A 144,179-nucleotide genomic window follows, 5' to 3' on the forward strand; every position below is an offset into this window, starting at 1 on the left:
TCCTCAGCCACCCCTTCCTGCTAATTTGAGGTCTGGAGTGTGGAGTAACAAACTCCTCCCAGTGCCTTCCTATGTAGAGGGCTGGAATGGAATTTGGGGCTCTCTCTACTCTGTATCTGCTGTTCTGCCTGGTTTCAACTCCACAGAACAAGATGCCCCCATGCCAAGTATCACCTGATGTCCCCCCGCTCCTGCCTCCTTTTTGTGTTGTCTCCCCCATCCTTGAAGATAGGGACTGCCTTTCTTTTTATTAATTATATCCCCAGTATTTACCACAGTGCTTGGCACATAGTAGTCCTTCTCCAAAGTATTGCAGCCCTTGCCCCTCTGCTCCTGAAACCCTGGGGGGAAAAGTTCTTGATGCCAAAGCTCTTGGAACCATTAAATGGTTCCATGTCAGAAACTTATAATTTTATTAATTGAAATTATGTTAAAGAAGATACATTATCATCTGCTTTGCGCTGCATCCTAAGCTTAGACCAGAAGACCTCTATTGGACTTTAACTGTAGCCTCCTGTGTATGGCCTCTTCCATTAGAATTTGAGCTCCTAGAGAGTGGTGTGTCTTATTTTTCTCTTTGCATTCCCAGGTTTAGCACAGTCCTTTGCACATAATCACTTAATAAAACCTTTTTTTAATCATTCCTTGTGAGGAGATTAAATACCAAATTACACTGAAGGAGACCAGAAGAAGACTGTGGGCAAGTGTAAATTTGTCAATCAATAACCATTTATTTAGAGCTTACTGTGCTTAGTACTAGGTATTTAGAGAAAGGCAAAAACAGCATACACATACACACATATGTCAGTGAAGGGAAATAGTGTGTGGGGCAGAGGGGACTGGAAAGATTTCCTGCAGAAGGTGGTTTTTGAGTTGAATCTCAAAGGAAAGTCAGGTGGAGCTGAGGGAAAACATTCCAGGTATGAGGGGCAGTCAGTGAAAAGGCATCAAGTTGGGTGAGGGGGTATCATATGAAAGGCTATGAAAGGAACAGCAAGAAAGTTAATATTGCTGGATCAGATAATAAGTTGAAGGAAGTAAATGGTAAGAAAACCAGAAAGATAGGAAGGGACAAGGTTGTGGATAGCTTTAAATACCAAAAGAACATTTTATATTTGATCCAGGAGGTAGTCAGACCTGTGTTTTAAGAAAAATCACTGTGGCAGGTGAGTGAAGAATAGATTGGATTGGAGAGACACTTAGGCAAGGAGACCAATTAAAGGGTTATTGCAATAGTCCAGGAGTGAGATGATAAGAGTTTACATGAGTGAGAGAAGGGGATATATACAAGAGATGCTCTGAAAGTAGAAACAGTAAGACTGGTCAACATATTACATATGTGAAATCATTACAAGGGAGGAGTTGAGATTCACATCAAGATGGTGAGCCTGGGAGCATGGTGGTGCCCTCAATAATAACAGGTAAATTTGGAAAAGGGGAAGGTTTGGGAGTAAAAGGTAGGCATGAATCCTGTTTTGGATAGGTTTTGAGATACCTATGGATCATTCAATTTTATATAGGCAAAGATAGTTGGTGACAGACTTAAGGCAGGAGACAGACTAGGACTGGGTGTATAGATGTGGAAATCATCTGCATAAAGTTGATAATTCAACTAAGGGGGCTGATGAGATCATCAATTAAAATAATTTAGAAGGAAAAGAGAAGAGAACCTAGGACAGAACCATGAGGGGTGAGGCACCAACATTTAATGGGCATGACCTGGATGAAGAATAAGCAAAAGAAATTGAACCAAGTTTCCAATGTCATGGAATCCTAGAGAGAAAATATCCAGAAGAGTGATCAACCATGCCAAAGGTTGCAGAGAAGTCAAGAAGCATGATGACTAAGAAAAGGTCATTAGATTAGTTCATTCATGACTTCTGAGAGGGAAGTTTCAGTTGAATACTGAGATCAGAAGCCAGAATGCAAAAAGTTTATGATAAGAGGAAGAGGCAGCAAGTATAGACAGCTTCCTTAATGAGTTAAGACAAGAAGGGAAGGTGAGATATAGGGAGAGTGTTAGCAGGGTTGGCAAGATAACGTGATGGAAGAGATATGGTTGTGATTGTAGGCAGCAAGGAAGGAGCCACTAGGTAAAGAATGACCGAGGATTAGTGAGAGAGTGGGGATGCTAGAGTGATCAGTTTGCTGGAAGGGCATCAAGGATACACTTAGAGGTGTTTTATTTGGCTAGAAGGACCACCTCCTTATGCAAGACAGGAGTAAAGGAAGAGAAAGGAGGGGAAGACATTTGAATGATGTGAGAATGAGAAAGAAGAAGATGCTTTCATCCACTGGTCTCAAATATTTCAGTGAAGTAGATTCACAGTCCTCAATTGAGAGGGTAAATCAAGAGGATGCTATCGGAGACCTGAAGAGGGATGAAAATATTTGGCATAGCCACTGTGGCAAGTGGGAGAGTAAATTGATTTAGGAGGTATAAAATGATTGCCTTTCTGCAGTGATAGCCCACTTGAGATTAACATAAATTTGTAGTGGAAATGGTAAGATTAATTCCAGCACTATTCACCAACACACATATAGAAGCAAAGGTGACAGATGATGGGAGTAACAAAGCTGTGGTTTGGCAAGTCATAAATGGCCATAGGCTAAGGAGGCAATGGATTTACATGGACAGGAAATTTAATCATTTAATTGAGACAGAGAAGAGAGGAGAGTACATTTAGTACCTGGATTATGGTTGTCAATGTCCTCAGGGGTGATCATACTGGAGGTCCCAGGTGAAGACAAAGAACACAGTTAGAGGTCATAAGACAATGAAAGATGGAATGATGAAAGGTTATGATAAGATAAAGGAATTTCAGAGTTTATAAACATAGAAGTGAAACATATATGGGTGATGACAAAATCAAAGGTATGGCAACATCTATGTATAGCTGAGGTAGTGTGGAGGACTAGGTTATGGAATTAAGTAATAACAACTAACATTTATAAAGCATTTTAAATTTTACAAAGCTCTTTACAAATATTATTTTATTTTATCCTCACAGCAACCCCAAGAGGTCAGTGCTATTTTTATCTCTATTTTACAGATGAGGATATTGAAGCAGACAGAGGTTAAATGAATTGCCCAGGGGCACACGGCTAGTAAAGGTTGGCAGTCAGATTTGAGCTCAGATCTTTCTGACTCCATATCTTGAACTTGATCCACTGAGTCACTTAGCTATGAATTAAGGACCTGAGAAGTTAAGAGTATTTGAAGGAGTATCAATATATATGTTGAAGTTTCCTAATATGAGGTCAGGAGGTGGGGAGTAGAGAAAGACTAGGGGCCAGTAAACTGAATTCTTTGAAGAAGGAAAGAAAAGGTCCTGGGGTTTGATAAAGATAATGGCTACCAGGATCTAGATCTGGATTAAGTGATAAATAAGAATAACCTCAAAGGAAGAGAGATTGCTGAGAAATAGAGGAATAATTAAGAAGTTGGGGCAATGGGAAACAAGGAGTATTCCAACTCTTGCACCAGAACCAGTCAGTGGAAAGAGGAGAGAGGCTATTCAAGAAAGTTCAACTTTCTTGGGTGGCCAGGGTTACAAAGTCATCACGAGGGGCCTAGATCTCAGTGAGTGTCAGAAATTGGAAGGTATAAAAAGGAAAAGTTTTAAGATTAAAGCAAGTTTGTTAATTATGGAGCACGCATTCCAGAGAGCACAGCGGCAGGAGCATAGGACATTTAAGGGATAGGGTCAAAAGGGATCTGAATAAGGGAGCAAATAGTAAGAGATTACAAATGGAGCTTATACTTCAGCAACCACTAAAGAGTGGGAAGACCGTGAAGAACATGGAACTTAAGTTGGACTTTGTAGAATAGACAGAAGAGGAGAGATAAATAAGAAAGGAGGAGAACAATGAGACATAGAAGTAAATTTGGAGCAGCTTATGGAAGACCTTGAATGATAGTCTACATAGCCAGGACTCGATCACGTAAATTGTATGTAGGCCATTTTTAATGTAAAAAATTTTGTTGAACCCCCATATGATTGTAGTTTTAGTATTAATACTTATTGTTCAAGAAAATACATAATTACAGACTATTGCTTGGTACAAGTATGGGTTCATGGAATAATTCAATGACTGTCACAAAAATTCTCCCTGGTATGGAAACACTGCTGTAGGTCATGGGCAGCACTGATGATTTTTCAGCACAGTGTATGGCACATAGACATTTTAAGGTAATTAATTTGGCAGCAGTATATAGGATAATTAGTCTGGGGAAGGGACTAGAGATAAGTAGACCAGTTAGGAGTCCAATGTACGAACAGGTGTGGGATGATTAGTATCTGTGCAAGAGTATTGGCAGTGGGAAAAAACAAGAACAAGTATGAAAGGTGAAAAAGGAAGAATTAAAGATATGGTGATAAGGATTGGGTAGCTCCTAAAATAAAGTCAGAAAGGAGACATATTGCATAGTTCCCAGGCTTCAGGATCAAACATATTAGATGTGTAAATTATTCACACTTTAGATTGCAAACATAAAACAGAAGGGGGGCGGAGCCAAAATAGCAGCTGGAAAGCAGGGACTTGCATGAGCTCCCCACCAGGGCCCTCCAAAAACTTATAAAAAAATGGCTCTGAACAAATTCTAGAATGGCAGAACCCACAAAATAGCAGAGGGAAGCAGGGCTCTAGCGCAGGACAACCTGGATGGTCGCTGAGTGAGGTCTATCGCAACGGAGCTGGGAGCAGAGGGGAGCGAATCCCAGAATCCCAGCATGGGCAGCGGTAGGACCAACCAGACCAGGAGCCAGGTGGAACAGGCCCTAGCACCCTGAATCAGTGATCTGTGGCAGTTACCAGACTTCTCAACCCACAAACACCAAAGACAACAAAGAAGGTTAGTGGGAAAAGCTGTGGGGGACAGAGTGGAAGGAGTTCATGGTTCAGCCACCAGCCTGGGGGAAGCAGGGGTGGTGCAGCTACAGAACTATAGCTGCAGTTGCTTCTGGCCCCAGGCCCACCTGGTGGGAGGAATTAAGTGGCATATCAGAGCAGGAGTGCAGAGCCTGCTTAAGATCTGAGTCCATTCTGGGTTGGCAGTTCTTGGGGAAGGAGGAGTGCTGGTGTGGCAGAGCTGGCAGTGTAGAAATAGCTCTGAAAACAACAGCGCATCTGCTCAAGCATGGAACAAAGTACTCTTTACTCTACAAGCAGTCATACCCTGACAAAAAGCTCAAGGGTCAAGTATGTTGGCTGGGAACATGGCCAGGAAGCAAAAACGCACTCAGATTGAGTCTCAGACTTTGGAATCTTTCTTGGGTGACAAAGAAGACCAAAACATACAGCAAGGAGAAATCAACAAAGTCAAAGAGCCTACATCAAAAGCCTAAAAGAAAAACATGAACTGGTCTCAGGTCATGGAAGAGCTCAAAAAGGATTTGGAAAAGCAAGTTAGAGAAGTAGAGGAAAAATTGGGAAGAGAAATGAGAATGATGCCAGAAAACCATGAAAAACAAGTCAATGGCTTGCTAAAGGAGAACCAAAAAAATACTGAAAAAAATACTGAAGAAAACAACACCTTAAAAAATAGACTAAGTCAAATGACAAACGAACTCCAAAAAGCCAATGAGGAGAAGAATGCCTTGAAAGGCAGAATTAGCCAAATGGAAAAGGAGGTCCAAAAGATCACTGAAGAAAATACTACCTTAAAAATTAGATTGGAGCAAGTGGAAGCTAGTGACTTTAGGAGAAATCAAGATATTATAAAACAGAACCAAAGGAATGAAAAAGTGGAAGACAATGTGAAATGTCTCATTGGAAAAACCACTGACCTGGAACATAGATCCAGGAGAGATAATTTAAAAATTATTGGACTACCTGAAAGCCATGATGAAAAAAAGAGCCTAGATAGCATCTTTCAAGAAGTTATCAAGGAGAAACCGCCCTGATATTCTAGAGCCAGAGGGTAAAATAGAAATTGAAAGAATCTACCAATCACCTCCTCAAAAAGATCCCAAAAAGAAAACTCCTGGGAATATTGTTGCCAAATTCCAGAGCTCCCAGATCAAGGAGAAAATACTGCAAGCAGCCAGAAAGAAACAATTTGAATATTGTGGAAACACAATCAGAATAACACAAGATCTGGCAGCTTTTACATTAACGGATCAAAGGGCTTAAAATATGATATTCTGGAGGTCAATGGAGCTAGGATTAAAACCAAGAATCACCTACCCAGCAAAACTGAGTATCATGCTCCTAGGCAAATTATGGATTTTCAATAAAATAGAGGACTTTCAAGCTTTCTCAGTGAAAAGACCAGAGCTAAATAGAAAATTTGACTTTCAAACACAAGAATCAAGAGAAGCATGAAAAGGTAAACAAGAAAGAGAAATCATAAGTGACTTACTAAAGTTGAACTGTTTTGTTTACATTCTTACTTGGAAAGAGGATATGTATGATTCATGAGACCTCAGTATTAGGGTAGCTGAAGGGAATATGCATACATGCATATATATATATGTGTGTGTGTGTGTGTGTGTACGTATGTATGTATATATGTATATGTGTGTGTGTGTGTGTGTGTGTGTGTGTGTGTGTGTGTGTGTGTGTATAGACCGAGGGCACAGGGTGAGCTGAATATGAAGGGATCGTATCTAAAGAAATCAAATTAAGGGATGAGAGAGGAATACATTGAGAGAGGGAGAAAGGGAGAAATAGAATGGGGTAAATTATCTCGTATAAAAGTGGCAAGAAAAAGCAGTTCTGTAGGAAGGGAAGGGGGGCAGGTGAGCGGGGAATGAGTGAATCTTGCTCTCATCGGATTTGACCTGAGGAGAGAATACCATACACACTCAATTGGGCATCTTACTCCACAGGAAAGAAGGAGGAAGAAGATAAAAAGGGGGGGGGTGATAGAAGGGAGGGCAGATTTGGGAGGAGGTAATCAAAAACAAACACTTTTGAAAAGGGACAGGGTCAAGGGAGAAAATTCAATAAAGGGGGATAGGTTAGGAAGGAGCAAAATATAGTTAGTCTTTCACAACATGAGTATTGTGGAAGGGTTTTACATAATGATACACATGTGGCCTATGTTGAATTGCTTGCCTTCTTAGGAAAGGTGGGTGGGGAGGGAAGAGGGGAGAGAATTTGGAACTCAAAGTTTTAAAAACAGATGTTCAAAAACAAAAAAAAGAAAAGTTTTTTCATGCAACTAGGAAATAAGATACATAGGCAATGGGGCATAGAAGTTTATCTTGCCCTACAAGAAAGGAAGGGAAAAGAGGATGGGAGGGGAGTGGTGTAACAGAAGGGAGGGCTGACTGGGGAATGGGGCAACCAGAATATACGCCATCTTGGAGTGGGTGGGAGGGTAGAAATGGGGAGAAAATTTGCAATTCAAACTCTTGTGAAAATCAATGCTGAAAACTAAATATATTAAATAAATTAAATTAAATTAAAAAAAAACAGAATAGAGGATCATTACTTGAAATTATTGAAACAAGAAGCACAGCTCCCAATGTGTTTTCAAGGTCAAAAGAAATTTTATTCAGCGACATATTCCTACAAGGGAATTCACAAGGAAGAAACCCCATCCTTACATCCAAAAAGGAGTTGACCGGTGTTTTTTTTTTTTTTGCCTGAAAAAATACTGATTTTTCATCTCTAGTAAGCCTTACAAATGGAGTCCAAAAACTTCTTTCCCTCTATGGTTGGCTTTACAAGAGAGGCAAGGCAAACTTCTTCTGTGGGGTAGGGAAGAGGGAGTCCAAATTCAGAGAGGTGGACACGATTGTTTTGCCTATAACAAGGTGATGGTTCTAATGATGCAGTCATTCATGTCAAGAAAAGGGGATACAAGGCTCTGATCTCTGGACCTCCACTGGAAGAAGCAAGTGGATAATAAGATGAATCTCAATTGAGTGTTGAGCTGACTCCTTTTGAAGAAGCTATGGAGATGTTTTAAACTCTGGCTTTGGCTGTAGCTTTTAACTGACAACACATTAAATGCTTATTCAATTCAGCAAACATTCATTACTCAGTCAACAAGAAGTTATTAAATATTTGCTATGTGCCACACACTGTGCTAAGCAAAACAAAAGAACTCCAGTCCTCAAGCAGTTTACATGGGAAAGACAACATACAAGTACATATATAATATATACAAGTCACTTTGTGTGATGGCGGGATTAAGTGCAGCAGCACATGTGGTGACCAAGAAAGGCCTTAAGTAAAAAAAAGTAGCCATTGTGTTGAGTCTTGAAGTTATTCTAAGAGGCAGAAATGGGGAGGGAGAGAATTCCAGATCAGATGGACAGTGTGAAAGCCTGGAGATGGTAAATAGAATGTGGTATGTATAGAATAATAAGTAGCCCTAGATCATAATGAAGAAGAAGAGTATGTGAAAAAAGACTGTCAAGCTAGGAAGGGGCCAGGCTAGAAGCAAAAATAAATAAGGGAAAATTTTTTTAAAATAAGTTAATACATGTGTGCAAGACACTGCAGGTACAAGGACACAAATGAAATAGTTTGTGCCCTCAAGAGGCTTACCTTCTACTGCATTGACCCAATGTACAAAAATAAGTCCAGCACAAGGAATAGTGAAGCGGGAAAGAGTACGGTATTAATAACTGGGGAAGGGGAGGAACCATGCAAAATGAAAGGATGTGCCCCTTGAAGCCTTGAAGCCAAGGATTCTGAGAAATGGAGGTGAGGAGAGGATACTTTCCAAAAATGGGAACAGCTTGTACAAATGCATGTAGGTAGAAAGTATTGAGCTTGGGTAATGGCTAACAGTTTGATTTAAATAGGATATGATGGGCAATAGTTATGGAAGGAGGCTGGAAAAGTAGAATGAGATAGAGTGTGGAGAGCCGAGTTTATATTTTGTCCTATAAGTACTAGGAATTTATAGAGAAATAATCTACCAAAACAAGCAAGACTATTTCACAGAATCTGAGTTGGAAGGTAACTTAGAGACCATCTCAAGTCTGCGATGTTATTCACCTGAAGCTGCAGAGAAATCATCTTTCCTCATTTTCAGCCTCGGTTTGCCCATTCATAAAATGAGGACAACGCCTGATAGACCTTCCTCACAGGATTGCAGGGAGGTTCAAAATGATAACAAGTGTAAAGCATTGCAAGCCTTGTTTTATAAATATCAACTATTTTTCTTCTTTTTTTGTTTTTTTTGGGGGGGCAGGGCAATTGGGATTAAGTAACTTGGCCAAGGTCACACAGCTAGTACATGTGTCAAGTGTCTGAGGCCGTATTTGAACTCAGGTCCTCCTGACTCCAGGGCCAGTGCTCTATTCACTGTGCGACCTAGCTGCCTCAACTATTTTTCAGCATACTTTTATTCTTATACTTTTTTGTTTGCTTGTTTTTTGGGTGGCAATGGGGTTAGGTGACTTACCCAAGGTCACACAGCTAGTGTCAAGTGTCTGAGGCCGTATTTGAACTCAGGTCCTCCTAACTCCAGGGCTAGTGCTCTATCTACTGTGTCATCTGGCTTTTTACACTTCTTGGAGTACAGGTCCATGGATGCTGTCCTCCCTACTCAATAAACTTCAGTGGTTCTCCATCTCATTCAGGATGAAAGACAAATTCCTTTGGTGTTCACAGTCCTTTATAACCCAGCCCCTTCCTACCTTTCCAGTCTTGTTACACCTTATTCCTGGCCAGGTACTCCATGGTACACTGACATTGGCCTTCTTGCTGTTCATAAACAAGAGACTCCATCTCTAAGCTCCAGGCATTTTTCTCTGCATGCTCCATGCTTCTGTCCTCATCTTTACTTCTTAGCTTCCTTCAAGTCCCAGCTACAATCTCATCTTAATTTACAGGAAGCCTTTTCTGTTATTGTTGCTGGTGAGTCATTTCTGTTGTGTCTGAATCTAAATGACCCCATTTGAGATTTTCTTGGCAAGGATACTGGAGTGGTTTGCCATTTTCTTCTCCAGCTCATTTTCCAGAGGAGGAAACTGAGGCAGACAGGGTGATGTGACTTGCCCAGGCTCACACAGGTAGTAAATGTCTGAGGCCAGATTTGAACTCAGGAAGATGGATCTTCCTGACTCCAGGCCCACCTCTCTAATACATTGTACCATCTAGCTGCCTTTCCCAACCCCTCTTAATTTGAGTACCTTCTTTCTGTTAATTACTTATGGTTTATCTTATTTATAGCTTCTTTATATATGTTTGTTTGCTTTTCATCTCTCCATTAGATTGCAGACTCCTTGAAGGCAGAGACTTTCTTTTGTTTCTTTTTGTATCCCCAACACTTAACACAGCGCCTGGCACGCAGTAGCCATTTAATAAAAACTGAGTTTTATTCTTATAAAAACAAATATATTTGCAAAGGTATGGTCAATTCATATTATCAACCATAAGTAAAACAATATCAAAACATACATCAAAGAAAACAACATCAAAAGAAAACAAAAATAGGGTCGTTTTAACTCACAACAAATCTTTTTAGACCTACTCTCTGTCTGAATTCCTTTGATTATTTCTTTTTAATAACACATTTCCTCTTACTATAAAGAGTCACAAGGTTATACATGCCCCAGGATGCTTCTTTTTGAAGCAAATGCCCTACTGAAGAAAAATTTTCTTTCTGCGGTTCTTTCTTCTGGGGCAGATTCTTTGGCTAAGCTCTACTTCAGATATTGGTGTCCTCCCACCTCTGACCTGAGCCAAATTAATTCTAAGTGTGCCTTTTCATCTTGAAAGCTAGTGATGAGGTGGCTTTGAATCAGCCAGCAGGATGTAAGCTTCTTGAAGACAGGGATTGTTTGTTTCTGGCTTTGTAACCACAGTACGTAGCACATAATTGGTACTTAGTAAAGGCTTTTTAAAACAGAATTAACCAATTTCATTTAAGATTCCAAAATTTAAGCTGGAGAAGACTGCATGAACTGACTTTTTCAAAGGCCAGACCTTTTTTTTTATATTGACATACCAAGTATTACATAAAAAGTTAACTATTTAAAATTTCTTCAGCTACTCATTTGGCACTTATATATTGCATGTAATTTCTGTGTATTTGTCCAGTATTCCTAAATGGATTCTAAATTCCTTGAGCAGCACAAGTATACCTTGCATATATTTCTTTAGCTCTCATAGGACCTGTAAATATTAATTGACTGCTGAGCTGAGCTATTTCAGAAGATCTCTTACTCATCCTTTTTTATCTCTTGCTCTTCCTTCTCACTCATTCCTTATATGCAACCAGTCATCAATTCTTGTAAATTCCTAATAGCTTCCTAGTTTTTTGCTTTTCACTCTCAGGTTCACCACCGCAATCCAGCCCCACTTCCACCTTATGTATGTGGATTGTTGTCATAGCCTCCTCGTTGATTTTCAACCTCCCATCATATGGATCATATAGATTCCATTATAAAAAATGTAAGTGCTTATACTGTCATAAGTGCTGGGAATACAAAGAAAGGTGGTTGCCTTTCAAGAGGTCACATTCTAATTGTGAAGACAACATACAGAAATGCATTTACAGATGGGGTCTGATCTCAGAGGGAAGCTGCTGGCAAAAGGAGAGACTGGCAAAGGCCTCTTGTAGAAGGTAGGATTTGAGCTGAGTCTTGAAAGAAGCCAGGAAGCAATCCTACATGCCACCATCATATTTATTTTCCTAAAATACTGTTTTGATTATCAGTCATCTGCTCAAAAACTTCTGAAAGCTTCCTAGAATAAAAATCTAAATTCCTTAGTTTGATATTTAGGGTTTTCTACCATCTGGCTCCTTTTACTTTTCTAACCTCTCTCAATGCTACCCTTAACTTCATCCAAACTGGCCTGAAAAGACCTTAGGTTTTCTTGTCTCTTTGCCTTTGCCTCTCTATGGTGTAAGGGAAAATGCCCTGGCCTACAAGTCAGAAGATCCCACCTTTAGTTCTCCAACTACCACTATTGAGCTATAGAGGAAATAATTTAATCTCTCTTCCTCAACCCCTCAGAGAGGGGATTGAATTAATATGTTATCTTTTCTAGCTCTGAAATTCAGTAACTGTTTTCTTTTTTCTATTTAGAATGAACTCCTTGACATACCTCCTTCCTCACACACTGCCCCATCTCTATGAGTATCTCGCCATCCTTTAAGGCCTAGTTAAAATCTAGCCTCCTCATGATGCCTTACCTGATCACTCCAGCCATAATGGTATTTCCTCTTTTTGGACTCTTATACAGCAGTTACTATGGTACCATTCATAGAACATGTATACAGTGTTTTGCATTAGAATTATTTATGTATGTTATCACTCTTCCATAACATGATAAGTTCCTAGATGGCAGGATCCATGTCTTATTATCTCCCCACAAAATCTAGTCATTTATATACAATGGGTGTTTTTTAAAAATGACTTATACACAAGAGGTGCTTAACAAATATTTGTTATATGGTGCTGAATGAATATTTGACACGCTTCCCTCTAAGTGGCTACAAGGTAAAAGGCAATAGATAAATACACAGACAAAAGTGATATAATACCTCAAATTTATTACAACATACAGAGATCCAAATTTTATTCTTGTATTATTCAGAGAATATTTTACAACCCATAAAAGAGTCAATGGAAATAAAACAACAGGGAAGAGATGGAATTTCATGGAGCAAACAATGTAGTCTGTTGAATTAAAGTATACTAAAACTGTAAAATGGTAAAGTCCCATACTTAGCAATTTATGCATTTAGAAATACCTCATAGATTTAGTCCCTTTCAGGATTCACAAATTCTAAGCAAAAACTTATAGCTCACAAATTCATAAATAAAGCTTGTTTAAAACCAAAGATAAGGAAATACTGAAAAGTTAAAGACATCCTACTAGACAGAACATCTTTATGTGACTCAAGAGATTTGGAACCTGTCTCTACCAACCTGAGTCTAGACAAACCCCTCATCCAGTAACATTCACAGTGAACTAGTGTTTTTTTTTTAATAGAAGCCCTTATCTAGGATTTTTTAAAAAAATCTCCTCTTCTTCTCCCCAACTTCCTCATCATTTGATTTTGCATCTACTTCTAATCAGACTAAAAAAACGGTTTCCTCTTCTCAACTAAAGCTGCCATCCTTTCCATGCCTATATGAATCATACAGAAAGGACAGTGCAGGCAAATTGAAGAGAAAGTAGGTAGTGGAGGCAAGATCAGAGGAAAGTATGTAAGAAGAACCAATACTCTTTTCTCTTTCACTTTTGCCTTCCTTAAGGTCTCTGCTTTTCATCACTTAGAACTTTAGGGTATCTGAAAGCACAGACCATAGTATCCCTTTATTATAATTTTCTAACTTCTGCCTCCGAATGAACCACGGACATTGAGATGGCTGGAGAGGGATTGGTTCTTTGATCTCTGTATCCTTTCCAAGATAAGCTCCTCTTTCTCTTTATTCTGTCATTTCTATGCCCCTCTAGATTTTTGTATGGTAAGTGAATCATGTCCCTGTGCATCATTTTGAAACAAGAGAACTTGAGAATTTGGCAAGAAATGAAGGCATAGGACAACAGCAAAGGATGGACTTTAGACTAGAGAGTTATGGATATACAGGAAAAACACAATCCACTAATTAGTATTACACAATCCACTACATTTGCAATAAACCCAGTTTTTATTGTAGGTCACATATTAGCTAGGTAGCATATCTATTTGGGGACCAAAATCAGTTTGTGGTGTAAAATAATTATTCAAACTTTGATATAAACAAGTCTAGAAAAATTCAGAATTTTGATTTCAATTTGTCCTTGACCAAAGTACATCCATGGTTTTAAAATTAATTCTGATTGACTAACATTATCTTACATTTATGAAAATGAGAATTTTTAGAAAGGGAACTGGTTTTTAAAAAATTATTTAGTATTTTATTTTTCCCTAAGTATCATGTAAAAACAATCTTTAACATTTGCTTTTAAAACTTTGAGTTCCAAATTCTCTCCCTTCCTCCCTCTCCAACCCCCCTCATTGAGAAGGCAAGCAATTTCATATAGGTTATACATGTGTAGTCATGCAAAGAATTTCTATGTTAGTCATGTTGACAAACAAAAACATAGACCAAAAACCCCTCAAGAAGAATAAAGAAAGTTCTTTAAAAAAGTATGCTTCATTCTGTATTCAGACACCATGAGTTCTTTCTTTGAGGATGGATAACTTTTTTCATCATAAGTCCTTCAGAGTTGTCTTGGATCATTGCATTGCTAAGAATAGCTAAGTCATTCACAGCTGATCATCTTACAGTATTGCTGTTACTCTGTACACAGTACATTTCACTTTGTATCAGCTCATGTAAGTGAATGGAGATCTTTTAAAGAGACAGAACACATTCAAGGTGAGTCAGAACTTCAGAACTTTTTTTTCAAAGTGCCATAACATTGTGAAGATCTCAGAGAAGATTAAAGCTAACAACCACAGAAACTATCCTCTTTAATACTTTTTTTGAGAGGGACAATTAATTACTCCATGGCACTAGTATTTGGATGACTCCATAATCACTCTTCCTGATCATCTTTATTTAAAAAACCTAATATAATATATAAACAGGTATACTCACTCTTAAACACCTGCCCTTTCTTTTATTTACATTCATCTGCTTCAAAAACTACCTCCAAAAGATATCTGAATAGTGGGCACAACTGGCACCCTAAAATCACTTTGAACCTGAAGTCTGTTTAAACCAATAATGAAAGGTAATTTCCTTTAAACCATAGATCAAACACGTGAGAAGACAAGTTACAGCTGAATCATGCTAAACATAACGGAGCCAATAAAAATACTCAAAATGAAGATCACAGCTGAACCTTAAGTACTTTTTCTTCTTGGCAAATTCAACTCTACCCAGGGATAAAATAACTGTAATGGGTTGTTTTTATTAGCCTCTCAGTCCCTATCATCTTTTTCTTAATGTTCTAGGAGGAAAGGTTTGTCAGTAGAAACTGTCGCCCAAAAGACCCACTGACTGCAAATTACCTCTAAATTATATTTAATATGACAGACTAACTCCGAAAAAGTTGCTTAATCTTCACTACTGTCTTCTATTTAAATGGGAAAATCAACTCCAGGATCATTGAAGTGTTTAGTGGAGCCAACAGTAATCCTAAGTCAGCCCACCTTCAGCAGTATCTAAGTTACTGTTTACACTCTTCTCAGTGCTCAAAATACTTAATATTTGTCATGCATGTTGGACTTCTTTGAAGAGTTTTCTACCTCAATTGCTTTGTGTCATCATAATGAAAGGCGTCGAGCAAGACCTTTAGATTTTGTATAGCAGTTGAAAATGTCAAAAAACTTCAAGATTAGTTTCTAATCTGCATATTACCCGCCCTCTCAAATATCAGAAACCCAAATAACTTATCATAAAAATACAAGCTCTTGGTTTTGAAGAAAAACATACAAAACGTACTGCAAATCTAAATATGTCCTGATTGTCTAGGAGTATAGTGTAACAGTCTGAAATATCTGTGTCAACATGAGATTTCAGTTATTCTTGCTTTTGCAGACTCCATTTTTCACAGTTTTAGGCAGCCTTTGGCCCTTGGTATAAGCACGATACCAAAAGTGGGCAAACAGTATCAGGAAGATACACCCATAGCACATAATGATGTACTGGAATACTGGAAACTGGTATTTGCAATCCTTTACAAGGAAGGATTGTCCTATGTGCACTGTCACCATAACAAATTGAACCTAAAGAAGAGAACAAGGAAAATAGTCAGGTATTTTGTTGCCATTTAAAAACTCTTCTAATTAGCAGTTTAATTCTTAACCACTTGTACAACCAACCTATACTTCTCACGCACCTCTATTGGCTGCTCTTGGGCCAGCAATTTTGCTTTAAAAGTAACTTCCTTAAGAGTTGCTTTGCTATGGATCTAAATTCAGAACTGGTTCACACTGGCAACAGAGAAGACCTTCTTTGGAGAATATAGGTTGTCCTAAAAGTGTCCCCAAATGGGGCAGCTAGGTGGCACAGTAGATAGAGTGGCAGGCCCAGGAGTCAGTAGGAACTAAGTTCAAATATGACCTCAGACACCTGCTAGCTGTGTGACCCTGGGCAAGTCATTTAACTCTGTTTGCCTCAGTGTCTTCATCTGTAAAATGAGCTGGAGAAGGAAATGGCAAACCACACCAGTATCTTTGCCACAAAAACCCCAAATGGGATCGTGAAGAGTTGGACACAATGGAACAACAACCTAAATATGTGGGGGTTATCTTTGCAAAATGGGCTAAGAGCAACTCTGACTTTGAAGTAACCAAAAGAATCCCTAGCATCTTCCCACACACTAAGCCAAGGAGTTCTTCAAGAGCATGCCCCAAATTTTTGTCAGGTGTGCCCCAAATGATATAAAAGGTCCACTTTCAATTACATAGGCATGTGTGACTCAGGAATTAGACTGAACTTATATTTTCATGCAACTTACAATTACCAGCATATGCATAAGTCTCCCAAATAATGCTGTGCTACAGGCTGAAAAAGAGTTTGTGAACCGTTGCTCTATGCAAAAATGGCTTTCGCTTTCCCTGCTGTTCTAAGTCTTCAGAGTAGGCTCTTCAAAGATGGATTTTGGCTGGCCTCAGTGAGTTCATAGGATCTCAGGATCATGGATCTACATCTGGAAGGGACTTCAGAGGCAATATAACCCAACCCTTTCATTTTACAGACAAGGAAACCGACACTCAGGGAAGCTAGGAGGCTAGTTAAATGTCAGAGGCAGCATTTGAAGCTTGATCTTCCCGGCTCTAGGAACAGTATTTTTACCGTGACACCACACTGTCGCTATAGGAATTAGAACAATGGAGAGAATAGAAAGTAGGCCCTTCTGGGTATACTCAAGGGCAACCATCTCTAGGCACATAATCAAATCTTGCCATGGCATAGGTCCTGAGTCAAAAATTAATTCTTCCACCTTAAGACAGGGAACATAGGATAGAGTTGTTTTGTATGTTTTCTAGCATATTCTGGGTACTCAATCCATGTTAAGTGATAACTAGAAGTTCCCTTTTTAAATGTTAAATCTAGCTATACAACCCTAAATCCATACTTTCTTCTTCAGCTTTGGTAGAATGTGAGGTCAATTTGCTGGACAGAGTAGGATGCTGATACAAAAACATTTAAGCTAATACTCTGCTCAAGCCTTAAATAATACTTCTAAAGGCAGCATAGCTACATGTCACATTTTTGTACAAATTTCTATGATGCAGAATTCAAACTTAGATGTTGAAGAGGTATTCCTGCTAGACAGATTTTTAGGTGTGTGTTGGCTACTCATTTGATTAGAGCGTAATTATGAACTGTGACTGGAAAACAATTTTTTAAAGAACATTAATTTATCAACTTTCTGAAATTTGGTTAAGGAAATATTGGAGTTTATACACATTGAGGTTGGGAATGGTGGGGAAGAGGAAAGAGAGATAATTATTTTTAATTACTTAAAAATTAAATAACTTGCCCAATATTGTGAGATAAGCTATGGAGAGTTTGAACCAAGCATGTGAATCTTTTCTCTTTCAGTTTAGTATTATAGTCATAATAGATCCCATTAGGCTGATTCATGTTAATTATTCAAATCTACCTATTTGATTTAACTGTAAATGAAACAGCTGGGATGGATAGTATACACATGATTCTGGCTTAAGATTTGGTAATTAGTACTTGCTATTTTATAAATATACTCAATTGTTTTCAGCCAGGTTCCTGATAAAACTAAAATTATACCAAAAGATTAACTACACAATGTACGATGATAAAGTTATTTGTTTCCTCTGTGGACTATTTGGTTGGGAATATAATTTACATAGAAATGGACTGATTTCCACTTGTTGGGCTTAAAATTCACTGTATGGGAAGGGGAGGGGAGTTACTCACAAGCTGTAGTGTTGTCAAGTGTTTTTTCCACCACAAATATTTCTGGTAGGCTGGTCCCAGTGCACACAATCCATAGTAGGTGTACATGACTACATGAACAGCTGTATTCAACAAGGCATGGAATGTTCCCAAACCACCTGCAAAATGTAGCATTGTCATTGGTTGTCCAAGAGATGGGTTTATATGACTGAAGACTTTTAATGTCATTATTCCTTGATTTTTAATTGGAAGAAAATGTCATATGAGAACTCAAATTTGCTGAATCTACAGACTTAATACGTTAGAAAAAATATGAGCAATTCCCAAGATTGGCAAAATCCTTGACAACTTTAGCAAATACAATTTATTTAGATAAGGTATAAAATGGCTCCTACTTCAAATGGCTGTTTACTTCAAATACAAGATGAATTCCATTTATAATGGTTACATATCAGAACATTCTTTTTAAAATTTATTTGTTCTACCCACAATACTTTTCAAAAATATTCAAAGTAACACAATAATTTGTAGCACTGACAGGGAAACATTAAAAAAGGCTTCTCCTTCCACCGGCATGACAACAAGCAACATATTTTTCTTGTTGTGAAAGAAAACAGTTTTGTTGCTTTAAAATATATTATTCAAAGGATTTTACTTTATCCAAAGAATAGTGCTTTTTAAAATTCATTAATATAGCAAATCCTCAAAAGCTTCAGACTAATTACTAGAAAAATCCAATTTAAACTAGAAAAAATTAAAATTACAAAATTTTAAAAGAAAACAATGCTTTAAGCCTTCTAACAATTCAAAGATTGGTACTTTCATCAATTAGGTTATTTTCCCAATAATGTCGTTTAGTAGCTCCTACGTGCGAAACATTGAGTTATGTTCTAGAGAGGCAATGATAAAACAAAAACAAAAAAGTCCCTGCCCTCTAGGAGCTTACTTTCTAATGGGGGAGACAAGTAATAAACAGATAAGCAACTAGAAGATATTTGAGGAAGGAGAGAATGCTAAAAATTGGCTGGAGGGGGATCAGGTAAGGCTTCCAGTAAGAGGTGGTACCTAAGCAGAGCCTTGAAGTAAATGAAAACTCCTAAGAGGAGTTTTTTTATTAATCATTTTTGTATCATGGACTCCTTTTAGTCTAGGGAAGTCTTACAAATACTTTCTCAGAGTAATATTTTTAAATGCATAAAATATAATACATGAGATTATAAAGAAAACAATTATATTGAAATACAGTTATCAAAATGTTTTTAAAAACAAGTTCATGGACCCTAGGTTTAGATATCCTGCTCTAAGAAGCAGAGGTCAGAATGGGAATACAAACCAGGCATGGGGAATGGATTGTACAAAGCAAAGAAGCTGCAAGATGGAATTCTGAATTCTGAAAATTTCAAGGAGGTCAGTTTGAATAGAATGTAGAGTACCTGAGAGGGACTTACATGAAATAATGCTGGACATGGGCCTTAGATCCTAGGCTAAGGCATTTGTATTTTATTTCAGAGGGAATAGGGTGCCCCTAAAGATTTTTTAAGCAGATGTGTACTGTGGTTAGACTTATTCCTTAGAATGGTTATTTTGGGAACTTCATGGAATACTAATTGGATAGGGTAGAGATTGGAAGCAGGAGGCCAATCCAAATTATTTTTGCAATAATTAAGGCTAGAGAGAATAAGGGCCTGAAGCAATTTCAGAAATGTAGAAGTAGCATCGGTAAGAGTTGGTAATTGCTTGGATATTGGTGGTAAAAGGAAAGAATTAAGGATAACTACAAGGTTGCAAATCCGAGAATAGAAGGATAATGATTCCTTCAATAGAAATAGGGAAATCTGATGGAGGAAAAGGTTTATGGGAGAAGACAATAAGTTTCATATTAGGCATACTGAGTTTGATATGCTAATGAGACACCCAGATGGAGTTCAGGAGAAAGATTATATTATCTTTATGAATTTCAGTGGCCACAAAATGTTACCACCTGGTGGACAATCTTTGGCACTAAACGTCTTTCAGCTTAGAACATAGATGGCAGATTTATACCTAAAGATCTTCCAAAAACTTGGTAGGAACTATTAGACTGTGTGAAATAACCCTCAAGGTCCCAGGGTACCCTCTAAGCATGGAGTAACTCTTTTGTGGAGTGTTACCTCATATCTGATAGCTTGGGAGGACAACTAGTGTGAAGACTCCCTCTATCAACTGCCTATGACTTAAGAAATCAGTCCTGGGGAATCCTCTGGTCATTGATTGGTTAGGATACTTGCCCAAAGTCACAAAGCCAACCAGTGCCAAACATGGGATTTTAATCCAAGTCCAAATCCAAAACTCTATTTACCATACTGTCTCATTTTGTTTTTTTTTTAATACAGTAGTTTAGTAATCAACATAGAAATAGACTTCTAAATAAATACAAGAAGTCCAACTAGATTAACAAAATGCTATTTCATAGAGATCAGATGCATATATAAGATTCATAATCAGCATAAAAATTATATATAAACATGTGCTCACAAAGTGCTGAGGAGGTGCCAAAAATAATTTATTCTCTCAAGCAATTGCATTTTCCTCCTCTAATCTTGTTGATACCATTTGCTTTAGCAAACTCTTCCTTTATAAGCATGGTCAAATTCAATTTTGGCTAGTCTCTGTCCCCCTAGACTCCCCACTGGAGTCAGAATTAATGAAGTTTTATTACATATGGAACCCTTATTATTACAATTTTTAGCTTTTATTATTCACATTTTGCTTAACCTTTTGAAAAATAAGTTTAAATAGATACACCAGGATAGTAGCAAATTTTTTTCTGGAGAGCTATAAGACACTTAATCCATTTTTGATGATTTATGTCTTAGTTCACAAAGGCTCTTCCATAGTTAACACACTCTAGACGTTTATTTGAGCTTCATGGTTCTATGATGGGAAGACATTTCCTTGGCCATTAACATGGAGCCATCATTATTACTCTACCTACTATATCACGAAATTCTGATACTCTCACCAAGGAAAGACTTCCAGGGTATAGATCCTAGTATCAATGACATATCAAGTCAGAACCTAATAAACATGGTACCAGAGTAAATGGCTAATTCTGTCATCATGAGAATATTCTCTTTAAAATATTTTAATGTACCTGTTCACAGGTATCTAAAGTAAGATTTTTATCATATATGGAACTGTTACTATTACAATATTTTAGCTCTTTGATTATTCTCATTTTGTGCAACCTTCTGGAAAATAAACATGCAAATATACAAACTTTTCTGGAGAACTTTAAGATATTACACTTAATCCATCTTTGATGGTTTAGGTAGAAACTTGCTTTGCCTGCTTTTGCGAGGTTTTCCTGATAAAGATTACTTTTCTCTGAAATTGTTTTTCTTTCTCTGATAAAAGGCCTCCCAAAGTATTTGAATCTTCAAATGAATTAAACTTTGTAAATGAACAACACATAATGTTCTATCACCTGGAGAACTAGGCAACTCTTGCCATTCTCCTCTCAAGTTGGATATATACAGAGTCAATGTCAAAATTATCTGCAGATATCTGTGAGTATACACCTATTTAAATGAAAGAAAACACAAGCAGGAGAACCATGCTAATGCTATTGCATAAGGAAGTTCAACAGCCAGCCAGGGAATTAAATACTAGGTAAATATTAGCTGGGCTGGAATGTATTAAAAAAATCGGTTCTGGGTTTGACAATTTCATTCCAGGTAAGGAAGGTTAGGCCTTCATGTGGGAAATATTTCTAAGGGTATTGCTGCCTTGGATGGCACTGAATAGATAGTCCATGCACAAAGTATTTCACAGAACTCTACATGGAAGACCAAACAAAGATGCCAAGGAAATCATAATAGCCAGCATTCATATAGTGCTGCGAGGCTTGCAAAGTGCTTTACAAATATTTTCTCATATTATCCTGGGGGAAGGGGTTAGGTACTATTATTATATCTTCATTTTGCAGAAAAGGCAACTGAGGTAGACAGAGGTCAACTGACTTGCTCAGGGCCACTTAGCTGGTAAGTATCTGGGGCTGGATTTGAACTCAGGTCTTCCTGACTCCAGGTCAGTGATCTATCCACTGCACCACCACCTAGCTGCTTCAAAAATGCACGAATGCAAAGGACAAATTAGTGTGATAGAAACTTTCCAAAGTAGGAGAGGCCATCAGTCTAAGAGATTCCAGAATATAGAGTATTATGTCAATAAAACTGCTGTATGTAAAAAATTAAAATAAATGGTCTCTAAGGTCCTTTCTAGCTTTAACTCTATGATCTGATGACTTTCAGGGGCTTCTAAAGTGAGTGTTGGACCAGATGGCCTCTAAAATCCTTTCCAGATCTAAATTCTCAACATTCTCATGAACTCTTTCTCAAAAGCAATAAAGATCAAGATTTGGAGAGTCAACGGGAGGCACAAAGTGAGATGTAAAGTAATTCTCAAGTCCCCTCATATCCTTTCTTGTTGTAATGTGTTAACTTTAATTATCCGCATAATAAATCAAGAGTGGGATACCTAGGTGGCACAGTGGATACAGCACTGGGCCTGGAGTCAGGAGGAATCATTTTCATTAGTTCAAATCTGGCCTCAGACACTTACTAGCTGTGTGACCCTAGGCAAGTCACAAAACCCTGTTTGCCTCAGTTTCCTCATCTGTAAAATGAGCTGGAGAAGGAAAAGGCAAACCACTGTAGTACCTTTGGCCAGGAAACTCCAAATGGGATCATGAAGAGTCAGACATGACTGAAACAACTGAACAATGACAGCAACAAACACATATTTATGAAATATGGATGTAGATGAACACAAAACAAGGGTAAGTTTAAGTAACTTAATCTTGTGATAAGGTTTCAGACATATGGCTATTCCTTACTTCATGGCCTTGAAATCCCCTTGTAAAGTATTGCTAATGGCCAAGACTACATCGCATTCTTCTGAAAAAGGCTGAGTGCTTTATGGGAATCGATTTAATATTTATTGGAAGTGTATCATGTACTTACAATAAGGTGCTGCACTATGGGCTTTTAGCCCTCAAAAGGTCAGTGACTTTTAACATAGGACAGACAAAGAGCTGTAAAGATGACTTAGAACTCAGTAAAAAAAAATACTTTTCATACCTTTAACAGTAAGTAGAAACAAGACTGGGCAGGAAAAGATAGCATAGCAAGCAATGATCTCTTCTTATGAATCTCTAAGAGGGATTGCTTGTGTGTTCCTTATGATTGTATGCACAGTGTACCTTGTGTAACAGTCCTTTCCAAATACATTCACTCTCTTCCCTATTTAGACTACAAATGCCTCACAAAAGGGACCTGCTCTCCTTTGCATTGGCTTCTCTCTCTTCCTGGGTCTAGCACACTGTGTTGTAAAAGGCAGGTACTTAATAAACATTTCTTAAATCAAAGTAAAATGAAATAGATATAGTTAGAAATCTGACTATAACCTGAATTCTATTTCATGAACTAGGTTATAAAATCAGATCTGTTTCCTCTGGAAAAATTCTCCCTGGCAAGCTGCCAACTTGAGGAATTTCAATTGCTGACATGTCTCCTGGAGTGCAGTGAATGCAAAAGCATATCTGAAGTCACAGTAGTGCTCTGTCAACCCTGGGATTTTCCTCCTCCTGCCACATTTTCCTTCCTAGTCCTCTTTACCCCCAAACCACAGGGTTTCCCCTGTGTTGTGAGTTCCCTGGGTTCAGATCTGGAATCTTCTAAAATTTTTCTCCTTAATCTTCAAAACTAGATTGCAATGATGTCACTATATGAAAAAAGCTTTATTCCAGCAGCCTGAAGATTCTTAAACTTGAGGAACAGACATAAGTGTATCCCCAAAAATCTTGTACTATGAGGAGGAAGATTCAGTTTTTTAAATTTGATTTTCCTTTTTTCATCGTGAACTTCACAGACATCTAGAAACACAAACATTTCCACATGTAAAGAGCAGAAAAAGAGGATTGTACATAAATCTCTGTTATATATACTGCATGTTTTTTTTAAAGTCCATTATAAATTTAACATGGTAGTAGAGCCTGGACTGCACTGTTTGAGTTCTTGAATGAAAGATTCTTTTAAAAAAAAGAATCAGTGGAAATTGATTTCTGTATCAGCAAAAAAGATTAATTCTCTGAAATTTCTACTTGTGGGTTCAAAATATAACTTAATACAAACTATTCAAGCCATATTATATAAAATCCATTTACTCAATAAATATTTATTAAGCACAACATGCAACTCCTTAGGACTTCTATCTACTCACTCATAAGCTAATTGATACAAAAATGTCTGACACTGGGAGTTCTCTCAGCCAAAGGAATGACAAGGATAGTAGGTCCAGAGCTGGAGGAGACCACGGAGGATATCTAATCCACCCCTCCTGTTTCATAGATCAGGAAACTGAGGCCCAGAGGTTAAGTGACTTTCCCAAGGTCATATAGGTTGTAATCATCAGAGGTGAGTTTTGAACCTATATCCTCTGACTCCAGGACTAAGGAGTGTTCTAGCCACTATACCATGCTGCCTTCCTCTTAAAGTCAGTTCAAGCAATTAATCTAGGAGCTGAAAAAGATTTAAAGAGACTTGCCCTTAAGAAACTTACAAGACAAATTAATTCCATAGTTCATAAAATTCAAAAGAACTAAACCAAAACACCATGTACTACCAAAGAGGATCCTTCAGTACTGTAAGTAGCACAAGAATACAAACAGATTTTGGACAGGTTTTTTTAATGGGAACATTATTGTGTATGTTTAATAAAGGTTGATGGGAAGAAATCTAGATATTGGTAAGGTGTATTGAGCACTGAAATTGACATTAACTTCCCAATATAGGAGGGACAGTTAGGTGATGAAGTGGATAAAGTAGCTGGCCTGGAGTCAGGAAGACCCTGAGTTCAAATCTAGCCTCAGAAACTTAACTAGCTGTGTGACCCTGGGCCAGTCACTTAACCCTGTTTGCCTCAGTTCCTCATCTATAAAATGAACTGGAAAAGGAAATGGCGAACCACTCCAGTATCTTCACCAAAAAAATCCCAACTGGGGTCACGAACAGTAGGGCATGACTGAAAACAACCGAACAACAACAAAATTCCAGAATAGGGAATTCCTGATGCTCTCATCAATGGAGGTTGATGCTATTTCTGCAACTTGGAGTCTGAGAGGGTTGCCTAGAACATGGAGAGGTTAAGTAACTTGCTGAAGGTCATACAGTCTGGATGTGTCACAGTAAGGACTTATATCCATGTCTTCTAGGCTCAAAACTGGTTTTCTATCTACTATGCAATGCTGCCCCTCCATTATTTAACAAAATCCCTACCAATAGAGGATATGTGTTCCACTATAAAGAAGTGTACTCTTAACATATTGAGAATAGAGCAAATGAAAACTGAAGAAGAGGACCCAAAGTATTCTCAACTAAAGAATACATATGGAAGAATGTGCCAAAGAGCCTTAACTATCTGGTATTTTAGACCAGGGAAGAATAAATAGGCAAGGCAGAAAAAGCTATATAAGATCCCCATATAGAAAGTCAGGAGTTTCACTTGAGTGTCTTCTCTGACTTTCCAGAGAATTTGTTAATTTTCTTCATTTTAATGACAATTTATATGTATGACCCTGGGCAAGACCTCTGTCTGTCTCGGTTTCCTCTTCCATAAAGTGAAGATAATATTAGCACCTACTTCCCAGGGTTGTTTTGAGGATCAAATGAGATAATATTTATAAAGGCACTTTGAAAACCTTAAAGTGCTATGTAAATGCTACTATCATTATTACTGTTTTTATAACATATGGAATTTTATTATTATTATAACACATGATCCCAATTCTCCCTCAGCTACCTGCAGCAAATTTGACTCCAAACCACCAGGTCCATGGCATGATGGTGTGATGGAAGACATGCAGGAAAGTAACTTGGCTATTTTTCTTACGCAGAACAAAAAAGATCTGAAATAATTTAAAGAAAATCAAGTTCACATTTAAAATACATGCAATATACATTTAGTATACACAAACATAGGGGAAGTGTGAAATATTTTTAGTGAATACACAAACACAATTTGCTTTAAAAATCAAGTTTTCTGGAATGTTTACAGAACGAGACAGTTTCATAAGGGGAAGTACAAAAGAGGCTGTCTCCCCTTTATGTGATTATGAAGAGTCAGATAATTCTAGGGAAATTAAAGTCTTAGAGGTGGGAGGGATGGGGAAGTAGGAGTAGAATGAGGTGGTCAAATAGACAGGGTGGAGGAAGGAGCAGGAACAAATAAAAGAAATCAGAGCAAATATGAAGAAAGAAATAATGACAGGAATAGACTGGTCCTAATTCTTGGGATTAGAAAAATTCTGTATTTCCTCTAATTTAGATAAATCTAGATTTAAGCAAATAAGAGAGGAGGTTAAAAAACAATTAGCAGTCATCAAAAAATGCATAAAGACATAATAATAGGTTTTTTTAAAAAATATAACTTCCAAAGAGTTAAATTGGGAAACAGAAAGCAAAGTAGAAGTACCTTAGGAAACATGGCCAAGTCAAGGCATTATAAAATGGAATCTGTGGATTTGTTTGCAGAGAAGTATGAAAGAAAAATTATTAGGCAACTTAAGAAGAAGAGTGTAAACAAAGCCCAGAATTCCACAGGTATAACAGCCCGAAGGAACAATTATGTAGCAATAAGGCCAAGAGAGAGGACTATTGGGAGGTAAGGGCGCGACATTTCACATAGCACTAGGAATGTGCAAAACAAAATAACAAAGTAACAAAGCCAAAATACAAATGCTTATAAAAATGTAAGGAAGCAACATGGTTCAGTGGAAAGAGAACTGAACTGGGTGGGAGTCAAGAGGATTCTGGTTCCAGGCCTGTCTCCACCCAGGACTCACTGACTGTGACTTTTGACAAGTCAGTTTATCTCTCTGAGCCTCAACTGTGTCATCTGTAAAATAAAGGAGTTAGACTAAAGGATATTTAATATTCCTTCCGTCTCTAACATTCTCTGAACAGTGAAACAGAGAAATAGGTGAGGTGAAGATTTGAAACAGGACATAGTTGTATGGGTCATAAAGGGAGAGTACAATTAAAAAGACTTGGGGCTTGAGGTTCTCCTACTAGTCCTAACTAGTAGAGGTAGAAACAACAGAAAATGGAGTGGTCTTTCGTCCTAGCTTCCATAGAAGGAAAAGAAAAACACACATGATTTCTTCAAATGGGATCAATAGAATTGAGAGGAACGGAATTCTTGGTACAAGCACATTTCTGCAGATTCTGTGGCCAGAGTCTGTAAGCACTGAGCATGCTCACAAGCAAGATGCAAAGGAGACCTAAAAAGCATGGACTTTAGTATGAAATAAAGTACTTGGATGATGTTCTCTATATATCCGTGATAGGTTTGTTTTCATTTGTTCAGGGGTTTTTGTTTTTGTTTTAAAGATAGGCTCTTCAGGTATAGTTTAGCATTAGTCTATAGTGCTTTGTAGAGTGAAGGTCCTTTGTGCTCTGATGGCAACAATTTTGGTCAAATAACAATAGTCCTTCCTAAATCTGAACTATAAAGAGCCTAGAACAGATCTGTACACATTCTAAACTTAATCATAAGACTCAAAGCAATGGAGAGCTATTTTAAGGGTTTTGAGATAGTTGTATGGGACTCAAATCAGTAGAGTAAAGGTGAGCTGTTACATAGGTTATGAGAGAGTTGTGTTTATACATAGGTATTACTTAATGACTTTGCATGAGATGATTGTAGGGACATCTTTTTTAAGGTTTGGGAAACATTTTGAAAATAGAGGTATCTTCCCCCATGCATTTTCTTGAATAAGTGAGAGATAATGAGGCTAATCAAAGGTACAAAGTCTGGCTAGTAAGGAAGTGAGGCACCAAAACAAAACTGTATTAACTTTCTTCTAATCTATGATTTCCATAGAAAGAAATCAAGTATTTACTTAACTGGATGACTTCATACTTACAGTGTCTAATAGTTCAATGAACTTGGAGAAGTAATAAAGCCAGCAGGTCCATGCCATCTGCAGAAGCATACACGGGAGAACAAGGAATTTTAATTAAAGACTAGAAATAATGATACCAACACTTTCTATCCCACCAAAAAGAAAAGAGAATGAAAGAAAAGGGAAATGCCTTTGATTTTCTCTGATTTTTTTCATAGAAAATTTTTTAATTCTCCCAAGCCTTTCAGCCTCAAATCTTAATTAATTCATTTATCAATTTTTAGTGTAGTAAATTCAGTCAGACATCATAACTAATAATTATTACAGCTGGACAATGAGAAGAATGTTTTTAAAACTGATTTTTTTCTTGATTTAATATTTCATTTTTTCCAATTACATGTAAAAACAATTTTTAACATTTAAACAAAAATCTGAGCTCCAAATTCTCTTCCTCCTCCCTTATTGAGAAGGCAAGCACTTTGATATAGGTTATACACGTACAGTCATGAAAACATATTTCCACATTAGTCATATTGTGAAAGAAAACATAGACCCAAACAACAAAAAACAACTAAGAAAAATAAAGTAAAGGAAAAGTATGTTTCAATCTGCACTCAGACTCTATCAGTTCTTTCTCTGAAAATGGATAGCATTTTTCATCACAAATCCTTCAGAGTTGTCTTGGATTATCATATTGCTGAGAATAGCTAAGCCATTCACAGTTAATCATCTTACAATATTGCTGTTGCTGTATACAAAGTTCTCCTGGTTTTGATCATTTCACTTTGCATCAGTTCATTTAAGACTTTTTAGGTTTTTCTGAGAGCATCCTGCTCATAATTTCTTATAGTATTCCATCATGATCATGAACAACTTGTTCAGCCATTCCCCAATTGATACACATTCTTTTCCACCATTAAAAGAGCTGCTATAAATATTTTTGTATATAAAGAGTCTTTTCCTTTTTTGGTAATCTCTTTGGGATACAGAGCTAGTAGAGGTATTGCTTGGTCGAATGGTATGCATGGTTTTATAGCCTTTGGGCATAGTTCCAAATTGCTCTCCAGAATGGTTGAATCAGCATACAACTTCACCAAAACTAATGTAGTGTCTCAATTTTCCCACATCTACTCCAACATTTGTCATTTTCCTTTTCTGTCATATTAGCCAATTTGATAGGTATGACGTGGTAGCTCAGAGTTGTTTTAATTTGCATTTCTTTAATCAATAGTGATTGAGAGCATTTTTATCTGATTATAGATTCCTTTGATTACTTTGTCTGAAAACTGCCTGTTCATATCCTTTGACCATTTATCAACTGAGGAATTGCTCTTATTTTTTATAAATTTGACTCAGTGTATTTGACTATGTATTTGAGAAATGAGGTCTTTTTCAGAAAAACTTTTTGTAAAAATTTTTGTTCACAGTTAGGATTACTAACTGTGTATTTCCCTCCATCCTATTTTCCCCCTGTTTATCCTATCTCTCCTTTCAACCTGTCCATCCTTTAAAGTGTTTTGCTTCTTCCTTTTACCTACCTCAATCCACCCTCCCTTCCATTACCTTTCCTTCTCTTATTCTTTTCCCCTCTTACTTTCCTGTAGGATAAGATAGGTTTCTATATCCAACTGAGGGTGTATATTATTCTCTCTTTGAGCCAATTCCAAGGAGAACTCATCTTGCCCCCTCTTCATCTTCCCTTCCACTGTAAAAACTCTTTCGCACCTCTTTTATGTAAGATAATTTATTCCATTCTATGGCTCCCTTTCCCCTTCTCCCAGTGCATTTCTCTTTCTTACCCCTTAATTTTATTTTATTTTTAGATAAATCATCCCATCATATTCAACTCACATCCATGCCTTCTATTTATACTTCTAAGTGCCTTAAAGTTTTTAGGAGTTATAAATATCATTTTTCCCATGCAGGAATATAAACTGTTTAGCCTTATTGAAACCCTCCAGTTTCTCTTCCCTATTTACCTTTTTTGTGCTTCTCTAGGCTCTTGTATTCGAAAGTCAAATTTTCTATTCAGCTCTGGTCTTTTCATCAGGAATGCTTGAAGGTCTTCTATTTTGTTTAATATCCATTTTTGCCCATGAAGGATTATACTCAGTTTTGCTGAGTAGGTAATTCTTGGTTGTATTCCTAGTTCCTTTGCCTTCCAGAATATCATATTCCAAGCTCTCCCATCCTTTGATGTAGGAACTGCTAAATCTTGTGATATCCTGACTGTGGCTCCATGATATTTGAATTGTTTCTTTCTGGCTGCTTGCAATATTTTCTCCTTGATTTGGAAGCTCTGGAATTTGGCTATAATATTCCTGGGAGTTTTCATTTTGGGATCTCCTTCAGGAGATGATCAGTGGATTCTTTCAATTTCTGTATATGGTTCTTGGGCTGGAAAATTATTTCACCCCATACTTTTGTGGGTTCTGCAACTTCAGAATTTGTTTTTGAGGCATTATTTTAAAGGTATTTGGAGGGGAATTTGGGAGAGTTCAGGTGAGTCCCTGTTTTTTTCTCCACTGTATTGGCTCCTCCCTCCAACTGATTTTGAATCTAGAGTAGAGTAAATGTGATTCAAAATCAGCTTTAAAAACATCCTTTTAATTTGTCCAGCTCTAATAGTTAATGGTTACCCTTGAAGGAAGCTAGGTGGCACAGTGGATAGAGTGTCAGGCCAGGAGTCAGGAAGAAGAGTCTTCCTGACTCTTACTAGCTGTCTAACCCTGGGCAAGTCACTTAATCCTGTTTGCCTCAGTTCCTCATCGGTAAAATGACCTCGAGATGGAAATGGCAAACCACTCCAGTGTCTGTGCCAAATGAGGTCATAAAGAGTTAGACACAACTGAAAAATGACTAAACGACAACTTACCCTTAGGGCTATAGGTGATCTGGAATAGTCGACAATGTCACACCGGTATGAATAGCCTACACCCCAGCCAGACATGATGAACTACAGGTGAAGAGAAAGAAAAAAACATTAAGAAAATATTTACTTCCCAGTATACCTAAGAATTTCAATTGGGTTTCCCCCACACATTTCTTACAAGAGTATCTCAATGGTAACCAACTATAAATAACACTCAAATTCATTTTGCTGTTCATGCAAATATTGTTCTGAATAAAACAACTTTCTTTGGACAGTTATTCCAACATAGTGTACCCTGCTGAAAGAACAGGGAGAAGAGAAATGAGGAAAAGATTGTCTAAACCGCATGTTACTCAGATGATTGCCGGGTGATGAAATTTTCTCTCATATCTAGCAATAATTAATATTTTGACTTATGAAATAAGCAAATAATCAAGTCAAAACATTACCTCAAGACATTTTCTAGGTGAACATAACAACTGGGTGTTTATTTGCCTTTTGTTCAGGGTTCAACTTCAAGGCATAGACCACATGGACACTATTTTCTCTTAAATGAAAATTCAAGAAAATGGACAAAGTAACATTTTTTAAAAAAAAGAAAAAGATAAGGTAAACTAGTAGAGTAGAGTATCCAAACAAGAAAATATTCTTGTTAAAAAGTCAGTTACAATTTTGCAATCTGGAGGACCTTAATTCCAACACACCCACAAAATGGCTGTAGTCCAGTAAAGAAAAGAACGAACTGTTTGTTGAAGATAATGGCTTGAAATTGAATCTAAATACCGTGTCGACATTCTTCCAAGTCTGATTGTGGGCAAGTTTACTATTAAAACAGTATTTGAAAATGAGAAGCCAAGGGTTCTATTTATTTTGGTTTTAATTAGTTTAATTAGTTTTAATGGACATTCTAAGTAGTTGTCAATAGTCTATTTGCACAAGTGCCCACATCCCACATTTCACCTTTCTTAGAACTTTTCACTGAGCATCACAGTGATGTCATAGTCTTCCAATGGACCTCAGCCCTACCATTTCTAATTTGATAAACCTACAGCAAAATTTTTTTTAATTAAAAACTTATTTCATCATGTGATGGTACCTGATGGTACCTACTTAAACTTTTGCAAATGGTCTATTAAAACTAAAAATATAATCATGTTGTGTGTAAACTTGAAAATAGGATTTTCAAGGCCATATGGAGACATTTCAGGAAGAAAAAAAAAGTGAACTATGAAATATCATGAAAGTTGGGCCATTAAAAATTCATCTTAAAAAATACCAGCACCTGACTTGGCTCATTTTATTCATACCTTTCGTTTTTACAACATAGTTATTTTCAGATAGGCCCTCCTGCCCTAACCTCCCCCACCAGCAGCAGAAGAACCTTCTTTTGTAACAAAGAAAATCAGTCAAGCAAAAGCAACCAACATAATCGATATATCTGACAGGTATGTACTCACCATTTAATCATTTTATTTACCTAGACATGACAGATTCTTAGACATGTAATTAATAGAATGATTATAAAGAAAGCATAGTTCCACAGATACAAACACATAATGTATCCATGCACACAGACTGCAGGAAGGGAGACACATATGTGATATCAATTTTAGAGAGAACAACCAATGTAGAACCCCTTCTATTCATGTGGATTGACAATTTATCTGTAATTTATATTCTCAGAGAGTTGCTTCAGAGCATTGAGAGGTTGTGATTATTTGCTCATTGTCACATTCAGTATGGGTCTGAGACAGGGCACACACTGCTTCACTGCCACGACAAAAACGTACACATAAACACATTTTCAGAGTTGGACTCCTTTTTCTAAGCTAGCTAGGAAAATTTCAAAATGCACCACAGGACCGAGACATATAGAAAGACATGACTGATTCCACTGAGGAAAAACTAAATCTGCTAATGTTTGGGAGCCTTTTTGTCAGTGATTTTCTTTATACTAAGACATGGTCCAAATCATGGTTAAAGTTTTGCTATGTACTCTTGATGTCTAAACTGTAATGACTAATTAATTAATAATTATCAATAAATAATTAATCTGTCAGATTCTTCTCATTACAAGGTATCTTGCCATCTGCTCTGCAGCTAGACCTTCTTCTCCATACTGGAAAAGAGATCCTCTGGGCTACGGAGTAACCCTCCAAAGACCATGACTCCCTTCCAGGGGAGGTTAATCCATTCAGCTTTGGAATTATGATGAGCACACATCTAAACCACTCTATCTATTAGGCTCCAGACCCTGCTTCACATCTCATCTAGCCTGCCATTAGGCAAGTAGGACCAATATTACCCCTCTCCATGCACAAGGGATAGCATTACTTTGTGCCTTCAAAAGATTGCCTTCTCTCTCATTCATTTTTGTTCCCTAGTGCCTATAAATATAATCATATTTCCCCATCCTCAAACAAAACCATACTTGATCCCCACCAACTATATATAAAATCCCATATTACCCGTGCATTTTGTGGCTAAACTCCTTCATAAGTCTATCTACAATGGGCTCCTCCACTTCATCTTCTCCCACTCTCAACAGTCTACAGTCTGGCTTTCAATCTTATCATTCAACCAAAACAGCTCTTTCTAAAGTTACTAAGGATCTCTTAATTGTCAAATTTATTGGCCTTTTCTCAGTCCTCATTCTTGTTGAACTCTCTGTAGCCTTTAACACTGTCAATCACTCTTTTCTTCTTTACTTGTCCCTAGGTTTCTAGGGCACTGCTCTCTCCTGGTTCTCCTCCTATCTATCTGACCATTCCTCAGTCTCCTTTGCTCGATCTTCATCCACATCACATTGTTAACCTCAGAAAAGGCCTGTGTCCTGGTCCTTCTTCTCTTCTCCCTCTATCGTAATTCATATCTGATCTCATCTCTATGCTAATGATTCTCAAACCTACCTACTTAGCCCTAATTTTTTTTACTGACCTCCAGTCTTGTATCTCCAACTGCCTATTAAACATCTTGAATTGGATGTCATGTAAACATCTTAAACTCGATGTATTCAAAGCTGAACTCATTATCTTTCCCCCCAAATCATCTTTGCTTCCAAACTTTCCTACTACTATTGAGGGCCGCATCATCCTCCCAGTCATCCAGGCTCACATCCTATGTGTTATGCTTGACTTCTGACTCTTACACACACACACACACACACACACACACACACACACACACACACACACACACCTTCAATCTATTGCCTGCTGGTTATTTCCCTTCCACAAGTCTCTTCCCACTCTAGTCCATCCTCTACTCAACTGTCAAAGTGATCTTCCTAAAGCACAAGGGTGACCCATAAACTCCAGTGGCTCCCTATCATCTCTGGGATCAGCTATAAAATCTTCTGTTTGGCTTCATAACCTGGCCTCTTCCTATCTTTCCAGTATTTCTCTATTTTACTCACCTCCTTATACCTTACACTGCAGTGACACTGGCCTCTTTAATGTTCCTTGAACAAGATGCTCCATCTCCAGATTCCATGCATTTTCTTTGGCTGTTCTCCATGCCTAGAATCCTCTCCCTCCTTATCTCCAACTCCTGGCTTCTTTTAAGCTAAAATCCCAACTTCTACTAGACATCTTTCCCAAACCCTCTTAATTCTAGTGCCTTGATGATTTACAATTTATCCTGTATATAGCTTATTTGTATATAGTTATTTGCATGTTGCATCCCCTACTAGATGGTGAGCTACTCAAAAGCATTGTATTCTCAGTGTTTAGCACAGTGCCTGACACATAGTAGGAGTTTTATAAATGTTTCCTGACTGACTGACCCAGCTATCTTTCTAGAGAATTCCCCATAAAAACTTCCTTCCCTGGACATCATTCCTCTACATGTGTTGTCTTTTATGTTAGAGTATAAACTCCTCAAGGGCAGAGAACATCACTTTCTTATTTGTATTTCTAGCACCCAACATGGTACCTGGTATATCGTATGTATTTAATAAATACCTTTCATCAATTCATACTTTAAGGACCTCTGATTTTGACTAAGTGAGCATGTCCTCCATCATTGCTCATCATAAGGACCCCATATCTTACTCTATTGCTTTCATGAGTTGCTGGGGCCAAAAAGTTCTCAGCCTATAATTATCTTATTCTACAGAAAATAAACACTATATTGAATATGAGAGAGTACATAAAATTTTCAACTTTTAAATTCTAACCTGGACTCTTTCCTGGCTGCTAATGTGGACTGATTAACTAGCTCTCTTGAGGAAATTTTGAATAGACACAGAATACAGAGAGCATAATATTCTGAGCCAAGCTTGGTTCTTCGAGTAAATGTTTCTTTCCTTTATCTCATTCTCTGTTTGACTCTGGGTCAACAATAGCATATCTTTACCACATTCTCCATGAGGCTATTTATCCTTCACACCTAATGACACTGTACCTTGTGTGATAAATTCTCTGATATGTTGTACAACCGAGAAGGTATCCTCTTTAGCTGTTAAAGGTATCAACCTTTTAAGTGAGGTGGGGCTCTTATCGCCTTTCATCATTTTCTCATTTCTAACTTTTGATTAGTTAAGAATGCCACAGTAATGTATACATATATTCATTTCACACATACATGAGTCTTTCAAAATGGCTATTTACCAAGGATCAGAAATAACTTACATCATCCAAGCCAAAAGGAACACCTATTTCATTCTGCGAAAAACTAGTGTATGAGTAACTCAATCATTTAGGCTAAGTGGATACAAGGCAGACTAACAGGAAAGGGCATTCTCTTCTCTTTTCATTTCTAATGTTTGCAGCACTGAATCAGTCTGGTAGAGTGGAAATAAAGCTGGATTGAAATCAGAGGACATTAATGTGTATTCTTACTACATAGGCCGGGTTGGGCAAGTCACTTGACTTGCCCAAGGGAAAGGGCTTGGCTAAGTTAAATCCAAGAGTCTTTCAAACTTTTTAGTAGACAACACTGACAGCCAAGAAACAAAATCAACTGATGCAAATTTGGTTCTGCACCATAACCTTAAAAACTGGAGAGCATACGCAAGAAAATCACCCCCTAACACACTCAGACATTTCAGCTGCTCACAGATACCATATAAAGGCTCATATTCTTACTGTTCCTCCCCTAACTCGGCACCATTCAGCTACCTGTTTGGCTATCATTGATGTTTCTTGCTAATCTGTCCACATTCCATAAAGAGAAGTGAAATTAGTTGGTACAAGCAGCTTGGGGAGGCACGTAGAAGGAATAAGAGTATAGTCCAAATGACGGGGGTTAAACCCCACTTTACTCTCTGGAATAAACTGAAGATGTGGAATGAAGTTGGCCCCATTCACTCTGAAAGGGCAAGCTGAGTTCAGCCTGGTGACTACTTAAAAGGAGAAACTGAGGTTACAGAAGTGCCAGTTGCTGTAGTGCAAGGGACTGCCACAATTTTGCCTCAGGTGCCATTTGACAAATTCAACCATTTTCCTCATATGGGTAAAATATTACTATTAATATTATTATTAATAATAATAATACCTAACATAATATGGTTTTTACTATGTGCCAGGCACTGTGCTAAATGCTTTTTAATGTCTCATTTGATCCTTACAACAATCCTTGGTGGGAGGCACCGTTAACCCCATTTTATAGATGAGGAGCCTGAGGTAAACAGCAGTTAAGTGACTTACCCACAGTCAAACAGCTAGTAAGTATATGAGTCTGAATTTGAACTCAGGTATTCCTGACTCCAGGCCCAGGTCCCATCCACTGCACCATCTCGATGTCATTACAAGTTTTGCTATACAGAAGAACTGTGTAACCAACCTGCTTTCATACACTGGCCTCTTACAAGCCATCTGCTGCTATCACAACAAATGAACCTGTCCCAAGAGCTTTCTCTGGTCTCTGTCCATGTACCCTATGTAATAAATTCCCTCCTCGGATATCACCCACTATGAAGAAGAAATTTGTCGATTACAGATCTGGAGCTGAAAGCTACCTTAGTGGTCATTTTGACCAATGCACTCGTCTTACAGATTATGGAACTGAGGCCGAAGAAGTTAAATGATTTGCCCAAGATCACATGTGTAGTAAGAGGCATGGTCAGAATACACATTTAAGTCCTCTGATTTCAATCCACTTTTCTTTCCACGCTACCAGACTGGTTCAGTGGTGCAAGCATTAGAAATTAGAAGAAAACTGAATTATTTTTTTGGTCCATTAACAGTCTACTAATTCACTTCCAATTTAATTTAATAAGCATTTATTTACCACACAGAGCACGCATAATCACTGTGTTTTATTTTTCAAAACGTGCCATTTGGGTATATTCATTTTAGTAGAATTCCATTACAACTAAACATTCTGGAAATTCATTATAAGCACAATTTTTTTTTCCATAACTGAAGGGCTACATAATCACTATTTTAATAAAACATTTCTCATAACCAAAAAAACTGCTTTTAGCTTAGCAGGACTAGAATACATTTTTAAGGACCAAAGCTTAAAAAAGTAGTTCTTGAAACACAGATTAATTTAAAACATACCACAGCCTTCTCGCAATATGTGACACTACTATACATTTAGTCTTTTAAAACTTTCAAAGAATATTTATATTGTTTATGTCTTACTACATCATAGGCAGCTAGGTGGCGCAGTGGTCTGGGTGGGAATCAGGAAGATTGATCTTCCTGAGTTCAAATCTGGTCTCAGACACTTACTAGCTGTGTGACCCTAGGCAAGTCACTTAACTCTATTTGCCTCAGTTTCTTCATCTGTGAAATGAACTGGAGAGGGAAATGGCCAACCACTCCAGTATCCTTGCCAACAAAACCCCAGCTGGGGTCATGAAGAGTTAGACTCAACTGCAAAACCGACTGATTGGGTCATCATAGGACTCACTTGTCCTTTTAAAGGACATCAAAAAACTTCGATACATAACAACAAACAATCCAGGCTAGAGTCAGGTAGAGGAGTCCAAATGGTCTTTAGCTACTGTTGAAGAGCTTCTCCAGTTCATTCCTGACCCAAATTTGCCATTAGACATGTCTTCTAAGATGCAGGCCCTGAAGCCAGGCACATAAAACTGAATATGCAACATTAACTGTAAACAAAAATGACGAACACCAGAGTTCTGAGACCTAATTCAATAAATATACACTTAATATCATTAGAATAGAATATGTCAGTGCCCTTCTCTGACAAGAAGTACCAGGATGCTGTAATACTAATAATGATAATGATAACTAGCATTTACATGGTGGTTTAAGATTTCAAAAAATTTTACAAATATTTCACATAGCAATATTAGGATGTGGTAACAAGAGGAGTAATACATCAAAAAGCACTTTGGAAATGAAAATGATAAGGAAAAAATGTAACTCGGAAAGCTTTTTTTTTCTATGTCAAAATAAAGTGATTCCCTTCCCCCCCCATCTATTTCTTGAATATTCTGGTTAATCATGATCTGAAACATTTTTAATATTTCATGAAAAATTAGGTCCCATATTTTAAAGCTAAAATTTCATTCAGAATTGTTTACTTTAAAGCTATTAGAGCATCACACAGTATTGACAAATTAACAGATCTCTCACTTTGCCTCTAGACTGAGTTACAATGAGATTGTTCCAAATGATTCACTATCTTCAAGACAATTCATGGGGATTTTTAGGGAAGCATCTGACAAGGCCTTCTCAGGCTCAACTCAGTCACTAAAGATCTGTCTCTGCACTTTTCCTCACAATCATAATAATCATTAAAGCAACAATCTGTGAAGCATGCTTATTTTATACTCTAATAATAACAAAATCTCCCATTAGAAAGACTAAAAATACTTACCTCATAACACATATATAAAGAAAAGAGCACTATTAAAAAATTGTATGTAATCATCAATTTCTTGAGGTCAAAGGGCTTGCGGTTTTCCATGAGCTTTGGTCCCAGAGAAGTGACAAAGTAGATATACACTCCAAGGATAAGGGCTTGTGGCAGAGGAGAGGACATGAGTGGCCAATCTCCCACTCTGGGATCTAAAAAAAACAAGATTGCCAACAAACATTTGTTGTGTCAATGGAGAAGATATATTTTTCAAGTGGTTAGAATAGGGTGTCTAAATTGGATAATGAGACATCATAATCAGTAGCATCGTTCCCTAGTCATACAAAAAGGGCAAAGGGTGAGAAAGTCAGCTTGGTACTGTGACCTGAGTAACAAGGACTGAAGTTGGAGAACCAGATTCAACTCCCACTGTGATTAACTGCGTGACCATGGGAAAATCTTTCAATTCTTCTCACCCTGAGCATTTGTCTAAGATAATTAACTTTACATGACTTGTCATCAGGGAAGGAAATTCCCATGGATAACATCATAGCAACCTGACACACTGACATATATAGCCTGAAAAAAAAATGGTTAGTGAAAGCTCTACTTCCATCTTCCAATCAAGTTTGAAAAAAATATGATCTCTATTCCAAATTTGTTTGAATCTTGACTCTTCAAGGACAGTGCAGTCTTCACAGTATCACTGTCAGAGTTGAAAGGCACCTTTGTGGGGCAGCTAGGTGGTGCAGTAGATGACCCTGGAGTCAGGAGGACCTGAGTTCAAATGTGGCCTCAGACACTTACTAGTTGTATGACCCTGAGCAAGTCATGTCACCGAAAAAAAGAAAGGCACCTTCTTGTCCAGTCTCCTGCTTGATACAAGAATCCCTTACCTTTCAAGGGGATTATTCATCTTTTGGCTCAAATCTCTCCAATGATGGGGTCATACCATCCATATCTTGATACCTAGAATGGACTCTGAATATCATTGAGTCCAATACCCTCATTTTACAGACGAGAAAACTGGGCCTACAGAGGTTAAGTGATTTGCCTGTAGTCACACAAGAAGTAAAAAAAGAATTATCTGTTATGGTAGACTGTGATCAGTGATCTTTGAAGTTAGTATTGCAAATGTTTTGGGGCGCCACGAACCTATGGGAGACAGTGAACTTAATAAATGTTGTGTGTGTTCTGACTGCTCTACCTACTACCTGTCCCCCATTTCTCTCCCTCTCCTCAGGCCTCCCTAGTCCCTGAGACACGACAATATTGAAATTAGATCAGTTAATAACCCTACAATGGCCTCTAAGTGTTCAAGTGAAAGGAAAGGTCAATTAACGTGGCAAACTTCATTGTCATCTTATTTTTTTTAATAAGAAATAAATTTTTTTATTTTTAGTTTACAACACTCAGTTCCAAAAGGTTTTTGGATTCCAAATTTTCTCTCCCTCCCTCTTCTCCCCCCCTCCTCCTCAAGATGGCATATAATTCAATGTAGGTTCTACATATGCCTTCATATTGAACTTATTTACCTAATAGTACAGTTGTAAAGAATTATAACCAATGGAATGAATCATGAGAAGGGAGAAATGAAACCAAAAAAGGAGGAAAAAAAGAGAGCAAAAAGTTTGCCTCAATCTGTTTTCAGACTCCATAATTCTTTTTCTGATTGTGCATAGCTTTTTCCACCATGACTCTTTTGGAGCTGTCTTTGAATCTTGCATTGATGAGTGGAGTCAAGTCTATCAAAGTTAGTCCTTACAGATACTGTATGTCTGTAATCATATGTATTAATCTCCTGGTTCTGCTCCCCTCACTCAGCATCAATTCATATAGGTCATTCCAGGTTATAATGAAGTTCATCTGCGCCTCATTTCTTATAGTACAATAGTATTCCATTACATTTATAAACCACAATTTGTTCAGCCATTCCCCAACTGATGGGCATCCCCTTGATTTCCAATTCTTTGCCACCACAAAAAGACCCGTTATAAATATTTTTGTACATATGGGTCCCTTCCCCACTTGTATGATCTCTTTGGGATGTAGTGCTAAAAGTGGTATAGCTGGGTCAAAGGGTATGCACATTTTTATAGCCCTTTGGTCATAGTTCCAAATTGCTCTCCAGAATGGCTGAATCAGTTCACAACTCCACCAACAATGTTCCAATTTTCCCACATCCTCTCCAGCATTTATCATTTTTCTGTTTTGTCATGTTAACCAATCTAACAGGAGAGTTGTGGTACCTAAGAGTTGTTTTGATTTGCATTTCTCTAATCAATAGTGATTTAGAGCATTTTTACATATGCCTATAGATATCTTTAATTTCTTCCTCTGAAAACTACCTGTTCATATCCTTTTACCATTTCTCAATTGGGGAATGACTTGTATTCCTATAAATTCAGTTCAGTTCCCTGTATATTTAGATATGAGGCCTTTATCAGAGACACTGGTTGTTGCCACAGCCACCCCAACCTTCACCACCCTGATCAATCATTAGCCATCAACATTGAGGCAAGACCCTTTACCAGGAAAAAGATTATGTCTTAGTGAGGGTTCAGATAATGGTTAGTATTTTTTAGCAATAAAATATTTTTAAAATTAAGGTATGTACATTGTTTTTTAGACATAATACAACTGCACACTTAACAGACTTCAGGACAATATAAACATAACTTTTATATGCACTGGGAAACCAAAAAATTCCTGTTGTGGCTTTATGGAAATATTTACTTTATTAATGTGGTCTGGAACCAAACCCACAATATCTCCAAGTTATGCCTGTACTATAGAGTGAGTAGTAGTAACTCCTCAATGATACTTTTTTCCAAGATTTATTTTTCTATAACATATATCATAATTTAATTAAAGAGAAATTTGAGATCTGTTAGCCTAGTAAACCTCACTAACATCTTCTAGTACTTCTAGAAGTTTCCCTTTACTTTTAAAAATAAGGGAGTATCTTGTTAGACCATCATTGCCATATCAATTAATATAGTCAATGGAAGCCTAGCAACTGATTCATAAATCAACACCTTTGAGCAACACCACTCCAAAGACAGACTTAGGAATAAAAACAATCTCTTACCTTAGCATGGCCTTATAAGGCTTACAGAGCCCTTTACATAAATTCTCTCTAAAAAATAGTTACAATTATACAGAACCGGGAGTGACTAGGAAAACTAGAATAGATCATAAAAATTGGTTGGGACAAAGTTGGAAATGACTGAGGAGGAGCTCAATAGTTAACCTTGAGATAACCTGTTCCCTAAAGGATGATAGCAAGGTCACAGAATTAAGGTGGCTAGTTATTATTCCTAATAAAAGAAATATAGAGGACCTGTGTAAAACCAGAAGACCTGTGTACCTCAGTTTCCTGACTTATAAAATTAAGTTGAATTTGATTATTCAAAAGGTCCCTTCTAGCTCAAATCTAATTGCCTATAAAGCAAAATGTAGTTTTTTCCCTTTAGTATTTTATATTTACCCAATTGCATATAAAAACAATTTTTAACATTCATTTTTTAAAATTTTGAGTTTCATTTCTCTCCCTCCCTCCTGCCCCCAGACAGTAAGCAATTTGATATGTTATATATGTGCAATCATGCAAAACATATTTCCACATTAGTCACATTGTGAAAGAAAACACACCAAAAACATTTTTTTAGATACAGTGAAAAATAGTATGCGTCAATCTGCATTCAGCCTCTGTCAGGTCTTTCTCTGGAAATGGATAGCCTTTTTTCATCCCAAGTGCTTTGGAACTGTCTTGAATCATTGTATTGCTGAGAATAGCTAAGTCATTCACAGTTGATCATAATACAATATTGCTGTTACTGTGTACAGTGTTCTCCTGGTTCTGCTTACTTCACTTTGTACCAGTTCATGTAAGTGTTTTCAGGGTTTTCTGAAATTATCATGCTTATCATTTCTTATAGAACAATAGTATTTCATTACAATCATGTACCACAACTTGTTCAGCCATTCCCAATAATGAGCATCCTCTCAATTTCTAATTCTTTGCCGCCACAAAAAAGCTGCTATAAATATTTTTTACAAATAGATTCGCCCCCACCCCTTTTTAAATCTCTTTAGGATATAGACTTAGTAATAGTACTGTTGGGTCAAAAAGCATTTATAGCCCTTTGGGTATAATTCCAAATTGCTCTCCAGAATGGCTGGATAAGCAGAATGTAGTTCAACTTTACTATATCACTCCTAGACCTGGGAAAACATCTGATTCATTATTTTTTTTAAAAAAGACATCATCTGGGACTTTTCTCCCCCACTACTATCAGCATGAAAAGAACAGATAAATAAAAGTGATTTGGGGTGAAAAAGGATTATTGACTCACATGAGAAGAAGAAAAAAATGAGTTTTTTATTTTGAAAATCATTTTCTACTTTGATTAAAACATTTTTCAGCTTAAAGTTTATATATGCCTAATTTGAGGTGGGGCTGAGATTTCTGTGATTGCAGAGCTATAATTTTATCACTGTGGAGACTTCCCTGGACAAGTTACAACCTTTCTGGGCCTCAGTTTCCTCATCTCTAAAATTAAGGGGGAAGATGGGGAAGCTGGACTGGATGACCTCCAATGTCCCTTTTATCTTTGATCTTATTCCCAGCATGGAAACTCCCTCAAACAATGCAGATCTGCAATTTATAGTCCTACAGAGTTGCCTTGGGGCACCAAGAGGATAAGTGCTTTGACTATCAACATAAAGCCAGTAAATGTCAGAAGATTTGAACCCAGTGCTTCCTGACTCCAAGTCCAGCACATTAATGACTGCACCATGTTGCCTGTCATATGTGTGTCTGTGTTTAAAGATGAATACATTTTGCTCTTACAAAGGGAGTTGAACCAAGAAATGAAATCCTAGACTGCCCCCCCCCATCTCTGGGAATAATAAAAATCATATCATCTAGGAAAAGCTGTCAATTTTTTCATATGCCATTTTCAAAGCAAAAAAGTATCTTGTTTATTAGCAGGATGACTTCAGAAAAACCTGGAAAGACTTACATGAATTGATGCAAAGTGAAGTGAACAGAACCAGGAGAACATTGTACACAGTAACAGCAATATTGTTCAATGAAGAACTGCGAATTCTCAGCAGTATAATGATCCAAAACAATCCCACAGGACTAATGATGAAGCATATTATCCATCTCCAGGGGAAGAACTGATATTGTTTGAATATAGACTGAAGCATGCTATTTTTCACTTTCATTCAAGTCTTCTTGTACAAAATAACTAATATGGAAATGTTCTGCATGATTGCATATGTATAACCTGTATCTGATTGCTTACCATCTCAGGGAGTGGCGAGGGGAAGGAGGGAGAAATAGAATTTGGAACTCAAAACTTTAAAAAAGAACCAAATGTTAATACAGTTGTTTTAAAATGCAATTGGGGAAATACACACACATATACACATATATATTTAAAAGTATCTTGTTTTTACACATATTGTTTAGTTAAGGAACATGTTCATTGTGTAAAAAATTTTTCTTTCCAGATTCCTTTGAAGTTTTGATTGAATATAGGCTAATAATTTTATCCTGGGTGTGCTCACAGTGGAGAGAGAGAAAACATGTGCCTTCTTTTCTGCCCTTGCTTCTCCATCCCGTCTTAACTGGTCTCCACGAATGCACATTGGTAGAAGTATTCTCTTCTTCACAAAGGAGTGACACGCTTGCAGTAAGGTCACAGACTCTCAGGCCAAGAGCTGAAGGGAATCCTCAAGACCTTCTATCGAGTCCAACACCTTAATTTTAAGGAGGAAGAAAGTGAAGCCTAGAGTGGTCAAGTGACCCTCCCAAGGTCACAGGGGGAATAAAATCCAACATTGGATTCAAATTCAGGTCTTCTGACTCCAAATCCAGTTCTTTTGGCTGATACTCAAGTTAAGGAACAAAGAAGATGAAATATCAGCAAGAAGTTCAGAGGCTGGGGACAGTTAGGTGGCACTATGAATATAGCACTGTCCCTGGAATTAGGAGGACCTGAGTTCAAACCAGACCTCAGACATTTACTTAGCTGTGTGACCCCGGGCAAATCATTTAACCCTAATTACCTCCAAAAAAGAAAGAAAAGAAACAAGCAACAACAAAAAAGAAGTTCAGAGGCAATTGGTCTCTACTAAGTGTTTAAAAGCATTTAAAAAAAAAACAATAGTTTCATATATCCTCCATCTACTATGGTATGTTATACATGGTTTTTTTTGGATCAGATAAGTTGATTTCATTAGTGTGGGGGAACACTGAATGAGGAAACTCCCTCAACCAATGCAGTTCAACACCTGCTCTATCTCACAGTTCTACACAGTTGTTGGAGGGCCCTAACAGTTTAAGGGACTTGCCCAGGATCCCACAGATCATATGTGGAACTTAAACCCAGATCCTCAAAGTCCTGGCTCCATTTCTCTATCCCTGATGCCATGCTGCATCTTTGGATGAGTTCAAAGAACTCATCAAAGAACTAATATAACAAAAGAATACAAAGAATGGAATTTAAAAGCATTAACAAAATTCTCATTTCTCTAGCTATTCATTTAATGTATAGTTCTCTCTAGCTCCTTGGTTAGTGGAATAATGCTTTCCTTTTTCTCATTAGCTACATTTGTAATGGGCATTTGGTACAAGTCCAGACCATCTAAGATGGCTACACCCACATAGAAAATACTGGGTACCTGATTGTGGGAGACCAGAGAATTGGTGCATGTGTGGACATTCTGTGTTGGTTTATCATGTGGTTGAGAGCAACCTTTTCCCACTGCCTAGAAATGCTATGTCTTTAAAATTGCCCGACTAAATGCAGCCTGGATCTTTTCTGCATTTGCATTGGAGAATGAAGGACCTCTTCACTCACATGAATCAGGTGACACGTGCAGTAAGAGGGGAGGGTCTAAGAGCCATCTCCTCCCTCCACCTACATAGGCCATGTGACCCTAAGAAACTGGCTAGGAGTTTTGGCCTTTGACAGTCCTTTTCAATTCTAGGTTCAGAGAGTGAAGTCTCTAACCTGAGAGCTCAAGTCACTGGGGTCCAGAAGTTTAGCAATCCAGATGAGATGTTGTAGCCAGTCCAGTTGTTTTTCAGTCAAATCTGACTCATGTGACCTCATTTGGGGTTTTCTCGGCAAAGATACTGGAGTGATTTGTCATTTCCTTCTCCAGCTCATTTTACAGATGAGGAAACTGATCAACCAGCTAGTAAATGTCTGAGGCTGAATTTGAACTCAGGAAGAGGAGTCTTCTTGACTCTAGACCTAGCACTCTAACCACTGTGCCCCCTAGCTGCCCAGCCAGCCCCATGTGGAAGCCCTAAAGAGCAAGGCTGCTGGATGTTAGCCTAGTGGAGCTTTGAACTGAAATTTGGTGGGACTAATGCCATGTAGAAATTGAGCTAAGCTATAAGCCTAATTCCCCTCCCTTCCCCAAAGACTGAGGTGGTATAAGGGGGAGATAATGGCCTCTACACGTTGGGGAAAATGTTGATATGTTTATTCTTACTATATCTCTGAATTGTACAAGCTAATACATTGTTAAGTGGTTAAATGGAGCTAGGGTGCTAGTCACTCAGCCCCTAAAATTAGGAGAACACAATCATCAGTGGTACCAGCCAATGACAAAAGAAAAAAGACTCCCCAACCCTGGAAAACATCGGAGGAAAGCGGGGAAATAAAATGTGACAGACCTGGCCAGAGAGTGGGACCAAAGCAACCCATGTTACCCATTACTTGGCACTAGTTATACTATACTAAGAGCAGGCAATTTATGTGTAGGGATCATCAAAGGTACCCTTGACAAATATTACTTTTAATTAGCTTTGCTTTCAAATATGTGCATTGTTTTTGGACCTGCAGGGCATTTGCAGATTTCTGACCTACTGCCAAATTCTGGCTTTTTGTAGTTCCTAGGTCATAGAGTTTTCCAGCTGAAGTTAATAGGCATGATGTCATCACAGGTCAAAAAACTGTTAACATCAGCAAATTTCCCAAGGGCTGTGGGTACTCAGAATGAGGACTGAAGTCAAGAAAAAAAGTCAAGATTCCAGACCCTCAGTCTTGGGCCCAGGTTGTTGTATTCTTAACTGATTGTTTTCTTTGACATGCATTCAAAAGTGAGCAAATAAACACAGTGAGGACCAAACAAAAGACTACAGAAGCTCTTAGGCAAATGGAGGGAACAAATTCTGGAACAGAGGTTCTTAAAATGTGTGTGTGTGTGTGTGTGTGTGTGTGTGTGTGTGTTTGTGTGTGTGTGCGTGTGTGTGCGCGCACGCACCTGTGTGTTGCACCCTTTGGTAGTCTGGTGAAACCTATGAACCACTTTTCTCAGAATAATTTTTTAAATCATTGAAAGAATTCTAAGTTTCAATTAGGGGTTAGTGAAAATGAAGAAGTTACATTTCCCCACACACACACACAACTAAGTTCACCAGCCCCCTTAAATCTATGTACAACCTCCCTAAGCCCCTGGGGGTGGTTCTTACACTGTGTGTTGAGAACCCCTGCTTATCTCTAAGGTGAGAATTTAAAAAGGAAGAGATGATTAAAAAAGACAACTCTTCTCTATTTCAGACCAGCTTTGAACTAACTATTGGCAGCCTTTTCCTCCCACCTTACCATACCCATTGTGGGCTATCCCACCTTCCTGTACCATGAGGGAGAAGGTTTCAAAGTGGTTTCAATGTTTCCCCTCTACATTTGGGGTACACAGTACCCCAGTATCCTCAGTATCCTGAGTTCATTAAGTCTTTGTGTGCTGGTGGTAGAGGGGGAATTTTTTAAAAATCTTAACTTAAAATACAAGACTTAAAATATTTAGACTGAGAGGCAGGCCTGCCATCTAGCTACATGACCTTGAGAAAATCATTTTAACCTCTGTCAACTTGAATGTTTCATTCAAATTTGATAATTCTACATGCTTTCTTTCCTGGAACAAAGTTAATCATTTAACTAAAAAAAAAAAGCCTTGGCCACAAAGTACTCATTTGGATGTGACAAAGTACTGTTAAATACCCTGTTTTAAAAAAAAGAATAGGAGATCTATATGGGACATACAAGAAATTTAGTAACTTACCGGCATCTTTGATCCATTCATCATAAAGGTGCACAGTTCTGGATGTAAGATCACTGAAGACCATTTCCCACAGGAGTTACTGGATCTCAGGATGGATTCTTCATTAAAAGAAAACAACAAGAAAGCTCTTAGGATCTACAAATGCAAATAAGCCTAAGCTTCTTGCAATGCAATATTCAAAAATGCTAAAAATTTAATAAGGACAACTTGCAAAGCAATAAGCTTTAACTGCAGGCTAATGCATTAGCAGAATACATTTATATTGGACCGAATGCAGTTGCAGACGAGTCAAGTTTTCCACTATTTCAGAGACATGGCTTACTCCAACAAAGATGGTTGCAATGTCATGTACCCAAATGGAAAAGCTGTAAAAGAAACATTATTTCAAGAAATTCAGCAGAAACACCTCCCATTCCAACAACTATATAGGACAATAGCAACTGACCCTGTCTCTGCCATAGTCACTCTGATGTAAAATACAAAGGAAAAAAGAAAGATTCATGAAGATAAGACCTCAGGAGCTAGAGTCAATTACTGAAGTCTCTGATAGTAGGAGAAGTGGAAGTAGAGAAGGGCTTAGATAATGAATTTCCTTGTTAACTGAAGATATAGAGGGGGAGAGGAGGGTTAGGGAACTTAATTTTTTCAAAACAGTATCACCATCCAGTAAATTAAGTATGCTTCTAGGTCGTGGCCTCCTGGTCTTAAAAATGAGGCCTGTGTTTCAAAATCAAGGCCCCTCCTTCCTATATAGTATCATATTGACATTACAACTTAATGTGACAAAATGTTTTAATAGCTTTGTATTGTGAAATACATAAAACATACCAGAAATCATAAAGGTCTTCAAATAAATACTACTTTGAAATTTGCAATTTCAGATTCACAGCAAATAAGTGGGAGATATTTCATATCTAAAAAATATTTCTTTGGGGTCTCTATCATCCTCTCAAACTATTGCCCTGGATTTTTTCTCCCTTTCATAGCCAAATTCCCAAGAGAAAAAACATCTCCACATTTACTTCCCATTTCTCAATCTCTTGCAATTTGGATTCCACACCCATGGTGAATAAAGCTGCACTTGCCAAGGTTACCAATGATCTAGAAATAACTAAATCCTATGGTCTTTTCTCAGTTCTCATCCTTTTTTTTAACCTTTTCTGGCTTTTGCACTGTTGACCACCCCTACCCCTACCCCCACTTCCTGAATATTCTCTCCTCCATCAGATTTTGAGACGTTGTTCTCTCCTGGTTCTCCTCCCAGCTATTTGAACACTCCTTTGATGGATCATCCCAAAGAACCTCCCATTAAAGCATGGGTGTATTCCAGGGCTTTATCTGATCCTCTTCTCTTTCTCTATACCTCTCTCAGTGACATCAACTCCCATGGGTTCAGTTATCATTTCATGCATGTAATGCCTAGATCCATATACCCAGCCTTCAGCTCTCTCTCCTACCTCTCAGTCTGGCCTCAGCAACTTCCAACTGGACATCTTTATTCATGTCTCAAACTCAACACAACCAAAATGGAAATCACCCTCTCTCTCCCTAAATGTCCCTCCGCCCTAATGTCCTTATCTCTATCTAAGCGTGGCCATACTTCCAGTTATTCAGGTTCATGTGGAGATTTAATGAGCTGAATACACAGTATCCTGGAGATTCCTTGCATTTCAAATGTAGTCAAAGTGAGACCTCAGAAAACCTGAGCTTAAAAAGGCCAAGGTCTCCCAAGGCACCCTGAACTACATATGTGTGTGTGTATATGTGTGTGTGTGTGTGTGTGTGTGTGTGTGTGTGTGTGTGTGTATGTATCTGGCCACTGGATCCAGATGGCTTTGAAGGAGAAAGTGAGGCTGGTGACTTTATGCAGCCCTCTCTCACTGAAATCCAATTCACTTGCATGTCATAGTATCACCTCCCTGATGTCCTGGTCCTCTTCAAGAATGAAGGACAAACAGCAGCAGTAACATATATACGTGTGTGTGTGTGTGTGTGTATGTGTATGTATGTGTGTGTGTGTAACCAGAATCCATAGCTCTCTTCAAGACTTCTCAGGTGCCACCTCCTATACCTTGCCTGATCTATCCTCAAATCCCCCAGTTGCAAGTGCTTTCCACCTTCTAAAACTATTTTGTATAAACTTCATAACAATTTATTGGTGTACCGTATTTGCCCATGTATAAGACATACCCTTTTTTGAAAAATGTGGGGTCTAAAAACTGAGTGCATCTTATACAGTGGTTGTAGATTTTTTTTACTTGCATTTCCCTCTTTTTCATGCTTGTTTTTGCGCTCGTTGTAGATTTTTTTTACTTGCATTTCCCACTTTTTCGTGCTTGTTGTCTTTGCGCTCATTGTTTTGCATGTGTGACCAATATATTAGGTTATGTTTTGCCACATTCTGCCCAGAAATGGCTCAGAAAAGATTTTTTTACAGTGCTGAATTCAAGTTAAAAGTGGTCTGGTTTGCAAAAGTGAAAGGAAATCTTGCTGCTGAATCTAAGTGTGGTCCTCCTCCAACTGAAAAAACAATCTGAGACTGGCTATGGGAAGAAGAAACCCTACTGAAAACACCACAGCAGAAGAAGGCCATGAGAGGAAAGTCAGCAAAATGGCCTGATTTAGAGAGGGAATTGAAGATATGGATTGAAGAGCAAAGGGCAATTGGAATTCCTGTGTCCACAAAGATGGTTGAGCATGAGGCAAGAAGAAAAAGAAGTTACTGATTTCAAAGGAGGACACAATGGGTGCTTCAGGTTCATGAAACGGAATGGACTAAGCATGCTTACAAGCACCAGACTTGCCCAAAAGATGCCTGAAAGCTATGAGCAGATGAATAAAACTTGAGTTCAATAACTTTATGTAATACATTTTTTTTTCAAATTTCGGGCCCCAAAATTAAGGTGCGTCTTATACATGGGGAAACACGGTAAATGTTGACCCCTCCCAGATGAAGATAAAATTCTAAAGGGTAAAGACTCCCACTTTTCTATCTATCTCTCCTATACCTAGCACAATGCCTTGCTCCTGGTAAAAGCTAAGTAAATGATTACTGTATTGAATCGAATTCTTCAAATGGTTGCTTGGTCTATTCTTTACTTTTACTTTTTTTTCTGTAGTCTCAGTTAAACTAAATGTAATCTCATTTTTAGTTAACTGACAGTTCTTGGTGAATATACAATCCTTTAAGCTAATATTGGGGAATAGTGAATGAAAAAATCTTTGCCAAATACTATAGTGTCCTGGAATTATGAGACTAGGAGCTCAGGATCATTATTAGATAAGGGGAAACACCGATTCTCCAACCTAAAGAGCTGTCATATGAGGTACACACAGATGGAGCCAAAGCCATTGGAATAAGTAAAAAGGACAATGTGACCTTGGGCAAGTCATTTAATCCCTCAAAGCCCACAGGAAACTCAGTAAGATGGTAAATTACAAAATAGTTCTTCCACCCAATAAGAGGCAGAAGAAGAGAAAATAAATAGCAGTTAGTGATTCACTGCTTAGGGGTGGTAAAAGCCCTATTTGTTGGCCCAGCAACCTGTTGTCTTCCAGGGATATGCATCCAAGACGTAACAGAGAAACCTCACAAGACTGAAGGCAAGGATCCACTTCTAGTCATTCACAGTGGCAAATATGGGACTTCCAGGAGGAAGATTAAAAAGTATCACCAATGTACATAAACACACCATTGAGGCTGTGAATTAGTTTAACCATTCTGGAAAGCAATTTGGAACTATGCCCCAAACGTTATTAAATTACATACCCTTTGGCCCAACAATACTACCATTAAGTCTATGCCTCAAAGAGATCAAAGGAAGAAGAAAAGAACCCATATATTCAGAGATATTTTTAGCAACCCTTCTTATTGTAGCAAATAACTGAAGACTGGAGTGCCTGTCAATTGAGGAATAGCTGAATAAATTATGGAATATGAGCGTAATGGAATGCTATTGTGCCATAAGAAATAAAGAAATGGATAGTTCCAATGGAACTTAGGATGATTTGCATGCATTGATGCAGAGTTAGATGAGCAAAAGCAGGAGAATAATTTATACAATGGCAACATTGTAGAGACAAATAAGACTCAAGAATTCTGATCAATGCAATGACCTGCCACAATCCAAGAAGACCAATGATGAAGCATGCTATCCAAGCAGGCAGAATGAGACTTTTAAAAAAAGCATGGCTAACACAGGGATTTGTTTTATTTGGCTATGCATATTTGTTATAACTGGGGAGCTAGGTGGTGCAGTGGATAGAGTGCTGGGTCTGGAGTCAGGGAAACCTGAGTTCAAATCTAGCCTCAGACACTTATTAGCTGTGTGACCCTGAGCAAGTCACTTAACCCCATTTTCCTCAGTTTCCTCATCTGCAAAATGAGCTGGAGAAGGACATGGCAAACCATTCCAGTATCTGTGCCAAGAAAATCCCAAATGGGGTCATGAAGAGTTGGACACAACTGATAAACAACTGAACAACAAAAGGGGTGGAGTACTAGAGAGCACTATATATTAAGAAAATAAATTCATGTGAGGAAATCCAGAAACTGGGAAGGAAGAGCATAACAGAGAATATTTGGGTGGGAAGAGGGAGAAATGGACATGATTTTTGTCATGAGTATACCCTAGGCCACATGAACAGAAAGAGGAAATAGATCGTGAATTTAAAAAACAGATCATAAATCTAGCACAAAGGCCAGCAATTCAATTATCCACACAGGTACTGGAACTCTCTGTGCGAAAAGCTGAGCAACTAATAACTTCTTTACCTGACTTAGTGATAATTTCATCATTTAAAAATTGGATGAACCAATAAGGGGAAATTCTATTCTGGATCTGATTCTCATTACCAGGTAGGTGCTGGTTGCTGGGGTGGGGATAGGTGATGGAATGGTGGATAGCTTGGGAGTATAGTGACTACTCCATCCTAGAGTTTGTGATGAGGAAAACTGGGCATAGTCTGACATGAACCCTAGATTTGGGGAAAGCAGATCTCAAGATCAAATACAGATTGGATTCCATGAACTAAATAAAATACTTCGGAAGATGTCAATCCAAGAATATTCAAGGATGAAATTATGAAAACACAGAGGGAAATAAGTCAAATGAAGTAGGAAAATAGGGTTTTTCAAATAACACCCAGGAAAATGAGCAGCCAACTCAAATTTTAAAAGGAATGTAGACTAATATAGTAATAGGTTTTGCATGACTAAATACATATAATTACAGCAAATTGCTTACTGTCTCTGGGATGGGGGAGGTGAGGTAAGTAGAGAAGAAATTTGGAACTCAAAAACATTTTTTAACAAATGTTAAAATTGTCTTTACATGAAACTGGAGGGGGAAATAAAATATATGTATTTTTTAATTTTAAAAGGAATGTATAGAAGCAAGGCCAAGGAAAAGAATATAAATATAAAGGCATGGCACACAATGTAAAAAATAGTGTCAGGAAGACTGAAGTTCAGAATGGGATGAGGCTGAACAGGAAAGCTAAGGATAACAAAAAAGGGAGGAGTATGTTTTCTTTTTTTAATCTATTGAAGAAAAAAAGAGGCTTAAAGAAGGGATGGGCTCTTTGCTTAGGGTCAATGAGACAATGACTACTGACAGCAGTGAGAAGGCAGAGCTGCTCAATTTTTTTTCTATTTTCTCTGCAAAGGGGAATGACCTAAGATTGGCAATAACAGAACAAAAAATGACTAATAGGGAGTTGATACTCTAGATAAAAAAGAAGATAGCATGTAACTACCTGTGATGAATTCAAGTAACCTGGCCCAGATGAACTATACCTTTGTATCATGGAAGAAATGGCACATGAGACTGTTGAGTCACTCTTAGTGATATTTAAATGATCATGAAAAATGACAAAGGTACCACAATACTGGAGAAGGCCAAATGTCCTGATTTTTTATTTAAAGGGAAGATAACAGAATCTGAAAGCTATAGATCAGTAAGCCTGACTTCAAGCCCTAGGGAAATTCTAGAACAGATCATTAAAAAGATGGTTAGTCAACATCTAGAAAGGAAACAGGGTGACAACAAAGATTCGGCTTGACTTCATCAAGAACAAGTCATTCCAGACTAACCTCATTTCATTTTTTTTCATAATTACTAAACTAGAAGAAGAGGGGAAAGCTGTAGATGTAGTTTACCTAGATTTTAGCAAGCTTTTGATAAAGTATCTCCTAATAGTCTTATGGAGAAAATGGATTAGGCAATAATAACACATTCAGATGAATTTAGAACTGGTTGCCTGGTTAGACTTAAAGAACGGTTGTGCATAGTTCAATGTCAATGTGGCAGGAAGTGGCCAGTAGAGTATCCCACAGATCTGTGTTTGGTCCTGTGCTATTTAGCATTTTCATTAATGACTTGGATAAAGCCATAGGTGATATGTTCAACAATTTTAGTGATGATGCAAATCTGGGAGGGCTAACACAATCGATGACAGGGTCAGGATCCAAAATGATCTTGAGAGTCTAGACTAGACTCTCTGAACATTGGGCTGAAATGAATAAGGTGAAATTTAATAGGAATAAGTGCAAAGTCTTGCAGTTGACAGGGGGTGGGGGCGGGAATCAGCGTACCAAGTAGAGTATGTGGGAAGCACAGATAGACATCAGTAGTTCTGAAGAACTGGAGGTTTTGGTGTACTCCAAGCTCAGTGAAGCAGCAGTGTGATTCATCAGCCATAAAAGTTAATAGGATCTTGGGCTACCTTAACTCCGATATATTTTCCAGGAAGAGGGAGGACATAGTCTCACTATTTTCTGCCCACATTTGACCTCATTTAAGTATTCCTTTCAGTTCTGGGCACCAAAAGGATACTGATATGTAGAGGGTAGCCCAAAGGAAGGCAACCAGGATGTGAAGGGCCTTGAGTCCACATCATATGTCCATCAATTGAAGGAAATGGGCACATTCAGCCAAGAACAATACAATGACCCCAGAATAGAGGTATCAAACACATGGGCCATGGCCTGCAAAACTCCCAAATGTGGCCCAAACCAGATTTAAATGTAATTGGGAAATATCTAACAAAATAAAAAATATAATAAAACATAGATAATATTACATTTTAAAACAAAGTTAATATGCAGCTTACTGAGATCCTTATGTATGGTTTAATGACCCCCACTTAAGTTTGATAGGAGAGAGGGAGAGAAGAAGGAATTAAGGATTTATTAAGCATTTATTATGTGCCAGGCACTATACTAAGCACTGAGGATATAAATACAAGCACAGAGAAAGACAATCATTGGTCTCAAGTAGCTTACCTTCTAATAGGACACACAAAAGGAAGTACTACACAGGGGGAAGATTTTGAAGTCTAGATAAAGTCAAAAAGTCAGGGTCAGGAGAGGAATGAAGGGAGGTATACCCTTGGGGGCTCTAGGAAGAACTCACCAATGGGAGAAGGTAAGACAGGTCTTGCAGAAGAAAATTCGAGGGTGAAAGCATGGTAGGATATTCCAGGGCAAGGATGCCCCAGCAATATTTAAAGTCCAGAACAAGTCAGGAACAGGGCTGAGAAGGCACCAATAAACTTAACACCAAATAGAACCTGAAAGTGTATGAGATGTACCAAGGAAAGTACTATGATAGTTCAAAGGATGGAAAGATCCCTTTTGTGCGGGGCAGGGGTTCTTAACCTTTTTGGTATCTTGGATCCCTGTGGCAGTCCGGCAAAGCCTATAGACCCCTTCTCAGAAGAGTGTTTTTAAATGCATAAAATAAAATGCAGAGGATTAAAAAGGAAATAAATTAGGGGCAGCTAGGTGGCACAATGAGTAGAGCACTGGCCCTAAAGTCAGGAGGACCTGAGTTCAAATCCGACCTCAGACACTTGGCACACTTACCAGCTGTGTGACCTTGGGCAAGTCACTTAATGCCAATTGCCCTGCCTTCCCCCTTCAAAAAAATTTTAAAAATTAAAAAAAATTTTTTAAATTTAAGAAAGGAAATAAATTCTATGGAAAAAACCTATCTTTTTTCCATCCAAGTTCATAGACCCCTGGAAATCTATACACAGAATTTTTAAGGATCTGTAGACTCTGGGTTAAGAACCCCTGAACTAGAAGAATGGTCTTTCCTCCCACCTCTCCTACCTTTAAGTCTTTTATCCTATGCCTGAAGATTTCATGGAAGAGTTAGCATTTGATTGGCAAAAAGAACAAGGGAAGGGTATTTCAGATAGAAATAATATGTACAAATGCACAAAGGCAGGAAGGCATGAGGTGGGCTCAGAGAACAAAGAATAGTCTCTTTGGTCTGAACACTGGATGAATATTGTTATGAACAACGATATTTATGTAGGTAGTGTTCTGTAACACTTAAAGCATTTTTGAAGGAAAAAAAACCCTGAATGTTGTATAATTATAATAAGCAGGCTGAACCCTGAAGAAGAGATAATAATACACCTCCCTCCTAGCTTTGTAAAGGTGGGGAACATTTCATGTAATGTCAGACTCTGTCAGACTAACATATCAATGTTGCTTTTAAAAACTGCTTTTTCCTCTCTTTATATTATTTGCTACAAAAGATTATTCACTAGGCGGGGGATGGGGGAAGCAAAGAGGAAAACATTAGGAACTGAGAGTGTTGGAAAAACAAGAAGATATCAATAAAAACACATTTGAAGTGTTTTCACTAGATTATTTCACTTGGTTCTCACAACAATCCTGTGAGGTGGTCGGTATTGCTGGTATTAATAGTTTACAACTCAGTTTAAGTTTCAAGAAGAGAAATAATTTACCTATGGCATGAGAAGTGGGCTGAACAAAAAAAGAAGATTCAGAAATAAGGATGGCAAACCAGGTGGGCCACATATTGTGCAGTGACAAAGCTTGGCTACTACTAAGAAGGTGAGACTTAGCAACTGAGTCACTGAAGGCTTTTGAGCCAGAGGATAACATGAATAAAGTCATACATTAAGAAGATTAGTTCCAAATGGTGAATTAAGCAGGACTGGAAGCACAAGAGAATGACAATACAAAACCACTTAAAGGATTCTTACAATAGTCCTCAAAAAGATATAATTCAAAATTTCTTTCACAGCCTCTGGCGCATTCTTTCCAATATTTGTAAATGGTGGCAAATCCTGATCCTTTCAAAATAGATGCGTTTTTTTTTTAATCAGCCTCAAGTCATTCAGAACTGAATCTGGTGAAGGAAGCTGATGATCAAGCTAAGCTAATGCCACTTTGGATCCAAAATGCTATTAAATAATAGAATAATGAAACTGATTTTTAAGCGTCTTGCAAACTGGTTCTGAAGGCAATTACAAAGAGCTCCAAGACCAATTTTTAGCATCCTTCAAAGAAAGGTGATTACTTTGAAGGAAAATAGTCATATGGATTTATAAATAATGGTCCATATTTTTAACTGATCCTATTACTTTAAAGCCATATCCAGACAATGATGCCAAAAGATTTTTGCTTCAAAAAATGGAAACAAAGGGGGCATGCAGCAATTGAGAAATGGTTGAACAAACTATGGCATATAAATGCAAAAGAATATTATTGAGCAATAAAAAATAAAGACTATGAGGAAGCCACAGAAACATGGGAAGATTTGTATAAACTGCTGGACGGTGAAATGAGCAAAACCAAAAGACTATTTTATATAAGGTATATATAATATAACATTATATATAATGTATATATAATATAATGTATTATATATAATGTACATATAACATTATATATAATGTAAACTAGAACAGTATTAAAAATAACCCAGAGTACTGAAAAGAAATCATATTCTAAACAAATGAAAAAACAACATTGATGGTCCAGGAAAATAGATGATGAAACATACTTTCCTCCTCACAGATGAGAGGTGAGGGACAGTAAGTAGGGCAGAATACTGTAAGGACTATCAGATGTGACCACTGATTGGGGTATTTGAGGCTGGTTTTGTTTTGTTAGAAGAGAAAATTCAATCCAGGTGGGAAGGGAGAAAGGATTTTCTGCCTCAGAAAAACTGTGAAGTCATGATAAAAGGCACTAACAAAATATCTTGGTTTCTTCATCCTTCCACCCTACTTACCTTTCTAATCTCCAACAAATATTGTTGAAAATTCTACTGTTCTTTTTCTCAACTTTTATACTTATACTTTGGAGAAAAATAATAAAAATGGGTCAATAGTTGCCCCTACAAATTCATGATAACAACCGGGCTATTAATGTTATTTAGCAGTAGACTCCCTATCAAATTCCCCTACCCAGGCTATTCTAAACCTTTTCTATTCAAGGCCCTACCCCAAACCTTCCGCAACTCTGTCGAGGACTGACTTCTACTCTATTGAGTGTACGGGTCTTCAAATGGGTGTAACCTCTTCCAATTTCATTTCAACATAACTCCATAAATTCATGATTTAGATGTTTTAGTAGATTGGTTACTGGATTAGGCATTCAAAGCTTGCCTTGGACATTTACAAGCGACAACCCTGGACAAGGCATTTAACCTCTAAATGCAGATAACAATAGCACCTACTGGAAAGAGCAGTTGAGAATTAAATGAGATAGATGCAAACTTTGCAAAATCTCAAGTGCTATATAAATGCTAGCTATTATTATTATTTAGTCATCGTCTTCTTCCCAGTCCTACAGAAATCTCTCTTCTCCAGCTCATGGATAATTCATCCCTTTGTGTCCTTCATCTCATCTCCAATCTCCTCCTACAGGGCCTAGTTCTATCAATTATTCCCTCCCTCTAGCATCTTCAGAAGGATCTTCCCCTCCCAGGTTTATATTTTTGTGATGGTAAATTAGGCCATCATTTGTCTCATTTCATCCCTTGTTCATTGAATAAGACAAACTCAGGCCTTGGAAAGACCTTAGAAAGGCCAAGGTCATCCACTGCACCCCAGGCCATCACCAGTCATCTTGACTTTTGTCCAACCACTGGACTTTGATGACTCTAGAGGAGAGAATGAGGCTGACAACTTTGCACAGCTCTGCCTCACTTAAATCCAATTCACAAGCAAGTCAAGGCATCACCTTCATGATGTCATTGGTCCTCTTCGAAAAACAAAGGACAAACAACTGTGACAAAACTCTCTTTTAGCTCCTCCCTCTATGGCTACAAATATGCTCAAATCTCCACTTTCCTAAAATCATCTTCCCTTGACAGTGTTCCTCTGTTTTTCTCTACCATTAAACTTGAGGGATGTGTTGTAAATGTAAGATTTACTTCCTTACAACCAGGAATGTGCTGGGAAATAAATGTTTAACAACTGACTTCCCAACCCCCCACCCCAAAAATGTACTCATGACATACCTTTAGGTTTAATCTGGATTATTAACATTTTCTCTGTAATTTTCTTAAGTCTAGACCATTAACAAAACACTAAATCAAGTCCTGATTTATTGCATTTGCAGATTTCTGGGTTGTAAGTACTCATGCTGAAAATTTAACAATTGGCTCTCAAGAACTGTCTCCCTCCAGCACACTACTCCTTACAACCCACATATAACTTTCATTTCTCAAACTATTGCCATCTGGCTTCTATCCTCAAAAAAATAACTCTCTCCAACTTCCTGGTTGTTAAATCCCACAGTCTTTCCCTAGTTTTCAGACTATTTGACACTTTTGCTGCATTTGAAATGGTTGATCCCCTCCCTGAAAGTCACTTCCCTTTGGCTTCTGTGAAACTAGGTCTCCAGATCTCCCTCCTAAGTCTCTGATCACTATCTTCTTTCTACTTCTGATTCCCTTAAAAAGTTATCATTCTCCAGGGTTCTATTCTCTAGCTTTTCATTTACATGCTTTCTCTTGGTTTCTTATGCATTCCTACAGCTTCTACTCACTTCTTTTTTTTTTTTTTTTGGAGGACTGGGGGAGGCACTCGGGATTAAGTGACTTGCCCAGGGTCACACAGTCAGTAAGTGTTTGAGGCTGTTTTTGAACTCAGATCCTCCTAACTCCAAGGCCAGTGCTCTATCCACTGCACCACCTAGCTGCCCCTACTCTCACTTCTATTTAATTACTTTCCAAATCCTTATCTATAGCACTGACTTCCATACCACCTCTGATAGACTAGATATCTCATCGGCACTTCAAAGAACATATCCAAAACTAAACTCATCATCTTTTCCAGAAAACCTTACCCCTCCTCACCTTCCTATTCCTGTCAATGACACTACCATATTCCCAGTTACCTATGCTGGAAACCTCCAAGACATCTTTGCCTCCTCTTTCTTTACTAACCAGTTGCTAAATTCCATCATTTCTACTGCCATAATCTAGCTTCTGTCTCTCCCCGTTTCTCTGTTTTTACTGGCCCCTTCTTAGTTCAGGACCTCATTAATCCCATAAAGGACATAACAATATCCTTTCTCATCTTGATTCTCTTTCTCCTCCTATCCACCCGCCCCACTGTGGCCAGATTAATCTGAGCATGTTCTCCTCGTACTCATAAAACTCCACTGCTTCATTAACTTACAAGATAAAGTTCAAATTTAGCACCCCGTCACCCAAGGTGCTTTATCATCTGATGCCAGCCTATCTTTTCAATCTTATCTCTTACTACTTCCCTCCCTACACTCAATAAATAGTTACTATAAGAAGTGTACATTGGAGATGGAATATTAAACAAAAAGGTGAATTAACACTGCCAAATTTCCAAATCCAGTAATCACATCTTAATTCTAAAAATCTATTACGCCTCTTCAGTCCTAAGAATCTAAAATTTAGGTAGGGGTTTTGGGTATCTGCAGTCCTAATGTCTCAATTTGGTTCTAAATGTCCAAATTTGGTTTTCCTTCATCCATCTCCCATCATTTAACATGGCCATAGTTCTATTTTAAAACTATAGCTGAACAGCAATGTTGAGTGAGCTCTTTCTGCAGCCAGTGGGATACTAGAGGGCACCAAAGAAATGTGGGAAACTTAGAGCAAGATGACTGAAAAGCTAGAAGCTAGAACTCATAAAGACGAAACAAACTGTTCTCTAGGGGAGAGAAAAGAAGGAACAAGGATGTCATGGTAATAGATTGTTAATTATATGAAAAACTATTATAAGAAAGATAATGACAGCAATTCTTTTATCACTCTGAGGGAAAATGGATATAGGCGAAGCATGAGTAACTTGAGCTAGCTATAAGGAAAAACTTTCTGTTGATGAGGGCTGGTAGGAGAATTTTAAGAGAATGTGAAAAAAAAATGCTTTTACCTGGAAGTCTCTAAGAATAAAGGCTAGAAATCTGAGTAAGTTTGTGTGCCTTTGTTCTCCCAACAATTTGTGCCCCTCTTACATGTATCAAATTCATATTGTTTGAAATTGCTTGAAAGATGTAACAATGGATATAACTTTGTTCTGGAACCCTCTGATTATTAATAGTAAAGGAGGTATAAAATAGGGCTACCTATGTCCTCCACAAGTGTTTGCCATTATAATGGAGGCAGTTCCTCTAGAATAGGGGTTCTTAAATTTTTCTGTGTCATGGCCCCCTTTGACAGTCTGGTGAAGCCTATGGACTCCTCAGAATGAAGTTTTTAAATGTATAAAATAAAATACATAGGACTACAGAGGAAACCAGTTTTATTGAAATATAGTTATAAAATATTTTAAAAATAAGGAAAATTCATGAACACCAAGTTAAGAACCCCTCCATAGATGGCAACATCCTCCAGAGTCTCCTGTTTGCAGATAACAATATGCTAATTGAATCAGGTCCCAGAGAACTGGGGAGCCTCCTAAATGAAACCCATAATCCCTGAAGATTATAACCTATCTGAATGGGGTTGGGGGAGGGTGTTAAAGGGGGAAAATGTGGGTTTATTTCCCAAACTACAATATGCAGTTAGATGCACAATCCACAGAGTTGGTACATCAGTATATACCTTGGATGCTGGTCAGAGTCAGTGAACTCTACCTAGTAATGAAAAGGAGCTGAGGAGGCCTTTTTACCTTTCAATGAACTCAGCTTCACCCTGAAACAAAGGTCCATCTTTTAACAGAAATATTCTTCCAGGGATAATTTGTGGCTCTAAGTCATACACTACTATGGCTCTGAAGAACTGAAATTGAAGATTATTAAAAATAAAAAACCTCATATGGCTGTGAATGGGTTGCCATACATTACCTATCAAGAGCTGTACAGAAGTGATATCAAAATTGTCATTAAAAACTTGTATGACTAGAAAGGAAGGTGAGCCAATCATATAGTGAGAATCATAAGATAATCCATGTCTTCTGTTGTTATGTAAAAGCAATGTCAAGGGAGACAGAGAAAGGGTCCTAGCATATTTGGTGGACCCCAATGAAGGTATTATTAATGTCAGGAGAGACTCAAGAGTTGCATGGAATTGGAAGATATGGATGGGTTGCCATCTGCATCACTGGCCCAAGTACCAACGTTGATGCAATCACAGAGCAAAACAAGTATTCAACTATACTCTTGAAAAATTTGGGAATAATATTAAGAGGTAAATACTCAGGGATACCTATCTGATAATATAGAAGACTGACGAGGATTTTAAACCACATAGGAATACTGCTACAAATGTCAAACACATTCTCTCTCTGTTTCTCTCTCTCCCTTCTCCCTCCATCTCTCTCTCCCTCCATCTCTCTCTCTGCTCTCTCTGTGTCTCTCTCTCTCTGTCTCTGTCTCTCTCTCCCCTCCTCACAGATATAATAGATACATAGATATGGAAGGGGGAGGCTTCTGTCTCTGTCTCTCCAAATCTGTGTGTGTGAAGGTGGAGTTGACTGATATTTACCCAAACAAGTCATTCTACCCCACTTAAAGTCAGTGATAACATGCTCAATCAATCTCAATCAGAGGTTTTAGACTGAATGTGAGAAGTCTTTGAAAGGTATTGTGTGAAAGTGAAATGATGGAAGGCAGGAATTGTGTTTCCAATCCACTCAGGGATTCCATCACTCCTATGGATCTTGCATAAAAGCATTGTATTTAGCTTTAAAATGAAGTGTTCTAACAATAGCAAATGGGAGATAGAGAATTGCAACAAACCCCTGAGGAACAACCATGACTGGGAGGGGGTGGGGGGAAAAGAAGGGGAAACTGCAAATTTGTCCTCAGCCCAGGTCCTAGATAGAGGTGTGCCCTATTTAACAATGTGCTGTCCAGGGGGGAAATGTACACAAGACAGACTTTAAGTTTAATCTGCATTATTAACATTTTCTCCATTTCTTTCTTAAGTCTAGATGGTCAACAGAACAATAAATCAATCTCTGATTTGTAGCATTTGCTGATTTCTGAGGTGTAAATGTTCACACTTAAAGTTCGACAACCAATTCTTGAAAGCCAGGTCCAGCACACCCTGATCTTGTGTCTCCTTAACCTCATCATTTGGCTGGAGGAGGATTTTGTGAGCTTTGAAGGGTTTAGAGGATTTTGGACTTCTCATCAGCATCACTGTACTATGCCCCTGGATATCAGGGCTGGTAGCAATACACACATACATACATATATACACATATACATTCGTGCGAATATATATATATATGTGGGCATATACATAAATTCACACATATGCATATATGTGTATACAGACACACATACTCCTATGCAAAATACAGACACAATAGAGCTATGGAAGGGCCTTATCACATCTAGCTATACAACTTGTCCCTGAATGAAAATGCTTTCTACAATATATCTAAGATTTCAGTCCACAGACATATAGATAGATAAAGCTAGCTAGGAGGGAGGGAGGGAGGGGGGAGGGGGGGACAGGGGGAGAAAGAAAGAGAGAGAGAGAGAGAGAGAGAGAGAGAGCAAGTAAAGATTTAGGAATATGTTGACATGAACCCTGCTGTTTCTTGAATGGTAAAGACTCTAATGCCCTCCATAAAGCCACACGTTAAAAGGAGAGACAACACAAACATATATAAGGATATCCTACAGGACAGAGTAATTAATGGACCTATGTTTCATTGAGATAGAAAACTTCCAAATTAGGAAACTCCCTCCACTAATATAGGTTGGAAATATATATGTGTGTGTGTATGTATATATGCATATATACACATTTATATAGTACTTTAAGGTGAAAGAAATGATTATTTCTCTCTTGTATTAATAACTAATTATCAAATTAGGACCCTTTTTCTACTCCCTCATCCAGAAATCAACCAGTATGCAAAATCTTTCTCAAAGACTTACCCAGCCAGGATGGCAGGATGGCTAAGATCGAATCAAAGACAGTAAAAGAAATTCTAAGTGTAGGCAAATGGGTGGATTCCTGCTGCTTATATTTATTCAAGCAGGTCTGGGAAAATGTTGATTTTCCCTTTTATCAGAAGGATGATGTGGAAATTGGTAAATCTCTTCAACCAAGATCCGGGTGATACAAGTCACCCCCAAGACTCTCATTAGACTGAGCCCCCCTCTCACTGTAATATTCATTCTCTTATCAATTGCTAACCAATCAGAGTTGATTGCCACCCTCAGGAACACCCACTTTTCCAAGGGCATATAAGTTGTGAGCCCACCACCATAAGGGTCTTTGGCATTCAAGAGTACCACTGACCTCTTTTATTAATAACATGCTAGCCTTACTGATATAATGATTGAATTACCCAGAAACGATGTCTCTTGAACTTTTTAAACGTGACAAAGGTTTGCAAAGTGCTTTAATATGTTATCTCATTTGATCCACACAATAATTCTATGAAATAGGTACTGCTATTATCCTCATTTATGAATGAGTAAAATGAGGCACAGAGAGGTTAACGGCACTGGTGGGACTCAGCAGTTCGCACCAGTTCACTAGAACTGGTACCTAATTTTAGGTTTAGTTCCGAGAACGGGTTGTTAGTGGCCTGCACTTGCCAAGTCAGCAATAGGAGTGGCACCTCGGCTCGGTTCCATGGAGAACCTGTTGTTAATTCATTTGAATTCCACCACTGGTTAAGGGCCTTGTCTAGGATGACAGAGTTAATGAATATCAGGCGTGACTCAAACTCAGGTCTTCCTGACTCCCAAGTCCAATGTTATTTTTACTACTGTATGGAAGTAACCTTGATGGGACAAAGGCCTCTGTTAAGGGGGTTGAGGGTGGGGTATGGACCAGAAACAGGAAAGGCTTTGTGCAAAAGATGGTTCTTGAGCTAAATCTGAACAAATGGGTCACAAATTCTTCTTTAAAATGGTACCTGCTCAACCCATCCTCTCTTAGAATTGCTGCCATCAAAATACTTACCTCCCTCCATACCTCCTCTTTCCAATACTTGTAAACAAATCCTGCTGAGGATTTTGTTACAAGGCAGCTTTTGGTACCATCCTAGATCCCTCAGATTTCCCTCACCTTGCTCCTGCCTTCACAAGATTTCCGAAACATTGGTAGATCTTGCAAAGGGCTGGTTTTGGGCCTGAGTAAAATGATGACTGACAAATAGGGGGGCAGGGATGGAATCCAATAGAAGCTCTCACTGAGGTGATGAAGCTCTCAATTCTTGAGGACCAAAGGCCTGCTACCCTTCTCATGATGGGTAAATGCTAGGCTTAGTTAGCATATTTCATCATAATACTGGCGGGGGTGGGAGGGTGCATAAGATGTTCGATTTTCCAGTTAATTATGAATTTGTAAGGTCTTTCCTTTAAAATGAAAATTATTTTGTATGTAGAACAAAAAAACACTTCCTTTGGTGTGGAACTGGAGACTACACTGAGTTCTATGGTTCTTAGACTGAGTATCCATGATACAATCAGCCTGGATATAAATTAGTCACTGTTATTCTACTTAAACCCTTCCCAGATAATGAACAAGGCAATTTTATAATGGTTTTGCTGTTCTCTTTGTTCAGTATGATGGGGTTGAAGGAATGCTAGACCTGGAGTCATAGGGCCTGAGTTCAAATCTTCCCTCTGCTCCTTCCAGTGTACTTGTATTATGAGGCAAATCACTTCACCTTCTTGGTGAGGCCACCGTTTTCTTTTGTGGGGGTGGTAGGAGTGGAGGGCTGGGCAGGGCAACAGGGAAGAGGGTTGGATTAAATGATCTCAAAGCTTCCTTCTACATCCATGATTTTTTTAATTCACCCCAAAATTCGTAGAGAAGAAAGTCTCAGGCTTTCATGCCTTTCAGTACTGTAAACAGCCTCTGGGATGTTGATATTTGACATTTTATTTTAATCTAATTGCAACAACCAAGTTTATGCCAACCTTTCCTGTGCCTGCACTAAAGTTATTTGGCTTTGTCTCAATGTGAAACAAAAGAAAGAATCAGAATCACAGGAGCTCAGAGTTGGAAGGGACTTCAAAGGCCATCTAGTCTAACCTGTGCCCGAATAAGAATCTCCTCTGTAACATACTCACAGCAGCCCTAAGAGATCGGGTAAAGAGGAATTTGCTGCCTTGTGGGTCACATTCATCATAGGAAGCTGGGTGTTCTCTTACAATCTCCCTACCTATCTTGGAGTTAAAAATCCCCATGAATCATTTTTTGCCCTGTCCAAAGATGATCATCTATCAGAGAAAGAAAACAAGAACAAAAGAGCAAAATGATAATTGAGTAGTTTTGCCTTCTCATAGTTAGTTATAGTTATCATCCCACTATTCATACCAAGCAACATCCAAATGATTTCTACAATGTTTTCTTTGCTCTTGTCCCTGGATTTCCTCACAAGAGGAAGAGCTTTTTAACATACAGTCCTATTCTCTCCTTTCCCCCTCTCCTTTTATCTACTGGGCTCCTTTGGAATAAGCTATTCCTTTTCTAGAAACATGCTCCAATCTTGGGTCACACACTACAAAGTCTTATTGATGATTTACTGATAGTTACAGGTTCAACTTTTCCTTCCATGCATTAGGATCTTTAGTTTACCCTACTAGTGCACATGTATACAGAAATACAAAAATAGAAAAACTGAAGCATAAATACTCTGGCCACTTTATGAGAAAATAGGACTCATTGGAAAAGACCCTGATGTTATTAAAGAATTATTTAACTGCATCTGACCCAGCAATACCATTACTAGGCCTGTTTCCAAAGATGATTAGGGAAAAAGGAAAAGAATCTATGTGTTCTAAAATATTTATAGCAGCTTTCTTTGTAGTGGCAAAGAACTGGAAATTGTGGAGATGCCCAGAATTTGGGGAATGGCTGAACAAGTTGTGACGTATGATCATGATAGAATACTATTGTGCTATAAGAAATGGTGAGCTCGAAGACATGAGAAAAAAATGGTTAGACTTGCAAGAAATAATGAAGAGCGAAATGAGCAGAACCAGGACAATATTGTATACAGTAATAGTAATATTGTTTTAAGAACGACTTTGAGTGAATAAGTCATTTTTACTATTATAAATATCCAAATTAACTACAAAGGACCTATGGAGGAAGACACTATATGCACCCAAAGAAAGAATAAATAGAAGTATGTGTAGAATGATTTTACATACACACACATATATGTGTATCTGTGTGTGTGTGTGCGCGCGCATGTATGTGTAATGGTAGCTGTCTCCAGGGTGGGGGGAAGGGAAGAAAAAAGGAAAAAAGTTACATAACTTTAATATATATTTAAAAGAAATAGCAAGTTGTACGTAATAGATTAACAGCTTCATGAGCAATCAGACATTAGCAGAAGACAGAGAACTACCATCACTACATCAGTCCTTGTTGTCCTAACAGTGTAACATGCATGGCGCTGAGAAGTAGTCTAGTTTGTTGATCTCAGGTTCAGATTTTGTCCTCTTGAAAAATATCTCTTTATATTAGAAGCTAATAGGAAGACAGAGTTCAACCTAAAATATCTTGTTTTACATGATACTTTTCAGGAACTTTTGTTTTCTTTGTTGTTGTTCAGTAGTTTTCAGTAGTGTCCGACTCTTTGTGACCCTATTTGAGGTTTTCTTGGCAGAGATACTGGAGTGGTTTGCTATTTCCTTCTCCGGCTCATTTAACAGATGAGGAAAGTGAAGGAAACAGGGTTAAATGACTTGCCCAGGGTGACACAGCTAGTAAGTGACTGAGGTCAGATTTGAACTCAGGAAGATGAGACTTCCTGACTTCTAGCCCAGCACTCTATCCACTGAGCCACCCAAAGAAACCTATTCATCTTAGTCAGCTTCCAGATGAATTTTATCAAGAGCATCTCTCAACTATATTAACCATCTCATGGTAAGAAAAGACCCTGAGGGAGTCAAATCAGCAGCAGCACTGAAGTAGCAAGATTACAGATCCAGAGTTAAAAGGGACCTCAGAGGCAAATTAGTCCAACCTCTTCTATTTACAAAGGAAGCAGTGAGGTGGGGAGAGGGGAGGGGAAGGGAATTGTCCCAGGTTACAAAGGTACTAAGCAACTGGGTAAGGAATTAAAACATGGATCCTCTGAGTACAAATCTCTTCACTAGACCACATTTCCATCCTTACACTCTGACTCAGTTTTAGAGCTAGGAGAATTTTGAAGGTCATCTTGTTCAAACTTGAAGAAACTGAAGCCCAGAGAGCCCATGTACCTTGTGAAATGCCATACAGTTGAAAAGCAACATGGGAGCAAAGAAAGAGCCCTGGACTCTGAGACAGACCACAATTTCAAATCCCTGACTTTAGGCAGGCCAATTAGCACTTCCCTGACTCAGTTTCCTTATTTGTGAAAGAGGGATAGTATTACCTGCAATACAGATCTCTTGGGATCCTTGGGTACATGTGAAAGCTATATAAAACGTGAGTTGTTATTATCTCTTAATGTCAGAGTTATGGCTGAAACTAGGTCTCCCAACTCCCATCTAGTATATTTTCAACTATGAATACCTGGCAAAAAACAATACTTAGAAATGTTCAAGTGAGGGGCTAAATTAGGACAAGCAAAAGAAATACCAAAGGGCAACCTGAACAGACAATAGCCAGTAAGAACTGGAAAGCAGAGCCAGGGAATGCTGATATGCTAGGCTGCAGCATCAACTGGCCAAAGTCAAATAAACTTAAGTCTGTCAGGTTAGGAAGAAAAATTGTTCGTTGTGCCAGACTTGACAGGAAGCACAACTGCAGTTATCCCTTCCACATCGTGGGGGGTTAGCGGCAAGGCGCCCTCCCCCATGATCTGGAAAATACAAGTAAAATTTTTTGGCCCTCCCTTCATACCAGAGAAGAAGTCTGAATTATTAAGGCATTTGAATAATTGACATTACACAAAATATAATACAAATACATATATTTCTGAGTTTCTAAACTTTTTCTGTGTCATCTGCTGGCCTTCACATATTGTCTGCAGCTTCTGCAAAACTCCCCCCAAAATTCCTATTTAATTTCTTATGCCAACCCATAATGTATCAAAACTGTGATGGGGAAAGTCATGATGTGGACGGGATAACTGCACTACCAACCAGCCAAAGCCCAGTCATGGATTTAGAAGCAAATCACAAGAAACATACAATTTTTGTCCATCTTCCTGAACCATTACAATCATTAGTTAAGAATTTCTTTTCAATTCAATAAGCACTTGGACAAGCACAGGAGATTCAAGCACAAGATGAAAACCCATCTTTGCCCTTTGTAAGCTTACATGTTACCAAGATAAGATGTACATAAGCAATTTGCAAACCTGAGGTCCCCCTCATAGGCACTCAACGCAATGTATGCCTTACTGAATCTGACCAACTCCTTTGGTCTTTTACTTTAAGATGAATTTTAGCTGCTAAAGTGATTTTAATTATTCAACATGCACTTTGTATTTGTGCCTCCTGGACCAAGGCTGATGTACTTTGAAGACTGATCTTTCTTGTAACCTTTTATCCTTCTGATGGGGTGATGGCACCTGCAGCCTGAACTTTCCCATACATTTTAGCAGCCCAGTCCCTGAATATTCCCACACAACTCAGTCCCTGGCATCTCACCAGATGCTCATCCCAGCCCACCTAGATACTCAAGAGTCCTTTTAATAGTCCTTTCACTGTGGGTCTCCAACAACTTAACTCCTTTCACTGTAGTACCTGGGCCACCCCAGGTTATTTACCACTCCTTAATCCCGTCCAAATGATCTCTCTTTTTTTGTATAAAAGTATCATTCTCACCCCCATCAAGCTGCAGATTCACTTGGAATCTAGCCCTTTCCTATTGGTGTTGCAATAAACCTCGCTACCTTGACTAAAAGATGGCTTGGATGCTTGAATTCTTTCCAGGCAGACCTGCCCTGTACCCTTACATTTCAGGGTTCTCAGCACCCCAAACTGTATCACTTCCTTGCCTGAAGTCAGGAAAACCTAAGTTCAAATTCAGCCTCAGACACTTAGTAGCTGTGTGACCCTGGGCATGTTGCTTAACCACTGTTTGCCTCAGTTTTCTCATCTGTAAAATGCTATTAAATTCAATGAAATTCAAGAACTATTTATTAATTGCCTACTATGTTCAAGGCCTTGTGTACTAGATACTGAAGTTATTAAAGACAAAAAAGAAATAATTCCTGCCCTTAAGCAATTTACATTTTATAGCGGAGTAATGCAACAGACACTCAAGAAAGCAAATAGAACGTGTATACAAAGCAATTTCAATAACTATGGAGTGACAGTAATGGAAGGCACAGAGTGGAGGTCAGGAAAGGGTTATGTAGGCTATTTACATATAAAGGGTCATTGGGCTATTTAGCTATGGAGCTGTACTTTGAAGAAAGGAGAGATCCTATTCCCTGCATATCAAATCATATTTTACATTGAAAGGGCTATCTAAGAGATATGTGGCAGGTACATATTTCTCTGAATCCTTGTTTTATTTTCATATTCAAATTGGTTATCATACAGGTCTACATATCAGCTGGACATCTCTCAGTCAACACATCCCATAACTCTTAAGTTACGTGTTCTTCTTAAACAAAACCTTACACAGGACAGAGCAAGCTAGTAGAGTCTAGCCAGCCTATGTCTTATATAATATAAATCACACACTTAACTAAGCAATACAGGAAATAAGCTGGAAGAATAACATATGGGGAAATGTGAGTGTTAGTACATTTCATCTAGATATAGTGAAGTGTCTGGGGGAGGAAGGGCGGGAGCAAGAGATAGTATCATTATTAAGAAAGACTTCTCTGATGATTCAGAAGAACGTGCAAGATGTAACTTAAGTATAGGGAACACATGTCTTTATGAGTCAAAGGCAGATAGGTTTTGAAGACTACAGATACAAAGGAGTTGTACAGATATGAAATTTTCATATGTTAAAAAATACTGGATCATAACTACTTAATAAGGACTGATAGACAGCAAACTTTGGTTTGAAAAGAGCGGTGTAAAAAGAACATCAGATAAACAAAAACGTAGTCAACTCTCCAATAGTCGTGTGGAAATTATTGTCTGCAGTGAATTTTTAAACATAGATTGCCCTTTCCCTGTTACCCAAGGAGCTTATAAGTTCCTTCTCCCATTGCCCATGTGGTGATGTGTCCAAAGAAGGTCATTTAATTTTAAAAGTAGTTTAAATAAACATAAATGAGAAGAGAAATATGAATTTAATATATTTTATCCTGGTTTTTCCATAATTGAGTAAGAAACTATCACTCTCAAAAGCCAAATAAAAAAGGTTTTGTATTATTCACTATTCTGGATTATCTATGCAGATCCCCTACTCTAAGGAAAACTTGCATTGATACTGCTATCAGTTATTTAAACTACTATCCCAGACAAACTCAATGGATTGCCTTTTATACAGTGATTGATCTGAACACTATAGCTTTAGACATAATGGAGGAATCCTACCAACAAGTATTAACATGTCCTCCAAGCTTCGTGTGCACTTAGAGATCTCATGCTTCATTTAAAGTGAAAGCTTCATTGATGTCCTATAGTAAATAAACATTTATTAAGCACCTATTAGGTGCTAGGTAGGCAGCTAGATGGCACAGTGGATAGACCACTGGGGTTAGATTGAGAAAGACTCATCTTCCTGAGCTCATATCTGGCCTCAGACACTTAATAGCTATGTGACCCTGGACAAGTCACTTAACCTTGTGTGCCTCAGTTTCCTCATCTGTAAAATGAACCGGAGAAGGAAATACAAACCTCTCCAGTATCTTTGCCAAGAAAACCTCAAATGGAGTCACGAAGAGTCAGACACAAGTGAAATGACTGAACAACAATTAGTTATTCCCCATAGCATCTCATTAGGAAGATATTTGATTTCTAAAAAGGTTGGAAAAAATAAGATGGTGTTCTTTCACAATATGACTAATGTGGAAATATGTTTACTATGATTACACATGTATACCCTGTATCAGATTTCATGCCATCTTAGGGACAGGGGGGATATTTAGAACTCAAAATCTTATAAAAGTGAATGTTGTGACTAACGTGAAAATAGGTTTAATATGAGTGCTTATGTAGAGCCTATATCAAATTACATGCTGTCTTGGGGGGGAGGGGAGACATGGGGAGAAAATTTGGAATTCAAACTCTTATGGAAGTGAATGTTGAAAACCAAAAAAAACCTTTAAAGAAAAAGATGATGATATAGCAACTGACTTTATAAAGCGTTTTAAGACTTGCAAAGCTCTTTATTGTAAATTCTCATCTAGTCCACACAACTAGTGAAGTATTGTAGATACTATTACCACTCCTATTTTACACACGGAGAAACTGAGGCTTGGAGCAGTTGTGACTTACCCAGAGTCATATAGCTATTAAGTTCAATGAAATTCAATAAATATTAATTAATTGCATACTACATACAAAACAGTGCTCTCAAGGAGCTCATGGTCTAATGGGGGAAGACAACATAAGGAGAAACTGAAAAGCGTTCTATGTCTCTTAAAAAATCTCCAGTGGCTCCCTATTCCCTACCATGTCAGGTTGGAATTCTTTTACCTAAAATGCAAGGTCCTCCAGATTATGCCACTCTTCTCCATCCTTATCTCCTATTTCTTCTCTCTCCAAAAACTCCCCTGGATTTCCCCTACCTCCACACCTTTTCACAGGCAACATTTACTGCCCCCAGTTCCTTAGATGTCTTCTTTCCCTTCTCCTTAACAGCTGAATTCCTACCCAGCCTTCAAAGCACAACTCAATGCTGTTTGCCTTCTCCATGAAAGCTTCCTAGATCCCTTCTGGCAATAACACCTTTCCCTTTCAGACCTCACAAAGCACAGTGTTTTGTGGTTGGTGTTTTTTTTTTCAGGCAGCTCTTTAACATACTTACCATATGATACTGTGTATCATACTCATGTGTTTAGATAATAATCCAAGTACTATAAAAACAAAGATACATTTTCCAAAGTTTAAAACATCCCCAGCCTAGCATAGTGCTTGCTCTGCATATATACTTGATAAGTATTTATCGAATAGATAATCCCTTCATTTGATGAGAAAACAAAGGCCCAGAGTTTGCCCAAAGTCACAGAACTAATTAGTAGACCCCAAGCTAAGGTCTCCCAACTTCTATTAAGAGCTCTTTCTACTACATCATAGTTACTCCTCTTTATGATCGACACACAAATTGTGGTGGTTGTTCAGTCGTTTCAGTCATGCCTGACTCTTCGTGGCCCCATTTTGAGGTTTTCTTGGCAAAGATACTAGAGTGGTTTGCCATTTCCTTCTCCAGGTCATTTGACAGATGAGAAACTGAAGCAAACAAGGTTAAGTGATTTGCCCAAGGTCACACAGTTAGTAAGTGTTTGAAGCGAAATTTTAACTGAGGAAGATGAGTCTTCCTGACTTCAGTCCTAGCACTCTATCCATTGTGCCACCTAGCTGCCCCAAAATTTGTTGTTCATACAGAAGCACACGGAGGCAACAGAATGAATGCTACATTTAATGTCAGGAGACCTGAGTTCAGACACAGTTAATAATGCCTAACTAGGCAAATTCTTCCATTGTCTTTAATATTGACAGAGCCCTTATTAGGACATTAGAAGGCCAGTTCAGAGCTTCACATTTTAGGGGATATGGAAGGGAGTATTGGATAGGTTGGGATAAGTGGAGAAAGTGTAACCCATGGAATCTGAAAGTACCTAGGCTTGGAATCTCATTTCTGATGCTCACTAGCTTTGAGAACATGGAGAAGTCACTTAATCCTTTTACAACCTCAGTTTTCTTACCTACAAAAAAGGGCTCCTAAGTACCTGAAGAATTACTTCATAGCGCTATCACGAAGTTCAAATGAGATTGCATATGTAAAATACTTTGCAAACCTGAAATCACTGGATAGTTATGAGCCACTGTTAAAATTTTATCACTCCTAATGAGTCTGCTGTTTTTCTGTCAGTTCTTTCAGCTAATAAGTATTTATTTAGTGTTTACCATGGTGCCCCAGGCACTATACTAAACTCTGGTGATGTAGGGGCAAAAGACAGTCCTAGATCTCAAAGAGCTCACTCAGAGGGAAGTCAATAGGTAAACAGTCATGTTCAAACAAGATCCTCATGGGATAAATTGGAGATGATCAACAGAGGGAGGACACTCGTGCATAAAGAGGGATTAGGAAAGGCTATATAGGCTATATGGGGTGTTGTTGTTGTTTGTCCTTGACATCAGGACAATGAAATCAGGGAGGTGATGCCACGATGGGCAAGTGAATTGGATTTAAGTGACAGAGGGCTGTGCAAAGTGTCCAGCCTCAGTTTCTCCTCCCCAGACATCTGGGGAAAGATGGGGTTTTAGCTGAGACTTGAAGGGAGCCAGGGAAGCCAGAAGGCAGAGCATTCCAGGCACAGAAAACAGCCAGTGAGAATGCTTGGGGTCTGGAGGTGGAGTATCTCATGTAAGGAACAGTAGGGGGGCCAATGCCAAAAAATATATAGCTTTTAGTGATCAGTAAGCTTCAGAAGACTGACCTGATGGGAAAGGATTATACAAAACAGTGTCACAACTACAGATTTAGTTTAGACTATGAAGAATATCCTAAATGTGCTGCTTAGGCAGATAAATGGGCTATGAGGGGCAGCTATTAAAAAAAGAGGCCTATAATCAAGGCAGCTAGGTGGCACAATGGATAAAGCACTGGCCCTAAAATGAAGAGGATCTGAGTTCAAGTCTGACCTCAGACCCTTACCAGCTACATGACCCTGGGTAAGCCACTTAACCCTGTTTGCCTCAGTTTCCTCATCTGTAAAATAAGCTGGAAAAGGAAATGGCAAACCACTCCAGTATCTCTGCCAAGAAAATCCCAAATGGGGTTACAAAGAGTTGGATGCAAGTGAAATGACTGAACCACCACCACCACCACCGCCACCACCACCATTCACTGCTTAGACCAGGGAATATCCATTCCTGCATCACTACAGCCTTTCTCACCTTGTTTCATGTAGCTGTGCAGTTTCTCTTTCCTTCCACAAACAGGAACAACACTGCAAAGAAGATAGAAAGCCAGCCTTGGAACTAGACAGACCAGGCTTCATGTCCCACCTCTGCCCCATATCGGCTGTTTTCTTTGGACAAGGAATTTCCTTTAACATGGAATCACAGGTCCAGTCCCTATCTCTAACCAAAAGTTTGAATTTATTAGGGCAGTATGATATGACCTGGTTAGCTAGCCTCAGAGCCAGGAAGACTTGGTTTCAACTTCTGCTTCAGACACATATTAGAAAGAATTAGGTGGCACAGAGGATCATTAGGCATAGAGTTTGAAAAGCCTGAGTGCAAGTTTTGCCTCTTACATTTATTGGTTGTGTGACCCTGGCCAAACGCTTAAGCTCTTTGAGCCTCAGTTTCCTCATCTGTAAAATGAGAGAATTGGGTTTTTTTGGCATCTAAGTTCCCTTCCATGTATAATTCTACGATCCCATGACAAATGGCTGTAATGAGGGACATGATAGGGGGTTAACAATAGATAAAAGAGATGGGCTGTTCATGGAGCAAGAATGAGAAGCAATAGATGGGCACTGGAGGGATATAGTGCTACTTCTAAGTCACTAAAAGAATCAGAATATTTCTAGAACATTGGCTGGACACTCTCTGAAGGACTGATGGAAGGACTTAGATAAGAAGCACACAGGATTAGTCTAAGGCAGTGGTTCCCAATCTTTCAGTTTCAAGGTCACTTTATTCTCTTAAAAAATTATTTAAAAAAGAAGAAATTATTGGGGACTCCCAAAAGCTTTTTTATGTGGGTTATATCCATCAATATTTACTGTATTAGAAATTAAAACTGATAATTTAAAAATGTTATTAAATCATGTAAAAATAATAACAAATTCATTATATGTTAACATAAATAATATTTTAATTTTAAAAACTATATTTTCCAAAACAAAATTAGTGAGAAGAGCAATATTTTACATATTTTTGCCAATATCTTTAATGTCTGGCTTAACAGAAGATATGGACTCTTGTATCTACTTCTATCATGATATGTTGTTCTGGTTTAAGTGTATGAAGAAAATCTGGCCTCACACAAATATGAAGCTGGAAATAGGCAAATAATATCTTAGTATTACTACAAAAAATAGTTCTGACCTCATGGACCCCCTGAAAGGGTCTTGGGGACCTCCACACTTTGAGAACCACTGGACTAAGGCATGAAGGCAGTGCTCAGGCTGACAAAAATCACATATCTAAATCTGCATGCACATGTGTGTGTAAGTACATACAGCAGTAGAGATAGGCTTTTGTTCATCCCCTCTCCTCCCCTATGACCTCCACCCCTGGCAAAAAAAAAAGAAAGAAAACTTCTTGGCTTATATTTTGTATTGACTTGCACATGTTTATAGTGTTTCTTGAAATGAATATAAATTCATTGAGAACAGGGTCTGTGAAGCCTCAGTGCATTTTGTATGTAGTAGGTACTGAACAAATACCTGTTGATTTAAACTGAGACAATATGTTAAGTATGTGCCAGATATCAATCTATGTACTAACTGTTGCATGATGGTATCTTAGAAAATAGAGTCTGCCAGAACTCTTCAAGGTAAGAGAGTGCTGAGAAATAAGAAGGGGAGGCATTATTCCCCACACCTTGATCACACTAATAATGGCTAAAAATAAAATAAAACCAAAAAAATGAACACAGAGGGGAAACAATCCAACCACAGACAGCTACTGTGGGGATAGAGAACATGTGGGTTCACATTCAGAGGAAGATAATGAAACTAAGAAGCCACTCCTTTTTCAATGAGAAACATCAAAAGCACAAAACGATTTCATAGAAGAACTTAAAAAGGACTTTAAAAATCAAATAAGAGAGATTGAGGAAAAGTTAGAAAAAAAGAGCAATCCAAGAAAATCAAGAAAATTATGGAAATAAAGTCAACCAACTTGAAATAGAGAATCAAAAACTTAAGGAAGAAAATAATTCCTTGAAAACTAGAATTGGACAAAGAGAAGCTAATGATGTTCTGTGCCACAAAGAAATAATGAAACAAAATCAAAAGAATGAAAAAAATAGATGAGAATACGAAACATCTCATCAGAAAAACATCTGATAGAGACCACAGATCTAGGAGAAATAATATGAAGTAGTTGGACTGCCTGAAAATTGTGATTTAAAAAAAGAATGTTGATACATTACAAGAAATTATCAAGGAAAATTTTCCTGAAATTCTAGAAGAAGAAGGCAAAGCAGAAATAGAAAAAAAAATCCATCAATCACCACCTAAAAGAGATCCTAGGAGGAAAACTTATATAGGAATATCAATAGCAAGTTTCAAAGCTCCCAGGTTAAGGAGAAAATATCAGAAGAAGAAAAAAACAATTGAATATTGTAGGGCTACAATAAGGATTACACAAGACCTAGCTGCTACTATTGTGAAGGATTATAGGGCTTGGAATACTACATTTCATAAAGCAAAAGCAAAAAAAAGCATAAAAGCAAAATACAACCAGGGTAACTTACCCAGCAAAGTTAAGTATAATCCTGAATTTAAAAAAAAATGAACATTTAATGAACTGAACGACGTTCATGTTTTTGTGACAAAACCAGCAGAACTTAAGGGAAAATTCAACATGTAACATCCAGGATAAATATAAAATAAACATTAAGGACCAATTATTGGGGATTCAATAAGGTCAAATTGTTTACTTCTTATATATGAAAATATTATCAGATCTTTTATGACTGTCATTTTTATTTGGATATTTTGAAAGAAAAGCTTGGGCTGAGCTGAGTATGATGGTGTAGCTCAAAAAAACTGTAGGGAGAGATTTTTAAAAAGCAATTATCTCATACAAATGAGGCAAAAAAGAAAAACTGACACAGAAGAAGCTAGAAGCTAGGAGGGCAGGTAGTGCTGAAACCTTAATCTCATGGGGAATGGGTTAAAGAGGGAAAAACATATATGTCTAGAAGTGTATATGTAGTATTCTAAATTCAGAAAGAAATAAGAGAGCAAGGGGATAGGGTGGGGGGAGAGGATAAGGAAGGGATTCTTGGGGAGGTGGGTAGATTAAAGAACAAGAGGGCAAGGTAGCAGGTAGAAGTAAAGCAGACTAGTGAGGAGGGATAGGAATAGGCCAAGAAGGACAGTGAGGAAAAGTAGGAAGGAAGAAAATATAAAAGTAGTAATTATGACTTAGAAAATGAATAGGATGAATTTACCCATAAAATGGAAAATGATAGCCAATATAAAAATTGAATTCAACAATATCTTGCTTTCAGGAAATGCTATAAAAATGAGAGACACACACAAACAAAAAAAAAGGTCAGGAATAGAATTTATTACATAAAAAACAGGGGTAGTAATCATGATTTCAAACAAAGCTAAAATAGATTTAATCAAAAGAGAAAAAATAGGGAAACTACACAATGTCTCAGCCATTTTATTCAATATTGTTTTAGACCATTTAAAATTACTAGACAGTACACAATACCTGAGAGTATACCTGATAAAAGAGACACAGAAATTATATGAATATAAAGAAAAAACACTTTTTTACACAAATAAAGTTAGATATAAATAATTTAAGTAATATTTATTGTTTATGGGTAGGTAAAGCCAATAAAATTTTTAAAATGACAATTTTACCTAACTAATCTATTTCTGTAATGCCATCTCAGTTAAATTACTAAATTCAATATATAACATTATGAAAAGAAAAAAATAATAACAAAGTTCATTTAGAAGAACAAAACATCAGGAATTTTAAAGAAACTAGGGGGGAAAGATGTAAAGGAAGCAGATTCAATAGTATCAGACATTAAACCATATCATAAGGTAAGAGCATAGTTGAAGGGTAAAGTGAATAATTTTGATTATTTTAAATTAAGATTTTCTTGCATAAATAAAACCTATGCAGCCAAGAACAGAAGGAATGCAGAAAACTGGGGGAAAACTTTCACAGACAATCTCTCAGATAGGATGTCATTGGGCTGGAATATTGCTGTGGTGTAGGAAAGGATGAGCTGGTTGATTTAGTAAAACATGGAAAGACTTGGACTTATGAAAAAAGATGCTAAACACCTTCAGAGAAACAGATGATAGGAGGAAACAAGCGTAGTATGGTCTTACATATATATGTATGTGTGTATATATTTTTATGTTTATTAATATCTGTATATATGTTTGTGTACATATATGTATGGGTGTACGTATATGTACATATATAACATATATGTATATATCTGCACTTAATTGTGTTTTCTTTGGGGAGCAGGGAAGGGAGAGGAAAAATAAAGTAAAAAGTACACAGCAGAGAACAAAAGAAAACCTACAGGGAAGCAAAGAAAAGCTGAACAGCTTTGAAAACAATGGGTAGTGTTTATTATATAGGTTTTCTTGAAATGGAAACTTGTTTTATATTGAATCCTTTCTTATGTTCTGCTGTATACATGACAATTTTTTTCTTATTTTGTAGTTGTTTAAAATAAATTTTAAAACTTAAAAAGATGCCTACTTTTATTAATATTATTAAGTGTCAGGTACTGCACTAAGCCTGGGAGAGACAAAAATAAGCAAAAGACAGTTCCAACCCTTAAGGAGCTTACAATCTAATGGGGGAGACAACATGCAAACAACTATCTAAAAAACAAGTTACATACAGGATAAAGAAGAAATAATTAAAGAGAGGGAAGGCACTGAAATTAAGAGGGGCTAGGGAAGGCTTTCTGTAGAAGATGGAATTTTGGTTGGGACTTGAAGGATGGCAGGGAAGTCAGTAATCAGAGCAGAGGAGGGAGAGGATTCCAGGCATGGGGGCAGCCAGAGAGAATGCTGGGAGCTGAGAGATGGAATGTATTATTCCTGGAGGCAACAGGTAGCCACTGGAGTTTATTATTACCAGTTCCAGATCCAACTGACTCTACTAGCATCTAGCCCACATCTTTATCTTGTCTATAAGGATAGCATGAAAGATTTTGTCAACAGAATTGCTGAAATCTAAGAATGTCTATGACCTTCCCCTAATCAACCAGTGCAATCATTCTATCATAAAAGGAAATGAATTTTATCTTCATTGACCTCTTTGGTGTGCTGACTTTTAGTGATCACAGCTGCCCTTTCGAAGTTCTCAGAAACCATCCTTTTGATAATACGTTCTAAAAATTTCTAAGGAACGATTAAATTCCCCTAGTAGCCAGTCCATCCTTCTTAACCACTATCTGTTATGGTCCCGTTTAGAAGAATAGCAGGGCTCTTCTATTCTGGTCTCATCCAGAATAGAAGGGAGAAAGGTAGTGTAAAATATGGTCAGAAATGTATAAGCTATAACTTGTTCTGATGGTTTTAAAAATGAAATTCAGATTTTTTTAAACTTCAGCTAATTTGGGCTCTCCCTAAAGTAAATAGCAAGATATACTGGTTTGCAACTTCTTTCCTCTATTTTCACCACCACAAGTTGCCCATAAGGTAGCATCTGAAAAAAAAGTGTCAGTGTAATGTATTAAAAAGGATGACTATATTTGAATTTAACAGTTTTGCTTGGGCTAATAGTCTATAAGAGTTTAAAACTTTCCCTGAGTTCTTAGTTGACAGAAAGGGGGGGGGAAGAAGAGAAGGAGTAGAAAAGGCAGAAAAAGCCACCCACTTACCTTTAAATCAAAACACCTTGATTCTAATCCTGTTCCTCACTAAATTAGCTTTAGACATTGAACACATTTTCTATACCTAAGTTTTCCCACCAAAAAAAAGGTAGTTGGATCAGAGACTCTCAAAGATCTTTTCCCCAGCTCTAAAGTGATGTGATGCTAAGAAAACTTGAGAATGGATCAGGATTCTCACTGATGTGAGTTGTCCCTCCAACACTGCACATCACAATCCATCCATGCCTTTTCATCTTTTGCAATTATTGTCCATATACCTTTCATTCATCCATCCTTCCATCCCCAGACATGCTGTGGGGGCTTTGTAATGGTCACTTGACATTATCTGGGTAATGCTGCTGTATTAGGTGAGATCTCCATCTGTTCCTACATAATCAGTTACCCTGCTTCCTGATGTCTTTTATACTACTTCTGCAGGTTCGGTTTATTACTGCTAATAAGCTATAGTCTTATGTTCACTATTGTACTGTGGGTAATCCATAACTTTAACTCTTCTGAGATCTGTGGTATTTCATGATTCATATCCATGTTGCATCACTGAAAAAATATTTGTATTAAAAATATCAGTGATTCTGGGTTTCCAGAAGCCATTTGAGCAGAGTACAAGTTCTTGGACCTTCTGTACCACAGCTGGAAAGGCTGTGGCCTTGCTGACAGGCCAGCTTTCCAAAGACCAACCTAACTACATAGAGAAAGATGCACCATTAACGGTTTGGCCTCTATGTGAACAATTCTGAACGAAACAAAAATATAAAACTTCCCTTGGTCAAGAAAGATCCCCATTTATGTCTTCAGTCTTGATGGCAAAATGCCAGAAAAGAGGGTAGCAGATGCTAGGAGCTCTAGGAATACAATGAATTAGCCAGAAATAGACGAGGGTCACTTTTGTTAAAGCAGATGCCCCCAAAGGACCACGTGTTTTGCTGTTGATTTTAAGGAGAATGAATTTGGAAGTAGCAAGGTGTGGTGGTGAAAGCACTGGATTTGGAGTCAGAGAACCTGGGTTTGAATTCTGATTCCTCGTTATCTATGCGGCCATGAACAAATCAACTAGTTTCTCTGGGCCATAGTTTCCTCATTTGTAAAATGAGTGTGCTATGTTATCTAAATAATCTCTCAGACCTTGTCCAGCTCTAACTCTGCCACCCTGTGAAACTCTATATGCCCTAAGCAGCTCAGATTCCCTAAGATAAAACTCAAAATATATTTAAGTACATTAAATATATTTTAGGGCAGCTAGGTGGCTAAGTGGATAGAGCACTTGGCCTTGAGCCAGGAAGACTCATCTTACTGAGTTCAAATCTGACGTCTGATACTTCCTAGCTGTGTGACCCTGGGAAAAGTAATTTAACCCTGTTTGCCTCAGTTTCCTCATCTCTAAAATGAGCTGGAGAAGGAAATGGCAAATTAGTATCTCTACCAAGAAAACCCCAAATGGGGTCACAAAGTCAGATGTGAACAAAATGACTGAATAACAAAATTTTAAAGTTATGAACAACTAATCAAATTCCACACAAGTAAATTCTATCTGCCTTATTTTTATGCCCTCTCCAATCAATCTATAACATAATGTCTTTTGTTTTTTACTGGGACTGTGTTCGTTAGTAGAGGGAAATTCCCAGACAGCAATTTCCCTCTCTCAATAAAGATTGGCTTTGCAACCTATATTATTAGAGAGTTGCTTGAGAGTTGCAGTGAGCAGTTAAGTGACTTGTGCAGGGTCATGCAACCAGTATGTATCAGAAGTAAGACTTAAACCCAGGTTTTCCTGACTCCACAAATTCTCTAATAACTCTTCCACCACACTTCTCATTAGTACCAGTGGAAAACCAAAAACAAAAGCAACGACAAAAATATTAAAACATGAAAAAGATCCAGTAATCTGTGACATTTTTCTGTTTCCCCAACAACAAACAAGATCTATTAGTCGCACATCTATAAAAAAAAGGAAATAATACTTGGGCCAAGTATACGAATCAATACACATTACTGCAAAAACATCAGCCAAGATAGCAAATTCCCAAGATAGGCATCAGGATGACTATGCAGAAACACTAACTCGGTTCCTCTGTCATAAAGATATGTTCCTGATGCAAATTCATTTCTCAGATAATTGCTTCTTGCTTTAAAAGACTGTACAACAAAATGGCATGATTTAAATAATGAAGGGTTCGCCTTTTACCATTTGGCTTTCTTCCTGCCAGTACAGAAGTAGGTTACTGCCTTGTGACCCTACTACCATCGGAACTGTAATGATACTGGATCAACCACCACCCAAACACCCCAGAGCAGCTTAGGATCGTAGCTGGTCTTCAAGCCTGCTCATCCTACTGTTATCCTAACACTGATTGTGAAGGTTAATGTCCCCTCAAATGGGCTTCTTAAGGACATTCTGGGCAGCTAGGTGGCCCAGTGGATTGAGTGCTGGGCCCGGAGTCAGGAAGTCTTCCTAAGTTCAAAGTCAGCCTCAGACAATTCCTAGCTGTGTGACCCTGGGCAAATCACTTAACTCTGCTTGCCTCGGTTTCCCTATCTGTAAAATGAGTTGGAGAAGGAAACGGCAAACCACTCCAGTATCTTTGCCAAGAAAACTCCAAATGAGGTCATGCAGAGTCAGATAAGACTGAAATGACTGAACACCATCACCAACAGCAAAAAGGACTTTCCAAAGATGGTTCTAAACTGGAACTATGATTCTAAAAAAAAATTTTTGAGTATATCCTTAGCAGTGCATGCTTTCCCTTCAAGTCTGACAATGAACCTTTTCCTAAATCATTCACTGTCATCTTTTCCTAAGTCTCTTCTCTCATTATGACCTCATTCCTGAGAAGCAATTCTCACCCTCTCTACCTAGCCATGGCTTGATCCTTAGCTTTGCCTAGCCTAGAAGAAAAACAAAGGAAACACCAAGAATAAAACACTTCTTTGGGTATTTGGAGGAGGGAGCAAGAGGCGATAAGGATGTTTCTGCTATTAGCTTTGACAACCCTTCATGAAAGTCTATGGTATTAATATAAAGCAGCAAAAAAAGGAAAGAAAATAAATGAGAGAAATAAAATATTAGAAAGATTGTGATGTCTAATACTACTACACAGTCAGTAATTCATTCTAAAGGGTCCCATTCTCTAGTCATCAGTATCATACAATTAAACCTTTCATTTGTTCAGTTGTTTCAGTTGTGTCCAACTCTTTGTGACCCCATTTGGATTTTTCTTGGCAAAGATACTGGAGGGGTTTGCCATTTTCTTCTCCAGTTCAATTTGCAGATGAGGAAACTGAGGCAAGCAGGATTAAGTGACTTGCTCAGGGTCACACAGTAAGTGTCTGAGGCTGAATTTGAACTCAGTGACTCCAGGCCTGACACTTTATCTACTTCGCCATCTAGTGGCCCAAATTCTTTAATATATCAACATAGAATGTTTATGTGCAAAACTTCCCTACATCATGGCAAATAGATTGAAAATAATCGGTTGAAAAGACACTAAGGACACCAGCCCTTCGTACAAATTGGGCCTCAGACACTTACTAGCTGTATGACCCCGAGCAAGTCACTTACCTCTGACTGCCTTCAAAACAAATAAATAAAAGGCACTAGGTAGCGAAGATGAACCATAATGAATAGCCTGTTGGACTTACAGCGATGCTGAAAGTGCAAGTGTTATTATGTCTATTTTTGGATAAAGAAACTGAGGTTTATAGAATTTGAATCACTTACCTAATGTCATACATGTAGTTAATGGCATAACATTTTAGGCCTTAGGAAAATTATTTAACTTCATGGTCTCAGTTTCCCCATCCGTAAAATGAAAGGGTTATACAGAGATGATGCCTACAGCCCTTTCCAATCCTAAATTTATGAGTCTTTGAAGTGTCACCTGAGTTTGGTCTTGAAGAAAGGGAGGATTTCAATGGAAATGAGGATGGTAGAGAAGAAAAGTCTATTCCAGGAAGATGATCAAGGACAGAGATGGCAGAAGAGAGGGTAAGAAAAATATATCATGGATAATTTGGTTTGGCTGGAGAATGAAGTATAGCTAGTTTTAACATTTGCAAAGTGATGGATATGTTATTTCATTTGATCCCCACAACAACACTGTGAGGCAGGTGCTATTATTGCTCCCTTTGACAGATAAGAAAACTGAGACTGAGACTAAGGGTGTGAGGTCTCCCTTACTAGTTTAATTTAATTAATTAATCAAAGTCAGCTGCAAGTCATGTCATCACTTCCCTGATGTCATGGTCCTCTTCAAAAATGAAGGACAAGCACAACAAAAACAACACAACAATAACATCATGGCTCACCCCCACCTCTCTATTACAGAGACTTTGGCTGTGCTGCAAATTCACTGGACACGGTTCACATTCTTTGAGCTCCATGCTCTTCCAGATGACCATTTTTGAAATGAGAAACTTTTGTGATCTGCTCTAGGTGCCTCATGTTATAGGTGAGATGAAAAAATTGAGTTCTGGGAGGGTCAGAACACACAGCTAGCTGATAACAGAGGCCACCCAATACTCTAGGTCCGTTGGCACTGTTTAAAAGAAAATCCTGTAATTACGTTCTTGTTCCTCAGATGCTCAGCTCCTAGTTAGGACATAAAAAAAAACACTTAAATAATAACAAAGATTTAAAAAACTGAATAACCAAAGAGTTTTTTCTTGTAATCATCATTTCTATTCACTGAGCACTGGCTATAGATGTGAGACATGTAAAAAAAATACTTCCTACGGGAATCTGGCCTCAGATCTAGTTCCTTTGCTTTTATAGTTGAACAAAAAGGCTCGAAAGCAAGATAGCAACAAGTCTGGCTACAAAGGCAGTGACGAAAGTCAGAAAGGTCTGCTTCAGGGTGCTACTATCATAATGACCACATGGACCAGATTTTCCGGAACAACCCAGATTTTAGGAAGAAAAAGTCAACTTCTAATACTGCTTTACAAGCAGGAATATCTTTGGTCTGACTCCATTTTCCCAAATTTGGGGTTGCACTAATAAAGTCACAGTACCAGAACAAATGAACTAGAAGGAGCCCAGTTAAGCACACAGTTCTCACCAATGGGAGGTTTTGCAGTGGATCTATCTGTGTGTGTGTTTACATATCCACACTTACAACACACATATATATCTAATCTTTAATAATTCACATTGGTATAGCACTTTCAAATCCACAAAGTGCCTTCCTCACTATAATCCTTTAAAGGTAGGTAGTACAAGTGTTGGGTAGCAAGGTGGCACAGAGGATAGAGCCCCTAGAGTCAGGAAGACCTGAGTTCAAATCCATCCTCAGATACTTACTAGCTGTGTGACCCTGGGCAAGTCACTTAACCCTGTTTGCCTCAGTTTCCTCATCTGTAAAATGAGCTGGAGAAGGAAATGGAAAACCAGTCCAATATTTTTGCCAAGGAAACCCCAAATGGGATCAGGAAGAGTGAGAAACAACTGTACAAGTATCATTCTGCCCATTTTACAAAGAAAACTAAGGTGTGGCTCACAATGAGATGGAAGGATCATAGGATCATATATCTAGAAACAAAACTCTCAGAGACCATCTAGTCCAAATCTTCATTTTCAAAGTTGGAAATGAAGGCCCAGAGAAGTTAAGGTTTTGCCTATAAAATGGAAGAAATGTGATTTCAATCCTGGTCTCTGGATTCTAAGTCCAAAATGTTCTACTCTTCCCACCCCCAGCCTTTCTCTATTTAATTTAACTACTCAAAACCCTTAGCAATAGGTATCCAGTGTTGACTACCCTCATTTATATTTAACGTTCATATTTTCACCCAGAAGAAAAATATTTCATTAGAAATAGGGAATTGGCATAAGTAGTCAAAACTAGAAAACAGATCAGCTAAATTTTAAATACAAAAGAAATTCATTTAGAGGGGCAGAATCATGGTCAATGATAGGTCTCATAGTTAGTCCTACCTTGGTAGTTTCACTGTTATATACTGCTCAAAGGAGAATTTTGAGTAGTTAAAATATGAAAATAAATTTTCACAAGTTTTGTTGTTGTTTAGTCATTTCAGATTCTTTGTGACCCCATTCAGGGTTTTCTCAGCAGAGATCCTGGAGTGGTTTGCCATTTCTCTTCTCCAGCTCATTTTATAGATGAGGAAACTGAGGCAAACAGGGTTAAGTGACTTGCCCAGGGTCACACAGCTAGTAAGTGTCTGAGGCCAGATTTGAACACCTACAGATAAGTCCTCCTGACTCCAGGCCCAGAGGCTTTTTCCACTTTGCCACCTTGCTGCCTGTTTCACAGGTTAGTTTAATAGAAGCAAGGAAGTCAACTTACAAAAGGAAAGTGGGGCTTAGGGTCACCATGTGATCTTTCCTGAAACCTTGCTAACTAACTAAACTAATTAAAGGCGAGAGAGTCATACCATGTTTCTCTAAAAGGTCATAGGTGGGTAACTGAATCTTCAAAAAAAAGTTAAAGACAAAAAGCACAGATGAAAAACTGAAAGCAGTTACACTAGGTAAGATAGTTAAAATATCATCCAGAAATAGCAACAATTAGAAATATCTGATATAATGGGGTGAAGCATCAGCTACTCTAAATGCCAAGTTTTGTTTTGTTTTGTTTTGAATCCACAGAGACCTTCTTAAGACTATCAAACTTTCAAGCCACAATAAACTTCTTCCAAAAACATGCCGATTTGAGGCTCTCTCTGCCCTGAAACCAAAGTTCCCTTAACTCTGTATCCAATACTAATCCAAGCCAAATCTCTGATATATACTTGAGATCAGTCCTCACCTCTCTGATGCATTTCACTAAAAAATTCTAACACATATACAACGTATGTGTCATGGGCAGGGATACATAGATTCCCAAAGACATCAACCTTACAACTTAGGAAGAGTATAAGGAAGTTATGGCCCCAGAACCCAAGACTAACCATTGGATGGGAGTTACTGTCTATGAGAAGCTTTCTCAGCACACAATCACCTATCTTATTCTGGGAGTTGGAGCTAGCTTACTGATAAGATCAAGGTACCTCCCTATCTGGTAACACGATGTATGTCATAATGCCAACCTAAATGGTTATTAGTAAAAAAAAAATCACCCAGAAACTTGTGGATTGTAAAATGTTACGAATATATGTTGAAATCAAGAGGGGTCATGATATCATGTGAAAATACAATCAAAAGGGTGATGACTTGCCTAGAATCTAGAAAATACAGAGGACAGAGATTAAGGATTTCAATATTTTCTGCACAAGGAGAGGGTGTTCCAAATCTAGGTCCTTAACACAGAAATAGTCAGAAATATCCCCAGAATGAAGACAGGCAATTCATGAAGCTGTTCTAAATAACTCTCCCTTATTTTGGTGGGGGGAATTGGGGTAGGGGAGGAGGTAATCAGGGGTAGGTGACTTGTCCAGGATCACACAGTAACTAGTAAGTGTCTGAGGCCAGATTTTAACTCAGGTCCTCCTGATCCAGGCTTGGTGCTCTATCCACTGCACAACCCAGTTGCCCCAACTCTCCCTTATTAACTCATTTTGTTTGCCTTAATTCGTTGCCTACCAAGTAATCTATTAAATTGTAATATGATTACACATAATTATATATATATATATGTTATATATTAATATATTATATTACAATTTAATAAAAATATTTATATTATATATGTTATAACATATTATACATACATATATATTATATGTTATGTAATTACATATAATGAGCCAACTTGCCCAGACAAGCTGGGGAATGATCTCACTTCTGAGTCTGTGTATATCTCTCACTATAAAAGAACAAACCGGCAATCTGATTTACAAGTCAGTTCTGAAGCAGGCAGTGTGGAAAAATGGAAAGAGGACAGCCTCTGGAGTCAGTGAACCTGAGTTCGAATTCTACTTCTGATGCTCACTACCTGTGTGACACTGTACAAGTCACTTAACCTCTGGGACTCAGTTTCCTCATTGGTAAAATGAATGGGTTGGGTCAGGTGCACTCTGAGGTCTCTTCCAGCTATCCTCGGGTTATGTTAAAATGAAGTCATCTTTCACAGCCTAATTACCTGCTAGGTGAACAGACAACACTTGGACTGGAAATGTGGAGAGCTAGAGATGACCATGATGATTCTCTCTGGAATCATTTCACAAAGCCTGACCAATAATGGCCAGCTGATCTGATTCTTCTACTGAGAGGCTTGGACACCTGGGATCCTAGATTTAAGCCTGAAAGATAATTTAAAGGCAATGTAGTACAACACATACACAGATGAGGAACTTGAAGCCTAGGGAGGCTGCATGACTTGCCCAGGGTTATCTATGCAATGAAAGAAAAAAGATTTGAACCCAGGTCCTGTGACTCCAAATCCAGGGTTCTTTCCAGCTCCCAATCTATGATCCTGTGGATTCCCTGTTTTAGGGGGGCATGGGGTCTGTATTGGGAAGAATGAAAACAGCCCCAAAGTATGCACGGAAAAAATAAAAGAGGCCTTCATATATACTTGTAGCATACAGCTTGTTGCAGAGTTTACCCAATCAGTGCAATGGCTGGACACGTGGTCTCAAAGGAAGCAAGATCTGGGTTAATGTCTTTCCTCAGACAAATATTGTTTCTGTGACCCTGAACAAGTCACTGAACCACTCGGTGTTCTAGGCCACTAAGAGTATATGTTACAGAGAAGGTGTTGACCTGCATTAGTAGAGAGAGTTTTCTTATCTAGGAGGTCCCTATATCAGAGAAATCACTGGTCTAGTCCCTACTTACTTGATCAGAATTATATGTTTCAAGGAAGTAGAAAGAATTATAAATCTGTGTTTGTTCACATATTTTAAAGTCATCTACTGTGGGACTTCATGTGATAAAGGAATATTTCAAGATGAATACCTTTCCTCCCTACTTTTATTTATATTTGGATCAGAGGTACTGTTCCTAGGATTATAAAATATAAATCTTTGCCATAATAGTGGAGATTTCAGGGCAAGTGGAATTCACATTCCTTCTCCCCATAGCAGAAACACATCTTTCTCATCTTCCCAGTCCTACCCTCTAAGAGGCAGCTAGTCCTGAGTTCAAATCCAGCTTCAGACACTTACTAGCTGTGTGACCTTGGGCAAGTCACTTAACCTTTGTTTGCCTCAATTTCTTCAACTGTAAAATGGAGATGATAATAGTACCTACCTCATAGAATTGTTGCTTCTTCATTTTTTGTCTCTTCCTTTTTCTTTCCTTACTTTCTTTTTCTATTCCTTCCCTTCCCTTCCCTAAGAGACAGATAGATCTGAGTTCAAATCTAGCCCAAGATACTTACTAGTTATGTAACCCTGGCACAAGTCATTTAACCTCTGTTTGTCTCAGTTTCCTCACCTGTAAAATGGGGATAATAATAGCACCTACCTCTCAGGGTAGTTGTAAAGATCAAATGACTTATTTGGAAAAAGCACTTAGCATAGTGCCTGGCACAAAGTTGGTGCTTAACAAATGCTTATTTCCTTCCTTCTTTATTTGCACTAGTGTCACGCACAAAACTGGAACTCTTTTATTTCAACTCTTGAAAATGGTCATTTTTATCTATGGTGAATATTTATATTCTAATTATCAATTAAAACCTAGATGTTAGCAAGCTATATGTTTCTGTCCAAATACTCCCACTTTCATTAATATTGTACAATAACCAGTCTATTTGGCTTCTTAAAAACAAATGTGATTTTTTTTACTTGAATTAAAGAATTTCTGCATTCTTTTCTCTAAATAACCCACATGAAAAATGTTTATCATTCCTTAAGTCTCTTTTGTTCAGTCCCCCTTATGTGCAGCCCTAATGCTTAAGGGATAGCAGCTATTTATATTTCTTTTAATGTCTAGAAACACAGAACTCTAAGGAACAATGAATCCCTTCACCAAAGTCCAATCATATCTAGTTCTGCCACAAACTTGAGGCAGATAAATGAGCAGATTACACAAGACAGATGTCTATTGTACTGTTCACAACAGAAGCCAAGAGAGCTGGCTCATTCAGGGAACCAAGCTTTATTCTTTTTGACCTCGTATCTTCTCTCCTCTCAAGGTTTTCATGACACAGCTCCCTCCTGGTTCTCCTACTTCTCTGAATACCCCTTCCAGGTTTCCTTTGCTGCATTACCATCCATGTCACACCCACTAACTGTGGGTTTACCCCAAAGCTCTGTCCTGGGTGGTCTTTTTTTTTCTTTCCTAAACCTTTCTTGGTGACCTCCTCAACTTCAATAGATGTAATGATCACCTTTAACCAGATGACTCAAAGACCTATATATCCAGCCCTAGTCTTTCTTCTGAGCTGCAGTCCTCCCTCATCACCAGCTACCTAATGGACATTTTTTTCCAGGGGGGAAGGCAGGGCAACTGGGGTTAAGTGACTTGCCCAAGGTCACACAGCTAGTAAGTGTGTCAAGTGTCTGAGGCAAGATTTGACCTCAGGTCCTCCTGACTCCAAGGCTGGTGCTCTACTCATTGTGCCACCTAGCTGCCCTCCTTAAAGGACATTTTAAACTGGATTATCTGGCAAGCAACTCATGCTCAACATGTTCAAAACAGAATTCATTGTCTTTTCAAACCCACTGCCCTTTTAAACTTCCTTAGTACTACTGAGGCTATTTCCAAACTTCTAGTCTCCAAGGTTCACAACTTCAATTTAATCCTAGACTCTTTATTCTGCCTCACCCCACATGTTAAATCAGTTGCCAGATCTTGCCATTTCTACCACCACAACATCTCTTATGAACTATCATTTCTCACTAGTCACATACTCACCACCTTAGATTAGGACCTCAAAGCCTCACACTTAGATTATTTCAAGAGCCTTCTAATTAGTCTCCCTACCACAATTCTCTGCCTACTCCAAATTACAGGTCCATAGACAAACAGAGGTTAAGTGACTTGCCCAAGGTCACATAGCTAGGAAATTTCTGAGGCTGGATTTATACTCAGGTCTTCCTGACTCTGAGCCTAGCGCTCTATCTGCCACACCACCTAGCTGCCTCTCCTTAACCTACCCCCTTCCTAACTCTTTAATCTTCTTGTACAATATTCCTTTCTACACATTAGTCTTACTGACCTATTTGCTGTTCATCACACACAGCACTCTATCTGTACATGAGCCTTTGCCCTGGCTGTTTTCCATGCCTAAAAGTCTCTCCCTCCTTCCCTATGCCTCTTGGAGTCCTGACGTTCCTTCAAAATTCAACTCAAGTCCCACCTTCTACATGAAATGTTCTTTCTTTTTTTTAGTATTTTACTTTTTCCCCAGTTACATGTAAAAACAATTTTTAACATTTGTTTTTAAATCTTTGAGTTCCAAATTATCTCCCTTCCTCCTTCCCCACTCCCTCTCACTGAGAAGGCAAGCAGTTCAATACAGGTTATACATGTGTAGTCATGCAAAACATATCCATAATAGTCATGTTGTGAAAGAAAACAGACCAAAAAAATTCAAGAAAAATACAGAAAGTTAAAAAAAGTATGCTTCAATCTGTATTCAGACACCATCAGTTCTTTCTCTGTGGATGGATAGCATTTTTCATCATGAGTCCTTCAGAGTTGTCTTAGATCTTTGTATTGCTGACAATAGCTAAGTCATTCACAGCTGATCATCTTACAATACCACTGTTAGTTTGTACACAGTACATTTCACTTTGCACCAGCCCATGCAAGTCTTTCCGGGTTTTTCTGGGAGCATCCTGCTCATCATTTCTTATAATATAATAATATTCTTTTTACCATTCACATAAGGTCATGCATGTAAAGCACTTTGCAAACTTTAAAGCACTTTATAAATGTCAGCTGTTATTTACTAGCTAGTGAAGCACAAGCACCTTAGAATGTTGTCTGGGATACTGGTCTGCCCAAGGGCTTATAGTAATAGGTGTCATGAGTGGACTGGAAACCTGGTCTTCCTGACTCTGCAGCCAGATCTCTATTCACTATGTCCTGCAATACTCAAAGCCTAATTACAGGATGTGAGCAAGTGTCAATCTGAATTGGTAGAGACAGTTTCCCACTACAGGTCTATGTCTCCACCCTTCATAAAGGTAAAAATGGTGGAAGAAAGCATATAGTACAAGCAGATGTTATACCCTTGAAGTAATAGATCTGCTTCTGAGCTTCACTAATTAAAGTGAAGTGATACCTTGATTCTACAGCTCTTTGTAACAAGTTATTAGTCTTTGGTCCCAATGCTGTTTCATCTTCTCCCCTGGTAGAACATCCTCCATGTGTGACAATGCATGCAGCTTCTGGCCAAGCCCAGTGTTCTGTTCAAAGGATCATTAGATCACCCTAGGATAAGAGATTTTTTTTTTTGCTTTTTGGCAGGGCAATTGGGGTTAAGTGACTTGCCCAAGGTCACACAGCTAGTACATGTGTCAAGTGTCTGAAGCTGGATTTGAACTCAGGTCCTCCTGACTCCAGGGCCGGTGCTCTACTCACTGCTCCACCTAGCTGCCCCAGGATAAGAGATTTAAAGCTAGAAGGAACCCTGAAGGGACCAAAGGACTCATCCACTTCAAACTTCAGATTATATATGAGGAGATATTCCCAGAGATATTCAATCATTTGACCAAGATAACGCAGGTAGAAGTGAAAGAATCAGGGTTTGAACCCAACTTTGAATCCAATTCTGACATGCTAGACCAAGACCAATCAAAAGATGCCACAACAATATCTTCTAACAAGGTCCCTCTATAAATGTCAAAGTTACTGAGTTTCAGCTACACTGGGCTATAAGGGAGGTAAAAATATACAGTACCGGAGGGAGCCAAGATGGCGGCTGGTAAGCAGGAACTAGTGCGAGCTCCGTACGGAGTCCCTCCAAAAACCTATAAAAATGGCTCTGAACCAATTCTAGAATGGCAGAACCCACAGAACAGCAGAGGGAAGCAGGGCTCCAGCCCAGGACAGCCTGGATGGTCTCTGGGTGAGGTCTATCCCACACGGAGCTGGGAGCCGGGAGCTGGGAACGGAGTGGAGCAGAGCCCAGCCTGAGCGGCGTGGAACAACCAAACATGGAGTTGGGCGGATGGGGCCCTGAATATGTGAGCTGCGGCAGTTACCAGACTCCTCAACCCACAAACACCAAAGACTGCGGAGAAGGTTAGTGGGAAAAGCTGCGGGAGTGGAAGGAGTTCGAAGTTCGGCTTCCAGCCCTGGGGGCAGCAGAGGTGGGGCAGCTACAGTTGCTGCTGCTTCTGGCCCCAGGCCCACCTGGTGGGAGGAATTAAGTGGCAGATCAGAGCAGGAGTGTACAGCCTGCTAAAGATCTAAGCCCAGTCCGGGCTGGGGATTCTTGGGGAAGGAGGAGTGCTGGTGTAGCAGAGCTGGCACATCCCCCCAAGCGTGGAACATAGGACTCTTTAGTCTAGAAGCAGTCATACCCCACTGAAAAACTCAAGGGTCAAGTTAGTTGGTTGGAAATATGGCCAGGCAGCGAAAGCACACCCAGATTCAGTCTCAGACTTTGGATTCTTTCTTTGGTGACAAAGAAGACCAAAACATACAGCCTAAAGAAGACAACAAAGTCATAGAGACTACAACAAAAGCCTCCAAGAAAAACATGAACTGGTCCCAGGCCATGGAAGAGCTCAAAAAGGATTTGGAAAAGCAAGTTAGAGAAGTAGAGGAAAAATTGGGAAGAGAAATGAGAAGGATGTGAGAAAACCATGAAAAACAAGTCAATGACTTGCTAAAGGAGACCCAAAAAAATACTGAAAAATACACTGAAGAAAACAACACCTTAAAAAATAGATTAACTCAAATGGCAAAAGAGCTCCAAAAAGCCAATGAGGAGAAGAATGCCTTGAAAGGCAGAATTAGCCAAATGGAAAAGGAGGTCCAAAAGACCACTGAAGAAAATACTACTTTAAAAATTAGATTAGAGCAAGTGGAAGCTAGTGACTTTATGAGAAATCAGGATATTATAAACAGAACCAAAGGAATGAAAAAATGGAAGACAATGTGAAATATCTCCTTGGAAAAACCACTGACCTGGAAAATAGATCCAGGAGAGATAATTTAAAAATGATTGGACTACCTGAAAGCCATGATCAAAAAAAGAGCCTAGATACCATCTTTCAGGAAATTATCAAGGAGAACTGCCCTGATATTCTAGAGGCAGAGGGCAAAATAGAAATTGAAAGAATCCATCGATCACCTCCTCAAATAGATCCCAAAAAGAAATCTCCTAGGAATATTGTTGCCAAATTCCAGAGCTCCCAGATCAAGGAGAAAATACTGCAAGCAGCCAGAAAGAAACAATTTGAGTATTGTGGAAACACAATCAGAATAACCCAAGATCTGGCAGCTTCTACGTTAAGAGATCGAAGGGCTTGGAATGCGATATTACGGAGGTCAATGGAGCTAGGATTAAAACCTAGAATCACCTACCCAGCAAAACTGAGTATCATGTTCCAAGGCAAAATATGGAGTTTCAATAAAATAGAGGACTTTCAAGCTTTCTCAGTGAAAAGACCAGAACTGAATAGAAAATCTGACTTTCAAACACAAGAATCAAGAGAAGCATGAAAAGGTAATCAAGAAACAGAAATTGCAAGGGACTTACTAAAGTTGAACTGTTTTGTTTACATTCCTACATGGAAAGATGGTGTATATGATTCATGAGACCTCAGTATTAGGGTAACTGAAGGGAATATGCATATATATATATGTTTAAGTATATATATAAGTGAATGTGTATGTATGTATGTATCTATGTGTATATGTAAGTATGAGTATGTATGTATATATATATGTGTGTGTGTATATACATATATATATATATATATATATATGTAAAAGAGAGAGAGCAGACACAGGGTGAGTTGAAGAGGAAGGGAAGATATCTAAAAGAAATAAAATGAAATTAAGGCATGAGAGAGCAACATAGTGAGAGAGGGAGATAGGGAGAGATAGAATGGGGTGGAGTATCTTGCATAAAGGTGGCAAGAGGAAACAGTTCTGTGGGAGGAGGGGAGAGGGCAGGTGAGGGGGGAATGAGTGAACCTTGCTCTCATCAGATTTGGATTGAGGAGGGAATACCATACATACTCAGTCGGGTATCTTACCCCACAGGAAAGAAGAGGGAGGAAGATAAAAAAAAAATAAAAGGGGGGGGGACGATGGAGGGGAGGGCAGATGGCGGTGGAGGTAATCAAAACAAACACTTTCAAAAGGGGACAGGGTCAAGGGAGAAAATTCAATAAAGCGGGATGGGTTGGGAAGGAGCAAAATGTAGTTAGTCTTCCACAACATGAGTATTGTGGAAGGGTTATACATAATGATACACATGTGGCCTAGGTTGAATTGCTCGACTTCTTAGGGAGGGTGGGTGGGAAGGGAAGAGGGGAGAGAATTTAGAACTTAAAGTTTTAAAAACAGATGTTCAAAAACAAAAAAAAAAGTTTTTGCATGCAACTAAAAAATAAGATACACAGGCAATGGGGCGTAGAAATTTATCTTGCCCTACAAGAAAGGAAGGGAAAAGGGGATGAGAGGGGACGGGGGTGATAGAGGGGAGGGCTGACTGGGGAACAGGGCAACCAGAATATATGCCATCTTGGAGTGGGGGGAGGGTAGAAATGGGGAGAAAATTTGTAATTCAAACTGTTGTGAAAATCAATGCTGAAAACCAAATATGTTAAATAAAGAAAAAAAATGCCATGAGAGGCAAGTCAGCAAAATGGCCTGATTTAGAGAAGGAATTGAAGATATGGATTGAAGAGCAAAGGGCAGTTGGAATTCCTGTGTCCACAAAGATGGTTCGGCATGAGGCAAGAAGAATTGCTGATAAAAAAGAAGTTACTGATTTCAAAAGAGGACACAATTGGTGCTTCAGGTTCATGAAATGGAATGGATGGAATGGACTACGCATACGTACATGCACCAGACTTGTCCAAAAGATACCTGAAAGCTATGAGCAGATGAATAAAACTTGAGTTCAATAAAAAAAATATACAGTACCAAGATATCAAAAAAGTAATCACATGCCATAGAATTCACTGAATGTTTACTGAACACAGAGCTCTGTGCTCCAGTACCCAGAAGAGCACAGTGAATTGTCTGTCCGTGAAACTGGGAGACAAGCCCAAGAACAAACTTGTATAACATCAAAAAGAGTACAAAGCAATCTCTAGAAGCTTTCTGGCTACCAGGGAGATTATCCTGCCCCTGCCTTCTTCACTTCTTCAGCAGGTACAGTGAGCACAATTTAACCTTTTCTTTATGACTCAAGGCCACCATTGTAAATATAATAATAATAATAATAATAATATCATCAGCAGAAGCATTTATATAGCACCCACCATATGCCAGGTACTGGGCTAAGCACTTTACAAATATTATCTCATTTGATCCTCATGATAAACCTGGGAGGTAGGTGCTGTGATTATCCTCATTTTACAGTTGTGAAAATCCGTATCTAATATTGTACTGAGTTGTAACAGAGTGATGGCTTCAGAGGCTTTTTATAGGAATAGCTTAAGACTGCTATACTTTTGGGACTTCTATGTGTGTACTTTGTGGGGTTTTTCTGGCTCTTCATGCCAAGCAATTATTTCTTATTTCTAATAGCATCATGCCTGTCTCCTCCCTGCCCGCCCCCGGCCCCTATATTTGCTGTTTTGAATCTGTTATGGGATGGAAACCTAGACAGCCAAACTTGTTAGAATTATGGCTAAACAATTTGGAACTATGCCTAAAGGGCCATAAAACTGTATACACCTTTTGACCCAGCAGCACCACTACCAGGTCTATATGCCAAAGAGATAAAAAGGGGGGAGGGGTAACCTACACATAAAAAAATTATTTATGGCAGCTCTTTATGTAGTAGCAAAGAATTGGAGATTGAGGGCATGCCCATCAATTTTGGAATACAAGTTGTGGTAATGATTGTAATGGACTATTATTGTGCTATAAGAAATGACAAGCAGAATGATTTCAGAGAAACCTGGAAAGACTTACATGAACTGATACAAAGTGAAGTGAGAACTAGGAGAATATTGCATACAGTAACAGCAATATTATACAATAAACAACTCTGAATGACTTAGCTATTCTCAGCAATACAATGATCCAAGCCAATTCCAAAGACTCATGATGAAAAATGCTATCCATCTCCAGAGAAAAAAACTGAAGGCATCTGAATAAAGACTGAAGCATACTATTTCTCACTTTCTTTCTTTTTGTGTTTGTTCGAGCTTTCTTCCACAAAATGACTAACATGATTGCATCATTTACATGATTGCACATGTATAACCTATCTGATAATCTGATGATTGCTTACCATCTCAGGGAAGGGGAGAGGGGTAGGAAGGGATAAACTTGGAACTTAAAACTTCTTTTTTAAGTGGATGTTTAAAATGCTTTTACACTTAATTGGGGAAAAATAAAATATTATTTAAAAAATAAATAGGCACTAACAAGGGAATAAGGAGTTAGCTGTCCTATAAGCACGTGGGATTCAATGAGATGGAGTTTGTGGCATCAATTTTGCCTGCTAGGAAGCCTTTTGCTTTCCATCCTTTCTGGTTCACAGAGACAAAGCTCTTGAGATCATCATAAAATCATAGCAACAAAGCTGAAAGAGGCTGCAGAGGCCAGGTAGTCCACCCCTTTCTTTTGACCTGTGAGCACACCAGGCCCTGCTTGGCCAAAGGCTACCTCAAGTGGTACAACCAACATGAAGTTTCTGGTCCTGTGACTCCCAAGTTCAGCCGTTTTCCTACTCCATTGTTCTGCATGGTTTCAGTGACATTCCCGATAATTATGGTTGCTAGATATGTGACCTCCGGGAAACAAAAGCTCTAGTTTATTTAGTTTTTCCCTTACAGCATTTTCCTCTCAATGACCCTTTGATACAATCAATGCAAATATTGTATACATTTTACAAGTGAGAAACTGAGGTTCTGAAAGATTAAATGATTTGCCTAACGTCTCGCAATTAAGTAGCAGGGCTGGGATAAATGAGTGGGCTGTTACTATATATAGCTTTACTTTAGATATTTTGCCCATCCTAGAGTTAGCAGTGATCCAGGATGGTGAATTGACATCTTCCATAATTTATGTTCATAGAGGAAGTGAATTTTTCCTAACCAAGTTAAAAGTATAGCTCAGGTTTATACGAATTTTTAGTGAACAGTTCAGCAAGGTTATACTAAAGTCCTAATATGACGCCTCATCATAGCATGGAAGTGACCCTGGATTCTGGTTCAAAAAAAGTACATTTTATTTTTAATGTCTTTTAAATTAAATTAATTTATTATTATTTATTAAATTAAAATTAATCAAACAGTTCAATTTACAAAGTAGTCCTAAAAAGAGGATTATGTAAAACTCTGAATTCTCGTTGCATGGTTTGCTTTCTAAAGAATGTATAACATGTAATTTTAAAAATAGTAACAAAATTGCTGTTATCATCCCCTATTGCAATTTTTTCTTTTGTGTTTTAAAAAAATGTTTTATTGAAGTTTTTTTGGCATGTCTGTTACTACCTATCATACCACATGCCCTCCAAATAGAAGTCCTTTCTTCTAACAAACATGTATAATCAAGAAAAGCAAATCAACACATTGGTCCTGTCTGAGAATTCATAGTTCATTCTGCTCCTTAGGTCCATCACCTTTGTCCCAAGAGGTGAGAAGTACGCAGTTTACTCCATCGGTCTTTCAAAGCTATGAGTGGAATGGAGTTCTGAAGTCTTTCAAGGTCAGTTTCTTTCACTTTATTATTATGATCTTCATTAAAATGATTCTGGTCCTGCTCATTTCACTCCATCAGTTCAAATAAGTTTTTCCACATTTCTCTGAATTATTCCCATTTCTTATAGCCCAAAAATATTCTATTATATTCATATACTACAGTTTCTTTAGTCATTTACCAATTGACAGGCAACTGTTTTGTTTCCAGTTCATGGTGACAAAAAGTGCTGTTGCAAATATTCTCACCCATCACCAGCCTGGCTTAATTCAGACAAGGTATGACCTTCTTTTCTGCCATGGTGGCAAAGGCAGTCTTAGATATGGAGCTCCCATGATCTGGATTAGCAGAAGAAACACCTACACCAACAAAGTCAGAGATCTTAGAAGTACACATATGTATTTCAATCAACATTGCTTAAAGAAGTTCAGGAGTAAGCAGTGGAGTATGGATGAATGTTGGGTTAGGGTGAGTACACCAGCCTCACCCCCTTTCCAAAAAGAAGATGACAGATTGGGCAAACACAAAACAAAGTCTGTCTCTCAGAGATGACGATGGTTTTATTATTAAATCACTTCTCATCTAGATGATGATAATGGCTTCCTAATTGGTCTCCCTGCTTCAAATCTCTCTACTCCAGTCCACAATCCATATAATTTACAGGGTGGTTCTCCTAAAGCACAGATCTGTCCATTTCACTGCTTAACTGGGGCTCTGTTTATTGCCTCTAGGATAAATGATAAACTTTTTTGGGGGGAGGGAGGAGGCTTTTAAAGTCCTCTACAAGCTGGCCGAAACCTATCTTTCCAGCTTCATTATACATTACTTCCCTTCCTTCACTCTTCGTAATGGCTATGATTTATAATCTTGTAAATCATTTATTTATAACTTTTTTCTATGTGAAAATCCAAGTCAAGTTCCAAATTGGGACTCTCAGAATTCCTCTTCTGTTCTGGTTCATCCTTGCTAATAGAAGCAGAACTCTCTATCCCTTAGATCACAGCGGTGGGAGAGAGACTCTGAAGAACTCTGTGACTACAAGAGAAAGAAGTGGGACAGAAAACTGGGTTCTAGGAGTCCACAGTAGGAAGAGGGAGATAAGGGGAATACTCGATGTCACCAAAAGCAGTAAGGAGAAAAGAAAAAAAGTGACACTGTCCATTACAGGAAATCAGAATCTTTTTATGAGTACATCTGTGCACACAGGACATTGAGAAAATGAAGACAAGACAAATTTGCCTCTCCTCTTCCTCTCTCATCTTTCCAGTCCTCTTATACTTCACTCAACTCAGGCATTCTGTTGGTGTTGTTCAGTTGTTTCAGTCATGTCCAACTCTTCATGACCCCATTTGGGGTTTTCTTGGCAAAGATACCGAAGTGGTTTGCCATTTCCTTCTCCAACTCATTTTACAAATGAGGAGACTGAGGCAAACAGGGTTAAGTGACTTGCCCAGGGTCATACAGCTAAGAAATGTCTGAGGCTAGATTTGAACTCAGGAAGATGAGTCTTCTTGACCCCAGTCCCAGAACTCTATCCACTGCACCACCTAGCTGCCCATTCAGGCATTCCACTATGTAGCAAAACTGAGCTACTCGTTATTCTCATATACAAATATCCCAACTCAGCACCTTTGCCTTAACTACTGTCCATACCCAGAATGTTCTCATTCTTCATCTTAGCTTTCTTGCCTTCCTTCAAGGTTCATCTCAAATCCCACCCCATGCAGGAGGCCTTTGCCAGTCACCTGGTTACTAGTACCTTCCCCTCTTCTGCCTATTCTGTAAATATCTTGTATGTATGTAGTTACATATGCTTCCTCCATTAGAATGTGAATTCCTTAAGGAAAGGGAATGTTGTTGCCTTTCATTGTGGTATACAAAGCACTTAGGACCATGCCTGGCATAATGATAATAAGCACTTAACAAATGCTCATCAACTTGACTGACCCTATGATCCAGCCAAACTGGTCTTCTCTGTTCTTCATACACAGCACTCCATCTCCAGTCTCCTTGTCCTTATAATGATCACCCCCAATGCATGGAACATTCTCTTTTCACCTCTGCCTCATAGACTCCTTCTCTTTATTCAATCAACACCTTCTACATAAAGACTTTGTTGACCCCCACCACAATGGTCACCACCATTGTCCATCCTCCCTAAGTACTTTGTATGTGTTTTGCGTATATTCTGTCTGTCTCTCTCTCTTTCTCTCTCTTAATTCTAGAGTCTTCTCTCTATAGATTATTTCACATTTATCCTTTTTATAGCTTGTTTGTACATATTTTTTGCAAGTTGTCTCCCCCATTAGTTTGTGAGCTACTTGAGGGCAGGGACTGTCTTTTGCCTTCCTTTATACCCCAGTGTTTAGCACAGTGCCTGGCAAATAGTAGGAGCTTAATAAATTCTTACTGACATATATACACATACATATTTCCCAAGATAGAATGTAAGCTCCATAGGAGTAGAAATTCTTTCATTCTTTTTATCTGTACCCCCAGAACCTACAACAATGCCTGACACATGGAAGGTAGTTAGCAAATGTCTGTTGATTGACTGACTATGTAATGATAATGATCAAGTTTGACCCCAGAGAAGAGTTGAGAAAATGTACCTCTTTCTTCTCTTTGAACAGCTGGGGAATTATGGGTGTGGAACATTGTATATAGGATCTAATTCATTTGATGTATTTGTTAGTTTTGATGAACTGCATTTTTTTTCCTTCCTTTCTTACAAGGGCTGGTTTGCTTGACAGGGAAGAATTATACATTTGGAAATGAATGTTTTATTAAAATGAAAAATACCCAAAAAATGTTTTAAAAGGTCAGGAAGAAGATGGGGAGACAACACCGTAGAATGAAAAATATCATAGTAAATTCAATTATTTCTTGAACAAAATAAAAATCCAATCTTGTGATTCACTGAAGCTTTACCTGTCATACCCCCAGTTCTCTCTGCTACCCTCTATTACTTGCTAGTCTCTGTTCATAATTCATCCCTTCTCCTACACCCAGGAATGATATATCATTTCTCCTTCCTGAAATTTCCTCCTCTCCATCAAACTATATACCTCCACTCCATAACTTCACACAAGACTCAGAGCTTGAAGCTAGCCTCTGGACTACTTCCACTTCACTCCAATGACTCCACTAGCAATGTCCATCCTTCATTATTGCCAGTAGCAACTTATATTCATGGATGAATCCGCTGTCCATAAGAGAAAGAGTTTTAAACACAGGCCTTGTTCTTTGAGCAAAGTACCCTAAAAATACCAGCTACCACCACAAATATCCTTTTCTCACCTGCTGATCTCTAGCCTGACAAATTAACAAGCCCCTTATCTGTTCTGTAATACTAATCTTTTCCATGCTCCTACAGACAAATATCCTGGTTCCTAACTATGACCTGAAACTAGTAACTGTTTCTACCTCCTTTTTTTGTAATTTTTTTTTTGAAGGGAGAAGGCAGGGCCAGTTGGGGTTAAGTGACTTGCCCAAGGTCACACAGCTAGTAAGTGTGTCAAATGTCTGAGGCCAGATTTGAACTCAGGTCCTCCTGACTCAAGGGACAGTGCTCTACTCACTGCGCCACCTAGCTGCCCCGTTTCTGCCTCCTTTCATTCCAGAATTACGTCTTGCTGCCCTTCACTCACTCCTACCCCCATATCTTATCCATGGCCAAGGCCTGGTGATTTCACCTTTGCAACATCTGTCAAATATGCCCCCTTCTCTCCTCTGACATTGTCATACTCTGGGGCAGGCCCTCATCACCTCAGGACTATTACAATAGCCTGTTGTTGCCTGGTTCAAGTCTCTCCCAGCTTCCATTCAACTACTAAAGTGATTTTCCTGAAGTGCAGGTCTGACCATGTCAGCCCCCTACTCAATAAACTCCAGTGGTTCCCTATCACCTTCAATATCAAATACAAAATGCTATTTGGTGTTCAAAGTCCTTTATAACCTACCCTCCTCCTATCTCTCCAGTCTTCTCATATCTTACACCCCACTGTGAATTCTTCTATCCAATAGCACTGGCCTCCTGGCTGTTCCACAAAGAAGACACTCCATTTTTCCACTCTTGACATTTTCTCTGGCTGTCTCCCATGCCTGGAATAATCTCCCCATGCCCCCCCACCCCTGCCCCCTCAACTCTACCTCCTGGCTTCTTTTAAGTCCCAATTAAAATTCTACTTTTTATAGGAAGACTTTCCTAATCTCTCTTCATTCCAGTGCCTTCCTTCTGTTAATTATTTCCTATTTATCTTGAATATACCTTGTTTTTAAGACATTTGGTTGCATATTGCCTCTCCCATTAGATTGTGAGCTCCTTGAGGGTAGGGACTGTTTTTTGCCTCTTTTTGTATCTCAAGCACTTAACATGGTGCCTACAGGTGGTTAATAAATGTTGATTGATATCATTTTTTCCCCTAGCAAAGTCTGGAGCCTGACACTCAACACTGCCCCATCCTATCCTCTTACCATGACTGAACCTATATCCATTCAGCCCATGAGAATTTCTTCTGTTTCATGTTCTCCAGTTACAACTCTGAACAGCTACAGTTGGTTTGATCTTTTACTTTTTATTTCTGTCATTTATTGTGTTTACTGTTTCTGCTCCCATTAGACAATAAATTACACAGTGGTAGGAATTGTGTTCCATTGTCTTAAAATGGGAATGGTTATACCTATTTATTTGGGACAATTTCTATAAGTTCTGCTCTAGAAAGTCTTAGAAACTCTTAATAGCATGAAAACAATTTCACCTGTTAAAGACGTACCTTGTGAATAAGTGGATTTGCTTCGTTTTGTTAGCTTAACAGAGCATAAGCTTATTATGTTTTTATTTTACTAAACTGTTGATAAGTTCCAAATTTGAAAATATGTATTCGTTAAATGCTATCATGAAACCCATAAGAAAAGGCAAACTGCTGGATTTCATATAAAGTTTACACAAAAAGAACTCTGTGCCCCTTCTCTCCCCTGTCCCTCCTCCAAAACTCCATTATTAACATCTGAAATAAATCAGAGGGACTTTGATTTGAGATCAGAGAAATTAGCATTCTAAGTTTATACGGTGGATTGCCAAAGAAACTAGGAACAAAAATCCATCTGATCTAGGGAAATGGTCAGGTTGTTTAATTATATATCAGTGTGTTAATACTTCTGCACAAATTAAAAAAGATCTCAACTATTTGTTCTCTTCTTCATATGTGGGTAGATTAAATGGCCTCTCTCATTAATGGCATAACTGGAGAGATATTTTTACATTTACAGTAGGATATGTTGTGGTTGTGGGTTGAAATGAAAGTGCTTTATTACTCTGTCTTTTAAAAAGTATGTTACATGGAAGATGGACAAGTTCTCAATCCACAAACTGGGCTTTGCCTCAATTTATCCCCAAAGTCATTCCATCTCTATTCTTATTGTCTCTTTACTACTAATTGGCTTACGCCAGTAGGAAGGCAGCCATCAGTCTAGCTTTGATTAAGTGGCTAATAGCAGCAGTAATTAGCTAAATATTAAAATTAAATTAGCTAACTGATATTAGCCAATGAATTTGACTGATACTTGTATTTTAATCCTGGGCCTACCACAGACTCACTGAGTGACTTCAGTCACTAAAACTCTTTGAGTCTCAGTTATATTATCTGTAACATATAAAACATAATCACTATTCTTGTCAACTTCATGTAAGGAAGGTTGGAATTTTGTCAATGATACTTTCATGCCTTCATTGGGATTACCTATGGTTCTTTTATAAGTTCAAGATGGAGTCTCTCATGTCAAGAGTGTTCCTGTGAAAGTTACAGAAACAAGACTGGGAAGATACAGAACTCCTTTTCCTTGCTTCCTTTAAGACTAAGCTCAAAGCCCATTTTCTGCAGGATGTCTTTCCCAGTCTACCTCACCCCAATACTTTCCCTTTCATATAACCTTCCATCTACGCTGTATATATTTTGTATGTACCTAGTTATATATGCTGCCTCTCCCACTAGAGTGTATTTTCTATAAGGATAAGGACTATATTTTTGCCCTTTTTGTATCAGTCATCCGACAAGTATTTATTAAGTGTCTACTGTGTACCAAGCAATGGTGCCAAGCCCCAAGGACACAAAGAAAAGCAAAAGAAAATCCCTACTCTCAAGAAGCCCACAAGCAAATGGGAAAAAACAGCTCCTATGGAAGGTTTAGCTTGGAGTCAGATGGAAAGGTCCTATGGTTCTTAGGATACAGCAGCAAAGCAGATGATAAGCTCCCCTCTTTAATGTCATTTTCACTGATAAGAATCATATCACTTTCTGATATTGAACCATTTGACAATCCAGTGAAGATTTTAGTAATGAGCTTTCTTTTCTAGGTCTTTAGTAGCTACAGCACCTTCAGGAGTAGTTGCCAGGCTGCATCTCCACAGCAGCTGTTTTTCAGGATGATGGCTGAGGGCACTGGGCTGGAAGAACTGCCAATCCCAAGGTTCTTGGGTTCTGGGTTGACTCCATCAGAGTCTGAGGGAAGACAGTGATTGAAGTGGTGGTGGTGGTTTGACTTGCCTGGTAGCTGCTAACTTCTTGTCTCTCTCTAAGGGATACTAAGGTACCTAGGCTGGCTTGCCCTTCCTGTAAGTTGCAATTGGTAGGCAGTTAGTGGATATGGTTGGCTCCTTCTTTACAGAAATTGCATCCTACACTTCTCCCCAGTGATGACTGAGGGCTATACAGGAAGCAGGATCAGTAGTCACAGCAGGGTTTCTGCACTTGTCTGCCAGATGATGGCAATTGGTCAGCAATTGTTATTAGTGCTGGTATGGCAGCTAGGTGGCACAGTGGATAGAATACTGGGGCTGGATTCAGGAAGAATTAAGTTCAAATCTGGCCTCAGCCACTTACTAGTTGTGCAACCCTGGGCAAATCACTTAACCCTGTTTGCCTCAGTTTCCTCATCTGTAAAATGAGCTGGAGAAGGAAATGGCAAACCACTCAAGTATCTTTGCGAAGAAAACCTCAACTGGGGTCATGAAGAGTCAGACACGATTGAAACAACTGAATAGCAGCAGCAGCAGCAGATGATAAGAAAGATGGGCCTTCTCTCCACATTGGTCCCTCGCTTCATTGATGGCTGTGGGGGGTGGGGTGCTGGAGGCAGGTATGATGGTTTGGTGGACACTGCTATTTTCAAGGCTCTCAACTCAGGGTCTTGAGCTGTCTCCCTCAAGGTCTGAAGGGATACGGTGGTCAAGGTGGTGGTGGTAGCTTGACCTTCCCTTATACCTGGTGCCTCCTGTCTCTCCCTCAGGGTAGCCCTGCTGCTTCAGCTAAGCTAGCTTGTCTGTCCTATACTTCTATCCATGTTCTTCTTTCTTTCTCCTGAGCTCAACACAATGTCTAAACACATAGTAATGTTTAATAAATGCTTGTTGACTGACCTCTAGAAAATACTTATTAAAGCCTAATCCAATTCATTAATAAACATTTACTTACTATGTGCCAAGTGAGAAAGAATGAATGAGGGATAAAGGAAGAAAAACAGAAAGTGAGATTGAATGTGAGAATAAACAAACCTCTCTATGATGTCATGGCAACCACAGTGAGCTGTGGTATACGATCCCCAATTTCTATTCCCTACCTTACATTCACTTACATGAACCTTGGGTAAGGTACTCCTCTCAGGGACTTGATTTTCTCACCTATAAAAGAAGCATGTGCAGCCAGGTGATCTTTCAGGTTCCTTCCAGCTCTAATACTCTGTGATTCTATCAATCTTTAAAAATAAAAATACCATCGGTCATAGAGACTCAGAAACAGGTTAAGGGAATTTAGGAGGTACAACTTATTTGTACCTCTGTCCTTTTTATCATCCCACTGTATAACCTTGATCTGTTCTTGTAAGTTATTCCTGTCAAGCTAGAAAACAGGAGCTTATTATGCCTTAAACAAAGGCCACTTAATTGTTTGTGTGTCTAGAATTAGGAATGGTATGAAAGATTCCGGTTGCCAGCTTCACTCACATTGGTTCAAAGTCTTGAGGAATTTTTCAAGTTTAAAGACTTTAGCTAATGCCGTAATGCTCATTTTTGGCTTCAATTCTTATGCTACTCATTAAAATCAGATAGGAACCCGTTCTAACCTCCCTAAAGGGATCTGTATCCTGGCACTTTATTAAATCTAAAAGTCACCAGTATACTAAACAAAAACATAATCTAAAAAGGAGAACTTGCATTTTGGCCTAATATATTCCTACTCCAAATTATTAGAACCAGAGGAAAAAGAAAAAGTCCTTACATATCACCACATTCACAGAATGGTTGAATGTTTGAATGATTAACATGCAGAGGAGCTTATATCACAAGGTGGTCTGATTTTCAAGTAGACACAGTTCCTTCAAAAACAAAGAATTGGTCCATTTTAAAGTAAAGCATACCTTTAAAAATAGACACCTATATTTCAAATGAATCATGTAGTTTTTGATGTCTTCTTCAATTTGTTCATCTAGAAGGTTATGAGTGTTTGTTAGTGGGTGGTAGAGTAAGGGACTTGAAATTGGGAAGAACTTTGTCTATTTCCTGTCTCCAAGGTACTGGTGTAACCTTGGAGGAATTTATTTAATCTCTTTCGGCCTCAATTTTATCACTTGAAGGATGGGCATAATAGCACCTACAAAACCTATCTCAGTATCAATGCTGAGGTTGAAAGGATATCATGTTATGCAGGGCTATCAAAATGTCAGTTATTTCTGTTAACAATGTTTGAAGTATATCCTAATTTACATTTTAAAAGGGACAAAGGGGGTCATTCAGAAGAAATTATTCATCCCCATGAACTTCTCAAAGTACTTATTAGAGTTTGGTTTTTTAAGTAGTCATCACATTCTCTAATAAATAAGGGGTAAAAAGATATGAACCAACAGTTCTCCGAAGAAGAAATGCAAAAGCTGAACTCATAGGAAAAAATGCTTCAAATTCCTAATAATAAGAGAAATGGTATTCATACAAGACACAGTAGTGAATGACTATAGTAATCTACTGTTTGACAAACCCAAAGACTCCACCTGCTGAGAAGTGCTATTCATAAAACTCAGGTTTAACCTTCACCCCAGCAAGTTGACAAAAATGGCAAAAGATAGGAACAGTCAATGTTGGAGGGGTTGTAGAAAAAAACAGGCACCCAAATACACTGTAGGCTGAGCTGTGAATTGGTCTAACCATTCAGGAAAGCAAGTTGAAATTATATTAAGAAAGTGAGGAAAATACACATGTCCTTTGGTCAAGAGATCCCAAAGCTAGGCATACAAGACAGAAATATATATACAGAAACATTTATAGCAGAACTTCTGGTAGTAGCAAACAACTGGAAACAAAGTAGGTGTCCATTAATTAGAAAATGTCTAAACAAATACTTGAATGTAACAGAATATTACTGCTCCATAAGTTATAACAACTATGAAGAATACAGAGATGCATGGAAAGGTAATAGCTAACAAATAATAGCACTCGACAATCACTCTCTCATTGGATCCTCACAACAACCCTGGGAGGTAGGTGCTATTATTATCCCCATTTTACAGATAAGGAAACTGAGACAAACTGAGAAGTGACTTGCTCATGTCACACAGTTAGTAAGTGTCTGAGGCTGGATTTGAACTCAGGTCTTAACTCCTGGCCGGGAGTTCTATCTCCTGTGCCACTTAGATTTCTGAGGTAAAACAAACAGAACCCATAACAGACACAGTGACAACAGCAAAAACAAAACTAAACGTTATATGATCAAAATGATCACGTTCAGCACCAAAGACGGGAGAAAATGCACCTCCTTCCCTTTTTGCTGAAGTTGAGGGACCATGGGTATGGAACATTCCATATACTATCAGATTCAGGTGATGTGTTGGCTAGTTTTGCTGAAATGCCTCTCTCCCTCTCCTTTTTGTTCTTTCTTACCAGGGAGGGCTCTCTATGTAAGGGAGGGGAGAGTTATAGATTTGGAAATGAAGATACTGTAAAAAAAATTTAAAATAAATCGATAGATATTAACTAAATGCCTAAAATGTGAGGTAGGTAAGCAGCCATGATCACTTATATGAACTGATGGGGGGAAATATTAAAAATAAGGTTGATTGATCAATGGTATAGGTAGATGCAAATCATAACGGCTCTTTAATTAGCCACTTAAATGGTATAAGTAACTACTGTTTCAAGTTTTAAATTTCTCAAGCCATGAGAACAGCTTTAAACAGACACAGAGCTACAAGTAAAATGAGAGATGGAACACCTAGAATATAAAAGTCCTCAAAAGGCACGGGCATGAGCAGTCTTCTAAAACAAATGTTCAAAAATATATCTATAGTTAATATTAATGTTAAGTACCATATTTTACTTTTTTTTTACTTTTTTTACTTTATATACCTTTTCTCTCTTTTGATTGCCTGAGTCCTGGTTCTCTGCTAAATTCATTAATCCTCCAGCTTCTTGATCTCATTTACTAAAAACAATGATATTGCCTCTCTCACCCACCCCCTCACACCCAAGGAACTTGGGTAATTGCAAGAAATTTGATTAGAGGTCACCTATCCATAAAATTTGTTTCTTTTCGGCAGCTGCTTCAACAAAAGTGTCGGGAGGAATTACAAGACAATGCAAGAAGGTATCTAAGTTTAGAGGCAAGTTCATTGTGAGAGAAAATACAACATAATTTGCAAATGAGTGAAGTGTAGTAATTACTATTAGCGCTTGCTTTCTGGTGGAGCTTCCCTTTCAAGACCTAAGTGACTTTGGGCCCAAAGACAAACTAAGTACCACAGAGTTGGCTGCCAGCCCTAGAAAGGTAGGAACAAGATAGTGAAAGGGAAAAAGAGAAAGAGGCACACCAACCTGTAACCAGCAACTTTAGACACTGTCTGCTGTAGTAAAGAGAATGAACATTCTGCTTTGGGGAAGGAGTGTGCCCTAATGGAAGAACTGGGTTATGACAAAAGGAAGACTTTAAGAGTAAGGATTGTACTAGGCTGTCCTGCCCCAAACTCTGGAACCCCGCTAGTGGCGCTCTAGGTAGGATCAGAAAACATATTCATGCTAGAAGGGTCTTGGAGAATATCTGCTCCAATGCCTTCATTTTACAATCCAGGAAAATAAGGCAAAAAGAAATCAAGGAACTTCACTATGTCACCCAAAGTCACAGAGAAGGCAGAATCTGGGTCAGAATCCAGATATATTCAGGAGATCCTTCTTTAAATCTAAGATTCATGTTACAAATCCAGAAAAAAACTGTGTACATGTGTATGTGTGTCTATGCATGTGAGTGTGGATATGTGTATGTATGTATGTATGTTCATCTGAGTGTGAGTATGTGTAGATACGCAAGTGTGTGCACGTGTGAGTGTGGGTTTGTGTGTATGTATCTGTGTATGTGTGTGCGTATACATGTATGTGTGTGTATGTGTGTGTGTGTGTGTGTGTGTGTGTGTAGAAATAAGAAATGGAGGCTTTGGAAGAAAAACTTTTCTAAAGAAAAAGCATGAAATTAATGTGAAGAACAGCAAACACATTTAAAAAAACTCACGAGATCTTTCCTGTAGAGATTAATATTAAAGTCAGTCCTTGACACATTTTTATCTGTGCTGCAAATGGTTCCATAACTCAGACTTCTTATTGTCCTCTATTCACTTATTTATTGAGCATTTCCAGCATGTAAGGCAATGTAAGGAATGAATAAGACTGTCCTCAAAGGAACTTACAGAATTTCCTCTAAATAAAAAGAAAATATGTGTATACACATACATATATTAAATATCCCCCAATTGTTTTATGTGTATTTGTTAAATACAAATGAGAGAAACAATGTGGAGTATAGCCTTGGTGCCAGGAAGACTTAAGCCCTAAATCCAGTCTTTGATAAGTACTAGTCACTTGACCCTAGGCAAGTCATATAACCTCTCATTGTCCCTAGACAATTCTCTGAGGCTCTAAGTTAGAGTTACAGATATGTATCAGTGAAGGGAATTTCTACATGGAAAGTTCTCTACACAGGTGAAATCACAGGTCATATGTGTGTATACATGTGTGTATACACATGCATATATACATATTTACATATGTATATATAATGACAGAGATATGGAGATAGACAAAAAAGAAATTAGGAAATATTTCAGAGAAAGATTGCAAGGTCAGTCACTCACAAATTAATTAAACTTGGTACAAATTAAACCTAATACAAAATACATCATAGGTGGTGATGATTTGCATGTAAGTAGTGATTTATTGCAAATTCTTAGCCTGGGGATCCCAGTTTTAGAAGAACAAACATTTTCAAACAAATATACACCCAGTCAAACAGCTGTTACTTGTACACTTATGGACTTTTCCTCATGCATAGTATAGTGTAGTTAAGTTTAACGCTAACCAGTCACTAACCCTGTAAACTTGCTTTCTAAATAAATTTTGTTTCTCAAAAATTAGAAAAAACATAAGTATTCTTTGTGTGGGGGGTTTGTTTTTTCACATTAAAGATATGAGCATCTAAGATCATTGTTTTAACTTAATTTGAATGAACACTACTAAGTTTTTGTTTATTTATCATTTCTCTGAATGCAGTGAAATGCATTTTGCAGCCATACCTCTATCAATGGAGACGATGCATCCCAAGGACTTAATTATTTTTTCAAAACTTCTATTTCTAAGAATAGAAAGCATATGGAAGGTATAGGGATGTCTTCTAGGATACCAGATAAGGAGATGGGAGTGTGGGGGGGGAGGGGATTATGGGGCCAAAATATAATTAAATAGTGACTAAAATGTCAGATGTGTCAAAAAAAACATAATATATGGATCATAGATTTATTGCTGAAAGAAACTGTCATCTAATACCCTTATTTTATATATGAGGTAATTGAGATGTTACTACTTGCCCAAGATCACAGCTGAGAGTTTAGGTAAAAGAATCAGAATTTGAATACAGGTCAATTTAAAAATTGCTCTCTGACTCCCAATCCAGCACTCTTTCCACTGTACCACCTCCAACCTCTAGTTTTGGCACAAAAAGAGGAGAAGAGGGGCATTAAGGAAAAGTTCCCCCAGCCAAAGCTCCGCTAGATAGAGCAGGGTAAATTTCCTTATATCCTTAGAGAGCAGGACTAGGTCTCTAGCAGCCATAACTGGTCTTGTCCCTACTGGTCCATCTTAGCAGAAAGATGAGCTAACTGTGAGAATGGAGGTATGGACTCCAAATGCCCATAATTCATCCTAAAAATTAGTAAATCAAGTTTATCCTTAGATCCATCTGAAGAACAGGCATAGCATCATTTCAGGATCTTTGTATTTACGAGAGGCAGTTTAGTAAAGTACAGCGAGATCTGGAGAGTAAAAACAACCTGTGTTCAAATTCTGATACTGACACTTAATGGGTATACTAAAAATATTTGAAATTTTAATTTAAAAATGAACTATTTCATCCATTCTATTCTACCAATCCTGCCATCCTGCAACTAAAAAATACAAAATGTACCTTAGGTCCCATTTCCATTAAGCCTTTACAGAAGAGTCAAGCCCGTGCTGATTTTTCCTCATTTATCATCTTCCATGTATTTATTATAAATACCATACATTTTCCTATTTAATTATGTTTACTAATACTTCTAGATATGGAACTCCTGTATCCCCAACTAATAATAATAGCTCAGATTTCCAGGGTACTTTGACGTAGTAGTTATTAACATAGGCAGTAATAATAATAGCTAGAATTTATAGCACTTCAAAGTTTGCAAAGCACTTTATAAGTATCTCATTTGATCCTCTTACCAACCCCGGGAGATAGATGCTATTCTTATCCCCATTTTATAGACGAGGAAATTCAGGCAGTGACAAATGTTTTGCCCAAGGTCTCGTAGCTAGGAAGTAAGTTAAGCCCACAGTTGAACTCAGGTCTTCTTGGATCTGACTGGACTCTAGGTCCATTAAGAGAGTCACTTTAGTCATTAATCATTTATTAAGTGTGTGAGAGATGGGTAAAAGTTTTAGGTTTCCACAGAAGAGTTAATTGAGTTCCACAGAATAATTAAGTGTCAGTTGAAACAAAGAAGGAGTAAATATTAACCAGGATGAGAGCCCTCAACCAATCCGAATCAACTTTGTGGTTTTGGTGGATGCCTCAGACTCAGGATGTACTGGTCTAAACTGGCAGATAATGGTCAGGGTTGAAGAGAGAACAGGGTCAAATGGCTACCATGCCTGCTTAATTGGCTAATTGAATATTACCTCACACACCCACAGCGAGGAGTTTTCAGCCATTTTTGAACGTGGGACATATGTTGAGGAGGGGGGGAACATGCCAAGGAGTTGCATGTTGGGGGTGTATAGGGAAGATTGTGACCTAGAATGGAGCGGACCAATCTGTTCTCTGAAGGGAGGTGCTGAGCTGATGGTGCATCGATCTATGTTGGTCTAACAGAATAAAGTTGGTCTCACTCCTGTACTCTCCACTCCCTCTTCCTAAAGAAGGGTGGAGTCTGCTCCTGGCCAGGAACGTTTACCAATTCCTTTGGATTCCTCAATAATAATAAATTGCCCTTGATACCTGAATTCAGTGTCAAGCCTATTTCTAACAAGCACCTACTATCAAAGAAGATAATGTTTGTCTAGTGCATAGCATAGTGCCTGTCACCTAGCAGGTGATTAAAACATGTTTGTTTCCTTCCCCTCCAACCCCCACTATGTGTCAAGCACTGTGCTAAGTGCTGGAGATATAAAGAAAAGGCAAAAACAAAAACCAAAATATCGAGCATACACACACACACACACACACACACACATATACACACACACACTCCCACACAGAGTTGCTACTCCCAAGTAGCTCAAACCCCCAGCTCACGGGGAAGACAACATGAAAACAACTAGACACAAGCATAGGTACAGGAAAAAATGGAGATAATCAACAAAGAGAAGGTCCTAGAGTTAAGAGGGATTGGGGAAAGGATTTTAGCTGGGATTCAAAGGAAGTCAGGAAAACCAGGAGGTGGAGGTGAAGAGGAAGAACATTCCAGGTATGGGGGCGGGGACAAGTTTCAAAGCATTTTCCCATATTTTCCTCCTTCATCTATGATGTGAGCAGTATATTATCATCCCCATTTCACAGGTGAAGAAGCTGAGGTTCAGAGAGAGTAAGTGAATTGCTCAGCGTCACCCAGCTTGTGAGAGCCAGAGCCAAGTCTCCAACCTCTGTGCTCTGGAACAGTGGTTGTCAACCGCAGGGCAGGGCCACTACACCAGATTAAAAGATAATTGGGAATTATTTAACAAAATAAATAAAAATACAACAAAATATAGATCATGTCTATGTGTGGTTTTCTAAGCCAATATGTGCCTGAAGGGAGCCTCAGGTACAGGTTAGTGACCCCATTTCTATTTGAGTTTGACACCACTTCTCTAGAAAAAGCACATTGTAAAATTATTTTGAACAGTCTGTCACAGTGTCTAGTCAGCGTAGTCCTAGACAAGCATTAGCTTGAACAGAACAGAATAATAAAAGCCAGTAGTACCTACACAAAATACACATACATGCAAACAGACAAGATTTTTCTACCTCTGAAATATCACTATCAGTATAAGTGTCGACACTACCTTCCTGATCTTCCAAGTCCGCGGCATTATGACAATACCTCTTTCCCTGGCCCCACACATCAAAAGTTGGTTCTAACGGCATTTTTCTCTCAAGCTATAGATGGTTCTTAAGAGCAACACAGGCAAGCCTAGCCAACTCTTCACACAGCCAAAGCCTAATTCCATCAGAGAGCTTCTAGCAGCTACAAAACTCTCTACATCAATGATTTCCCAAAAATAAATATAGAGCCAGTCACTATCACCTTTAATGCTAGTGGCTTCTAAGATGATCTACAATTTATCCTGTTTACATTAAACTGTGAGCTTCTTAAGAGTAGAAGCTGGGTTTTTTCTTGGGGGGGGGGATTGGGGTGGGCTCCCCCCCCTTTCTTTATAGTCCCAACACTTCGCACAGTTATTGTTCAGTCACTTTTCAGTCGTGTCTGACTCTCCGTGATCCCTTTCAGGGTTTTCTTGGCAAAGATTCTGGAGTGGTTGCTTGTTGACTGATCAACTTGACTGGCCTCAATCAGCTCTCATCAAACTCTACCTAAAGTAACTAGTCTCCTTATTACACTCTGCTCTACTAATTTCAAACAGCTGGGGCAGTCCCCACTCTTTCTGTCTCCTCATGTGGTGACCACATCTTCCCTTTTGGTTTCCTCTGATCTGGTTTCTAATGCTTCAGATCAGGGCCTCTTCAAAAATAGGGGTCAGTCTAACTGAGGACGAAAAACTCCAAACTCACATGTCTATCAGGTATAACATAAATAATTATTATACAGCAGTCCCCAAACAGTTCTATTGTGGATATTTTCCTCAGTTATAACTTTTAAAACCATGAAAAAAATCATATGTTAATAATAAGCTCATAGAAAACAATGCAATGCAACCTTCGTGCAGTATTCAGGCCATTGAAGTATGCTTTTCATCCAATTTGGGGTTCTCCTCAAACATTCGTATCTAAGAGATTGTGTTCTCCTTAACCTGCTTTCAGCCGTGTTTCTCATGCAAATGCAAAATGAACAGAACCGAGAGAACATTGTATACAGTACAGCAATATTATTTTAAGAATGACTGAGCAAATAAGCCATTCTGAGTATCCTAAATATCCAAATTAACTATAAAGGACATATGAAGAAAGACACTATGCATCCAGAGAAAGAACTGATAAATGGAAGTATGTACAGAATAATTTTACACACACACACACCATACATGTGTGTATATATACACACATATATGTATATGTATGTATATATGTATATATGTGTGTGTGTATGCATATATATATATATATATATATATATATATATATATATATACATATACTGTTTGACAATGGTAGCCATCCGTGAGGGAAGGAAAGGAAAAAAAGAAAAAAGAAATGTACATGATAACTTTATTATACATTTAAAAGGAATAGCAAGTTATACATAATAGACATGCAGTTTTATGTGCAATCTTTTTTTATTAAACTATGTTCATGGAAATGCTTGTTTTACTCCATAAAAGTAAAATTAAATAAAATAAAAAACGTCTTTCCACCCCCTTTATAGTTAATAAAAATTTCCAATATGAAAAGGGCAGTATATTACACAAAGCAACTTTAGAGCAGCTGAGGCTCTTAATACATGAGATGCTCTCCCTCCTCATCTCTGCCTCCTGGATTCCTATAGAAAGCCTTTCCCAATTCTTCCTTATTCTTATGCATTCTCTCTGTTGTTCATGTATATAGCTTACTTGCACAGTTGTTTTGCAGGTTGACTCCTCCATCGGATTGTCTGCTCCTCAAGGGCAGGGACAGTCTTTTGCCTTGCTTTTGTATATTCAGTGCTTAGCACAGTGCCTGGCTGATTTCAGGCACCGAATAAATGTTTATTGACTCACTAACTGGTGTTGGCCAACTCTTTCTCCACTTTCTCAGATCTAGATCAGGCCCACATTGGGCCTCATGCCTAGAAGTAGTAAGACTCCTTCCTGATCTCCCTGTTCCAATTCATTCCTCTTATGCCTTCCACAATAATCTTTTCCATAGCTTTCAGTAACTCCCTAACTCAAGAAATTAGTGTGGTTCCATTTTAGTTATTATCCAAACAAAACTCATCAATTTAATTGCCAAAGTCCTCTACAATTGACCTCTCCCTCTCTGTTCATTATTCTTTTAAAAGGACCCACTTTCAGCTAGACTGGTCTGGTGGCCCATGGATTACAAGTGACTTTATCATTCTCTCCTTGTAGGCCATTTTCTCTACACCCAATGCTTTCCTTTTTCCCAAGCTCCACTCCAAACCCAAATACATGTTCCTCATATCCTCCAAAACCTGGACTAAAATCCTCATCTTTCAGGAAGTTTTCCATTCTCAACCCTAAGTGACTTCCCTCAATACATTTCCTGGAGAACATTAATTTGTCCTTCATCATCTATAAACATTTATGGCACACTAATTATTCATAAGATACTACACCAGGTCCTAAGGATCAGAGAATCTCAAAATGGCAGAGTGGACTAGATAGAAGAACCAGGTTCCAGTTCCAGTTCTGCTACTGACCACCTGTGTTAACTTTGGTGAAGTCATACCACATGTCCTAGCCTCCTTAGGGAGACCTAGCTCTGTCACTCACCAAAATGAACTTTGGACAAGCCTCAGTTTCCTCTTCTGTAAAATGATGTGGGTTAGACTCAATGATCTCTAACATCCCTCTAGGTCCTGATGATCTATGAATCTATCATTTTAGCTCAACACAGTAATTTTACAGAGGAGGAATGTGAAGCCATCAGGGTTAAATGATATGACTACATTCCTTCCTTCTATGTGGCAGAGCCAAGATTCCCTCTTTTCCTCAGATAACTTATGGTACTGTTGCAGAGACAGAACACAACACTAAACAGCATCTGAGAATTGCCAGATACAATGACAGGCCATTGGATGCTATTAGAGATCACTGGATAGATCACAGTAGAGTGACTTGTTATGTTTGCAGAAGAAATGGGGCTTGGAATCACAGTCCTGGACCTTTAGAGAAGAGGAGATCATTCAAAGTCATTTGAGGGAATATCTAGCAATTAAACTTAGTTGGAACAGAGAGAAAGAGAGTAAGATAAAACTGGAAAGGTAAATTATAGCCAGTTTGGAGTATCTTAATTGCCAGACTAAGGAGTTTGTACTTTGTCTTAAAGAAAAACCCTTGTTGTCACTGAAATGCATTTAATCAAGGGAATAACATGATCAGACCTGTACTCTTTGCATGTAATCTTCCAAGATAATTTTGGAAGCTGTATTATGATTACATTGGAAGAGACCAATGAAGAGGCTACTATAATAGTTTGGGAAAGGAAAATTAGGGCCTGAATTGGGGATGTGACAGCATGATTAAAGAATAGGGGACCTATGTGACTTGGCCACTGACTGGATTTGGAAGCAAAGACAGAGGGAAGAGTCAAGGATGATTCTGAAATTTGGAGTCTGGGAGGATGGTGGGCAATGCCAGCTCTAGAAATAAGGTTGTTGGGAGAAGGGAAAGATTTTGAGAAGAATATTAGTTTCAGATGTGTTCATTTTGAGGTAGTAGAAGGCTATACAGATGCAGGTGCTGAACATACAGTTGGAGATTCAGGACTAAAGCGAGAAGAGAGACCAGTATCCACTGTACAGATCTGGGGATCATCTGTATAAAAGCAATAGTGGAAAGAATCCCCTTCATGCTCTCTCCTTTCCGGTCAAACTGGCTTGAGAGCCATTTCCAGCTGCTGAACTTTAACTCAGGCTGTTCCCTTGCTGGGAATGAAATCCCACTTCACTTTTGCCTTTCTATATGCTAAGGCTTTCTACAAAGCACTGCTCAAGTACCACTCTTGTAGCAGGTTTCTTTTGATAACCCCAGTTATTAGCACCCTTTCCCTCTTGAAATTATTTTTATTTTATGTATTCTTGTTATTACTTGTGTTCACATTATATCCCCCATGTAGAATGTAAGCTCCTTGTTACTTGTGTTCACATTATAGCCCCACGTAGAATGTAAGTTCCTTGAGGACAGGGACTGTTTAGCTCTTTGTCTCCATCTCCTAGCACCAGTGCCTAGAACATAATAGACATTCAATAAGTGTCTGGTAAGCTGAATGGGAGTGGATGTAATTACTAAGGGAAAGAAAAGAGAGTTAAAGGTAGAATTTTTGAGGGACACCCATGGTTAATTGGTGGGAGGAAGAATTAGCCAAAGATGAAGCTGGTAGACATCTAAGAAAGAGAGCAGTGTTAGGAGAGTATAGGGAGAAGAGGGTATCAAGAAGAAAGGAGTCAACAGTACAGGCAATATTATAAGCCAATTTACCTGGAGAGGAGGGTCCAAATAAGAGTGAGGTGGGAGATGAGGTAGGAAAGGGATATTAAAGCCATATTTTGAAGTTCCTTGAACATGAAGCTATGGAGTTTGGACTTTATTCTGTAGGATGTAGAGATAATAGACTTCTTAATGCAGGAGAGTTTCATGTACAAATCTGGTTTTCAAATGGTCTAGAAGTGATGATCAGGATAGATTGGAATGGGAAAAACTACTGGCTGGGAGACCAATTACAAGAGTATTGAAACAGTTCAGGTTCAAGGTGATTAGCGTAGTAATATAATGGGTAGGAATAGTAGAAAAGGGAAGAGTGGATGCAAGAGACATTGCAATGGAATCAACAGGACTTAGATAATTGGAGATGAGGTATGGGGGAGCAGACTAAGGTAACAGAAAGAGTCAAAGATGGCTCCGAGCTTTCACATGTTGGTAATTGTGAGAATAATAAGTAGGGCCACTGAGGAATATGGAGTCCAGAGAGGAAGTTTGTTCTGAGAGGAAAGATGAATGGAATTCTATTTCATAAAGGTTGATACTGGAACAATCCAAATTGAAATTTCCAGAAGGCAACTGGAGATACTGTGGTGTAATTCAGGAGGGAAATCAAGGCAGCAAAGGTAAATAAGAAGACTATCAAGAAGAGACAGTTGAAATCATGAACTTGGATGACACTACCACAGAGAAAGAACATACAAAGAGAAAGCCTGTAACAGTTGCCTGAGTCTTGGACTATATGAATCCAGGAAGGAAGGGGGTGGGGGGGAAGAATGAAGCCAGGCAAAGAGATAGAGTAGAACATCCAAACAACTAGAAAGGGAAACAAAATAGTTGTTTTGGGAAACCACAAAAGGAGAAACCAAAGGAAGAGAAGAAAGAGAGAATTAATAGTTTTTAAAACAGCAGGGAGGTCAACAAAGAGAATTAAGAAAAAGGCCACTTGATTTGGCAATAAGCAAAGTGGTTGGTGACCTTGGAGAGAGCAATTCCAATAGGGTTGGAACAGGAAGCCAGACTTCAAGGGGATGAAGATAAAATGTGTTAAGAAAATTAGAGTGAGCCCCAAGTACAGAACATTCTTTTTAAAGAAAGTTTGTGGCAAATAAAAACACATGTGTCATATATCCCTTTAAGGTTTACAAAGTGCTTCCCATCAATTTATCTCAGGGAGTAGAGTAACAGAATGATATAATAAGGACCAAGGGAAAATATAGCCAAGATAGCAGAGAGAGACATCAGCAAGTTTAGGGCAGAGAGAAAGACCCAAGGGGGAGGAATACTTCTTTGGGGAAAGGTTTTAAGTTGTTTTGAGTACTTGGTTTAGGCAACTGGATTGTTAGTTTCTCAAAGACTCATTGTATTTTTATACGCATTGCATTCTTCCACTGCACCTAAGACAATGCTCTGCACGTAGTAGACACTTAATATTTAACGAAGTCGAAGTTGGATGACTAGAAGGGCACTTTTCCTTATCCAAGAACTTGGAAGAAAAAAAGCACCAACTCTTTTCCTATTTCCCATCTCCGGCATGACCAGTTTTACAAGTAAAAACTACTCATGATCATCCTTCTCTCCGACCAGCAAAAGCTACCAGTACAGGATGCAGTTCGGGGAGCCAAAGAAACAGTACTCGGCGCCAAGTGCAACGCCCAAAGTGGATTCCAGGCTGCCGGAACACAAAAGGACCAGGAAAAGGAAGGAAGCTAGGGAATTCTGACAATCCAGAGAGCTCACACTTAGGGGCAAAAGTGAGAGCAAGAGTGTGCCCGTCATTAGTACGGTGAAATTATGACGACCTCTGTACTTCAAGGGCAAAACCTACTGAGCGCCTTTCCTCTCCCGGGATCCACGCGGTTGGAAGCCTGGTGCAGGCGCCGTGCGGGGGCACTCCACAGAGGGCGAAACCTGCCATCCCGGAACCAAGAGAACTTCTTACTAGGTTCCCCTCCAGCGGAGGTGTACTAACAACATCAATCTGTCAACTAACTCTCTTGGGACAGTAACGAGAGGAGCAAGAGAAGAGAGCTGGCGTGCGCCACAAATGACGGTTTGCCCACCTCCCCGCCCGGTTCCCCAACCCCACCCTGCAAGGCAGCAGCACTACGGGACTTTCAGCTGAGAGAAGGGCCGCCTCTCATTTCAAAGCCGTATTAAATGGTGGCTCCCATCCTGGTGCTGGGGTCCCATTCCTATTCACCCCGAAACCCAGGCATCCCAGTCCCAGTGCACCTGGATTCTCAGAGATTTCAGGTTCCTCCAGATTACTCTGGTCACCTCCTCTCCCGATACCTCGCCCAGATCCCAAACCTTGGAGGGAGATTCCGCTCCCGGAGAAAGTTCGTTTACCACCCAAGAGAGCGTAGCACTCACTGTCTGGCGCTGGGTGGAGCGGAGCGGGACGCAGAGGGGAGGACACGGGGGCCGAGCGCTAGTCTTGGGAACCGAGGCAGAGCCGGAGGGAAGCGCGGCGGAGCGCACACCACCGGATTTAAGGGATTTGCTCAGCCGACTTCCACACAGCGGCCCCTGCTGCCCTCACAGAAGACCAGCGAGAGAAAAAAAAAGAACAAGAAAAAAGGGGAGGAGAAAAGTCAACCGAGGAAGTCGCCTGCCCTGCCCTCCCTCCCACCCCAGTAGCGTGACAACTGGGGCGGTACAGCCCAGCCCGGCTTGCCGGGCGCGGCCAGGTACAGAGTGAGAGAGACAGAGAGAGAGACCTCCTGGGACCCCAAGCTCCAAAGTGAACAGGCAGAGAGTGGGGCCTGTGGCAGGCCTTCAGCTAGACGGCTGCAGCCAAGGAATATCGACAACCTTCCTGGAACTTGAAGCCAAATCTCTCACACTTCCCAGAACAGAACTGTGGGGAGCAGGGAACAAATAGCTCCTGTTTGAGATATTCTAGGTTATGTATTAATAATATTTCTCCTGATCGATATATTTATTCATTTGTTTTGGACTGAAATGCCACCACCACTTGACATCTTCTTGGTGCTTAGCCATCCCTTGTAAATGTGGATGACCTCAGATATACAGTGTAGGGGAATGTGAAATGGAAAGATCTGGCTGGATCCATACATTCGTTTAACACACACTTACTCAGCATCTACTATGTTCCAGGTTCTGTGCTAGGCCTAGGACTACACTTTCAAGGGGCTTATACTCTAAAGAGGGAAACACACATGAAAATAGGTAATATAATATTTAGATCTAAATCTATAGCCATATCGATAAATCACAATATCTAGATCTATAGCCACAAATAGATCCCTAGATCTATATTCGTAGATCATAGCTATAGCTCAATAGATGGATAGGTAGAATATACATATACATATACATATACATATACATATACATATACATATACATAGCTATAGAATGTGCCTAGTTATTTTCATGGTTTCTCCCTTTAGAATAAAGGTAAGTTGATAGATGTAGATGTAGATATACAGATGTATAGATATAGATAGTGTGTGGGAGACACTATCAACTGTCTGGGAGAGACTGGGAGAGGTCTACTGCCAAAGGTGATATTTGAGCTGAGGCTTGAAGGAAGTCTGGGAAACTCAAAGGAAGAGATGAAGAGCGGAAGCATTCCGGGCACAGGGGACTTCCAGGACCAAGGCTTACAGGGAAACAGATGAAGCTGAAGTGGGAGGAGAAGTAAGAAGGTCAGAGTAGCTGGATCCTAGAGTGCTTGAAGGAGAAAGTAAAGTGTAACAAAACTGGGAAGGCAGAAATTTTCCAGGTCATAAAGAGTATCTTTTAATTTTTTTAAATAGATTTTATTGATACCTTTTGTTTTTTACATTACCTCGTATCCCTCTCCCTTTCCCAACCAGACATCCATTCCATATAACATAGATTTTTTTTAAAGAAAAAGAGGAAGAAAAAAATCAGCAAAACTAATCAATAATTTTTAAAAATCTAACTGTATGTAATGCTCTATACCCTTGGGCCCCTTGCTCTGCAAAAGAGTTAGGGGAAGGTGTATTCCTATACCTCAATCTTGGCTGTGCTTCTTTGCAATCTTGCAACATTCATTTTTATTTCTCTTATAGTTTCTTTTTCTTTCTATGTATATTGTTGTAATTAAAGTGGAACAAGTAGAGGACCTGGAGTCAGGAAAACTCATCTTCCTAAGTTCTAATCTGGCCTTAGACACTTCCTAGCTATGTAACCCTGGACAAGTCACTTCACCCTGTTTGCCTCAGTTTCCTCATCTGTCAAATGAGCTGGAGAAGAAAATGGCAAATCACTCCAGTATCTTAGGGAAGAAAACCTTAGATGGGGTCGCACAGAGTCTACACAACTAAACAACAACAATAACAAATTGTTGGGTCTATTTTTCCTGGCTCTGCTTATTTTACTTTGTTATGAAGATCTCTAAATGCCAAATTTAGGAATTTAACTGTCATCATAGAGGTAACGGGGAGCCACTGGAGTTTATTAGAAGGGAGAGGAGTGCCATGGTCAGACCAAAGCTTTTTAAAAAGTCACTTTAGCAGCTAAATGGAGAATGGATTGGATTGGGGAGAGGGCCTTGAAGCGGAGAGGCTAGTTATCAGATAATAGTACACAAACGGGGTGATGAGGGCCTGAATTCAAGTGGTGGATTGGGAATGAAGAATGGGACACTTACAAGAAATGATGTGAAGATAGAAATGACAAAAATTCACAATAGACTGAATATGTGATATGAGTGAGAGTGAGGTCTCAAGGTGACATAAATATTGTGAGCCTTGTTACCTGAGAAAATGGTAGTGCCCCCAGTATGTTTTAAGAAATGTTTCAAAGAAGGAGGGTTTGGAGAGGGAAAATAATGAGTTCTGTTCTGGGTGTCTTTGTTTTTGTGATACATATAGGACATCCAGTTTGAGATGTCCAAAAGGCATTTGGTGATGCACAACTCTGCACCCATGGGAACTTACGAGATCATCAAATGACATAGTATAGAAGAGAAAGAGGACTTAGGGTAGAGCTGTGGGGATACCCATGGATAGAGGGCATGATGGATAAAGAAACAATAAAGGATATTGAGAAGGAGCAGTTAGATAGAAAGAGAAGCCAGAAAGAGTAGTGTCCCAAGATTTAGAGGCAAGAGTATCCACAAAGACATTATCAATAATATCAAAAGTTGCAGAGAAGTCAAGAAGAATTGAGAAAAGGCCATTAGTTTGGCAAATAAGGCACAGCTAGGTAGCACAGTGAGTAGAGCACTGGCCCTGGAGTCAGGAGGACCTGAGTTCAAATATAGCCTCAAACACTGGAAACACTTACTAGCTGTGTGACCTTGGGCAAGTCACTTAACCCCAATTTCCCTGGCTTCCGCCCTCCAAAAAAAAAAAAGATTTGGCAAATAAGAGCTCTTTAAAAACTTTGGAGAAGGGGCAGAGGCAAGATGGTAGCTAGAAAGCAGGGACTTACTTAAGCTCTCCCCCAAATCCCTCCAAACACCTGTAAAAATGGCTCTGAAAAAATTCTAGGTCTGTCGAACCCATGAAATTGCAGAGGGAAGCAGTTCTCTAGCCCAGGAGAGCCTGGATGGTTGCTGGGACGGGTCTATCACATGGTGCTGGGAGCAGAGAGCAGCCCAGTGTAGGCCGCACCAGGACAGACCAGACCGAGAGTCCAGCAGAGCAGGCCTGAAGGTCATGAATCATTGAGCTCTGGCGGTTACCAGACTTCTCAACCCACAAATGCCAAAGACCATGGAGCAGGTTAGTGGGAAAACTGCTAGATCGGGTTAGAAAGTGGTCCAGCCCCAACCCTGGGGGTGGCGGAGGTGGTGCGGTGGTGGCCACAGCAGCAGCAGCAGGAAGCTCCTGCAGCTGCTTCCAGAGCTCCAGCATTAGCTGCTTCCAGAGTCCCTGACTCACACAGTGGGAGGAACCAAGCGGCAGACCAGAGCAGGAGTGCAGGGCTTGCTTTGCCTTGCTTGGATCTGGGTCACAATCCCGGTTGGTGGTTCTTAATGGAGGAGGAACACTGCTGTGGCAGAGCTTGCTGTGACAGGGGAGTAGAAGTAGCTCTGAAAACAACAGAGCTTGGACCCTAAAGCTTGGGACAAAGTACTCTCTACTCTACAAGCAGTCATACCCTGACAAAAAGCTCAAAGGTCAAGTAGTTGTCTGGGAACATGGCCAGGCAACGAAAAAGGATGCAGACTCAGACTCTATAATCTTTTTTTGGCGACAAAGAAGATCTAAACATACAGCCAGAAGAAGTCAACAAAGTCAAAGAGCCTCCAAGAAAAATATGAATTGGTCTCAAAAAGGATTTGGAAAAGCAAGTAAGAGAAGTAGAGGAAAAATTGGGAAGAGAAATGAGAGTGATGTGCGAAAACCATGAAAAACAAGTCAATGACTTGCTAAAGGAGACTCAAAAAAATACAGAAGAAAATAACACCTTAAAAAATAGACCAACTTAAATGGCAAAAGAGCTCCAAAAAGCCAATGAGGAGAAGAATGCCTTGAAAGTCAGAATTAGCCAAATGGAAAAGGAGGTCCAAAAGACCACTGAAGAAAATACCACCTTAAAAATTAGATTGGAGCAAGTGGAAGCTAGTGACTCTCTCAATGAAAAGACCAGAGCTGAATAGAAAATCTGACTTTCAAACATCTTGTGTTTGAAATCAAGAGAAGCATGAAAAGGTAAACAAGAAAGAAAAATCAAGAGAATCATGAAAAGGTAAACAAGAAAGAAAAATCATAAAGGACTTACTAAAGTAAAACTGTTTTGTTTACATTCCTACATGGAAAGATGATGTGTGTAATTCACAAGATATTTCTCAGTATTAGGGTAGTTGAAAGGAATATACATATATATAGACAGAGGGCACAGGGTGAGTTGAATATGAAGAGATGATATCTAAAAAAAAATCAAATTAAGGGATGAGAGAGGAATATATTGAGAGAGGGAGAAAGGGAGAGATAGAATGGCGTAAATTATCTCACATAAAAGTGGCAAGAAAAAGCAGCTCTGTTGGAAGGGAAGAGGGGGCAAGTGAGGGGGAATGAGTGAATCTTGCTCTCATCAGATTTGACCTGAGGAGGGAATAACATACACACTCAATTGGGTATCTTACCCCACAGGAAAGAAGGAGGAAGGAGATAAAAAAGGGGGGATGATAGAAGAGAGGGCAGATGGGGGAGGAGGTAATCAAAAGCAAACACTTGAAAAGGGACAGGTTAAGGGAGAAAATTGAATAAAGGGGCACAGGGTAGGAGGGAGCAAAATATAGTTAGTCTTTCACAACATGAGTATTGTGGAAGGGTTTTGCATAATGATACATGTGTGGCCTATGTTGAATTGCTTGCTTTCTTAGGGAGGGTTTGTGGGAAGGGAAGAGGGGAGAGAATTTGGAACTCAAAGTCTTAAAATCAAATGCTCAAAAGAAAAAGTTTTTGCATGCAACTGAGAAATAAGATATATAGGGAAGGGGACATAGAAATCTATCCTGTCCTACAAGAAAGTAAGGGGAAAGGGGATGGGGAGAGTAGGGTGACAGAAGGGAGGCTGACTGGGGAATGGGGCAATCAGAATATACGCCATCTTGGAGTGGGGGGGAGGGTAGAAATGGGGAGAAAATTTGTAATTCAAACTCTTGTGAAAACCAATGCTGAAAACTAAATATGTTAAATAAATAAATTAAATTAAAAAATAAATAAATAAAATATTAAATAAATAATAAAATTTAAAAAAAAACTTTGGAGAAGAGTTGAATGATGAAACTGGAAGCCAAATTGCTGAGGGTTTAGAAGAAAATGGGAAGAGAAGAAGTAGAGGCTCTTGGCATAGATGATTTTCTGTTTAGCCACAAAATGGAGAACACTAGGTCCACAGCTGGCAAGGCTAGTTGGATCAAGCAAGGGTTGTTGTTTGTTATTCTAAAGATGTGGGAGGCCTAAGTATGTTTATAGATAGCAGGGAAGGAGTAAGAAGATAGGGAGAGATTAAAAACTAAGACAGTGGAGATGATAAGGATAAAATGGAATCAAAGATACATGGAGAAGGGTTGACTTAGGCAAGGAAGGAGTGTCATTTCTTCCTTCCCATGTTTGTTTTTCATTTACAACATATCTTTTGACTGTCTGGGTCCCTTGGCATATGATCAGCCAGTAAGTATCATAAATATATGAGAACTGGAAGATACCTTGGAAATCAGCTTCCTTGTTTTATGGATTGAGGAAACTTGACACTAGAGGCTAGCAGTCTCACGTGACTTCCCCACAGTAATGAGAATCTTCTCTGATCACTTACCTTTGTTAGAAAGATGTTCTGAAGAGTTTGTTATAATTTGGGTGGGGGGAGTCCCCTTTAGCAACCTGAACAGTTGTTAACGATATTTACTTTGGGACCTGTCAAAATACTTGCTTGAGAAATATAGATAGAAATGAATGAACCTCTCTTCTTAATACACTTCACTTGATTACAGGGATAATGGTTCTTGATGTCTTGGTCTTAACACCTCATGTATGCTAGCTTTTTACCTATGTATGTACTTGTACATATACCTATATGTAGGACATATACATATATGTATACATATGTGTATATGTGTTTATGCTGCTCTATACCCGTGGTTCCCTTAACATCTGCCAAGGAGTTAGGGGAAGGGATCTTCTCACAATTCTTTTTTGGGCTTATGCTCTTTCATAATTTCTCTGCATCCACTTTGGTTTGTTTTGTGATTTTTTTGTTCTATTTGCCTTGTCATGATCATTGTTTTCCTGGCTCTGCTTGCTTCACTTTTTTAGGATTAGCTTTAAATGCCAAATGAAGAGTTTAAATGTGATATTAGAGATATTGGAGAGCTCCTGGAGTTTGTCAAGTGGTTGGGGTGGGGCAAGACATAGTCAGACCAAGGCTTTCAAGAAGTTTCTTTAGCAGGTGGGTGAAGGACAAACTAGACTCAGGAGAACCTTGAAGCAAAGAAGTCAATTAAAAGGCTATTGTAAGAGTCCAAGCAAGACATAATGAGTGCCTTGACTAGGTAGTGGCTTTGTGAGTGGAGAACTTACACTATATCACATCTTAGGGTTACAGGCAGAATATATCATGTACATATCACTAGTGGGTACCAGGTGACATGTAATTTATTCATCATCTGTCAGCCTGATCACTGTCCAAATAGTTCTCATAATTTTGTGGTGAACTGCTCCAGTCAGCTTTGTACCCTTGATGTCCTCAGACCCACTGTCCTTTCGTCTCGGTCCTGGATCTTCGGATAGCTCAGGCTGAATGCCACTGGCTCCAGCCCTTTAATGTTTTAGGAGGTATAAGTAGTCTCAGTTCCCTTAGAAATGCCACATCTGGACTATTAAGTACTAATGGGATAGATAGTGAATTTAACCCTCTCCTATAAGGTCAGGAGCAGTCATGGCAGGTTCCCTCAACTTCAAGGGGGTACCAATGTGTAGTTTCATCTTCCTCCCAATCTTTATCTTGGTTCCTGCCATGTCAGACCTAGTCTGACACCTGTTTTTCAGTTATAGGTAGTGTACAGACTCTTCTTGGAACTTGATCCCTCACTCCTCCCCTTTTGGGTTCCAGAGAGCATAACTAACTCCCTTGTGGGTTACAAGGGGTTGTGATGCATCATCTTTGTGAGGCTGAACCTTTCTCATTTTCTAGATTGTAAACTGGCAAATTGACTAATCTTTCAACTACTTGGTATGGAAAAATTCTTTAATGGTCCACTGCTTTGGTTTTCCCTGAACACCCAAATTCTAGAGCAGTACCATATTCCCAGCTAGAGTCCTTCACAGTGAAACTGACCATTATACCATTTCTGGTTCCTCTTAGGGCTGAAACGTTTCCTGGCTTGGTCAAATGCTTCCCTCAACTGGGCTCTTAGCCAAGTGATACACTGGTATGAGCCTCCAAATCTCTTTAAACTTTAGAGCCTATAAGGCATAGATCAATAGTCAAACGTGCCTCTCGTCCACACAGTGGCAGATATGGAGCAAAGCCTATGTCATTGCTCATGGTAATATTGTGCTCATATCCTAGAAACGTTGCATGCTATTGTTAGTGAATCTCATGGTCTCCACATGTTCAATAGTGTATGATTAAAATGCTCTAACTGTAGGTCCCCTTTAGGATAATAAGATATATTCCTAGACTTCTTGATTCCAGCCAAAGCTAGCACCTCTTTGAATAGCTAAAAGATGCCAGTATATCATTTCTGCTCTCTCAATCTTGATCAGAATAGATCTTGGTAGAAATTCCATCCATAGATAACTACTGCTAATAACATACTGGCTACTGTGGAAGGTGTATGATGCTTGCTTGGGTGGGCCTATGAATAGCAAGTGAAATGGTCCACTAGGATGTTGGTTATCTTTTTCTTTTCATCAAAAGATAAGTCTATAAACACCACCTCCAATGGCTTGTTGGTGCTTATGTTCTCCAGGTAAGCAAGTCAATAGCTCTTTCCTTTGAACATACTGAGCACAAGTGCCACACTTCTGATATACACTTTCTGCCATCTTGGATCAGTGGAATAGCTTCTCTCTAGCTCCAAAAATTTTTCTATGATCAAGTGTTTAAATCAATATGAAAAGACAAAATAAAATCATTATATAATATTTTCAAATCATGGCTTTGGTCAGCCCCAATGGCCTTCTTTTACCCTCTGTTGGTTCATTTAAAGTCTAGTCCAGTACTGCCGTACATCTCCAACTTCTGAACTCAGTATGAGGGTGCTATCTGTGGAGCTTAAGTTGAGTACCTGTGAGTTGTATCCCTTTTTCTTGGCTTGTATCACTTCATCTAGATGTTCCTCCTATAGTAGCTCTTGCTACTTATCCAGGGCTTGATTTATTGTTTGATTGATTGTCTGGACTTAAAGTGATAGAGAAAATGTTAATGCAGTTAAGCCCAAAAGTGTGTCCTGTTCTCAGAGAGTCAGTTAAACATTTACCAGCACACCCCTGGAAATAAGCTATAACATTTTCATTGATGGCATGCTTGCTAGAGCAAATCTCAGATTTTCCAGAGCCCCAGCTCCCTACATGTCACATATGTCCTTTTTCTTTTCCCTAGGAATATGGACAGGCCCTGTGGGAAAGTGCAACCCTCTGTTGAAGGTCTTCAAGCAAAAATTGAATGACCACTTGTGAGGCACATTAAAGTGAGGATCCCTTTGAGGGGCATAGCTTAGATAGATGGCTGCCCAGCTCCTTTCCAGTTGTCAAATTCTATGATTCTGTATACACACTGTTCTTCCCTGGCACACTGAATGATGAACTTGTATTTCATTAGCACCACTGTTCTCTGGGCATAAACATCCAATCTAGTGCTGATCAAGGTATATCAGTTAATTGTCTTCATTTACTTGGAACTGAGCTCAGTTTCCAAACTCTCAGCAAGAGTTCACTTTAAAGCCAATAATTCCAATTTATGGAAAGAATCTCACTGTCAGTAGCCCTCTATTGACAAATACAATGGTTTTCTGGCAACCACCACTCTACTTTTATAACATATCTCCCAGTCTGGCCCCAATGTATAATGCTTAGATTCACAAAAGCCAATGCAGGAGCAATCAACCAAACCATCAAAGAGTTCATGTCACCAACCTTGTTTTCCATGAAATATTGAAAAATGATATGGATTCAGAAATTTCTTGGGCAAACATTCAGACTTATAGACTCCTAGTGGGTAGATGAACACTATCTTTTCCTTATCATTCTCTGAAATCAGGATCTTAGAATACCCACTGACTATGTTCAGCATTGGAAATCACTGTTTGTCCAGCCGATAGTCCAGGACATCTTGATCTTGTGTCATGCTACACTGATCCTCTTTAGTCCTATTAGTCAAAGTCCAGTGTTTCATACACATTTGAATTTTGCTATCCTCTTCTAAAATTCCATTGTGGGTGATGCACTTACTATATACCTGGCAGTGTGTTAAGTGTTGATGATACAAAGAAAAATAGGAACAATTTTTTCCTTCGATGAGCTCACATATTATTGAGGGAGATAGCAAGCAGATGTCTACATACATACAAGATTGCAGGTAGTGGGATTAGAGTCAATCTTCTTAGAGTCTTGAAGGGAGCCTGGAGGCAGAGGTGAGGAAAGAAAATATTATAGGAGTGGAAGAATGCTAGTGCAAACTTATGGAGTGTTGCACGGGAGGAAAAAGAAGTAAGGTGCTGTTCGCCACCAGCTACTCTGCTTGTTTTTAACTCCACCATAACCATCATTTGATGCCCTTCTCCCAGGATGAGCTCATTTCTTCATTTGCCATGAGTTCTTCTGGTTGGTTTTGCCTCCACCAGCATCATCATGCCCTCCTGCTCCATATACCATTTGCCATCCCCACCCCAGGCCCCATTTTAAGCTTCCTTTTGTGTGATGTCTTCTCCCATTAGATTGTAAGCTTCTTGAGGGCAGAAACTGTCTTTCTCCTTCTTATTTGAATCCTCAGCACTTAGTGCAGTTCCCGGCATACAGTAAGTGCTCAATAAATCTTTATGATATAATTTTGCATCATATTTGGATTTTAGAGTGCCTGGAGGGGAATAAAGTTTGGAAAGGTAGGAAAGGCCAAATTGTGAAGGGCTTTAAATGCCAAAGTACATTAATAGAATTGAACTGTATGTGAAATAGAGATGGCATTATTATAAAAACTTCCACTTAAGTAGTGCTTTTAAAGAACTTTTATATTCATAATCTTGTTTGATCTTCATGGCAACTACAGGTATATCTCAGAGATACTGCAGTTTTGCTTCCAGACCATCACAATAAAGTGAATATCACAAAAAAGTGAGTCACACAAATTTATTTATATTTTTTTATTTATATATATATTTTTATTTTATTTATATATATATTTCATATATTTATATATATTATATTTATATTTATACTTTTGTGCAACAATATTATGTCTAAAAAAACATCAACAACGTATACATGTAATATAAGGTATACTATGGCTTAACTTCATTGCTAAAAATAAAAAAGGTAAACATCATCTGAGCCTTCGTCAAGTCACAATCCTGTTTCTGGTAAAGGGTCTTACCTCAATGTTGATGGCTGCTGACTAATCACAGGGGTGGTTGCTGAAGATTGGAGTGGCTGTGGTAATTTCTTAAAATAAGACAACAACAGAGTTCACTGCTTTGATTGACTCTTCCTTTCGTGAAAGATTTCTCTGCAGCATGTGATGCTGTTTGATAGCATTTTACCCACGGTAGGATTTTCTTTCAAAATTAGAGTCAATCTTCTTAAACTCTGCCACTGCTTTATCAACTAAGTTTATGTAATATTATTCAATATTGTTTTGTCTCAGGGAATAGGGAGGCCTGAGGAGAGGGAGCGCAACGGGGAAACCAGTCAGTAGAGTGGTCAGAACACACATTTATTGACTAAGTTCCCATCTTATATGGGTAGGTTCATGATGCCCAAAAACAATAGTAACATCAAAGAACACTGATCACAGATTGGGGATTGCCATAATAAATATAATAAGGAAAAAGTTTGAAATATTACGAGAATTACCAAAAATGACACAGAGACACATTGTGAGCACATGCTTTGGGAAAAAATGGTGCAGACAGATTTGCTCAATGCAGTTGCCACAAAGCTTCAATGTGTTAAAAAAAATGCAATATCTGCAAAACTCAGTAAAGTGCAATAAAATGAGGTATGTCTGTATGTCATATAGGTAAGGTAGTACAGCCCTGTTTTACACAGGAGGAAAATCAGACAGGGAAATTAAATAACTTGCCCAGGGTCCTAATACTCATTAAGTTTTGGACAAAACCAATATATTGAAAGAGGGAAAGAAGAAAATAAGCATTTAGCCTACTATGGGCCGGGAACTATTACTAAACACTTTACAAACATTATTGCATTTGATCCTAATAACAGCACTGGTAGGTAGATGCTATTATGATAACCTTCTTGCTTTTGAGGAAACTGAAACAGACAGAAGTTATACTTACCCACAGTCACACAGTTAGTAAGTGTTTGAGGACAGATTTGAACTCAGGTGTTCCTTATACCAGATCCAGTGCTATTATTCACTGTACCACTTACATGCTTGATGACAGAATCAGGAATCACATATGATAAGCTGAAATGAGAGGCCAAATGTAAGGGTCAAAAAGACAATAACTACAGGGATAGACCCATAGATACTACCCCTCTGACCACAGCCTTCTGCAGCAGCTTCTTCAGCTTTGCCGCGGTTATTCCTCTCGATGGGAGCTTCATGTAGGTGTCCTTGGCACTACTCGATATCTGTATCTAGTGTCATAGTGTGGTGAGGTTATGCTTAAAATACTCCTATGACATCAACATCAAATTTCCTGAGGATCCTTGATAATCCCCTGTTTTGTACATCAGTCCTATGGTACCTCTATATCCCATCTATGGCATGTTCTAATCAGATACCAAAGGTTTCCTGTTGAGTCATTGCTTCCTGAGGATAGCCTTAATTGTCCATAAAGTATGGCGCCATTTCTTACTTAAATGAAAATCTGCCTCACTGTGTGAACCAACGCTTAAATTGACCTAGCAGGTAGCTGCCCAAAAGGTGACTCATTCACTGTTGGGAGAACCCTTCAGCCAGGCTTTTTCATCATCCCTAAGTCCATTGTGCTCTATGTGAAAGTTAAACTCATTCACAGAATCACAGAATTTGAGAATTAGAAGGAGCTCCAGAGGCCAAACAGTCCAAACCATATACAAAAGATATTCCCAATAACGAACCTCCAAGGAAGGGAACCCACCACCTCTCAAGGGATCCTATTCCATTATATCCAGTTGTTGGAAGTGTCCCCTGGCACCAAGCTTCAATCGGCTTCTTCACAACTTCCACTCCCTGTTTTTTTTTTCTTTGAAATGTATTGATGTGAATTGTTTTTACATTACATTTAGAAATCATTCTCCCACTTAGCAGTCTCTTGTAACAAAGTAAAACAGTGACCTCATCTCTGAAAGTGCTCACATTTCGAAGCTGCAGTACACCTACAGCTCTCCTTTAAATACGAAAGAACAGAAACCTATTCCCTCTTACCACCCACACCGTTGAGGAAAAAACAAACAAATTTCTTTTAACAAATAGGCATAATCAAACAAAAGACATTCTTTACACACACACACACACACACACACGTATTTTATTGTTATAAGCTAGTATGTAACTAGAATAAACTATATTTTAACTTAAATATGCAGAACACTTATATTAGGTATTAACAAATTGTACTTCTATCATATAAACATAAGAGAAATATTAATATTTTAAACCCCATGTAAACTATGGCTCTTATTTAAATGTGCGCCATAGGATGGATTTGTGGTAAATGTCAGTCGTTTTAATGATGTGTTACTGAATGAGACTTGCTTTGCTAACTTCATATATGCATACATATATATTATGCAATAATATATTATGTGAGTAGTTCGACAACTAATTTCTACAATTCAGTATTTTTTCCATCAGTTATGGGATCTGGATGTTTAACTGCGAGTTGATTTTATTTATTTAATTTATAAAACTGTGCTCTGTGTATTGCCTTCAAAGCATATGTTCAAAATGAACTTTGATTATGATATACTCATAGGAAATATATTATTGCATAATATTGAATAATATATTGTTGCTTAATGTATACATATATATTCTGAGAATTATGATGCTCTTCTCACACTGGTTCACGCAATTTCCAACTATAATTCCAGAAGACTCATAATGAAACATGCTACCTACTTCCTGATAGAGAGGTAATAGACTTAGAGTGCAGACTGAGACTCTTTTTTTCATGGCTGATGTGGAAATTTGTTTTGCTTAACACTACCAATTTGAAACAGTAAAAAAAAAAGTCAACGCAAAGGGGAAAAATTTTATCTGAAACTAAAGACAGTGTTCCTTCAAAAATGCTTCAATTTCTTCCAAATTTTGCCAAATTTCTTCCCCCAAATTCTATCTCTGGACCACTTCAGTTCCTTCAAATCCCCTACACATTTTTTTTCTTATCCTGGCTCCACTCTTTCTTCTCCTGATCCTTCTCCCATGGAAACTGAAAATTGAATGAAATTAATTAAATGACTTATTTCAGTGCAAAGATAGTTCATATTGATTTGAATTTTGCAGCAGCATCAGCCAAATAAGTAAGATAAGAGTTGCTTTCTTCTCAAATGTCACAGTCTTACACATGCCGTGTAAGCTGTCTGGAAAAAAAAAACCTGTAACAATGTAAAAACTGGACAATGATTTTAATTGTAGGCTATGTGGTACAAGTATCCTGCAAAGGTTTTTCTTCATAATGGTACTATCTAACCTCAGATATGAAAATCAGTTGAGACAGAGGGTGAAAATTCTTTCTCTTATCTATGTTGAGTGCAACATCTGGAGATTTATCTAGCTCCCTAAATCACAAATATTGGATGTTTTGGAACATTATCTATTTGAAGGGGAAAATATATTTTAAGGAGCAGAGTCAGATGATCTACATTTGACTCCTGGCATTGCTTTCAATATGACTTTCAATAACTCACTTAACTTCAGAGGGCTCAGTTTCCTCATTTGTAAAATGAGGGAGGGAGGTCAATAAGGTTTAAAAGCTCTACATTTATGATTCTAATATGCAACAAGAATATCTCTTGCTAGGTTTCAAAAATATCTCTAGCCTCTCTCTTATTTAAGTAAACATAGTATTGCATATAAAAATATGACCAAAGCACTCAAGAAATTACTTTGAAAACAGAACTGGGTGAGCAGAGGCAGAACAAAAGAGATTATATTATATTTATCACTTTATTAATAATTACATTATATTTTTCACTTTTAAATAATTCTTAATACCTTGACTACTTAATATAGAACCTATAGAACCAAACAATTTGATAAACAACTAATTCCTAATTCCTCAGATTTAAAGAAAAAATTAACATCCTTTTGCTGATAAGGAGGACAAAGAATATTTTGTTTTATTAGTTGGATATCATTTAAGTTTTTTATTATTGTGTTGGGTTTCACTTTTATAGTGAAAAAACTACCTTTTTTAAAAAAATTAAGCTGTTTGGAACTTATCTGAGGTCATTAGTTTGACTTTTTTTAAAAAAAAATACACTAAGGTGCATGTTCATTTAATACTTTGGGTGTGTTAGAATATTGGGAGAGTCAGTTTTCCTAATATATCAAAACAATAAGCGTACTGACATATGTCCACACTCAGAAGTGTGTTATATGTAATAAACTGTTTTTTCTCTTATTGCTTAAAAAAAACTTTGACATACTTTTAAAACGAATTAGTTCTATATTGCTTAGTTAACTCCTGATCATTCATAGTTTGCATATTATACCAAGAAATCTGGAGCATTTTTCTACCTACCATCCTAGTCCTAATCTTCCCACAGTAATACTGAGCTAAAAAGGCACAAGAGATGGGCTTAGTATTAGGTAAAATATCCCTCCACAGCACAATAAGTGGCGGGGGGGGGGGAGGGGTGCAGAAAGGAAGAATATTTTAAATATTGCTTCCCTTCTAATGCCAGAGACTTCTGTTCTCTGTGGCATGTGGATATTTATTTTGCAAGATCAATTTGTATATGTTTGACAGAGAACCAAAGTCTCTAGTATACAGTTACGCTGGAAATGCAGTTTCCAAATGGAAAGGGAGACCTTTTTCAAGACTTGTTTCGGGCACACAAATACTTTATTCTGGCTCTGGAAGAGGTTAGCCAAGTGGATGAACATGTCTCTGTGGGTATATTTGTGTGTGACTTCACCCCCAAAAATAAATGTAAACATTTTTGGACTATACATTGTTTTGCAACATACATATTTCTTATTAGCACATATGATCAAGAGTTTCCTATATAAAACTTTGAAGCTGAAATACAAAGGAGGGGAGGAGAAAGAGCAAGCATTTATATAATGCCAGGTACTGTGCTAAGTTCTTTTTTTCCCCGAAATATTTTATCATTTGATCCTCACAACAACCCTTTGGGGGAGATGCTAGTATTATCACCAGTTAAGGAAACTGAGGCAAACAGAAGTAAGTGACTTGTCCAGGGTCACACAGTTAAGACCAAATTTGACTTCAGTTCTTACTAAATCCTAGCTCAGCACTCTGTCCACTATACTACCAGCTGTCTCCTAAGAAGAGAGTATCAAGAGTGATCAACAGTGTCAAAGGCTGCAGAGATCAGGATGGGGATTGAGAAAGTGATGAGGTTTGCAATTAAGAGATCATTGAGAAGCTGGTTCCAAGAGGGTGGATAAAAGGCAACGACTCACCTGAGCTGTCACCCAAACCCCTCCAAACACCTTTAAGTAATGCCATAAAACAATTTCTGGAGCAGCATAACCCACAAAAGGATGGGGTGAAATAAATTTCCAGCCAAAGACAGCTTAGAAGGAGAGCAGGAAAGGTCTATTGCACCTGGGTAAGAATGGAACACAATCCAGAGCAGACCATGCCAGCACAGCCCAGGCCCCAGGAAACCAGGGGGGGAGCACTACTTTCAGAGCTCTCAGTCCACAAATGCTAAGAGGCTCGAACAACTGATCAGAAGGAGATTACAGGGGTCTATTTGCTAGCACTGCCACAGGACTCTGTTGCTTTGCCCATACTCAGGTCCAGGTCACATTCCTGGGTGTCAGTCTCAGGGTGAGGAAGACCACTAGCATAGCAGAGCTTATGGCCACAGTGGAGAAGAGACCCTCCTCACAGTTCCAGGGCAGAAAAGAGTGCTTGTGTTCACTCACAGACCAGAGCACAGGCCAGGAGAAGAGTAAACATCTCTCCTTAAACACGTCAGTCACGCTGCAAAGAGTAAAGAAGAGAGTGAGAGGAAAGGAAATGGAGACCCTAATTGTCGACAATCTTCTTAAGGAGTTTAGCCACAAAAATGAGGAGAGATACAGGATGATAGCTAGCAGAGATGGACTGACAAGTGAGAGTTTTTTGAGGATGGGGAACACATGGGCATGTTTATAGGCAGTAGAAAAGTAGCCAGTAGAGGGGGAGACATAGAATAAGAGAGAGTAGGTATGATAGAAAGGGTAATCTGCTGCTGAAGACAGGATGGAATGGGATGAAGGGTGCATGTAGAGGGATTAATATTGGCAAGGAGAAAGGTCAACGCTTCAGGTGAAAAGCAGTAAAGGAAGAGATAGTGGATAGTGGCAAAAGACAGCTAAGTCATGTGAGATGAGGGGAAAAGAGGGAGTTCCAGGCAAATGCGCTCAATTTTTTTCAGTGAAATATGAGGCAAGGTTCTTAGCTGAGAAGGTAAGGGTAGGGGGAGCCACGGAATATTTGAGGAGGAATGAAAAAGTTTGGCAAAGCCTCTGTGGTGGGACATTGAACACATTAGGGAAGTGTAAAGGGGTTATCCTGCCCACAGATTATGAAACAGTACCCTGAAGCTGAGGCTTGACATGGCTAGATCAGTGATGGGATAAAAATGCAAAGGGTCAAAATAGGGAAGGGAAAAGAGTGTAGCCAGTGCAAGGACATTACCAGGAAAAAAGGAGTAAGGGGTGGAGGGATTGGAGGTCTCAATGAGGATGAAGAACAGGGTTAAGGGCTATTAAGGAAAAGAGAAATGGAATGACAAAAGATTTATATTGTGCTCCAGGTTTAGCAACCTTTGAGGTTTGTAGTGATCACCTATTACTAGGTGCGGAAATTAAAGATCAGATGAGTCAAGATTAGGCAAGGTGAGTAGGCATTAAATGATAGAACTAGTGCTCAAATCCAGGTGTTCTGAATTTAAGTTCCTAAGCCTTGGATCTGGGCCACTTCATGTTTTCAAAGTTTCAGTGCAAAGGAAGGAACTTGTAAAATCCCAGATATGGAGAGTTCAAAGAGCAGTACATTCTCATGATCCAACAGTGGCAGTTTTGGAGACCCCACCCCTATTGATGGCCATGCCAGGACATAAGTGTTAGATAGGGTCAGGGAATGTAGGCCCTTACAATAAAAGGATTAAAGCTTTAGGGAATCAGGTTCCATAAATTGTCAAATTCTGTACTATCTCCACTGGGCATTCTGTATTACTGTTTTCCTACGGCATCCTTATGATTGCTGGGAAAGTTCATTTCTGTTGGACATTTTATCATTGGGCAGATAGATGGTGTAGTGGATAGAGTGCTGGGCCTGGAGTGAGGAAGACTCATCATCCTGAGAGCAAATCTGGCCTCAGATTCTTCCTAGATGTATGACCCTGGGCAAGTCACTTTACCCTGTTTCCTCATCTGTCAAATGAGCTGGACAAGGAAATGGCAAACCACTCCAATATCTTTGCTAAGAAAACCCCAAATGGGGTCACAAAGAGTTGACACAGCTGAACAACAAAATTTTATCATTGGCTTCAGATGGTCTCATGGTGGTTTGGGAATGCGTAATTTTTGCTGAGCTTTGTTGCTTCTTGCTCCCATATTCTGGGCTTCATCTCTTCATTGTAATCTTTCAACTATCTTTGCTCTAGACACTAGGATGTATATACATCAATAAGTATAGATACACACACATGTACATATAGCTGTATATACACACACATATGTATATTTATGCATATGCACATGCAGACATTTATGTATATTTATAATCCAGGAGAATATCTCCCTGACTGAAAACGTTTTAGTCATAGCTTCTGATCCCTAGCACCTCCAGCTTTTGCCACGCTAAGATTAAGTCTTTTCTTGGGAACACACTTGGTAATTATAATTATATACTGTTTGATTTCATTTTTTCTCTTTCCATTTACATTGTTGTAGTCATTTTGTATGCTGTTTGGTTCTGCTTACTTCATTCTGTATCAGTTCATATATGTCTTCCCATGCTTCTCTGAATTCTTCATATTCATTATTTCTCATGAAATAATAATATTTCATTTAATTTATGTACCACAGTCTAGATAGCCACTGCCCAACTGATGAATTTCCTGCTAGTTCTCTCAGTAGTGTAGGATATAGTTTCAAATCTCTTCTTTACTCAAGCATTTCACAGCACCCCCTTCCTCCATTAATAATACCTAACATTTATCTTTAAGGTTTGAAAAGTGTTTTACAAATATCTCATTTTATCCTCACAATCACCCAGGGAGATAGGTGCTATTATTTTCATCTTTATTTTATAGATGAGGAAACTGAGGCAGAAGAGTTTTAATGACTTGCTCCCAGCCAGTAAGTGCCTGAGACAAGATTTGAACTAAGATGTACTATTTTATCCACTGCATCATCTAGCCATCTATATGTGAATGTTATCTTTCCATTAGAATAGAAGCTCCTTGGTGTCACAGACTGTTTTGATTTTGACATTGCATTCCTAGCAATTACCACATACCAAGTGTTTAGTAACTGCTAATTGCTTGATTGCTTGATAGTTGACCTAGGTCCTAGAACATATGACTTGACTCACATTTCTCCTTATCTTCTCCCATTCAGCAAGAACTTCACTTCATACTTTACTGAGAAAATAGGGTCATCTGTCATGAGTTGATCAATTCTGCCCTTCCTGTCACTTTATTTTTTTCTCTTATTTTTTCTGAATTAAATGTAAAATTAAAAAAATTGTTCCTTAAAATTTTGAGCTACAAATTCTCTCTCCCTCTCCTTTCCCTTCCTTCAGAAGGCAAGCAATTTGATGTAAATTATATGTGTGAAGTCATGCAAAACATATTCCCTTATTAGCCATATTGCAAAAGAAAACACAGACCAAAAAAGAAGAAGAAAGAAGTTTAAAAAGTATGCTTTAACCTGCACTCAGAGTTCATCACTCTCTCTGAAGGTGGATAGTACTTTTCATCATGAGTTTTTTAGAATTGTCTTGGATAATTGTCCTGATCAGAATAACTTAGTCTTTCATAGTTAATCATCATTATAACATTGCTATTACTGTATACAGTATTCTGGTTCTGCTCATTTAATTTTTCATGATTTCATGTAAGTTTTTCTGAAACCATCCTTCTCAACATTTCTTACAGCATAATAACTGTATCACAATCATATACCACAACTTGTTTAGTTGTTCCCCAGTTGATGTACATTTCCTTAATTTCCCATTCTTTGCCACCACAAAAAGAGCTGCTATAACTATTTTTGAACATATGGGTTCTTTTCCTTTTTCTTTGATCTCTTTGGGATACAGACCTAGTAGTGGTATTGCTGGATCAAAGTATACACACAGTTTTATCATCCTTTGGGCTTAGTTCCAAACTGTTTTCCAGAATGATTGAATCAGTTCACAACTCCACCAACAGAATATTAGTGTACCAATTTTCCCACATCTCCTCCAATATCTATCATTTTCCTTTTCTGCCACATCAGCCAATTTGATAGGGTGAGGGGGTAACTATCTCAGGGCTGTTTTAATTTGTATTTCTCTAATTAATAGTGATCTTGATCTTTTTTCATATGGCTATAGATTACTTTGATTTTCTTCTTCTGAAAAGTGCATGTTAATATCTTGACTATGTGTCAATTGGGGAATAATAATAAAGTTGACTCAGTTCCCTATATATTTGGGAAATGAGGCTTTTATCAGAGAAACTTGCTGTAAAAATTGTTTCCCAGCTTTCTTCTTTCCTTCTAAACTTGGCTGCATTACTTTTTAAATTCATGAAATCAAAATTTATACATCCCATAATGCTTTCTATTAGTCAGCTAGGTGGTAGATAGAGCGCTGTGCCTGGAGTCAGGAAGACCCCTCTTCCTGAGTTTAAATCTTGCCTTAGACTTACTAGCTGTGTGACCCTGGGCAAGTCCCTTTACTCTGTTTGCCTCAGTTTCCTCATCTGTAAAATGAGCTGGAGAAGGAAATGGCAAACCACTTCAGTATCTTTGCCAAGAAAAAAAGGTCTATCATATCTAACTGTTCTAAAATTCTATTCATCTCCTAACTTCTTTCTTGTTTATTTTATGGTTAGATTTATCTAGTTCTGAGAGGGGAAAGTTGAGGTTCCCCTACTAAAATAATTTTACTATTTCCTTCTATAATTCATTTAACTTTTCCTTTAAAAATTCAAATTGTAGTTTCTCTGCTTATCTCTTTTAATTAAGTCTATTTTTGCTTTTGCTTTGTCTGAGAGCATGGCTGCTAACCCAGGCTTTTTTTTAACCTTAATTGAAGCATAATAGATTTTTCTCCAGCCCCTTATTTTTACTCTATGTGTGTCTCTCTATTTCAAGTGTGTTTCTTGTAAACAACATATTGTTAGATTCTGGTTTTAAATCTGTTCTACTATGAGCTTCCATTTTTATGGGTGAGTTCATCCCATTCATATTCACAATTGTGATGACTAACTATACATTTCCCTCTATCTTATTTTTCCTTTTTATCCTTCTCTGTCTCTGTCTCTCTCTCTGCCCTGCCCTTCCTCAAAAATCTGTTTTGTTTTTGACTCCCTTCTGACTGCCTTCCTTAAACTAAGTCCCTTCTATCAGCTCCATACTCTGCTTCTCTTATGCTCTTCCCCTCCTACTTCCCTGTACAGTAAGATAGATTTCTATACACAATTAAGTGTATATGTGTAATACATAAATTCATTTAGGACATTCTCACCTCGCTCAGTATTCCTGCAATCTGACTCTAACTAATCTTATTCTTAGCTGATGTCTGCTACTGGAGAAGACTGGCCACCCCTCCCAGAATCAGACATTCTTAAATGGAAATGCTTTCAAGGATGTTTTGAGAACAGCTCCTTTCCCATCAATCACACATTTTAATTGGCAAAATGCCTTCTTGGTTAGAAGAAACTACTAAAGGTGGGTAGTTCTGAGCCAACTTCAGGAGTCTCCTCACCCCATATTATGGATGCAGCATGGGACCTTCCCCTCGGGACTCTGGAGGCTAACCCAGGACTTCACAGCCATGTGATCCAGATGTGGATAAATCCCCCCTTAGTGCTGATCAATTGTGGTAATATTGGATACCTATTGAGACTTTGATTGTGACAGAACTGTTGAGACTTACTGATTATGGCATAACTGTTGAGATTTACTAATTGTGACATAGCTAATTGAGATCTACTGATTTTCGCATAACTATTGAGACTTACTGATTGTGACATAATTATTGTTCACTTATTGGCTGAGACCTTTATAATTGTTATTATTACTATTTCATTAATAAATATATATGCATATATATGTATATATCTATATAAACTTGAGCCTCTGTATCATTTCTGAACCAATCCAAACTGAAACTAAACAAAGCTGTAGCAAATAAAGTTGCTTCACAATACAGCATGTTATTCCCTCTTTAAGCCAACTCAGACTAGAATAGATTTCAAGTGTTGCTCCCACATCTTCCCTTCCATTGTAAATCTCTTCCTTTTGCACCTCTTTTGTGTGAGATAATTTTCCCCATTCTTCCTCCCTCTCCCCCTTTCTCCCAATGCATCCCTCTTTCTTATCCCTTAATTTTATTTTTTTGAAATCATTTCATAATAATCAACTCACACCCATGTCTTTTGTCCATGTATACTCCTTCTTACTGACCTAACAATGATGAAGTTTTAGTAGTTATAAGTATCATCTTCCCATATAGGAATATAAACAATTTAACCTAATTGATTCCCCTAAAATTTCTCTTTCATGTTTACCTTTTTATGCTTCTCTTAAGTCTTATATTTAAAGTCGAATTTTCTATTTAGTCCAGATCTGTTCATCAGAAAGCTTGAAAGTCCTTTATTTCATTAAATATCCATTCACCCCCCTCCAAACCATTATACTCAGTTTTACTGGGTAGGTGATTCCTAGTTATAATCCTAGGTTGTAATCCTTTTTTTGAATATCAGTATTTTGGAATATCATATTCCAAACCCTCTAGTCCTTTAATGTGGTAGCTGCTAAACCTTGTGTGATTCTGACTGTGGCTTCATAATATTTGAATTGTTTCTTTCTGGCTGCTTGCAACATTTTTTCCTTGAGCTTTTTTCTTGAGCTCTGGAATTTGGTTATAATATTCCTGGGAGTTTTCATTTTGGGATCTCTTTCAGGAGGTGATCGTTGGATTCTTTCAATTTCTATCTTACTTTCTGGTTCTAGAATATCAAGGTAGTTTTCTTTGACAATTTCTTAAAATATGATGTTTAAACTATTTTTAAAATCACAGCTTTCAGGTAGTCCAATAATTCTTAAGTCTCTCTTGGATCTATTTTCCAGGTCAGTTGTTTTTCTGTTGAGACATTTCACATTTTCTTCTATTTTTTCCCACTTTTTTGATTTTGTTTTATG

General features: G+C 38.5%; 1 protein-coding gene across 1 annotated transcript; it reads right to left on the reverse strand.

The window, feature by feature from the left end:
* Nucleotides 1-15,087: 15,087 nt before the first annotated feature.
* ELOVL7 (ELOVL fatty acid elongase 7) lies at nucleotides 15,088-121,340 on the reverse strand. Its single transcript, XM_036767318.1, has 8 exons — nucleotides 121,194-121,340; nucleotides 47,483-47,580; nucleotides 38,414-38,604; nucleotides 30,620-30,700; nucleotides 27,766-27,822; nucleotides 25,641-25,746; nucleotides 17,823-17,959; nucleotides 15,088-15,643 (listed from the first exon to the last, which is right to left on the reverse strand). The coding sequence occupies exons 2-8, from the start codon at nucleotides 47,544-47,546 to the stop codon at nucleotides 15,434-15,436; spliced, it is 846 nt and encodes a 281-aa protein (XP_036623213.1). The 5' UTR covers nucleotides 47,547-47,580; nucleotides 121,194-121,340; the 3' UTR covers nucleotides 15,088-15,433.
* Between the last annotated feature and the right edge of the window lie 22,839 nt (nucleotides 121,341-144,179).

This window comes from Trichosurus vulpecula, chromosome 1 (assembly GCF_011100635.1).
Source record: "Trichosurus vulpecula isolate mTriVul1 chromosome 1, mTriVul1.pri, whole genome shotgun sequence".
In the NCBI taxonomy this organism is placed as follows: domain Eukaryota; kingdom Metazoa; phylum Chordata; class Mammalia; order Diprotodontia; family Phalangeridae; genus Trichosurus; species Trichosurus vulpecula.

Coding starts and splice junctions, on each gene's coding strand:
- ELOVL7 (XM_036767318.1), bottom strand. CDS start 47,546: ATGGTCTTCAGTGATCTTACATCCAGAACTGTGCACCTTTATGATGAA. Junction 30,701..38,413: donor CTTTATATATGTGTTATGAG/GTAAGTATTTTT, acceptor CTTCACCTGTAG/TTCATCATGTCTGGCTGGGG. Junction 27,823..30,619: donor GATCACCTATAGCCCTAAGG/GTAAGTTGTCGT, acceptor ATGCTTCTGCAG/ATGGCATGGACCTGCTGGCT.